The sequence below is a fragment of the Sorex fumeus genome, unplaced genomic scaffold (genome assembly GCF_029834395.1).
Source record: "Sorex fumeus unplaced genomic scaffold, SorFum_2.1 ptg000041l, whole genome shotgun sequence".
Lineage (NCBI taxonomy): Eukaryota > Metazoa > Chordata > Mammalia > Eulipotyphla > Soricidae > Sorex > Sorex fumeus.
The window spans coordinates 10,096,542-10,210,486 of NW_026606098.1; the positions used below are offsets into that span (position 1 = coordinate 10,096,542).

The 113,945-nt window shown below is 59.0% G+C and overlaps 7 protein-coding genes and 2 non-coding genes across 9 annotated transcripts; 3 read left to right on the forward strand and 6 right to left on the reverse strand.

The window, feature by feature from the left end:
* Positions 1 to 2,259: 2,259 nt before the first annotated feature.
* On the forward strand, positions 2,260 to 6,011 carry EIF3G (eukaryotic translation initiation factor 3 subunit G). The gene is made up of 11 exons (XM_056119903.1): positions 2,260 to 2,324; positions 2,468 to 2,514; positions 2,943 to 3,026; positions 3,116 to 3,204; positions 3,332 to 3,391; positions 4,335 to 4,439; positions 4,520 to 4,709; positions 5,003 to 5,110; positions 5,194 to 5,330; positions 5,422 to 5,528; positions 5,901 to 6,011. The coding sequence occupies exons 1-11, from the start codon at positions 2,305 to 2,307 to the stop codon at positions 5,914 to 5,916; spliced, it is 963 nt and encodes a 320-aa protein (XP_055975878.1). The 5' UTR covers positions 2,260 to 2,304; the 3' UTR covers positions 5,917 to 6,011.
* A 2,367-nt stretch (positions 6,012 to 8,378) lies between these two features.
* On the reverse strand, positions 8,379 to 11,681 carry PPAN (peter pan homolog). Its single transcript, XM_056119893.1, has 12 exons — positions 11,599 to 11,681; positions 11,330 to 11,500; positions 10,725 to 10,826; positions 10,452 to 10,502; positions 10,197 to 10,367; positions 9,889 to 9,965; positions 9,572 to 9,679; positions 9,362 to 9,485; positions 9,186 to 9,264; positions 8,976 to 9,105; positions 8,747 to 8,907; positions 8,379 to 8,666 (listed from the first exon to the last, which is right to left on the reverse strand). The coding sequence occupies exons 1-12, from the start codon at positions 11,614 to 11,616 to the stop codon at positions 8,464 to 8,466; spliced, it is 1,395 nt and encodes a 464-aa protein (XP_055975868.1). The 5' UTR covers positions 11,617 to 11,681; the 3' UTR covers positions 8,379 to 8,463.
* Positions 9,753 to 9,832, reverse strand: LOC130029048 (small nucleolar RNA U105B). Its single transcript, XR_008793263.1, has one exon. It is a non-coding gene; the product is annotated as a small nucleolar RNA U105B (small nucleolar RNA).
* On the reverse strand, positions 10,564 to 10,651 carry LOC130029046 (small nucleolar RNA SNORD105). The gene has a single exon (XR_008793261.1). It is a non-coding gene; the product is annotated as a small nucleolar RNA SNORD105 (small nucleolar RNA).
* Positions 11,682 to 16,933: 5,252 nt separating the features above from the next.
* ANGPTL6 (angiopoietin like 6) lies at positions 16,934 to 21,176 on the forward strand. Its single transcript, XM_056119919.1, has 7 exons — positions 16,934 to 17,045; positions 17,276 to 17,675; positions 17,736 to 17,948; positions 18,993 to 19,164; positions 19,744 to 19,931; positions 20,015 to 20,285; positions 20,837 to 21,176. The coding sequence occupies exons 2-7, from the start codon at positions 17,283 to 17,285 to the stop codon at positions 21,025 to 21,027; spliced, it is 1,428 nt and encodes a 475-aa protein (XP_055975894.1). The 5' UTR covers positions 16,934 to 17,045; positions 17,276 to 17,282; the 3' UTR covers positions 21,028 to 21,176.
* A 54-nt stretch (positions 21,177 to 21,230) lies between these two features.
* Positions 21,231 to 25,294, reverse strand: SHFL (shiftless antiviral inhibitor of ribosomal frameshifting). The gene is made up of 8 exons (XM_056119906.1): positions 25,156 to 25,294; positions 24,558 to 24,681; positions 24,250 to 24,299; positions 22,795 to 22,833; positions 22,550 to 22,699; positions 22,191 to 22,294; positions 21,928 to 22,082; positions 21,231 to 21,473 (listed from the first exon to the last, which is right to left on the reverse strand). Exons 1-8 carry the CDS (start codon positions 25,174 to 25,176, stop codon positions 21,265 to 21,267), a joined length of 852 nt encoding a protein of 283 aa, XP_055975881.1. The 5' UTR covers positions 25,177 to 25,294; the 3' UTR covers positions 21,231 to 21,264.
* A 5,140-nt stretch (positions 25,295 to 30,434) lies between these two features.
* On the reverse strand, positions 30,435 to 61,037 carry LOC130028979 (complement C3-like). Its single transcript, XM_056119850.1, has 41 exons — positions 60,932 to 61,037; positions 60,570 to 60,777; positions 57,697 to 57,859; positions 57,465 to 57,535; positions 57,292 to 57,380; positions 57,055 to 57,137; positions 56,593 to 56,680; positions 55,600 to 55,702; positions 55,377 to 55,497; positions 54,816 to 54,931; positions 53,387 to 53,527; positions 53,078 to 53,290; positions 52,258 to 52,470; positions 51,661 to 51,822; positions 50,913 to 51,042; positions 48,592 to 48,669; positions 47,191 to 47,388; positions 46,547 to 46,661; positions 46,273 to 46,358; positions 46,040 to 46,179; positions 44,845 to 45,051; positions 43,001 to 43,052; positions 42,760 to 42,846; positions 42,483 to 42,686; positions 41,448 to 41,523; positions 41,143 to 41,311; positions 40,008 to 40,103; positions 39,444 to 39,597; positions 38,404 to 38,573; positions 38,138 to 38,296; positions 36,441 to 36,500; positions 35,462 to 35,552; positions 34,745 to 34,790; positions 33,554 to 33,641; positions 33,184 to 33,270; positions 32,970 to 33,075; positions 32,377 to 32,466; positions 31,798 to 31,881; positions 31,614 to 31,703; positions 31,325 to 31,460; positions 30,435 to 31,053 (listed from the first exon to the last, which is right to left on the reverse strand). Exons 1-41 carry the CDS (start codon positions 61,000 to 61,002, stop codon positions 30,921 to 30,923), a joined length of 4,974 nt encoding a protein of 1,657 aa, XP_055975825.1. The 5' UTR covers positions 61,003 to 61,037; the 3' UTR covers positions 30,435 to 30,920.
* A 4,043-nt stretch (positions 61,038 to 65,080) lies between these two features.
* Positions 65,081 to 70,170, reverse strand: RDH8 (retinol dehydrogenase 8). The gene is made up of 6 exons (XM_056119698.1): positions 70,065 to 70,170; positions 68,068 to 68,229; positions 67,372 to 67,551; positions 66,200 to 66,293; positions 65,825 to 66,008; positions 65,081 to 65,344 (listed from the first exon to the last, which is right to left on the reverse strand). Exons 1-6 carry the CDS (start codon positions 70,168 to 70,170, stop codon positions 65,081 to 65,083), a joined length of 990 nt encoding a protein of 329 aa, XP_055975673.1.
* Positions 70,171 to 72,040: 1,870 nt separating this feature from the next.
* COL5A3 (collagen type V alpha 3 chain) lies at positions 72,041 to 104,976 on the forward strand. The gene is made up of 67 exons (XM_056119918.1): positions 72,041 to 72,265; positions 75,921 to 76,079; positions 76,183 to 76,369; positions 76,464 to 76,620; positions 77,303 to 77,407; positions 77,597 to 77,743; positions 78,914 to 79,036; positions 79,116 to 79,262; positions 79,647 to 79,694; positions 79,771 to 79,812; positions 80,042 to 80,104; positions 80,935 to 81,009; positions 81,108 to 81,191; positions 82,111 to 82,167; positions 82,272 to 82,325; positions 82,519 to 82,572; positions 82,768 to 82,821; positions 82,900 to 82,953; positions 83,197 to 83,250; positions 83,459 to 83,503; positions 83,600 to 83,653; positions 83,808 to 83,852; positions 84,071 to 84,124; positions 84,217 to 84,261; positions 84,971 to 85,024; positions 85,196 to 85,240; positions 85,328 to 85,381; positions 87,976 to 88,020; positions 88,129 to 88,182; positions 88,310 to 88,417; positions 89,225 to 89,278; positions 90,764 to 90,817; positions 91,047 to 91,091; positions 91,256 to 91,309; positions 91,389 to 91,433; positions 92,061 to 92,114; positions 92,195 to 92,248; positions 92,660 to 92,713; positions 92,832 to 92,939; positions 93,027 to 93,116; positions 93,295 to 93,348; positions 94,315 to 94,422; positions 94,505 to 94,612; positions 94,681 to 94,734; positions 95,051 to 95,104; positions 95,508 to 95,615; positions 95,696 to 95,749; positions 96,107 to 96,160; positions 96,250 to 96,303; positions 96,512 to 96,565; positions 97,558 to 97,665; positions 99,154 to 99,207; positions 99,396 to 99,449; positions 99,594 to 99,647; positions 99,801 to 99,854; positions 100,001 to 100,108; positions 100,213 to 100,266; positions 100,488 to 100,541; positions 100,614 to 100,721; positions 100,863 to 100,916; positions 100,996 to 101,031; positions 101,734 to 101,787; positions 102,005 to 102,206; positions 102,276 to 102,388; positions 103,610 to 103,678; positions 104,477 to 104,716; positions 104,830 to 104,976. The coding sequence occupies exons 1-67, from the start codon at positions 72,178 to 72,180 to the stop codon at positions 104,974 to 104,976; spliced, it is 5,232 nt and encodes a 1,743-aa protein (XP_055975893.1). The 5' UTR covers positions 72,041 to 72,177.
* Positions 104,977 to 113,945: the final 8,969 nt, after the last annotated feature.

The following is a 113,945-nucleotide window of genomic DNA, read 5'->3' on the forward strand; positions in this document are numbered from 1 at the left end:
CCCCTTCCAGCCCAGGGGCAGTTTCTCCCCTTTCTGCTCAGGGGACTAGATGTGCCAGTGGTTCAAACGCGGTGGGACACTTTGCAAGGGAGGCGCCCTAACTGGTGGTGCCCAGGACTTATTCTGGGCTCTTTGCTCAAGGGTCCCTCATGGCAGGTTTCAGGGACCACGTGGGGTGCCCGGGATCAAATCCAGTAGGCCCCATGCAAGGCAAACACCCTCCCCACTGTCCTGTCTCTCCAGACTCTCAGGCCAACCTAAGTTGGGTGGTGGGCCCATAAAGTTTCCCATAACTGAATGTAAAAGGCATGAAAAGTTTGTTTTGAAATATTATGAATACTGGGAGAGGTGGCACAGTGGGCAGGTGCTTGCCTCGTAAGCAGGCGACCCAGGTTTGATTCCACGAAATCCAATAGGATCTCCCAAGTCCTGCCAGGAGTGATTCCCTGAGCACAGAGCCAGGAGTCAGCCCTGAGCACAGCCAGGTGTGGCTCAAATAAGCAAAACCAAAAACAATGATAAGATATTTATAGGGGCTGGGAGATAATTCAGTGGTTCAAAAGTATGCGCCTAGCACACACCCAACCCGGCTTTAATCCCTTGGCACCCTGAGAACCTCCAGGAGTGATCCCAGGTCATGACTGAGTGGCCCTAACCTCCCTCACACCAAGAAGTCTTGGGGCCAGGGAGATGCCTTACGGGTTGGAGCACCTGGGTTCGAGCCCTCCACAGGGTCTTAGCTTCTGCCTCCTTCGTAATCGAAGGATACTAGCTGCCATAGCCCTGCTCACTCCCGGCGCAACCTTAGTTGGGGTTGGGATCTTTCCCTTTTCAGGTCAAACACGATTCCGCTGTGTCCCCATCACACTGCTGACCTGCTTGCTGCTCGTTTAGGAGTGGACGGAAAGGGTGCAGGCAACATCTCTCGCAGCTCGTCTGCATTTAGGCAACATCTCTCGCAGCTCGTCTGCATTTTTAAGTTATCATTTTTAGGCTTTTTTGGGTCACACCGGATGATGCTCAGGGGTTACTCCTGGCTCTTCACTAGGGGGTGCTTAGGGAACCATATGGGATACCCAGGATCAAACCTGGGTCAGCCGCGTGCAAGACAAACATCTCCCCGTTGTACTATCACTCCGGCCCCAGCATCTGTCTGCTTTCTTAGTGGCTGTCTCCTCCCCGACTGCTTTCCCACATCATATCTCGCCAGCCGTAAGTGTAGGGTTCTGTGTCCTTAAAAACGCTGAACAGTAGTACAGTGGGAAGGGCATTTCCCTTTTGGCTGACCAGAGTTCAATTCCCGGCATCCCACATGGTCCACCAACCACTGCCAGGAGTAATTCCTGAGTGTGGAACCAGGAGTAACCCTTGAGCTTCCCCAAATCCTTGGCTGGCAGTGAAGAGCTAGTCCAGGAGTTAAGGCGCAGTCAACCCCCACACCACCAGGGGTCACTCCTGAGCACAAGTCAGAAACACGCTCTGGACACTGCTGGGCGTGAACCCCAAACAAACCCGCCAACATTTTGGGTCAAGGCTGGGAAGATGGTCCACAAGGCTTAGAGTGCAGACACAAAACCAAAACCAAAAAAATAATCAGGAGAGGGGCAGGAGAGAGAGCACTGGCCTTGTGCGCAGCTGACCTGGGTCTGATCCCTGGCAACCCATATGGTCCCCTGAGCCTCACCAGGAGTGATCTCAGAGCACAGTGCCGGGAGTAAGTCCCAAGCAAAGCCAGTTGTGGCCCCAAAAACAAAAATTTAAAATCGGGCCGGGAAGAGAGAATAGCAAACGGCGCTTGCAGCCTTCCTGGGTTTGATCCCCAGCATCCTGAGCCCCACCAGAAGTGATCCCTGAGAACCACCAGGTATGGCCCAAACCAAAAAAAAAAACCAAAAAACCCCAACACCAAAGGGGTCAAAAATGGTACAGCGGGTAGGGGTGTTTTGTCTTAAACGAGATCCCTGACATCTCCCTAGCACCAACGCAGGAGCCATTCCTGAATGCGCAGCTTCGAGTAACCTCTGAGTATCGCCGGGGGTGGTTTAAAACCAAGAAAACAAAACCAAAAGAAAAACTAAAAATTTTCAATGCGATCAGCCGTGAGGTGTATCTTGCTGCTCTCTGCAAAGGCTGCCCTGGTTACTGGCTTCCAGTCCGCGCACACGGCGGTGTTTCCGCCTCCTGCCGGCAGGGGGCACAGCCAAAACCTCCGCTGGGCTGCTCTAGGCGGCGGCACCGGAAGTCTCGTTGCACCTCGCTTCCGGTCTCTGGTCTGGGCCCGGGCTTCGTGGAGAGAGTTGCGCGATGCCGACCGGAGACTTTGAGTGAGTCGGGGGGCGGCGCAGCGGGACCCGGGAGGCCGATCGGGGGGTGGTCGGGGGTATGATGGCGCCGCGGTGCGCCGAGACCGCGGAGAACCGGCCTCGCTGACTCCCACCTGTTCGTCCTCGCAAACTTCTTCCCGCAGTTCGAAGCCCAGCTGGGCCGACCAGGTGGAGGAGGAGGGAGAGGATGGTGAGTGCGTGCGGGCGCCCCGCGGCCCGCAGCCCGCCCCGAGCCTGGCCCGGCCCGGCCCTGCCGTGGGACCACTCCTCACGGCCAGCCTGGGCAGCCGAGCCCAGGTCCAGCCGGTTTCACTGACCGCTCCCCCCCACCCCTTTCCTGCGTCCCCCACGGCCGACCCCCCCCACCCCGCGGCCGCCTCTTCCCTGGGCGGAAGTCGTAAGATCCGACTCCAGCCTGTGAAGGAGCACCCCATATCCCGACGATCCCGCCCTTCGGTTTTCCCCCTGCCCCTTCCCCCCCACAATCCTCGATGCTTGACAATGGCGGGATTGTGGGTCCCCACCTACCCTACCTGGTCCGGCTCCCAGGGCTGGCCATCGCCCCAGAGTGCCCCCCCCCCCCGCATCCGCCGACCCACCGCACACCCCCTCTTGCAGACAAATGTGTCACCAGTGAACTGCTGAAGGGAATCCCTCTGGCTCCTGGCGATGCCAGCCCAGAGCCTGAGCTAGTTCCGGGAGGTAAGTGACAGGTGACATCCCCTTCCCTTTCCCCCCTCCCTCACCCCGTGGCTCAGTTCCCGGAGCTTCTTTCCTTGTCCCTGTCTCAGCTCCACTGCCACCTCCCAAGGAAGTCATCAACGGGAACATCAAGACGGTCACCGAGTACAAGATCGATGAGGATGGCAAGAAGTTCAAGGTGAGACCGCTGGGGCAACTGGGGACCCTCAGCTGGGAGAGGGCAGGGGTTCTCCTGCTCTCCACCCCACTTCTCCCCAAGAGCCCCGAGGTTCAGGGCGCCTTTTCCTGCTCCTTCCCACCTGCAGATTGTCCGCACCTTCAGGATCGAGACTCGGAAGGCGTCCAAAGCTGTTGCAAGGAGAAAGGTGAGGACCCAGAGAGTAGGGCACTTACATCCCTTGCACACGGCTGACAGCGGTTTGATCCCCAGTATCCCTGAGGGTCCCCTGAGCACTGCCTGGTGTTAACCCCAAAATAACAAAAGGCAGGAAGGTGAGGTTCCCAAGATACTGGGGATACTTTCGCCAAACATGGGCTTGAACTGTTCGTCTCTACGCTCCTGGAGCTGATAGGGGGCCAAGGGAAGCAGTCTCAGGGTCCCCAGAAATGCCAGGGCGCCTCAGAGGATAGGTCTGGGATCTTTCTCCACCTGACGTGGACCCCAGGGAGGTGTTGTCAGCGGTGAGGTGAGACCAGACCCCAGCCACGCCACATGCTAGCGGGTTCTTTCAGTGCCTTTGGCAACCCAGGGAGGTGGGGAACACTGGCGTCCCGTTTTATAGGAGGGGAAGCTGAGGCTTAAGGTTTTATTCTGCCCTTTGTTGTGGGCCACTGACGCGGGCCCTGGCATCCTGATGCTCCTGGCGGTGCGGTTTGCGCTCCCCAGGGGTCGCTGTGGTGCTCCTGGTCTGCAGGTGCCTGCCAGCCACTTGTTTGGAGCTGGGGATGGGGCTCACCCTGCTCTGCCCCTGCGTCTTGCCCCGGGCCTCCTGTGCACTCTAGTTGTGCTGTCTTTTCACATTGCCGGGAGTCACAGCCACGGGTGCTGCTTGGACCATGCTCAGGGCTTGTGGTTTCAGACTTGCAAGTGGGTACCTTGTAGCCTCACTTGGTCCATCAGCCTGAGTGACCCCACTCCCCAACTCCCCTGGGGAATTGTTAGCCCTGCAGTGCCCCCACTTTGGCCCCCTCCTTCACTACTGCCATCAGTGCTGTGGGAGGTGTTTAGGGGACCTGAAACATGGGGCTCAGGCGCAGCCGTGGGTCCTTTCTAACCTGCACGCCCGCCTGTCCTGCCTCCGAGCCCAGAACTGGAAGAAGTTTGGAAACTCTGAGTTCGACCCCCCAGGGCCCAACGTGGCCACCACCACGGTCAGCGACGATGTCTCCATGACCTTCATCACCAGTAAAGAGGTGAGTTTGGTGGGGTGGCGGAGTCTTGCGGGGGCTCTCTGAGATGTTTGACCAACCCTCCCTGTCCCCACCCCAAGCAGGATCTCAACTGCCAAGAGGACGAGGACCCGATGAACAAGCTAAAGGGCCAGAAGATCGTGTCTTGCCGCATCTGCAAGGGTGACCACTGGACCACCCGCTGCCCCTACAAGGACACCCTGGGGCCTATGCAGAAGGAGCTGGCAGAGCAGCTGGGCCTGTCTACCGGAGAGAAGGAGAAGCTTCCTGGAGGTGGGGGCGGGGCCACACGGAGGGGTGGGGCTGTCTCCTTGTGTGTGGCTACCAGAAGCGGGGTTAGGTTGTGGGCGTGGCTAGGGGTGCGGGGCTCAGTGCTCCCGTTGTCCGCTTTTATGTTGCCGGAGGGTGGGTGGTCCCAGGGATTGAACTCATGCCCAGTGCCTGTCCTCCAGCCCTCAGAACATCTCTCAGGCATCTCTTGTGAGATTTTCTCTCACATGGCCCGGGCCTGGAAGAACCGGGTGCTGGAGGCTGGACTCAGCCCACCTGACCTTTCCCCCCTCTAGAGCTGGAGCCCGTGCAGGCTGCCCAGAGCAAGACCGGGAAGTATGTGCCGCCGAGCCTGCGGGACGGAGCCAGCCGCCGTGGGGAGTCCATGCAGCCCAACCGCAGAGGTGAGGCGGGAGGGGCTCCCTCCACGACCGTCAGCCTCCCCATGACACACCTCCCCCCCTCACCACCGCCTCTGCCCGCGCAGCCGACGACAATGCCACCATCCGAGTCACCAACTTGTCGGAGGATACGCGTGAGACGGATCTGCAGGAGCTCTTCCGGCCCTTCGGCTCCATCTCCCGCATCTACCTGGCGAAGGACAAGACCACCGGCCAATCCAAGGTGTGTGGTGTCGGGGAGGGGGGGAGCGTGGGGGGTGGCACACATCCACTCACCCAGGAGCACCCCTGACCCCCGGGCCTGCTTCTCCCAGGGGTTCGCCTTCATCAGCTTCCACCGCCGTGAGGATGCTGCGCGGGCCATTGCTGGGGTGTCCGGCTTTGGCTACGACCACCTCATCCTCAACGTGGAGTGGGCCAAGTAAGTGAGCTGTGTTTACAGTGGGGACAGCATTTTGAAGGAGCTGCACACTCGCTTTGCACGCAGGAGCCCTGGGTTCCCTTCCTGCGTCTGCCAGGGCGCATCCTCCCTTCCAGCCCCCATAAAGGGGGCGGCGGGCCTGCCTCCCTCCCCATCCTTCCACCCTCCTACCACCGGTTGGGGCCCGTAGGGATTCAGCGCATTTATTGTCCGTTTCCATTCGTTCCGTGTTGGGAGGTCCCGGCTGGACCCCTTGGCCTTGGTAGTTGCACGAGACCATCCTATTTGCCTCGAGTCCTCACTGAGGGGACTGTGTCTTGATGCCCTCTGAGGTTATGGGCCCCCACACTGCCCTTCTGTCGCCCTCCCCAGGCCTTCCACCAACTAAGCCGACTGCTGCCGTCCGTGCCGTGGGGCTCCCGGCCCGAGAGAAGCTGCAGGTGGAGAGCGGGACCTCGAGAGCAATAAAAGTTCCGATCACCCTCCACGGTTCCTTTATTCCGGGGTGTCGCTGTCCTGGGCTGGGGTGGGGCCCGTCCCACTGCCGGGTCTTGGGTGTGGAAAGTCTCACTGCTCCAGCCGTGGTGCCCCGCCAGCCTTGCCCAGCTGCTGAGCTCAGGATGGGCCTGTTTGTGGGCACAGCTCTGGGGCCCCCGAGACCTGGTGGGTAGATGTGCCAGCAAGTGGCAGGGCCTGCCCAGAGCCCTTGGCATCCAGGTCCTCGCCCCCGGGTTGGCGCGGGTGACAGCAGCGCAGGCTGGACACCACAGCCATGTAGAGCAGCGGGTGGATGCACATGGCCAGTGGCACCAGGCCCCGGGCTGCCTGGTAGGCCTTGTAGGCGCCCAGGTCCAGTGCCTCCCGGGCCTGTGTCACGTTGGCAAAGTCGGGGCAGCGGCGGTTCCAGCGGCGGCGCGCAGAGAGGTTGAGTACCCAGGTGACGTAGTAGGGCACGTAGGAGGTGGCGTAGAGGAGCAGGCCGCTGGCCACCAGCACCGCCACGCGCCGCTTCTCGGCCGCCGTGATGCTGGGGCTGTGCCGCAGAGCCCGCACCAGGGCACCGTAGGCCGCCAGCGTGAGCAGCAGCGGCAGCACGCACCCCAGCCCTGCCAGTGCCAGGCTGTAGGCCCAGTAGGCCTCCAGGCTCCTGTTGTCCGCCGTCCCCAAGCACCGCGTGCAGCCCTCGGACGCCTGCTCTGAGCAGTTGGCGCCCGGCTGGGCCTCCTGGAGGCGGGTGAAGTGGAAGGTGGGCGCGGCCAGTACAGCAGCCAGCACCCAGCCTGCGGCGCTCAGCGCCCAGGCGTGCTTGGGTCGCAGGTGGCTGCGGGTGAAGAAGGGGTGCACCACCCCCAAGTAGCGGTTCAGGCTGATGCAGCTGATGAAGATGATGCTGCCCAGCAAGTTGCAGGCGAAGAGGAAGCGCTCGAGGCGGCACAGGGCCAACCCGTAGCGCCAGTGCTTGGGGGGGTAGAAGTAGGCGGCCTGCGGGAGCAGTGTGAGGCCGTAGAGGAGGTCACTCGTGGCCAGCTGGGCCGAGAAGACCACACCTGGGTGCCATGGACGCGGCTCGCGTGTGCGGAAGCGGTACAGCGCCAGGCCGTTGCCCACCACGGCCACCAGGAATTCGGGCACCAGCATGGCCCACAGGAAGCTCTCCTGGATGCTGCTGAGGTGGTGGTCCACGGACTGTAGGATGTGGCGCGGGCAAGACGGGACTGCTCCTGCGGGCACGGTGGGGCGGCGGGTCAGGGCTCCCCCGAGACCCCTGGGGCTTAGGCCGCACCCCGCCTCCTCCCTGCCGGTCCCAGGGAACCTTGTGGTTCTGAGGACCGGCCTGGCTGTGAGGGGTGCTGGTGTTTGGGCCATGCCCAGCTGTATTCGGGAATCACGGTGTAGAGTGGAAAGCAACCCATGGGCTGTGCAGGCCGACCCCTCCACCTCCTCGGAACTGTAGGGCCCAACGGACCCCTGCTTCCCTTGGGGGGCAGCGTGTCCCGGGCCTCTGTGTTGGACTGGGTGTGGCCCTGTTCCAGCCCTCTCCCTGTGGCCAGCAGGGGGCGCCCACACTCAGCTTTTGCCTTTGCTGGGTCAGGTCCCACCCACCCTCCCTGGCGGGCGCTTGAGTGTGATTTGCGAATTTGTCATTTGGGCTGTTTCAGGGAGGGGCCCTGCCCCTCAGCTTCCTGTGTCAGCCAGGGAAGGGTATTTGGAAGCCCTGTGGACACCTATGAACGGCCCTGTGGGGTTTTCCCTGGATCCTTTTCACTTTGGTGGCCTCTTGCCATTAGCCTGCCTATGCTTAAAGCCACCAGGTGTTGCCGGGAGCTGTCAGGGCCCTGCCCCTCAGCGGCCTCCCACCGGTGACTCAGTGCCCAACACTGCCTCCACACTGGCTCCCCTGGTCCTGACCCTGCCCATCCCGGAAGAGCCCTGCCCTATCATGCCCACCCTGGCTTGACCAGACCCCGTCACTGCTTCCTGTCCAGCCTGAGCCATCCTGCCCTGCCCAGGCCCAGCCTCATAACCTGCACCCCTTGGCTGCTCCCAGCCCAGAGTGGTCATAGCCCCTCCAGCCCCTGGGGCCCCAGCACCCACCAGCAGCTCCTTACCTGAGTTGGTGGCCTCCGCCATGGCCCAGCTGAGACTGGCGGGCCCTTCCACTGCCCCAGGTCCCAGCCCACCGGCCCCGCCCACTCCACAACCCCGCCCCACACCACCCACATTTCCTTCCTCCTTTCTGGTCTCTGCTCAGGGGACTGGGTGGCTTTGGTGCCATGTGTGGCCTGGGGGCCCAAAACCCCCCTAACACAGCCCCCCCCCCATGCAGACAGAGACGCGGGTAGAACAAGAGGTTTATTGCCAAGGGAAGGGGAGGGGCTGCTCCTTCATGGAAGGAAACTGAGGCCCCAATCTGGGGCATGTCGCCAGCTCCACCTCAGGCAGGCTTCTTGGGGCGCTTGGCAGGGCCCCGGGCCCGCCCAGCACTCCCAGGGCCCATCTTGCCCTGGGCCCCCCAGGGCCTGCCCTGGGTCTTCGAGGGTCTCCCCTGGGCACGTCTGTTCCGTCCCTGCTCCCTGCCCTGTCTCCGGCCTGGTGGCCCTCCTGGCCGCCGCCTCTTGGCTGCCGTGGGGAACATGTCTGTGGGGGGAAGAGCACGTCAGGGATGGGGGGCCCCAGGACAGGCCCACAGGACACCCGTGTCCCCCCCCGCCACGCACCCTCATCGGGCTCCTCGCCCACAGCTTGGCGGAAATACTCGGCTTCGTCCTCCTCGTCACCAGGCTGGCTGGTCCCCTCTGCCTCCGGGGGGGCCCCAGGGTCCTCGGCATCACTGTCCCCCTCAGCCCGGGCCCGCTTCATGCCCGCCAGGCTCTTCTTTCTGGGTGAGGATGAACAGGGCAGTGCGGCAGCCCCCCACGGGCCCCCGCCCCCCAGGGCTGCACCCACTTGTGGGCCTCCCGCCGCTCGCGCTTGAGCTGGACATTCTTCGCCTGCTGCTCCTGCCTCTGCGCCTTGGCCCGCAGCTTTTCCTCTTTGGCAGCCAGCATGGCCTGCAGCTCCTCCTCCGTCTTATGCACTGCGCGAATGCGGGAGGGCATGTCAGCTGCGGCCGCATAGGACCAGCCCCCCGGCCCGCCTGGGGACCCCTCAACGCACCGAAACTGTGGTACAGCACGTTGCCCTCCCCGACGCCCTCCTGGATCTTGATGAGCTGCAGTGTCATGCGGGGCCCGATCTGTGATGAGGACGGGCAAGGGACGGGGCAGTCAGTGTGGTGGGCGAGGGGGTGCCAGCCGGCCAGGGCTAAGTGGGGCTGGGGGGGCGCACCTCACCTCGGTCAACCGCACTGCGCTCTGCTGCGCCCGCATGTTCCCACGCCCTGCAATGGCCTGCGGCAGCTCCGTGATGTTGTGCTCCCCGTCGGGCTCAGCCTCGCTCTCCGACAGACCCGCGCCCCTGCGTGGTGGCAGCAGACAGCTCTCAGCCAGGGGGTCCTGGTGCTGGGGATCCCCTGCCCTGCCCCACCCCGGGGTCCAGCTCACGTCGCCAGCAGCTCGCTGATGTCCTGCAGGCGGCTCATGTTGGGGAATTTTTCCTGCAGCAGCTTCTTCATCCCCCGACTGGCGCCCACCGGGACCACTTTGATGCTGCTGTGGGACCCAGGGAGGCGTGGGGCAGGGTCAGGAGGCGGCGGGGCCCGGGCTGTCCCACGGTGCCCCCTTAGTGGGGTGCATCAGAGCGTTTACTTTAAGGCTGAGCCATCACCAAGTCTCAGCAGCAATGCTGTCATCAGCTGCACCCACGTACACAATGCAGGGGCACCCCCCTCCCCCCCCCCGCGCGCCGGGCCCACACTCACTAGTGGCGGAACTCCAGCTCCTGGGAGTCGGGGTCAAAGCTGAGCAGGAGGCAGCGTTTGATGGTGTTGAGGTTCACCTGCGCAGAGCAGAGGGCGTCAGGTCAGAGTCTCCCAGCAGGCTCGCGAATGCGGGGTGAACAAGGCAGGGGGCGCCACTCAGCGCTGGAGTTCACTCCTGGGGTGGCGGCAAGCAGAAACCCACTGAGCTGCCCTCTAAACCCCCGGGACTAGTCGAGGCACAAATACATCAGATGACTGAGGCCCCCAGCCAGCCTCAGTTTTCACGCCATTGGCATGCCCCCACTCGCCTGGTGCACATTGATAGAGGGAAGCATGTTCTGGAACATGGTGGCCATGAGCTTCACATGCATGCCATGGGGGCCGAAGCTGTTGAGCACCAGGAGGGGCGCGTGGACGAACTGCTGCTCGTGCATCCGGTGGCGGCGCAGGGACGACACCACGTCCCGTACCAGCGTGTACTGTGGACAGGGAGCAGAGGAGGGTGGGCTGGGTCCACAGGGCCTGCACACCCGGCCCACACCCCGGACAGGTAAGTCTCTCACCTTGAGGACCCGGAAGGTCAGCGTCGGGCCTCCCGGGAGGCGCATCAGCTTCTGCGGAGAAGGCAGATTCAGAGGGGGAGCCCGGGGGAGGGGAAGACCCGCCACCACCCCCCCTCGACCCCGTCTGATCAGAGCGTTTACTTTGAAGCCAGAATCACGGTGGCTCAGAGGCACTTGTGTATCATCATTAGACTTGGGGACAGAGAAGGAAGAGACAAGAAAGGAGGGGGGATGTGTGTGTGTGTGTGTGGGGGGCCGCTGGGACCCACTCACAAAGTAGATGTTGGTTTCTGTCTTGCTCAAGACCAGAAAGTGTGTGACGCCAAGGGGCCCGGCCACTGCCACACAATCCTTCAGAGAGTTCTTCTTCCGGACCTGCAAGTTGCCACAAACGAGGGAGGCAGTTAGCTGGGCTGGGAAGACCCACCTATGGGCTAGCCAGAGGGCGGGCTTGGCGTGCGGGGCGTGGGGGGGTCCCAGGTCCCATCCCCAGCACCGCCAGGTTCCCCCGACCAGTACAATCCATGCCTGGCCCGGCCGGGCTTAGGCCCCACGAGGCCCAAAAGTCAAACCCCAGCGAACAGAAAAAGATCTGTCGGGTAAAGCTGGTCGGATACCCTAGATCGCGGCACCCGGGGCTCGAATGTGCCAAGCTATGTTCCCCAGGCCCCGAGCCAGCCAGGCTCGCTCTCGGGACCACCCCCCGCCTTCCCCTCCAGCCATTCACAAGCAAGTCGGGGCGCCCCTCCAAGAGGGTCGCCCGATTCGGTCCTCTTTTCCAGCCAAGAAGGCAGAGACCTCGTGCGCTCCGCACTGGGGGATGCCGGGGGGTGGGGAGGAAGCGGAGGGGACCGGGCACGGGGGCGCCGTTTGCAGACCTGCAGGCGGGTAGCAGTGAGGGGCTCCATGACCCGCCGCAGGTCCAGGCTGAGCTGCCGGACGCTGCGGCCCGCGCGGCCGCGCGTGAACACGAACGAGTGCGGCTGCGCGGCGTAGGCCTCGAGGTTGCGGAGCTGCGCCTGGGCCCGAGCCCGCTTCTGGTGTCGGGACTGCGGGGGCGACACGGGCCGGGTGAGCCCCGCGACCTCGCGGGGGACCCTGCCCGCACGGCCCCCGCGCCCCCAACGGCCCAGCCGCCGCGGCTCACCCGCCCCGACTGCCCCATGCTGCCGGCGGCTCCACGCGGACCCTACTGCCCGCCGCTTCCGGCGCGGCGCCGCTCACTTCCGGCGCCGGGCGCGGAGGGCGGCGCGGCGCGATGACGTCACGGGGCGGGCTGGAGGCGTTGCTGGCGAGCCGCCTGCGCCCGTAGTTCCCGCCTCTGCGGAAACAGGGGCGGGGCCTCGCGGTTCTGGGGGGCCGCGCGCGCGCCGCGGGGGCGACGCCGGCCTTCCCCTTGTCACGGTTTCTAGAATGTCCTGAAGTGAGGACGGGAAGGACTCTCCCTCCCCGCGCCCCCCCCCCATTAAGTGAGATGATGCATGCTAGGGTCCGGGGTGGGGGTGGGGGCAGCCGCGGCACGTGGCAATGACTTGAGGGTCATCTCCCCCGGACGTGCTGTCTGTCGCGGGCGATCTGAGGGCTGGAAACTTGACGTCACCTTCTTGGAAACTCAGAGCGGGGCGGCAACTTCGTGCCTCATTCGCCCCCTCTTGGTTTCCGCCCCAAACCCCAGTCTTGGCTTCAGCCTGTGGCTCCTTGCCCAGAGCCTTGTGGGGGCCGGTCATCGACACCACCTGCCCCTCGCCTCTGTCTCCGCTCAGCGTTTCCTTCCCGTTGGTCTCCCCTCCCCCCCCCCCACGCCCGCCCTTCCCTGCCCAGTTCTTTCTCGTCTTTTCCACTTCTGTTCCCCCCCCCACACACACACACACCCAGCTTGGTCTTTGCCACCAATGATCTCTGTCCCCGGAGCTTCAGAGATAGTACAGAGGGGAGGGCACTTGCTAAGGCACGACTGACCCAGGTTCCATCCCCGGCATCGTCCCATCCGGTTCCTGAGCACCAGCAGGAGTAAATCCTAAGTATCGCTGAGTGTGGCCCCCCAAAAAGTATCTCCGTCCTGATTCCCATTCTTTTTTTTTTCTTTTTTGGTTACACCCAGCAATGCTCAGGGGTTATTCCTGGCTCTACTCTCAGGAATTACTCCTGGCGGTGCTTGGGGGACCATATGGGATGCTGGGAATCGAACCCAGGTCGGCCGCGTGCAAGGCAAATGCCCTACCCGTTGTGCTATTGCTCCGGCCCCCTGATTCCCATTCTTAAGGCCCCATTTCTGTTCTGTCTCCCTCCACATCTCTCTGCTTCTCTATCAGACTTACCTGCCTTGTTCTGTCTGCCTCTATCTGTTTGTCTGTCTCTGTCTCTGTCCCTCTCCCCAGACCCCAACCCCAGCCTGGCCATTTTTCTCCAATATGCCCATTTATTTATTCATGCTGCCCCCCCTTTCTTGTTTTTGGGTCACACCCAGCAATGCTCAGGGATTACTCCTGGCTCTGAACTCAGGAATTATTCCTGGTGGTGCTCGGGGGGGCCCCTATGGGATGCTGGGGATCAAACCCAGATTGGCCATGCGGCTGACAAACACCTTCCCTGCTGTGCTGTCACTCGGCCCCCTTGAACATCTATTCTTCTTGTCCTTTTTGTGTTCTTGGGATCCATGTTCAGGGAAAGGAACTGGGGAAGGGGGACTGGAGCGTCCCTGCTGCCCCCTGGCTTGCTCCCTGAACCTCTCACACCTTCAGATGGACCATGTCCTCTACACCCCTAGGCGGGCAGGGTTGGCTACCTCGAGGGTGTGACAGCCAGTGAGGATGACAGAGCTGGACGTGCGTGCTGGGCCGGTGGAGGCGGAGGAGGGGGTGTCTGGGTTTTATGTGTCTCTGGCCTGCATGTGATGACCTGTGGCTGGGTGTGACAGATTTACCGGTAAGCTGTTGGGTGTGTGCCCCAGTTTTTATTTCCGGTCCTGTCTGTGGGTCTATCTGGCAGACACCCCGGGGGCTCAGGAGCTATTCCTGGTGGTTCTCAGGGAGTCTGTGTGGTGCCAGAAACCAAACCCAGGGACCTGGCACACGGAGCCTGAGCTCGGCCACTGAACCATCTCTCTGGCCCTGTTCTGGTGTTTGCTGGGCCGGAACCCAGGACCTCACCATGCCAGGAAATGCCACTCAGTCAATTCCAGCCTCTTCGGTTCTATCTGTGTACATCCCTGACAGATCCAGGAGCCCAAGTGCGCACACACACACACACACACACACACACACACACACACACACACACTCTGCCCAGCTTTGCCGTGTTTTTCCTGCAATGCTTTGCTTCTGTCCCAGGCGTCCCTTTGTGCATCTGTACTGTTAGATGCTGTGAATCTGTATGCATGAATATGAATCCTACTGTCCTTCCCAAACTTCTCCTGCGGGTGAAGTCGGGCCGATGGCTCATTCTTTCCGAGCACTATAGAGAAGTCGTTGAGACTGGGAGGAGGAGACACGGGCAGGGAGCTGCGCCTTGGGTTCAGCGGGCACTGAAGCGCTCCGTGGGATTTTTTAAGAAATGGTGTGTGGGGCTGGAGCAGTAGCACAGCAGGCCAACCCGGGTTTGATTCCCAGCATCCCATATGGTCCCACCAGCACTGCCAGTAGTGATTCCTGAGTGCAGAGCCAGGAGTAACCCCTGAGCATCGGCTGGGTGTGATCCCCCCCCCAAAAAAAAAGAAAAAGAAAAGAAATGGTGTGTGTGCACGTATGTCCAGGCCCAATTGTGGCTACATCCGTGCATCCGTGTGTGTGTGTGTGTGTTTGCGTGTGTGTGTGTGTGTGTGTGTGTGTGTGTGTGTGTCTGGATTCCCGGGATTCTCCTTCCCCAAGGGCCTGCAGCCTCCCATGGCCTGCATTCAGCCAGGGGGTGGGGGACCTCCCGAGCAGTGACCTGTGTTTATCAGGCCCTGATGGCCTGGCCCAGGGGTCTGGCAATTCAGCCTCCGTTCCCACGTGGGAAATGCTAAATATTTACAGTCAGCTCCCCTGAGCCCGGAATTACATTCATCCTCCTCCTTCCTTCTTTCCCCCTTCCTGACCCCCCTCTCCGGCCTCTCCCTTTCCCTAGCTTGGAGGCCAGGCAGTGATCCACTCTTAATCAGACTCCCAGGGTCCCCCAAGCACTGGCCAGACTCAGCAGGAGAGGTGAGAGGCCAGAGCGAGGCGGCCTGGAGTTGGCTATGAGTGTCTCCTCCTAGGCCTGCCTCTACCTCCCTTTTCCTGAGCCCCTGGAGAGGACTCACACGCTAGCTCCTGGGGGGGGGGGGGGTGTGGGGTGACTCGTCTCGTCCAGGGATCCTAGGACAGGATCTTGCTTGACACGTGAGTACAGGACAATGGGGCGCCTCTGCCCACCTCGGTGTGAAGGCCGGAGTCCTCCCCGTGGTGCTCAGGCCTCCTCTTCCCTCCCCCGTCCCCCTGGCTCTGGGAACACTCTAGTGAGTCTTTCCATCTCAGGACCTTTTTACCCTTCTTCCCTCTGTCTCGCATGCTCTCCTCCTCCCTGAATAGCAGCTTCTCACCCCTTCTATTTAAAATCCTCACTGCTGGGGCCTGAGCGATAGCACAGCGGGCAGGGTGTTTGCCTTGCACACCCTGACCCAGGTTCGATCCCTGGCATCCCATAGGGTCCCCCAAATGCTGCCAGGAATGATTCCTGAATGCAGAGCCAGGAGTAAGCCCTGAGAACTGCCAGGTGTGGCCCCAAAAGCAAAATAATAAAATTCCCACTTCCAGGACCCGGGGAAGATGACACAAAGGGCTGGAGGGCATGCCTTGCATTCTCAAGGCCCCGAGTTGGATCCCTGCAGTGCATGGCATGCAACTAGATTCGGCCAGCCAAGCACCTTCACCCTCACCCTTCTTTCTCTCTCCAGACTTGTTTATTTATAAATTATTCCCCCCCCCTTTTTTTTTGAGGGACCACACCTGGCAATGCTCAAGGCTTACTCCGGCAGTGCTCAGGAGATCATATGGGTGCTGGGGATTGAACCTAGGTCAGCTGCATGCAAGGCAAAGTGCCTTACCCACTGTACTTTTGCTTTGGCCTGACTGACCCTGTTTTAGTTTATATAAGGTAAAGGCCCTCCCGTTGATCGTCGATTTGCTCGAGCGGGCCCAGTAACGTCTCCATTGGAGACTTTGTTGTTACTGTGTCTGGCATATCGAATACTCTCGGTAGCTTGCCGGGCTCTCCGAGAGGGGCGGAGGAATCGAACTCGGGTCGGCCATGTTGGCTGCTTGTAAGGCGAACGCCCTACCCACTGTGCTATCGTTATATATTTTATTTGTTTTGGTTTTGGGACCACACTCCACAGTGCTCGTATGTTACTCCCGACTCCGCACTCAGGAATTACTCCCAGCGGTGCTCGGGGACATAGTGGGGTGCTGAAGATCGAATCTGACTTGGCCGCCTGCAAGGCAAGCGCCCTCCCTGCTCCATTATCACTCTGGCCCCTGTATTTTATTTATTTGGTTTGGGGACCACACCACAGTGTGCTTGGAGCTTCCTCTCCGCTCTGCACTCAGCAGTCACTCCTGGTAGGGATTGGGGGACAATTTGTGGTACTGGGAATCAAACCTGGGTCTGCCACGTGCAGGAAAAGCAACCTGCGCGCTCTATTATCTCTTTGGCTGCTTCCTTTATGTGTGTGTGTGTGTAGGGGTGCACATGTGGAGGTGCCCAGGGATTACTCCATGCTCAGTGCTTAAGGGACCATGTTTTGTTGGGGATTGAACTCAGGGCTCCTGCGGTCTCCAGTCCTCTGAATCACCTCCTCAGCCCCCGAGCTGGGGACAGAACAGGGAAACGAAGGCAAGGTCGGATACAGCCTCTGGAACTGCTATTTCGGTGTAACTGAGGTGGTCAGCTGTCCGTTTCAGAGTGATGAATGCTGATGCATTAAATCCAGATGTGCCAGGGGAGGCGGGGGAGGGCCACCGCGGAAGCTCAGGACCCCTGGGTAGAGCTGAGTACCTGAGTACCGGGAAGCTGAGGAGCGTGGACCGGGCCTGCGAGGCTCATAGGCGCCCTCTGGCGGCCAAAGGGGAAAAGACTCAGAGATGGTGGCCTGCCCATGAGAAGGAACAGAGGTCAGGAAATGCAGTTGGGGTCTCCAGCGGGAATCTTTGGAGAAGGGGCTCGAACAGAAGCGCTGGGAGGCTGGAGGAAGCTTGGGTTCAGCCCTGGAAAAGGCAACGTAGGTTACAGGAATTTTAGCCTGGGATGCTGGGAGATGACTTAGGACTGGCCCCACCTGCTCCCACGCTTTCTTTGTGACCTTCGAATTTCCACAAATACATCAGGCAACCTCAGGACCTTTGCACCTGCTGTCATTCCCCCCACTCCCCACCACCACCGTGCGATTCTAGGCCAAGGTTTGATGCCCAACATGACATGATCTTCCAAGCCCCTCCTGAAAGAACTCTCCAGAAATGCACGGAGAATAGCCCCTGTGCACCGCCGGTGTGGCCTACACCCCTCCAAAGTGACCTCCTCCCCATGATTACTTCTGCACAGATCTCCACTTCTCGCCTGCTTTTGCTGTTGTGCCTTCTGGTACGTTCTATGCATCCTTCCCTCCATTCACTTGTTTCCTTGATCACCAGGGTAGAGATTTTGTGCGCAACGTCTGCATACCCTAAGTGCTCAGTGATCGCTCGCGCCAACTTGGGAGGGGCGCGCGCGCTATGTTCATGCACGTGTAACCGTGCAGATACGCTTCAGCCGCATCTGTGAGTCAGGGTTCGGGGGTCGGCCCCTCCTTCCCATTGATCCTCTGCCTCCAGGTCTGCCATGACGGCCTCCCGACTGTGCAAGATGCCCCAGCTCCTGCCCCTGCTCCTCCTCCTGATGGGCGCACGCTGGGCGCGGGCAGGCGCCCCACGCTGCACCTATACCTTCGTGCTACCCCCACAGCAGCTCACGGGCGCCGTGTGCTGGAGCGGGCCGGCGACCGCTCGCCCCGCGGCGCCCGAGGTGGCCAACGCCAGCGAGGTGGCGGCGCTGCGCGTGCGCCTGGACCTCCTTGAGGTGCAGCTGCGGGAGCTGCAGAGGCGGGCGGCGGCCGACGGCGCCGTGGCCGGCGAGGTGCGCGCGCTGCGCCACGAGAGCCGCGGCCTGAGCGCGCGCCTGGGCCAGCTGCGCGCGCAGCTGCGGCACGAACCGGGGGCGGAGCCAGCGCCGAAGGCGGAGCCAACGGCCAAGGCGGAGCCAGCGGCGGAGGCGGGGCCAATGTGGAGGGTGGAGCCAGCGGCGGGGGCGGAGGCGGGGGCGGCGCTGGCCCTGCTCTGGCAGCGCGTGCTCAACGCGTCAGCCGAGGCGCACAGCGCCGCAGCAGGTCTCCAGCAACTGGACAGCAAGTTCCGGGAACTGGCGCAGCTGGTCAGACAGCAGAGCGGCCTCATCGCCCGCCTGGAGCGTCTGTGTCCCGGCGGCGGCGGCGCGGGTGGGCAGCAACAGGTAAACCCCAAAGCCTGCCCTCCCAAAGCTCCCCACCTGGCGCATCACGAGTGAACAGCGCTGCTGGCAGATCCAGAAGCTTTTAACCACAGGGTCGGAATTCGAAGAGCTCTCGAAGTCTCCCCCCAAAACATGCGTGGGTCAAGACGAAGTAGCAGCTAGCGCTGCTTCAGCTTTATCTGCTTGTTGTGCATAGTGATGGAATCCGGTAGCCAAGTCCGTTGTGTCGTTAAAGACCAGATACCCCCCCGCCAAGGGCTGGAAGACTGTACAGGGGGTGAGGCGCTCATCCTGCATGCGACTGAACCGGATTCCATCTCTGGCACCCCATAGGGTTCCCTGAGACCCACCAGGAATGAGCCAGAAATGAGCCTTGAGGGTGGCCCAAAAACAAAATGTAAAGAACCCGGCAGCAAGGGGCTGGAGCGATAGTACAGTGGGTAGGGCGTTTACCATGCACGAAGCCGACCCAGGTTCGATTCCCAGCATCCCATATGATCCTCCGAGCACCGCCAGGAGTAATTTCTGGTGCAAAGCCAGGGGTAATCCCTGTGCATCGCCAGGTGTGACCCAAAAAGCAAAAAAATAAAAAATAAAGAACCCAGCAAGGATGTGGGTCGGTGGTAGAGCACATGCCTCACCATGGATAAGGCCCTGGACGTGATCCTGGACACCCCCAAATGCATAACCCGTGTATTTCTAACACTTAGTCAGGCAGCAGTGTGGAAGTTCACGCCTACCTTTCACTCACTCCTGTTTTTTGGCCACACCTGGTTTCTCTTAGGGGTTGTTCCAGGCTCTGTGCTCAAGAGTCCCTGGCGGCACCCTGGGACTATACCTGGTACAAGGATTTAGACTGGGGTGGGTGGGATAAGTGGAAGTGTCTTAACCTGGACGCCCCTAGGCTCTTGGTGGCTAGAGTTTAGGCTGCAGGAAAGGGGTGGAGAGCCAGTTCCTGCCCTGTTGGGTTCTGGGAGACTTAGAAGTGCTGGACCCCCCGGGAATGATGTTAGCGCCTCAGCTTTGGAGTCTTGATTGTTCCAGGTCCTGCCACTGCCTCCAGCACCAGCAATCCCAAGCAGTTTGGTGAGCAGTACCGGTGCCACCAGCAGGCGCCTAGAACCAGAGTCCCAGAGAGACCAGACGTGGAGGCAACAGAGACCTCTGGCTTCCCCACTGTCTGCGGGGCGCCCGGCTGTGCCCACCAAACCAACTGGTAAGCGGGCAGGAAACTTGGGGTTGAGAAAGCAGGTGGCGTGAGGAGTGGGGAGGCAGGAGACAAGATTTGAATGGCAGGTTCCCCTACTGCCGAGGAAACGGGAGGAAGTGCTGCCTTTATTCTGAGAATGGCACAGGGACTGTGTTGTTGGACAAGATAAAAGTCCTGACAATCATGGGAAAATAGAAAAGCCTTTTCAGGGCTCCAGAAATAGCCCCCAGGATCTCACAGTGCAAAGCATGCACTCTGCACACTGGTCTGTGATCCCTACCCTTGAAAAAAAGAGGGACTGGAATTCAGGTATTTTGATGAGAATCTGACCTATTTTGGAATGATCAAGTTGAGGAAAGAGTAGATTTGGTATTAAAAAAATGAAAGGATCCCCATTTGCTAGTGAAAGAGCTGAGTCAGAATCTCACACAGGTAAGAAGATGGAGGTTGGGGGCTCTTATTATGGCCATGGACTGGAAGGCAAGGACTACTGTTCTGGTGAGGGGGCAAGAAAGGATCAGGAGCTTTCTTCCTGTAAAAGGAATGGGTCAGCTTGTGCCTCTTGTCATATACCTATGCCCACAGGCCCATGGCGGGACTGTGCTGAAGCCCAGCAGGCAGGACATGGGCAGAGTGGCGTGTATGAACTGCGGCTGGGCCGCTATGTGGTGTCAGCCTGGTGCGAGCAGCAGTTAGAGGGCGGAGGCTGGACAGTGATCCAGCGGCGGCAGGATGGCTCAGTCAACTTCTTCACCACCTGGCAGCACTACAAGGTGGGCGCACGTAGGGGGATTGGGGGACAGAACAGAGCAGGCAGAGGACCTGTCCCTGACCACTTGGCTTTCCTGCCCTGCAGGTGGGTTTTGGCCAGCCAGATGGAGAATACTGGCTTGGCCTTGAACCTGTGCACCAGCTGACCAGCCGCGGGGACCACGAGCTCCTGGTCCTCCTGGAGGATTGGGGGGGCCGCAGGGCACGAGCCCACTATGATGGGTTCTCCTTGGAGCCTGAGAGTGACCACTACCGCCTGCGGCTTGGCCAGTACCACGGGGATGCTGGTGACTCACTTTCCTGGCACAATGACAAGCCCTTCAGCACTGTGGACAGAGACCGGGACTCCTATTCTGGTAATAGGGGCTTTATTTTGTTGTGGGAGCTGGGCCGCGCAGGGGAAGGATGCAAGAAAGTAGGACAGGGTGGCCCTTGGGTGAGGGTGAGCAAAAAAGCAGGAGAGGGGCTTTTATTCTGGTGAGGGGATGCAGAGATCAGATATTTTCTTGGATGTTACAATGTTATACATTGTTGTATATGGACTAAGTATGTATATGTTAGCTCATGGACTAAGGGGGAGTTGGAGCAGTGGCAGGATGTTTGCTTTTTGCGTGACTGACCCAGGTTCCATTCCTGGGACCACTACAGTCCCCCAGAACCACCAGGAGTAAGCCCTGAGCAGAACTGGGTGTGACTGGAAAATCAAATAGGTGACAGCACTTGTAATTTGCAGCGTGGGGGTGGGGAGGGAAATGTGTGACTTCTATTTAGCTTTCTTACGGTGGCAGACAAAGGACGGGGCTGAGAACCCATCCCGGTGGACAGGTCAGAGGATGCCTGGCCCTGGGAGAAGGCGAGGCTAGTTTTGGTGTGGAGACATGGACGCTCTCTTCCCCTCCCCCTTCAGGTAACTGTGCCCTGTACCAGCGGGGAGGCTGGTGGTACCATGCTTGTGCCCACTCCAACCTGAACGGTGTGTGGCATCGCGGGGGCCACTACCGCAGCCGCTACCAGGATGGCGTCTACTGGGCCGAGTTCCGAGGTGGGGCTTACTCGCTCAAGAAGGCCTCCATGCTCATCCGGCCCCTTAGGTTGTGACCGGCTGGTGCATCTGCTCAACTCCCAGGGGAGATGGTGTCACCCGCCACCATTCCTCTCTGGCTCTGCGGGTGGTCACACGGCTCTGACTTGCCCTTACGGTCAGCCCGGGCGCCCCTTGCCAGTCCCCGGGACCCAGGGCCACTGAAATCCAGGATTGAGCTGATCACGTTCTCTAAGAGAAAACACCCACGGACTCCGTCTGCATTGCATCTGACCCCGCGGCGGGGGTCGTGTTTACTCCCCGCGCCCCTCTTCCTCCTCCTCCTCTCTCAGGTCTTCCAGGATGAGGTTGTCCAGGTCTTCGATGAGGCCGCACTGGCTCAAGCAAGTGGCCACGGTGGAGCCGCTGCTGATGTGCGGGTTGCTGGGGTACAGGACCTTGGGGAGATGGTTCTGCTTCCGGCTGTGGGGGTGCGCGCAGGACGTGCCGGGCACGTGGGGCTCTAGGGGAGGGAGAGGCGCTGAGGTCTGGGGGGGGAGGGGGGCTCTGGGGAGAGCAGGGACCCAGAGCGATGGGGACTCCGGGACATGAAATTCACTGGGGGAGGAGCCCCACGCACCGTAAGTGCGACTGACCAGGGGAGTTAGCGGAAGTGAAATTGACGGGCGAAAGCCCCAGCAGACTCCGAGAACTCAGAGATGCGCAGAGGCCAAAGCGGGCCCAGGGAGAGGCGCCAGAATGGAAGGGGGGCGTCCCGCCCTGGCACGCGAGGGATGGCGCGGGGGGTCCAGACATCGCGTGCAAGGGCCCTGGTCTGCAGCCGCAGAGATGAAGCGGCCCGAGAGCACATCTTCCCTTAAGGACTGCCTGGGCACCGAAGTCAACCCACGCCAACCCAGAAAAGCCCATTCCCCCCCCACCAAGGGGAGGGGGCGCGGCGGGGCGGAGGGGCTCACCCCGCCGGTTGTAGCAGTCCTCGGCCGAGCAGGAGTGACTGTGCATGCTGCGGCGATCTCCGTCTCGGTCCCGGCGCGCAGGGAGGATCCGGGTCGGGTACACGGTGAAGCCGCAGCCGTAGCAGGGGGACGAAGACCCCATCTGGGCCCAGCCCCTGGGGGCGGGCAGGGCCATGAGGCTCCAAGTCCCGACCCCCCGCCCCAGGACGGTGGGGGAAGGAGGCGGGGGCGGGGTTGCGGGGCTGGGGGGTCAGCGCCCTCACCCGAAGTTGTGCCGACATTTGGGGCAGTGGAACTCGGCCAGGCCCCACATCTTGTCCCCGGGGACCGGCTCGTACCGCATGCGGCATTTCTTGCACCGGGACACCTGGGGGGTGGAGGGGGTAAAGGGGAGGTGGAGGCAGGGGGCAGGGGAGGGCTGTCCCGGGTTTGCACAAAGGCCGTACATGGGAGCCCCCCTTCACCCCAAGATACACAGTTCCTCCCCCCTTGCCCCGGTGAGGGTGGGGGGCCGCTCAGACGCCAGAGGTGGGATTTCAGTTGCAGGGAGGTCAGGCTCCCGGCACCAGTGTCCCTGGGGGTTTGGGGGCAGCAGCCACTTTGTGGGGGGCTGGGTGGCCACCTCCTTCCGCTGGGCCACCCGGCGCCACCACACATGGTCGCAGGCTGAGCAGGCGAACTGTCTGTCCACGGCCGGGATCAGGCCCTCTTGGGCACGCTGGAACATGCGCAGGTTGGCCTCCGTTAGCGGGAGGAGGGACGTGGCCACTGCCTGGGGGGGCAGAGGGGGATTAGAGGGCTGTCACTCCTGCACCTGCCTAATACATGCCCCCCTTCTGTCCCCCTCACCCCACGACCTGGACTCACCTGAATATCCTGGTCCTGCTTCATGTCCTCAGGAGGGTCCTGGGTGAGACACCAGGGGCAAGAGCTAAGGGTGCTCGCTCTCACTCATTGGAGGGGGGTGGGGGTGTTCCCTAATCCACAGCGAATGGACTCAGCAACACCCACTTATTTTCTGAGCCCCACCCAGTGATGCTCAGGGAGTTGCTTCTGTCTGGCTCTGCTACTCTGCAGAATCACTCCTGGCCATGCTTGGGGGTCCTGTGGGGTGCTGGGGATCAAACTGGGTGCAAGGCAAATGCTCTTCCTGCTTTCCTATAGCTCCAGCCATGGCAGCACCCACTTCTCTGGGGCCCAGGTGGATGTGCCTCCTCCAGAGAAGTGGGGACCTCCCCACTAGCCCCACTGCTCACATGGGAAGCACTGAGACCTAAAGCCGGGGCATGTGCTGAGGGACTGTGCTGGGCTGGCCCCCTGCCCTCATCCCAGGGCCAGGCTGCTTCAGGCTGGGGGGTTTATTATTATATTTTTATATTTAAAATTTTGTTTGGTTTTGGTGATGCTCAGGGCTGACTCCAGGCTCTGCCCTGAGGAATCTCTCCTGGGGGTGCTGGGGGGACCATATGCGATGGCAGAGACTGAACCGGGTCAGCCACGTGCAAGGTGTGCCCCCCAGGGCTGAGCCTTCGAGCTGGGCCACACCCAGTCCCAGCTGGACTCGATTTCCCCCAGTTATGGGCGCCCACGGAGTGAGGGGCCTCTTGGAGCTCAGCTGCTGCCTGCCCGCTGCTGGAAGACACCGCGCTCCGGGCCTCAGTTTCCCTACGTGTAAACCCTGGGTGGGAGGCTGGGTCCTGGAGTTCCTCCTGGCTCTGTGGGATGGCAGGGTCCTGCACTGAGGGTCCTGCCCAACCATTCTCTGCTTTGAAACCCCAAGTGTGCATACCTCCAGATATGCTCGGGTGGGGAGGGCGTGATTCACCCTAAATTATGTAAGAATATCCTTGGGTCTGTCATACCTCTCTGGGAGGCAGGCGATGCCCTCAGGGCACCAGCCACCAAAGTGCACAAGTGCCCATTTGCTTGGGCTTCAAAACCTCATTCATTCGTTCATTCATTCGGCTCCTCTGGCCCTCAGCCCCATCTACTCAGCCCCACCTGAAGACCCGCTCCTTTGCTCACATCAGTTCCTCTTGGAGAAAGACTCTTTCCATCCCACCCTCTCAAGAGATCTTGCACCACCTCCTCCAAGAAGTCTTCCCTGACTTCCTGGTCCCCCCCCCATGATGATGCCATTTATCTGCATTTGTGACCCCCCCCATTGGTTGTTTTTCTCCTTCACTTTCATGTAATAAGCACCAACTGTTTGCAGGCCTCTGGCAGGACACTGAATTGAGATTAGGTGCCTGGGGTTCGACCAGGGGCCGTGGAGGAAGCCAGAGGAATGATGGCAGGGGGCTCCCCAGCACCCCGGTTTACCTGGGCGTCCAGGTCATTACTCAGCTCCTGTCCATCTTTCTGCTTGACCTCTGGGGGTGCAGGGGCAAGAGAAGGATTGGTTAGTTCAGAGGGGTTCACTATGTTACATAACAAAGGCCCTGAAAGGAGCTTGGGAGAGTTTGGGGACTTCCCCCAAGCCCCCAAACCGGCCATCTTCCTTGATCGAGTCTGAAAGGGCCTTTTCTTCTCTGGGTCCAGACAAACCTGCCCCAGCTCCCCCCTCCCCCCTGCAGCCGTGCGCGCGCAACTCTCCGTCACGGGCGGGGGAGGGGGGGGCACTGGCTCACCGTACACGATGGAGCGCCCCACTCCGGTGTGGTCGCTGCCAAATTTCTTCATCAGAGTCCCCGCCTTTTTGGGGGAGACCTTGCCATAAAACTTCTCCCGCAGACGCCGGACGCTCTTCTCCAGCTGGGGCGGGCACAGGGGTGCGGGGTCTCAGAGGGGGGCCCCCTTCCTCCTCGCCAGACCATCCTTCTCGCGCTCTGAACTGGATCCCGGGTTTCGGCTCTGTCTCCCTCCATCCTCCCATCCCACCCCCCCCCCGCCCCACCCCCGGCGTTTCCTGGAAAAATCCAAAGTCCCCCCAACGGGAAGGAGGGAGGGAGCCGTCGGGGGCGCGCGGCGCGCCACCCGGGTCCAGGGACGCGGCCGCGCCAGGTAATCCCGGGCCCCTGACCTCTGACCCGGCCGCCCTCCGCCTTTCCTCTCGGGGGCGCCTGGAGGAGGCGGGGTGCGGTGGGATGCGACCGTCCCCGTCCTTTTCCGAGGGAGCGCGCCCCGGCGCGGCGGGGAAGGTCTGGGCTGCGGCTGAGGTCCCCGGGCGCTGCGACCCTCCCGTCTCCTCCCCGCATCCCCCTCACGGCCCCCGCGGCCGCGTCCTACCTCCACGCCGTCCTGGGACATGGTGGCGGGGGTCGCGGGCGTCCGCAGTGCGCGCGCGGCGCCCCCACCCCGGGCGCGCCTGTCGGGTCCAGCAGCCGCCGCCGCGCCGCGCAAGGCAGGGGGCGAGGCCTGTGCGGGCTCCGCCCCTCCCCCCTTTCGGTTTCGATTCCCGGGACCGGGGCTGCACTTCGGGGCGGGCTCCCCGGCTCTGCGCCCTGCGGCGCGCGCGGGCCCGGGGCGAGGGAGGCGGCGCGGCCGCGGAGCCGGTCACATGTCCCCGCGCTGCGCGGGGGCCGCGGCCTCACGTCCCTCGCGGGGGCGGGGCCGCCGGGACCGGCCGCGCGCGGGGGAGAGGGTGGGGGCTCCGCGGGAACCAGCCGCGCCCCGCCCGAGTGGCCCGACCCCCCTCCGGCACGACCCGAGCTTACTGCTCTGTAAAATGGGCAGAGGGCGCCGGGATGGAGTGAGACCCGGAGGAAACGCGAGACACACCGGGCCTGCCGTGGGGGTCCAGGGCCGGTGTGCAGGGTATAGGGGGCATTGGGGAGGGGGGTCCTGGTGGGGGGCAGTGGGAAGGGGCCCTGCAGAATTCTGAGGCGTGCAGGGAACTCGAGTTGAAAATCAGTCTTTTGTTGTTGGGGTTTTTTTTGGGGGGGGTCACACCCGGTGGTGCTCAGGGCTTACTCCTGAACTTACTCCTTGGCGCTGCGCTCAGGGATCACTCCTGGGGGGCTCTGGGAACCCCATGGGGTGCCGGGGATCAGACCCCAGATCGGCCTTGTGTAAAGGTAAATGCCACACCTGAAGTGCCAATATCCCCCATGTTCGAACTGTGACAACTGGAACCTGCCTGGAGGGTTGGAGGGTTGGTAACTTGGGAGCGCCAGAGGTTCGCCTCATCTGAAGTACCTGTTCAACACCAAAGCTTCTTGTGTTGCAGAATTCTTTGGGGGAGGGGGCTGTCCTGGTGTGTGTGTGTGTGTGTGTGTGTGTGTGTGAAATTGAACTCAGGTCAACTGCGTGCAAGGCAGTTACCCTTATTAGGGCTTAGACCCCGACTTTTGTTTTTTTCCTCTGGCTTTTGGGGTCACATCCAGCGATCCCCAAACCCTGTCTGCCGCGTGCAAAGCAAACGCCCTCCCCGCTGTACCATCGTTCAGGCCCCAAGACCCGGCTGTCTTTTTATTTGGGAACAGACTTGACCAGTCTCCAAACATCACCACATTTGGGACGCAGAGCAGAGGAAGTGCATTAGGATCAATGTCTGCAAATTGTGTTTTTTCTCTCATGTGCCCCTATCAGAAATGCCAAATGTGGAAGCTCCAACTCCCCCGTTGGGTATTGGCTGACAGATTGTTTGTAAATAGTTACAGCAGTGTTCAGGGGAAGGCTTTATGATAAAATTAAGTACATAAAGATACTTTTTGTTTGTTTCTTTCCAGCCATAGTACAGCAGGTTGGTACTTGACCCTCCCCCCGACCCTATCTGGTCCCCCTCCCCTAAAACTCTCCAGGAGTTAGTCCTGGGTGTGTCCCCTCCCCCTTCAAACGAACAACAACAAAACGAGGGGCTAGGGAGATGGTTCATTGTCCACTTGCATTCAGCCCTAAGTGGTCGGCTGGGTGTGGACCCCCCTCCTGCCCTCCAAGATCAAATCACTAAATCCAGGATGGGGACGGGGGGAGGGGGGTGAGGAGCCCCATCCTCCCTGTCCTTATTCCATGCTGGGGTCCCTAAGTGGCCAAGCCTGGAGGGAAGCAAGCAGGCAGGAGAGAGCAGCCTGGCTTGGAGCCATGGGTGCCCTGGAGGTGGGCTTGGAAAAAAACAGTTTGAAATTTAGAGGCGCAACCGCAGCCATCACGAGGGGGCGCTGTTGCCCACCGAGGCATCCCGGGCTGGGCCACATGCGGCGGGCGCTGTGCAGTGAGTGGGTTGGCAGCCTAGAATACTTGATTCGGAAGTGGGAGAAAACCAAACGAGCTGGTGGCGTAGAGACGTCGCCTCCAGCTCCTGAGTATAACTGAGCCAAAGATGGAGATCCAGAAAATCCAGCCACTGGGTGGATTGTTAAAGCATCAGCCCTTCCAGAGTCTCTGGGAAGGTCGGAAACATATGACCCAGTGAGTTCTTTGACCGTATTTGTGGTGTAGACTCCAGGAGAAAAGGTGACAAGTGGCAACCGGACCTGGCAGGGCATTCAGGTCGGGCTTCCTGGGGGAGGTGTCCCGGGAGCCAAAATTTAAATCTTTTCTGAAAGCCTGTGTCCAGGTGTACAGATCAGTATCTCAGGGCCGGAGTGATAAGATAGATATCCAGGAGGGCACTTGACTTGCATGCAGCTGACCCAAGTTCACTCCCCAGCCTTCATAATATCCCCTGAGCACCACCATGAGTGTTCCAGAGTGCAGAACAAGGAGTAACCCCTGAGCATTGCCAGGTGTGGCCCCCACAGCAAAAACAACAACAAAAAAGACTATCTCATTAGATCTTCAGCACAGTCCGAAGAAAGAGATGACTTTATTGAAAGGGGGACTTGCTGGGGACAAAGAGATGGTTCAAGGCACTGAGCACTGTTTTGCACGCAGGAGGCCCAAGTTAGATCCCTGGTACCACACGGTTCTCCCCACATACTACTAAGCATGACGCCCAAACACACACACACACACACACACACACTTGCATGTAAGAAACCCGGAGGGAATCTCTTGACCAGGGACCCCACCCCCGAGGTGAGAGGTGCCCTGGGATCACGTCCTCCCTGTCGTCCGTCGGGAATAACGGGAAGGACCTTCATAGCCCATGAATTCTGTTGTTTGCATTTTGCGAAACCAACCCCACATGCCTTTCCCGGAAAGCATTCGGTGCAGAAGTGCAGCGACTTGTTTGTTCTTCAGCACAAACGAATCGAGGCGAAATCTGGGCGCAGTTGCATCAGCCGGAATACCGTGGGGACCCGAAGAAATAGTCCATTTCCTGCCCTCCTGAAAGAGAATCATATGCTGGCCTCACAGGCGGCCAACCCTCATTCCATCCCGTAGCGTCAGCAGAGGGCGATCTTGAGCAGAGCCCTGAGGATTTACCCCCCACCCCCCACCACCACAAGCACCAAGGTTGGTTGAAGGGTGGACTAGAAACAGAATAACCAAACAAACAAACAAAAAAAAAAAACAGAAACACACTGCAGCCAAAGCAAACAAGAGGCCTTTGCTTAAGGGAGTTGCAATGTTGAAATTCTGTTGCTTAATGCTAACATTTGCAGCTTCTGCCCGAAGGAGTGATTTTCCAAGGCTCACCGTGCTCGACTCCACCCACATCTGATAGGCACACTGACACTGGCCCATCAGATCATCTATATCCAGAGGATAGAGGCAAACAGCCCAACTTTTTTTTTTAATTTTATTTTTAATTAATTTATTTTTTGCTTTTTGGGTCACACCAGCGATACTCAGGGGTTACTTCTGGCTCTGCACTCAGAAATCACTCCTGGTGGTGCTCAGAAGACCATATGAGACGCTGGTGATTGAACCTGGGTCGGCTGTGTGCAAGGCAAACACTACTTGCTGTACTATCGCTCCGGCCCCACAGCCAGACTTTTGTTTCAATAGACACACCAATTTGGTTTCCTTTTTTTGGGTGGGTGGGTGGAGGTCACAACTGGTGATGCTCAGGACTGACTCCTAGCAGTGTTCCAGAACTCTGTGAGATGCCGGGGATGGAATGGAACCCAGGTTGGCCGCGTGCAAGGCAAGCGCCGTCCCCACTGTTCTATCTCTGGCCCTTGGTTTATTTACTTTCTCGAATTATTTATTCTGGGGGAAGAATTTGGGGTTGTACCCAGTGGTGCTCCAGGCCCTGCATGAGGATTTTTCTTACTTTATTTGCTTTGCATTTTGAAATCCATCTGCCAGTGCTCAGGGCTGACTCCTGGCTCTGTGCTCTGGGATCACTCCTGGCAGTGCTCAGGAAACCCCATAAGGTGCTCGGGATCGAACCCGGGTCGTCTGCATGCAAGGCAAGTGCACTTCGGGCTGTCATATCTCTCTGCCCCCCTCTGTTTTGTTCCTAGTCAGCGCCCTGATGTCCTCAGGTGGCCACTCCCGATGTGGTGCTGGGGGTCCTCATGCCCAGCCTGAGCTCCGGCCCCTTGAGCCGCCCCTTGGCCCAAGCACCGTCGGACTAGAGGATTCTTCCGCGGGGTGGCCCACGGGGAAGGAGCTGCAGCTGCGGGGTGTGGGCGCCACATCCTCGCTTTTGGCAGTGGAAAAAGCATCACAGTGCATCACCAGTTCCGCTTGCGGGGAGCCGTGGACTTCAAAGAAGCAGAGCAGCGCCGGGCATGTGGGATGAGCCGAGGCTGTATGTGCACCTTTGGGGTCTGCGATGGCTGCTGCAGGCCAGCAAGACTGGAGCCAGGGGCACCCGGGGGCCATCAAGGCCCTCCCAGGGACTCGCCCCTGCCTGGCTTGGTCCCCTGCGCTGAAGATCCTCTCCCCAGCCCCCTCCAGTTTCCAGGCTGGAATTTCAAATGTGTGAATCACTTCTTCCCCTCTCAAAAAAAACGGGGGGGGGGGGGAGCGTGTGCTTTCTTTTTCTGGGCACAAAAGCTAACAGTGTTTGTTCTTTGGGATTTTTTTTTTTCCGGTTTCGGAGCTACTCCCTGTGGTCCTCAGAGCTTCCTCCTGCCTCTGGGCTCTGCTGTACACATCCCAGAAATACATCTTTATGTTTCCTCTATCTTTTTCTTCTTTTTTTGCTTTTTGGGTCACACCCGGCAATGCACAGGTTACTCCTGGCTCTGCACTCAGGAATTACTCCTGGCGGTGCTCAGGGGACCATATGGGATACTGGGAATCGAACCCGGGTTGGCCGCGTACAAGGCAAACACCCTACCGGTTGTGCTATTGCTCCAGTCCCTCCTCTTTTTCATAGCTTTCTCTTTTCATATTTTTGTGTGGGGTGTGGCTTTGAGCCACACCTGACGATGCTCAGGACTGACTCCTGGCTCTGCACTCAGAATTACTCCTGACAGTGCTCGGGGGACCCTGTGAGATGCTGGGGATTGAACCAGGGTTAACCCCATGCAAGGCAAATGCCTTTCCCACTATCCTATTAACTCCGGCTTCTTTTGTAAGAAACTGCCAACTGTGTTCCAATGTGGCCCCTCTGGCACCTTCGTTCCCGGATTGAGTTTTAGTCACTCAGCAGGTCTGAGGTCAAGTTGAATCACCATTTTATGTTGCTTTGGGGGACGTGTGTGTGTGTGTGTGTGTGTGTGTGTGTGTGTGTGTGTGTGTGTACAGAAGCGCTCAGGGACTATTCCTGGCTCTGTGCTCAAGAGTGAGCCCTGGCAGTGCTGACCAGACCATAGGTAGTACTGGAAATCAAACAAGAATGGGCTCCTGCCAGGTGAGAAACACTTTACTCTCATGCACTCGATGGACCCCAGGAGGGGACAGTTCAACAGTACAATTAAGACAGGACCAAGCCCTGCAGGTTTCTGGAAGGTGTCAGGTGGAGGGGACCAACAGTAAAAAAGTCGCCCTGTGAGCAGAAAACAACCGTGGGTATTAGAAGGAGCCACCAAGACCCCATGGTGATAAAGGGGCTTGCAGGGGTGAGTATGAGCAGGGCAGGATGGGCTGCAGGTTGGAGATGGGAAAAGAAAAATTATTTCTGGAGATCTGTGTCCTTGAATGGGAGCGACCCCCAGAAAACTCAGCCCCCCAGAGCCCATTGGGGGGGGCGTCCAAGCCTTGGGGAGGACTCAGGTCTCGCAGCCGTGGGCGTGCATGTGCTCCGAAAACCCCTCCAGCTCTTCCACGGAGTCCTTCCTGCCGACATCCCCGTCGGCTGGCCAGGGCATGAGGAAGGTGTTTTTGGTTAGGACATAGGTGTAGCTGTGAGACAGAAAGTGGAGTGAGGAACACCCTGCTACCCCACAGGCACGGAGACCTCCCACCCCATTCTGCTTCTGGCTGGAACACAGGTTCCTCTCTCGAAAATGGTGGTCGTGGTCACTGGGCTTGTGCAGTGCGCAACCTGCACCTCCTTTCAGGGCGGCCCTGAAGCCCTGAGACTCTGAGACTCTTGCTCATGGGTCGAGGATGGGGGAGTTCTGGGGGGAGACTAGGGCCTCAGTTCCTGGCACAGCGAGGGCCCCTCACGCACTCAGATTGGATCCGCCAGAGGTCGGAGGTGTGGCCCATGATGAGGTATGTCTGATTCTCATGCAGCTGCAGGACATCCTGGCAGGTGGCGTGGGAGATAAATTTCTTCATAGTGAGGGGTTTGACAGAGTCTGAGCCTGTGGGGAGGAGGTGCAGTGAATGTGCAGAGCCCTCTCTTAGACATCTCGGTCGTTTTTTTTTTTTTGGGGGGGGGGCGGGTTGTACCGGGACTTGAACCCGGGTGCAAGGCAAGTGCCCTACCTGTGCTCCTCTCCTGGTCCTGGACCTACCTGTCTTGATGATGGTCTGGAGCTGCATGTTGTAGTAGATGTAGGGGTTGGAGGCTGAGGTCCCCACACTCTCCAGCCTGACCTTGTACACTGTGATGGGGGGGGGGACACAGGACACTGTGCTGGGGTCTGACCTGTAGGGGCGCCTGCTGTTCCCATGCCCCGTGGCCCTCTTGGCACTCACCAAAGTCCACACCGGCCTCACACGCTGCCACCTGGAGCTCTTCCTTCTTCATTTGGCTGCTGCCCTTCGGGGCTGGGCACTGTTCTGCGGGGTGGGGGTGGAACAAGGCTGCCCTGGCTGCCCTGGCAGGGCGGGGGGGGGGGGAGCTCCCTCCCCTCCATTTCCCAGATCACTGGGTCTGATCTTTCTTTTATTTTTGTTTGGGGCCCACACCCGGGGATGCTCAGGGTACACTCCCGGATCTACACTTCATGAATTATTCCTGGTGGCGTTTCTTTTTTTTTGGCGGGGGGGGGGGGGGGCGTTGGTACCATATGGGATGCCGGTGATCAAGCCCTGGTTTGCCGTGTGCAAGACAAGCTCCTTCTCCTTCCTCCCTACCATTGCTCCGATCTTCTTTTCGATCTTTTGTCTATTTTTTCCCCCTGTTTTCTGTCTCTCCTGGTCACTGTCGGGTTTCCTATCTCGATGCTGTCTCTTTCGGTCTAAATGCGCAGCTCAGGTGACCACTCCCCCCCACCGAGAAGGCGAAGGGCTCCTGGACCCGCAGCCCCGCCCGGCGGGTCCGCATGACCTCACCTTCCGCACAGCGGCAGACCTCTTTGTGGCAGATTTTGCGCAGAGAAGATGGCTCTTGGGGCAGGTTGTAGAAGGTGCTGCACCTCCGGGCTGTAAGCGGGAGCGCTTGGGGTTGCCCGGCCTCAGCCCTCCAGGCCGTCCCACGCCCCTGCCCAGGCCCAGTCCCCAGAGTCCCAGCCCTTCCAGGCCCCACCTTGCTCCATGCACAAGACCCACCCACAGGGAACCCCGCCCTCCCATCCACCCAATCCCTGGCAGGCCACCAGGGCTTTTGCTGGGCTCCACCCAATCCCCTTCCACACACGCAGGCCACGCCCACGCGGCCGGCCTCTCTCCTCGCTTTCTCCCCCTCTTGCCCCACCCATTCCAGGTCCTGCAGGCCACGCCCCCTGAATGCTATCCCCCTGGCCCCGCCCTCCAGGCCACGCCCACAAACTGTATCCCTCCTGTCCCACCTGTGCCAACCCCTCCAGGCAACGCCCCCTTGTCTATCCCTTTTCTGGCCACGCCCCTCATTTTCCCTGGACCCCCAGCTCCAGCCTACCCAGCTCCCTAGCAGGAGAGCCCCCCCTTCATCCCATACCCATGCTCACAAGGCTCATAGTAGTCATAGATGGTGACCTGGGCGGCCTGCAGGAACTCTGCCTGCAGCATCCTGTGGACGCGGAAGCCCAGCACTGTGTCTTCCTTGTTTGAGACCTAGGGAGGGGAGTGTGGCAGGGGCTGACCAGGCCACTGACCGCAAGGCCTTGACTGTCTGCGCCGCTCTCAGACCTGGTGTTCTCTAAGCAGGGAGCGTGCTCTCACCTTTTCCAGGTACAGCACCACTGTGCTGTCGCTGGCGCTGGGCTTGCTCTCGTACTGGAAGGCATACGTCTCCACCTCACTGGTGAGCTGCAGGTCGAGGGGCGCCACTGAGCAGGAGGGTCAGCCAACGGCCCCCTACCAGTCCCCCTAGTTCTGGGAGCTCCAGGCTGTGTGAGCCTCCCAGCCCTTGTCCAACCTTTTCTAGGTCATGCAGGGAATTGGCTAGGTACAGCCACAATGTCCTCTGGGGGGCACTGGACCCCCGGGACGCAGTCTGGTCAGGTGCGTGTTCGAGGGAGTGCGGGGTCACACAGCACCGCAGCCCTGCCCTGCCCTGCCCTGCTTAGCGTGGGAGGGTTGGGCTGCTTGCCTGTTTGAGGTCCTCCTGGTTGGGGTAGAAGCCGGTGAGCAGGGAGATCTCCACGATGCTCATGGTTGCCTCCTGCTCTCCCTGGAACCTGGGGGTTCCCAGCTCCAGTCTCTCTTCAGACTGTGCCCCCACCTCCCTCCCACCCCAGGCTCCTATCTGGGTGGATGCGGCAACTCCCTGCTCCCAGGATCCCACCACTCTTTTCCCCCCAACATCATACAGTACAGGTTTAGCAAAGAGGTTTCTGATACGCTGCACCCTTGTTTAAATCATTTCCCCAAATCCGGCTCTCTCTCCTCTCTCTCTCTCTCTCTCTCTCTCTCTCTCTCTCTCTCTCTCTGTCTTTTCTTGGTGGGTGGGCACACTGGCCATGCTTAGGGGTTACTCCTGGCTCTGTGCTCAAGAATTACTCATGGCGATGCTCAGGGGACCATATGGGATGCTAAGAATGGAACCCAGGATGGCTGCGTGCAGGGCAGGCTCCTTACCCACTGTACTCTTTCTCTGGCCCCCCATTAATCTTTCTTGCCACCAGGCCTTTGCACATGCTCGGCGATATGTGCAATGATTCCTGGTGATGGGTATTGTGTGTTCCCAACAATTCCAGAGCTGTGAGCTCAGTAAATTGCCTGAGTTTATTCATAGCTGTGCCCCTAAATCCCGCCACAGAGCCTGGGCACAGGGTTGCCACCCTACAAACTGGTGTCAGGGGTGACCTGAGTGATGGCAGCTGGGAGGCCAGAGCAGGTCTGGGGTGAAGGTTGAAGTGTCTGAAAAAGATGAGTGTCTGGAGGATCTGTGAGGCTTGGAGGAACCCTGGACATCTGGTCATGTGGCCCCTGAATCTCCCCCAACGTCCCGACCTCCACCCTGGAGGAGGGTATGATGGAGGCTACACTGGGGGTGGGCTGGAATGAGGAGAGATATGGGGTGGTAAAGCTGGCTGGCGCAGAGCAGGAGCACGGCAGGGAGGGCACCTGCCTCGCATGTGACTGACTGGGGTTCAATCCCAAGCCCTGCCAGGAGTGATCCCTGAGCACAGAGCCAGGAGTAAGCTCTGAGCATCTTCAGGTGTGACCCCCAAACAACACCCCACAAAATAGGGTGTCTCTCGGGAGAGCCGCTTAGGGGTCCTGATGGGGTACCCGGGGACAGTGTCTTTCTCTGCCAGGGCCAGTCCTGCCCCCTGACCTTGTCTTTATCCGCAGCTGGAAGGTCTCTTCCCCACTCTTAGTCTCTGCGGAGGGAAGCGAGGCAGTTAGGGTGCCCCGTGGCACAGATGCTAAGCGCACAGCCTGGCTGGCTGGGCTCAAACTCTGGGTGCGAGGCCTGGGGGCCTTGGCCCATGGGTCAGAGCCCCAGCCTTGCAAGCCGAAGGTCCAGAGTTCAAGCCCCGGAGCTGCCGCGTGCGTCCAGCACGATGCCAGCAGCTCTGCTGTGAAATCCTTGGTGCTGCACGTGACTTCCAGCCACCCAGCCAGCACGTGTGTAGGAGCACCTCAGACAGGGGCGCGACACTCCCTCCCCCCACCATGAGCACCACAGCTAAAAAGATATGTGAGGGGAGGAGCAATGGTACAGCCAGAAGGCACTTGCCTTGCACACAGCTGACCCGGGTTCGACCCCCGGCATCCCATAGGGTCCCCCGAACACCTTCAGGAGTAACTCCTGAGCGCAGTCAGGAGTAAGCCCTGAGCATTGCTGCATGTGAACCAACACCCCCTCCCCAATTACAAAATTAAAAACCTCAGTAGATCTTGAAATATAATAAGGAAGATAAACAGTGAGGGCCAGGCACAGAGCTCAGTGGCCGAGTGCATGCCTCGTTTGTCTGAAGCCCTGGGCTGGATCCCCAGAATTGCAAAAAACAGAAGAAGGGAGGGGGGTGTTCCTTGGACGCAGGCTCACGTTTCTCGGGGCGCAGGAGGGTCACGTTCAGCTGGTAAAGGTTGCACGAGTCCTCCCCAGCCTCGGGGGCCTTATGGTACATGGTCACGATCTGCAGAACCCAGAGAAGTGTCAGTATTCAGCCCCCTCCCTCCCCTCACCACTGCCCAGGGGAGGCCCCTGCACACGGCACCGTCCCCACCCCAATCCCTGTGTGTGGAATCCAGAACATCTGAGGTCCAGGCCAGCTCTGAGTCTCAGGATTTCCTGTGTGTCCGTGTGGTTTGGGGATGTTTGAGCCACACTGGACAGTGCTCAGGGGCTACTCCTGGCTCTGTGCTCGTGAGTGACCCCTGGTGGTGCTTGGGGGAACCACATGAGGTGCCAGGGATGATACTGGGGTTGATTCTGAAGCTCATTTGTGTGTGTGTGTATGTGTGTGTGTGTGTGTGTGTGTGTGTGTTTGATGGTGCTCAGGGGTTATTCCTGACTCTGCCTTTCCTTCTTTCTTCTTTTGGGGGGGTTTCAGATTTTCCAAAGTCCTGGGCACAGAAGCCCCACATCCTCTACTCTCCAGACTCTTTGTCTTGACAAAGAATCACTCCTGGTAGGTTTGGAAATCCCGTGGAATGCAAGGGATCAAACCTGGGCTAGTCACATGCAAGACCAGCGCCTGGCCTGCTATACTATCGCTCCGGCCCTGAGAAGTTCATTTTAAAATTTCTTTGGGGGCCACACTCGGCAGTGCTCAGGGCTCACACCTGGCTCTGTGCTCGGGGGAGGGGGCCCCTGTATCATATCGGGGATTGCACCTAGCTGTGCAAGCAAGTGCCTGAACTCTGTGCAATGTCTCCAGCCCCTAGGGAGGGTCCTGAGTTTGCTCTGCTATCTGCTATGACCGTTCAAATGACCGCTCATTTCCATCGTGTTTGGGGGAGTAAGTTGGCCTCAGCTGGGCCCAGAAGATGCTCTTGAGGGGAGACCCCCCGCCCCGACTTACTGAGATTGTCCCCGTCCCTCTGCCGCTGGCTTTGATCTCCAGGTCATCCAGAGCTGAGAACTAAGGGGAGACGAGAGAGAAACGACGGTAAGGCGCAATGCGGGGCAGAGGAGGCGGGTGACGGACATCACTTTGGCCCCTCCTTCTTTCTTCTTTTGGGGGGCTTTGCAGATTTTCCAAAGTCCTGGGCACAAAAGTCCCCTATCCTCTACTCCCCAGACTCTCTGTCTTGACATCCTTGTCTCTCTGCCCTAACCAGCCCTCCCCGCACGTCCCTCATGACCAGAGTGAGCACTTCACTGTCTGCTTCTGGCAACTCAAGCCCATCACTCCTGGGCTGAAGGCCTGACTCCTGGCCCTGCCTGGCTTTGTACCCCACCAGATTCCCCTGCCTCCTGTCTGAGCACCCCTGTGCACGCTGAGGGTGCCCCCACTCAATGCTGTTTCCCAGCCTGTCACATTCTCCACCTCCACAGCCCTCCCACTGCCCCACTGAGCATATGTGTGACCTTGGACACATCCCTTTCCTTTGTGATCTTTTTTCCCCTGCTATATTTGGAGATGCTCAGGGCTTACTCTAGACTCTTCACCTGGGGATAACTCCTGGAAGTGCTCAGGAGACTCTATGGGGTACCAGGGATCGAATCAAGGTCAGCGTCATGCAAAGCAGGCTTTGGTGTGTGGGCCCCACTGGCGGTGCTCAGGGGTTACTCCTGGCTTTGCTCAGAATCACTCCTGTGGGCTGCCGGGGATCAAACCCATGTCGGCTGCGTGCAAGACATGCTCCCTCCTTGCTGTACTATCACAAGGCAAGCGCTGTACTCTCTCTCCAGCCTTAATGCGTAGTTTTGTCTCCTTTCCTTCCTCCCCCAATTTCCCATAATAGGCTAATAAATAGTGCCCACTCTCTAGCTCACTTCCTGTTAGCTGTTGCCCTATGACAGCTTTATATTATTCTGATATAAATATGGAGATAATGCCCTCTCCTGCTCAGAACCCTGCTTGGCTTCTATTCCCTTGAATAAAAGTCAAAACCTCACCCCCAATTCACAAGGTCTAACCCTGTGGTCCCGTTTTCTTGGCTTTTGGGGTAACATCCTGGCGACGCTCACATGTTACTGCTGGCTCTGTACTCTGGCGTTACTCCTGGCATTGCTCAGAGGATCCATGGGATGCCAGGCAGTGAACCTGAGTTGGTCGTGTTCAAGGCAAACACCCTCCCCACTGTACTATTGTCCTGCCCCCTCCCCACAGTGGTCCCTTGACCTTTCTCCTCCTTGTTTCTGCATCCACACCAGCTTCCTTGCTCTTCTGGGAACATTCTTGCCTCAGGGCCTTTGTACCTTCTCTCTCCTCTGCCTGCAAGACTCACTACTTCCTAAAGGACCTTGCTCAGATGTTCTTACCTTGGTTGAGATATACCCTCCCCAGGCTGTCAAATATTGCAACTCTGGGCACACTATAGGATGCTGGGGATTGAACTTGGGTCAGCCATGCAAAAAGGCCAGCACCCTGCCCACCCAGGGCTGTTCCTGGCTGTGCGCTTCTGACACTGCTTGTGGGACAGCATAAGGTGGGTGCTGAGCAATTGAAGCAGGGACTTTCACCTGCAGAGCCTATGCCCTCAGCCCTGTGAGCCACCCTCCAACCCCCGCCCTCAAAGGGGCACGAATCCCTCGTTCCCTCCTTGGGATTACCTTGGCTGTGCGCTGCTGATAGGCGTTGCTCTGGTCGACGACCCACTCCAAGTTAAGGGCTCTCTTGGGGATGCTGATCTGCACATAGAGATCCTGGATTCCCTCAGCGTGGACCGCCTGGCGGTAGCGGGTCAGAGCCTCCATGGCCACTACTGTGGTCTGTGGGGTTGGGAACCAGGAGCGCGGATCAGCACCGCGGACAGCGCTTCCAACAGGGCGTCAGCACCACGGACAGCGCCCGGCCCCGCCCAGCGCCGCCCTCTCACCTGGGTGGACCGGAAGCCCCCACCCAGCTCCCTCTGCTCGAGGAGCCACTTGGCGATGGTGTGTGTCTCGTTGTGCAGACCCAGCCGCAGCTTCTGCATCAGGATATAAGCCATGGCCTCGATGCTGGACAGGGAGAAGGTCTGGTGCTGCCCCAGCATCAGCGTTTTACCTGGATGACAGGGAAGCCCACCCTGTCACCCCAATATGATTTTTTTCCTTTTGTGTTACATCCTGCTCAGAGGTTACTCCTGGCTCTGCCCTCAGGAATCACTCCTGGAGGGGCTCAGGGGGTAACATAGGATGCTGGGAATCGAACCTAGGCCGGCCTCGTGCAAGGCAAACGCCCTCCCCGCTGGACTACCATCCAGCCCCCCTCACTCCCATCTGAGCCGCATCTCCCTACACTCACTTTCTTGCGGGGGGTGGTTTCCTCTGACTTATTTATTTGCACGTGTGTAGCGGCAGGGGGTGGGGAGTTAGGCCGCACCCAGCTGTGCTCAGGGCTTTCTCCTGACTTTGCTCAGGGGACCCTACATGGCACCGGGGGCCCCGCTGGGGCTGGCCATGTGCAAGGCAAGTGCCTTCCCCTCTGTACTCTATTTTGGCAGCCACACCCATCGGTGCTCAGGGCTTACTCCTGGCTCTGTGCTCAGGGATCACTCCTGGGCTTGGGGACCCTATGCGATGCCGGGCATTGAACCTGGGTTAGCCACGTGCATGGCAAAAGCTTTCCCCATGTAGGATCACTCTGCCCCCCCCCCCATGGTTCCCCTTTTGTACGAGGCCTTTTCCACAGTATGCTGCACCCCAGTAGAGAATGGTGCCTTTGTACTCCCTTTGGACCTCCCCAGGGGCATCAGGGGTGCTGACAAGTAGAGATCACATCAGTCTCCTTCCCCTTGGTCACTCACAGCCAACGTCAGCTATAGGTGCTGAGCCCTGAGACCCACGCAGCGGGGATGGGGCAGCTCCAATTGCCACCTCTCCCCCCACACTCCTCCTGGGACTGTACGATGGTTAACAGGTTCCCAGCACCCACCAAGGTGGTCAAAATTCTGAAGGCAGTCATTGGCTCGGGGGCTCTCGGTGAGGGCGAGTGCATAGGACGCGATGGCTGTAGCAAAGATCGTCTGAATGTGGGGCAGGCGCATCTCCAGGAAGCTGCGGGCACGCTCCATGCTGGCGGGCAAAATCTAGAGAGTCAGAGAGAGGAGGGTGTGGGGGCCAGAGGAGAGGGTTTTGTTTGGGGACCAAGCCCAGCAGGGCTCAGAGCTGACTTCTCCTGGTGCTGCTCTCAGTGCTCACTCCTGGCAGGGCTCGGGGGTCCCTTTGGGATACTGAGGACTGAACCCAGATCAAGCTGCATGCAAGGTGGAGTGCCCTCCCCGCTGTGCTAATGCTCCTTTTTTTTTTCTCGGGGGGGGGGGGTGAGGTTCCAGCTAGCAGTGCTCAGGGCTTCCTCCTGGCTCTATGCTCTGGGATTACTCCTGGTGTGGGTCATGGGCAGTGCAGGGGATAGAACCGGAATCAACCACGTACAAGCACGCAAGGCAAGTGCCTAAGCCCTGTGCTGTCTCTCGCCTTTGTCCTCTCCAGCACTTACCGGTACTTCCTGTTTGCACATGTCCATCCCCTCCTCCAGGGCGATCAGGACCAGGGCCGTAAGGGACACGTCTGCCTCAGAACCCTTGTAGCCACCCTGTGGGCACAGAACCACACTCGTGAACCACCCCTGACAGTGCTCAGGGATTCCTCCTGGCTCTGTGTTTAGGGGTCACTCCCGGCAGGACTTGGGGTGTGTGGAGGGACATACGGGATGGTCGGATTCAAATTCCCAGCCTGTCCATCTGACAGGCTCACACTCCCGCCCTCTGAGCTGTCTCCCTGACTTTGAACTTCACCTTTAATGTGATAGGGGCCATGGCAGAGACAGGCCTGGGGGATTCAGGGGAGACTTCCTGGAGAAGGTGGTGTCTGAAGGCCCAGCACAAGGGGGTTGGGTGAGGGGGGATGGGAGGGGGGATTACCACGAAGAGGGGGCAGCCTCAGAAAAAGACAACTGAGTTGGAGTTGGTGAGGATGGTGCAAAAGGGGGGAGAGAGCGAGAGAGAGCGAGAGAGCACTGTAATCCAGGAAAAGAGAGCACTGTGAGCCAGGGAGACCCCTTCTTTCTGAATGTTTGAAAGTGGCTGGTGGGGCCAGAGCGATAGCACAGCGGGTAGGGCATTTGCCTTGCATGCAGCTGACTTGGGTTCGATCCCCAGCGTCCCATATGGTCCCCCAAGCACCGCCAGGAGTGACTCCTGAGTGCAGAGCCAGGAGGAACACCTGAGCACTGTGGGATGTAACCCCTGAAACAACAACAACAAAAAAGCCAATAAACAAGAAAGTGGCTGGTGGAGGATCCTTTGGTAAGAACTGGGATGGTGAAACTAGAGAGAAAAAACAGTAGGAGGGTTTCTGCCTTGCACGCGGCTGACCCAGGTTCAATCCTCAGCACCCCGCAGGGTCCCCTGAGCCCCTCCAGGAGTCAGCCCTGAGCACTGTGGCGTGTAACCCCTGAAACAACAAGAAGAAAAAACTGAAGTCCTGGCTGGGGCGCAGGGACTTCAGCCCTGGGGTGAGGAGTGAGGGGGGCCAGGGCGGAGGCCCCTGCTGGGCTGGCGGGTGAGTGAGGCACATGCACTGGGGGAGCCCCAAGCGCACTCCATGGCCCTGGGGTGGCGGGTCCGAGGTACCTGCATGGAGGCCATCACCACGGGGCCACGCTCCACGAAGTGGCCATCCTCCGCCTGCCGCTCCCGGCAGAGCCAGTCGGCCATGGCGCACAGAGACTTGAGGTCCAGCCCGGGGATGGTCGCAGTGTGCTGGGCCAGTGAGTAGATCCGGAACACATAGCTGGTGAGCCTGGAGGGAGGGAGGGGAGCCGCTCAGGACGCCCCGTTCCCTGCTCCCGGGGGCAGCTGACCCGCTGGGGCCGTGCCCAGCCCAGCACGCGAGGCACCACGAGGCGCTCCTACCACGTGATGGCCACTGCTCTCACCAGGTACTCCCAGGGCGGCCCTTGCTGATGTGGTAGGTGCCATCTGCGCTCCGGTGCGTCACCATCCGGGTGTAACCTGGGGGTGCCGGGTGAGGAGAACATGTGGAGCTGGGATGTTGGGGTCCTGGAACGGGCTGGTGGGTGAGATGACTTGAAGGGGTAGCCTTGGGACTTCCTTCAGTTTTGTTGAGTTTGGGGGCCACACCCGTGAGTGTTCAGGGCTGACTCCTGGCTCTGAGCTCAGGGATCACTCCTGGTGGGCTTGGGGGGACCCTGTGGGGTGCCAGGGATCAAACTCGGCTTGTGCAAGGCAAGTGTACTTCCCGCTGTCTCCTTTCTGGGCCAGGGCTGGGCGTTTCTGTTGGAAACAGCTGGAATCTGGAGTCTGGCCTCACTGGAGAAGTGGGGGGCCCTATGTCTGGTACCTGGGGGTGCTGAACGTCACCTTGGGAGGTGTGGTCATTTGGGTGTGATCAGGCTACCAGAACCCCCCTGCCTGGTTCCTCTGGAGTTTTCTCTTTGGTGGGGGTCCTGGGGGTGGAAGAAGGGAAGCAGTCATGGAAACCGTTGCTTGGGGTAAGTAGGGGTATCTGGGTCAGCCCAGAAGAAATTGGAGTGTCTGGGTCAGTTTGAAGGGAATTGGGGTGTCTGGGTCAGTTTGAAGGGAATTGGGGTGTCTGGGTCAGTTTGAAGGGAATTGGGGTGTCTGGGTCAGTTTGAAGGGAATTGGGATGTCTGGGTCAGTCTGGAGGGAATTGGGGTGTCAGGGTCAGCCTGGAGGGAATCAGGGTGTTTGGGTCGGCCTGCGGCCTGGGAGAAGATGGGGTCATCTGGAGGAGGACTTTGTCACTCTTGGGGTGGGGATAGCTTTGTTATCTGGGGGAGTTGCCAGAGTTCAAGTGTCATCCCGGGATTCCCAGGAGGCACCTGTTTTGGGAGCCCCCGGGTGGTTGGGTCTGGTAGCCGGCCAGAGTCTGGGCATTTTTGTCTGGGGGTCAGCTTTACCCCCAACCCTGTCCAGGAGGGGACACTCACCGCTGACAATGTTCTTGGCCACCTTTTCCCGGAGCTCCACCCCGACCTGGCCCCACTGGCCGGTGGTGTCCAGGTAGCGGGTCAGCAGGACGAGGGGTGCCAGGGAGCTCAGCGTCTGCTCAGGGCACCCCGTAGGGATGCTCAGTAGCCTTCTGCTCTCTTGGGGGGTCAAGCTGCCCAGGACAGTCTCCGCCAGGATGTCCCCTGGGAGTGGTGAGGGGTGTCAGCCGTGGAGTGGTCCCCTCCGCCTGCCCCACGCCCCCGTCCCTGTCCCCACCTTGAACACTGATGAAGACTTCAGCCTCGGTTCCGGGTACTTGGTTCTGGATGTCCTTCCGGGGCACCCTCATCATCTGGGTCTGTCCTGTCCCCACCATGCGATGTTGGGACCGAGCAGGTTTGGGTGATGGGCACGTGGAGGAGACCACACAGGGTTTGTGTACCCCATCAGCACCCTCAGTTCAGCCCCTTCCACCACCCTCCATGCACCCCTCCACCCTGCCCCAATTCCTACCAACCTTCAGGGCTCAGCAGGAAGCTCTGGGAATTCTTCTCTATCTGCCCTTCGGGCTGTAGGAAGCAGAAAAAGACGGGTTCTGTAGCAGCTGGAGGAAGCACAGCACAGGCACAGCACACAAGGGGGTGGAGGGAGACAGGGCGGAGCTGTAGTCCAGTGAGGAGGGCATTTGCCTTGCATGTGGCCAACCCTAGTTCAAGTCCCAGCAAACCATAGGGTCACCCAGGCACTGCCAGGAGTCATTCCTGAGTGCAGAGCGTGAAGTAAGCCCTGAGCACTCCTGGGTGTGGCCCCCAAACAACAGCACAGAAAGAAAGAAAGAAAGAAAGAAAGAAAGAAAGAAAGAAAGAAAGAAAGAAAGAAAGAAGAAAACAAGAAAAAGTAAAACTATAAAGAGCTGGGCTTAGATCTCAGCTCTTCTGTGCTTGTGCTGTGTGACCTGGGACTGGCTACTTCATCTCTCTATGCCTCCCTTGTCCCGTCTGTAAAAAAAAGGGAGAAAATAGTAACATTTCTGGCTTCCCAGTCCAGAAGGCTCAGGGAGGTTCCTTAAAACTTTCTATCGTTACGTTCTTTTTTCTTTTGTTGGGGGACTTTGTACTACGCTCCAGCTTCACGTCCAGTCATTATGATGAACAGGATTTAAAATTTATTCATAAATAAAAAAAATTTAAAAAATGTATTTGCATTTTTGGTTTGGGGGAGCCACGGTGTTCAGGGCTTGGTTATAGATGGTGCTGGGACTTAAAGCAAAGTTGTTGGGGCCAGAGTGATAGGAACAGTGGGGGGGTGGGCATTTGCCTTGCATGAGGCTGACTGGGTTCGATCCCCAGCACCCCACAGGGTCCCCTGAGCACTGCCAGGACGATTCCTGAGTGCAGAGCCAGGAGTGACGCCTGAGCATTTCCGGGTGTAAGCAAAAAACAAAACAAAACAAAAAGCCCAAACCCCAAAACAAAACCAAAAAACCAGTGAGGGGCCAGCGCGATCTTACTGAGGGCAAAGCCGACCCGACTTCAGTCCCCGGCACCCCAGAGGGTCCCCCTCAAGCACCACCAGAAGTGATCCCTGAGCACAGAGCCAGGAGTCAGCCCTGACCTCACTGGGTGTGGCCCCCAGACAAAAACAAGCTCAGCGTTGTTGGGATGCGAGACCAGTGCTTCCAGCCCTGGACTGTCCAGCCTGAGATACTGGCGGGCTGAGTGACCCTCAGCTGAGCACTGTGGGCCTGACGATAGGGTGTTGGAGCCCAGTCATGCTCCAGCAGGGATGGAGCTCGGGACCTCAGACCTGTGCCCCTGCTCCAGTTATTATTACTAAAAACAACACCAAGTGGGCCCAGGGCAGTGTGTGCAGTTTTCACGGTGCTGGTCTCAGGGACGTGGATATTTTTTTACCTTTTTGGGTCACACGCGGTGATGGACAGGGGTTATTCCAGGCTTTGCACTCAAGAATTACTCCTGGCAGTGCTTGGGGGACCAAATGGGATGCTAGGAATCGAACCTGGGTTGGCCACATGCAAGGCAAACGCCCTACCCACTGTGCTATCGCTCCAGCCCCTCTCATGGACATGGAGATGCGTCTCATCCCACGAAGGAGGCAGTGGGAGCACTGTGGGGGGAGGCATCCTCCACACGGGCACACAGCGGACAAAGCAGCCAGCCTGGCACCAGACAGCCCCCAGGAGGGTGTCCTGGGAGTGAGTGTCCTGGTGTACCCCCCTCACTCCCATCCAGGGGCCTGTTGCTTGACCCAAGGGCCACCTCCCAACTGTCCCTCCCAGGGACTTAGCTGGGAGCCTGGGGAGGGTCCCTCCGCACCCCCATCTCTGCTTGGGTCCATTACCCGGACCAGGAGGGTCTTCCTTATGTGATCTCGGGCTTCGATGCTCACAATCTTCACCTCCACGTCCACCTGACCGGTCTCCAGGGGGATGAGCATGTAGGGTACCATCTTGGATGAGGTGGGGGGCACGACCACCCTCTGACGCCAGGGGGATCCTGGCTTGGACGCGCTGCACAGAGTCTCCTTGTGTGGGAATTCCACTCGGACCTGGGGGCGGGGCGGGGGGTGGTTGGGGTGCATGTCTGTCCTCCCTGCTTCCTGCGGCCCTGAGGATCCCCAGAGCAAAGATCCTTCTTTGTGTTGTGTCACCTCAGGGAAGCAGCTGCACCTCCCTGGCCTCCTTTTCCTCCTCTCTACGTGTGACATTGCAGGAACTGGGAGATCATATAGGAGTGAGGGTGTATGGTTGGCATGCGTGGGTTCAATTCCCAGCACCATGCAGAAACTCGGCCCCACAGAAATGGCTGGGTGCACTAAAGGACCTTTCGGGTGTCAGCCCTCGAGGCCTCTGGTCATCACTGGGGTGGCCCAGGTGACCTCCAGCACCTCATCCTTGAGACCTGCATTGAATCACCGCCCAATTGGCCAGGAATTGCCAGTGAGGACCCTGTCCAATTTCTTGAACACTGCTGTTGCCCCCCCCCCAACAGAAAGCATCATGGTCACCCCCTCCCCTCCACTTGGGTCAGTATATAAAGGAGGCAAAGGGGAAAACAGCGTAGACAAAACAACTTTGCCAAAGAGGTCGGTGGTTTCCAGTCCCTTAGTGCTCTCCCACTTTATTATTTAATTTTTTAAAATTTATTTTTGCTTTTGGGACAACAACAAGCGGTGCTTGGGGGCGACTCCTCGCTCTGCACTCAGGAATTACTCCTGCCGGTGCTCAGAGGACCCTCTGGGATGCCAGGAATCGAGCCCCAGTCAGCCACCTGCAAGGCCAGATCCCTACATACTGTACTATTATTACTCTGGCTGTCAATTTTATTATTTTAATTTTAAGGGTTCTTTTCCTTTGGGTGGGGGGACACACCTGACAGTAGTCAGGGTCATTCCTGGCAGTGCTCCAGGGACCCTGCCCAGCCGCCATGCCAGGCAAGTGCCTTACCCGCGGTGTAATCTCTCCAGCCCTGCCTCCCCCATTAGAAGGTGCACTGAGCAGTATCTCAGGGCGAGGAGGGTCTCAGAGGGGCTTTACCCGCACAGCCTGGTCTCTGAAATTGTACAGCACGGCTTGCACCTGGATCTGCTCATTCCTGATCACCGAGTGAGGTAACTTGAGATCCACAAAGAACGACTTTTGAACTGTCAGCTCCAGGGGCTCAGAGACACAGAGGCCTAGAGAGAGGAGAGTGCCCACAGGGGTGAAGGGGCTGGACGAGGGGCTGCGGGTTCCCCGGCCCCCTTAGTACTGGCCTGGGGGAGGTTCACCTTGGCCTTCCTTGAGACTCACAGCCACCAGCTGCCAGGTGGTGATGGAGTCAGGCATGTAGATCTCAGTGGTGTAATGGGATATGCTGTAAAGGAGAAAGGGCCGCTGAGTGCCTGCGACTCGGACAGCTGTCCAGGGGAGCCGTGACAAGATATGCGTGGGACCCGACCAGGAGGTTCCAAACAGGTTCCTCTTAGCGACCTGGCCTTGGCAATCCTCACTGATGCTCGGACCAAGGACCAGAGGCTATGGGGCAATGCAGAGTGATCCTACCCAGACTGATGCTCAGACAAGGTAAATGTTTTCCAGAGCCAGCTCTCTGGGAACGAAGTTCGAATAGGCAGATCCTCTAGGAAGAAATCCTCATCCTCATCGTCTTCGTCATCACCTGCAGAGGCACCAGGGGGCGTGGTCTCGTTTAGCCCCTCCCCTTATGTAGATATGGGCGGGGCCTCCTTCCAGCCCTTCCAATCAGACACTTCCAGGGGCAGAGTCAGCGCTCAGTCCCTCCTATTATGCCCTCTTGGGGGCGGGATCTGCTTTCCGTTCCCCCCCCTTTCCCCGCCCAGAGGCAAGAACTTCCCTCAGTCCCTCCTTTCAGACCCTCTTCCCGGGGGCGAGCTCTGCTCTCAGTTCCTCCTGCCAGATACCTCTGGGGGCGGAGTCTGCTCCCTGCTCCTCCTATCATAGCCCTGGGGGCGGAGTCTACTCTCAGTCCCCCCCTATCAGATCTTCTCAGCCCCTCCTATTAGAGCCTTCTGGGGGCTGGGTCTCCTCTCAGGTCCTACTATCAGATCTTCCCTGGGGCCTGGTCTACTTCCAGCTCCTCTCCTCAGACAAGGTTAGAGGTTTGGGGGAAGGCGGTGACCTCCTCCCGCTGTCCCTTCTGCACTGTGTCCCTTGCTGCTGCTGCTCACTTGTCCCCAGGAACAGCTGCTCCTCCCGGGCCTGCTGCGTCAGAGCCTCAGACAGGTGGCAGCAGCTCAGAAATGCGGCCACGCAGGCTGGCCCGGGTCGCACGTGCCGCTTCCTCTCCTCGCAGGTCAGCCCCGCAGGGCTCTCCCGGAGCCCGGCCTCACAGCACTTCCGCTCCAACTGGGTCTCGAACTTGTCCACTGTGGGGCGGGGTTAGGAGTTAGCATGGTGAGGCTGGGTAGGACGAGAGGCGAGTTGGTAGGGACACGCACTTCTCAGCCGGGGATGTCTGGCCCCACATGCTGCCCCTGACCCTCTGCTGAGCGCTGACCCCTGCAGGTTCACAATGAATCCCGAGGAATAGTTCTCCTAGGGAAGCTGAGTTTCAGAGAAGCCAATACTCTGGCTCAGGTCACACAGCACACACAGGCTTCTCCACTTCCCTTTCTCCTCCTTCCCTCTCTCTATCCACCTTTTTTTCTCCTCCTCCTTCTTCTCTGTCAACAGGAGGAATTACCATAACAAACAGTTTCTAGAATCCAGCATGTCTGCATTATATATATATAATATATAATATATATATGTATATATATATTGGTAGATGGGGGCTGTAGCGATATCTGACCAGGATTCAATTCCTCTGTCCCTCTTAGAGAGCCTGACAAGCTACTGAGAATATCCCACCCGCATGGCAGAGCCTGGCAAGTTCCCCGTGATGTATTTGATATGCCAAAACCGGTAACAAGTCTCACAATGGAGACATTACTGGTGCCTGCTCGAGCAAGTCGATGAACAAAGGGAGGAGAGTGCCACAGTGCTACAGTGGAGGGAGGCATACCCAGCTGTGCTCTGGGCTCACTCCTGCAGTACTTGGGGGACCCTGTGTGGTGTTGGGGGATTAGTTGTGTGCGAGGCAAGCAACTTACCCACTGTACTCTCTGGCCCTGAGGTTTGCATGATTTTGAGATCAAAATGAAAAGGTTTTTAACCTTTGCTTTTACTAGATTCTATATTTCCTCTGATCTAGCTCCACCAATTTAGCTTAAAGCAATGGAAACTAATATTAATACAAATCCCACCTCTAATACCAGCCAGTGAGCAGGTGATAAAAGTTTCCCTCCTCCTGGGGGCCAGAGAAATAGCACAGTGGGGAGGGCGTTTGCCTTGCACACGGTCAATCTAGGTTCCATCTCTGACATCCCATAGGGTCTCCCAAGAACCGCCAGGAATAATTCCTGAGTGAAGAGCCAGGAGTAAGCCCTGAGCACCAGCAGGTGAGCCCCCAAACCAAAAGTTTTCCCCTCCCTACTTGAAGTAGCTGACGGTTCCCGGTTCTCTGGTGCAAGCGCTGATGGCTTCAGTCCGTTGGGGCCAGGACACGCGTGCCCAGTTTCAGTTCTCACCTGCATTTTTCTTGGCCTGTATCCTCTTCAGCTCCCGGCGGCGACGAGTAACGGGGGGCTCCTGGGGGCATCGCCAATCTGGAGGTCAGAGGGAAGAGCGGGAGGAGAAGCCAGAAGACCTTTACCAACAATCCTGATCATTTCAGGGTTGCAGCTGCATGAATGTGTGTCTATTGCTTTTTGGGGTGAGTGGGGTGGGGGCACAGCCAGCAGTGCCCATGCTTACTCCTGGTTCTGTGCTTAGGGATCACTCCTGGCGGGGCTTGAGGTACCCTATAGGATGCTGGGGATTGAATCCAGGTTAGTGGCCACATGCAAGGCAATTGCCTGTGGTACTGCTCTGGTAGTACTGCTGTGGTATTGCTCTGGTCCCATTGGCCTTCCTTCCCTCTAGTCTGTGACACTGAAACCTCTATCTTCTTTTTGGGGGAGTCATTGGGATTGGGCTGCACCCAGTGGTTTTCAGGCTGTACCCAGGTTTGGTGCTCAGGGGTCACTCCCAGCAGTACTCAGGAAGTACACTGCGCTGGGGAAGCACACAGGCCACGTGCATGACAAGCCCACGCTCTTTTTTTTTTTTCTTGTTGGGTCACACTAGCAATGCACAGGGGTCACAGGGGTTACTCCTGGTTCTGCACTCAGAAATTACTCCTGGCAGTGCTCGGGGGCCCATACGGGATGCTGGGAATCGAACACGTGTCTGCCACGTGCAAGGCAAACGCCCTTCTCGCTTGCTGTCGCTCAAGCGCCACGTTCTGTCTTTTGAGCCCTTTCCCTAACCCCTAAAGTTCCATCTTTGTTTGTTTGCTTGTTTGGGGCCACACCCAGTGGTGCTCAAGGCTGATTCCTGACTCTGTGCTCAGGGATCACTCCTGGTAGATTCAGGGGACCTACAGGATGCCAGGAAGTGAACCTGGATCAGGCGCATGTAAGGCCGACACTCTCCCTGCTATGACTGTCGCTCCATCGCTCCAGTCCCTTAAGGTTCATCTTTTTGTTGTTGTTGTTTTGGGGGCCACACCTAGCAGTGCTCAGGGATTTCTTCTGGCTCTGCCCTCAGGAAGTACTCCTGGTGGTGCTGGGGGGGGGTCCTTGTGGGGTTCCAGGGATTGAACCAGGTTGGATGTATGCAAAGCAAATACCCTCCATGCTGCACCTTCCAGTTCCCTAAAGCTCCATCTTTTTGTTTGTTTGTTTGTTTTGGTCACACCCAGCAACGCTCAGTGGTTACTCCTGGCTCTGCGTTCAGGAATTACCCCTGGTGGTGCTCAGGGGACCATATGGGATGCTGGGAATCGAACCCAGGTCGGCCGCACCGAAGGCAAACGCCTACCCACTCTGCTATGCTCCAGCCCCTCCATCTTTTTTGGATTGTGAAGTGACAACAGTTCTCGACCTTTCTTGCACCTCTGTGGGATCATGTGACTGAGCGTCTGGGCCAATGAGATACAACAGAACCATCTCCCTTCACTCGGCCTTTCATTTCAGTGCCTTGCATGAGGTCCTGGGGAGATCACATTTTGGAATATAGTAGAGCACAAGGAGCCTGCATTCTGAGAGGGAAATAAAAATCTATCTTTATTCAGCCTGGAGGCACTTGCTTTATACAGGCTGATCTGGATTCGAGCCCTGGTATCCTATCCGAGCATCACCAGGAGTGATTCCTGAGCACTGAGCCACAAGTAACCCCTGACCACTGCTGGGCATGGCCTAAAAGACTAAAAAAAAAAATGGAGTGTGGCTAGGGGGCCACACCCCACAGTGCTTGGAGCTTCTCCTGGCTCTCCATTGGGCATTGTTCCTGGTGGTCTTCTGTGGACCTTGTGGTCTTCAGTGAACCTTGAATCAGGACCAGCTGTGTGCAAGGCAGATGCCTTAACCCCTGGACTATCTCTCCGGTTCCTATTTTATATTTTTGGTCTCCTGCAAAGTCATTGGGTGCCTGGGGGTGGGGTCCTCCCAGTGATCCTTGGTCAGGCTGAGCCTGCCAAAGGGCCCAATGCTTGAGCCTCATAGTCCTGGAGGACCATACTTGGCAATGACCTGGGGACACCAGGGCTGTACTCAGTAGTGCTCTGGGGCCAACTGGTACCAGGGGTCAAACCTGGGGTCTCACACATACTGCACATGTGTTTCGCACTTTGAGCTCTCCTCCCTCGCTTTGCCAGCTGTCTGACGAACAACATCATACTCGTTTCAGGGAGTCATGGGAACAGAGGAATTGTGAGTGGCCTATTTTAAGTGACAGGTTCTCAGCTCAACCACTCCACGGTGCTTCCCTTGCTCCCCCCATCTCCTCCAGACCCCCCTTTTGCCTGTACCTGAGCTTGCCAGAGTGTCCATCCCTGTGCTCAACTTTAAGTCCAGTCCAGCATCCTTGAACACAGCGAGTCTGTCTTTCCCGCTGCCCGCTGTGCAGCCAATGTCATGCTCCTCCACCACATCCCAGACCTGGGGTCAAAAGAGCAAGCCAAATGGTGAGCCAGTAAAATTCCCTGCCCACCAGGAAGACAGGCAGTACGATGAAAAATTGTCTCGGTTAATTCTCTCACTATCATCCATATATTAAGCCCTTACCACATGCCAGTCTCTATTATGGAATGGTGCCTTGAATACCCATACACATTGATATTGTCCCTTTTTAAAAAGGACCATGCCCACAGTGCTCGGGCTTACTCAGTGTCAGGGACTGCTGCTGGAGGTGCTCAGGGGACCTTGCAGTGCCGGGGATCAAGCCCAGGCATCCCATATATAAAGCAAATGCTTCTGCCCCTTGAGCCACTCCCTGATGTTGTCCATCTGGAGCTGAAGAAACTGAGGCTCTAGCTAGAAATTTCCAGGCAACCGGGGCTGGAGAGAGAGGACAGCGGGAAGGGTGCTTGTCATGCACACATCTGACTCAGGTTTGATCCCTGGCACCCCAGAGGGTCCCCTGAGCACCACCAGGAGTGATCCCCGAGAACAGAGCCAGGAGTAAGCCCTGAGCATGAATAGGTGTTACTCCGAAACAAAATGAAACAGAACAAAATCTCCAGGCTGCCTCTTGTCCCAAAGCCCACGTGCTCTCACCTTCTTCTGTGTGAGCTTGTGTTTGCTGTTCAGGACATGGAGAGCCTTGTCCACCACCAGCAGCCCAACTGTGGCCTCTGCATTGCCCGTGACCTTCAGTTCCACTTTGCTCTGAGGTGATAAACTCAGAATAGTGTCTTCATTCTTCAATCCAACTTTCAGCTGATCCAGAAAAAAGACACTCAGCCCCCCAGCTCATTTTCAAATTCATCCTCTATACAGAGCCTCAGGGAACTCCACCACCAAGTTCCAGCAACACACACTTGTGTGCAACCTTCTTCAGGCTCCTGGCTCAGCCCTCCCTTCTCTTTTTCTTTTGGTTTTGAAACCACATCTGGATGTGCTCAGCGTTTATCCCTGGCTCTGGGTTTAGCGATCACTCATGCTGGGGCTCTGTGAACCCTCTGGGGTGCTGGAGAAAGAATTCAGGTTGGCTGAGTGCAAGGCAGGTGGTCTATTGCTGTACTATTGCTCTGGGCTGAGCTCTTAAGGCCACACTATCTCCTTTTCCCACCTGTGCCCTTAGCAGGAGTCAGTCAATTGGGCGGGTACCCTGACTTATGAAGGTGCCTTACAACTTCAGGGAGTGTGACTCACCGTCCCCATACACCTGTCATTCACATCGATCCATAACGAATCAGACACCAGTTCAGGGTCCCCGCCTGTCCTCCCTGGGGGCAGTAGGTAGAAGGCCACGATACGGATGGAGGGCAACATGTCTGGGCTCACATCAATGATGGCTGTGGTGTAGACGCTTCCAGGACTCCTTGGCTGGTATCTGGCGCCCACGATCTGGCCCTTACTCAGGATCTTGGAAGCAAAGAAGTCCCAGAAGAGAAGGGTAGAAATAACCCTTCCCCTGGGCGGGCCCAGTCCAAAAAAGGGTCACAGTGTCTCAGGTTCAGCCCTTTTGGACTGAGTTTGTCCTAAGTAGTTCTCATAAATCCCAGATAGTGTTATTCCATGGTGGTCTGCATTGGTGGGGAATTCCTTCAAGTCCTGACCCTCCAATAATAGGGCCTGAGTCCGAATGGGAGAGGCCTGCTCTCAGCCCTCCTATGAAAACCCACTTGGGGATGGGGTCTGCTCTCAGCCCCTCCTATCATATCCCCACGGGGGACAGGTCTGCCCACCAGACCCTTCCCTTCCACCAGACTCTCTGGGGTGTGGTCTCCTTCCAGTCCCTCCCATCAGACCTTCCTGGGGGCGTGGTCTCCTTTCTGTCCCCCCCCCCTCAGATCTTCCTGGGGTGGGGTCTCCTTTTTGTTCCTCCTATCAGATCCTCTTAGGGGCGTGGTCTCCTTCCAGTCCCTCCTATCAGACTCTCTTGGGGGCGGGGTTTCCTTCCAGTCCCTCCTATCGGATTCCCCCGAGGGCGGGATCTCCTTTCAGTCCCTCCCACCAGGCCCGTTCTCACCAGAATGGTGAAGTGCGTGATCTGCTCCTTGGTGTGTGGGTCCCGATGCTTCGTATTGAGGTTCAGCTGGAGGACGCTGCCGACGTCTGTGCCCAGAGCCTTCAAGTCGATGTGCAGGAAGTTCCCTGACCCATCCTGGGTTGCGTAAGGCAAAGCCGTCATCGTGGCTGAGGCCTGTTCCTCTGGCCGGAGAGACTCGTCCTTCGTTTCCACCTGGGGAGGGGAGCGGGAGAGCAAACACCCCAAGGACCCCTGCAGCCGCTCTCCCCCACCCTTCATAGCCCCCAGCCCTGCCTGTCGGCTCAGTACCTGGATGGGCAGCTGCTGCCAGTTGGCGTCCGTGTTGATGGTCATGGCAGCGATCCCGCTGGGCGAGCTGAACACACTCTGGTTTCGGTAGCAGACGGAGACTCTGGAGGCCGGGGACCCATCGGGGTTCGAAACAAAGAGCTGGGGTGGAACGTGGGGTGGAATGAAGGGCGGGCTCTGGATGGAAGTGGTGTGATGTGAGGGGTGGGGACTAGGGGTGCCATCTGGTTTGATTTATATTGTTTTGTTTTGGGGCCACGCCTCCAAGTACTTATGGAGGGCTGATTCCAGGCTCTGCGTTCAGGGACACACCTGACAAGGCTGGCTGGGGGCGGGTGGGGGGACTGTCTAGCGCAGGGATTGAACTGGGATGGCCTTGCTCTCTCTCTCTCTCTCTTTCCTGAGGGTGTGATCTGGATAAGGCTGTCCTGGGACAGCTGTGTGGGTTGTGAACAATGCCATTTTGGAGCCTGGATTTTCTGGGCACACTTTGTGAAGGGGTGGGGTGTTGGGGGGAATGGGAGGCCTGGGTGTGGCTTTGGGGTTGGAGAGAGTGGGATATGTGGAGGGCTGCAGGAAAACTTCAGAGTAGGGCTGGCATCAAAGGATGTCCGGGAGTCTTTGGAGGAATCAAAGTTTTCCCAACTGCATTATCTGACATCACACAATCACCCTAAATGAATCTGTGAGACAGCATTCTGGGAGGACTGAAGGGGCCTCAAGACCTGCTCCTACGCACAGCTTGACTGTACCTTGAAATTTCCAGAGTAACTCTGGAGCCATCACCTCTTTTGGGGGTGTGGCGCTTCCTCCCTGAATTGGGCCACACCCCAATTCAGGCTCTGTGCTAGAAAGTGCCCCCTGGGGGAACATACATGGCTTCCTTGTGTTATACCTTCTTGTCTCTTTTTTTTTTTTCTTTTTGGGTCACGCCCAGCGATGCTCAGGGATTACTCCTGGCTCTGCACTCCGGAATTACTTGTGGCAGTGCTTGGGGGACCATATGGGATGCCAGGGATTGAGCCCACGTTTGCCACATGCAAGGCAAATGCCTTACCCACTGTGCTATTGTTCCAGCCCCTACTTTATCTTTTTGTTGTTGTTCTTCCTTGGGGCCACACCCAGTGATACTCAAGTGCGACTCCTGGCTCGCAGTGCTCAGGGAATCATATGGAATGTCGGAGATTGAATTTGGGTCGGCCACATGCAAGGTAGATGCCCTACTCATTGTATTATCGCTTCAGCCCCCACTTTCTTCTTGTATTTGGTGGGGGGAAGGCTGGTTTAAGAGTTGAGAAAATGTTGGGATTGGTCTAGGGAACATGGTGAACTCAAATTTCAGGTTGATGAACTGCAGGGGGTGGGGGAGGATGGCAGGCCAGTTCAGTGTGTGCAGAGGGCCCCTGAGCCCCTTAACCCAGACTCTGACCCTAAAGTGGAAGGGCATCCCGGGCTTGAAATACTTGGGCGTCCGGAAGAACTTGAGCTTGTAAGGACTCCGGACAATCTTCACGCCTGAGGCCTCAGCCTGGACCATCTCACCACCTGGAGAGATGGGAACTCCGTGAAGTCTGTGAACGAGGCTTTATTTGGGGCAGGGGATGGGGGAGAGAAATGCCAGGGGTGCCGGTTTTGGGGGTCCATCTTGAGGGGGGCAGGGAAGGACATCTCCTCCCACCCCAGTCCTTCGGACAAGTCCTCGCTTGTATGACAAGGAACAGAGTGTGGGTGTAGACCGAGGTCCTATAGATCTTTTTTTTTTTTTCTTTTTGGGTCATACCCGGCGATGCTCAGTGGTTACTCCTGGCTCTGCACTCAAGAATTACTCCTGTGTGCTCGGGGGACCATATGGGAAGCTGGGAATCGAACCTGGGTTGGCAGCGTGCAAGGCAAATGCCCCACCCGCTGTGCTCCAGCCCCTCCTGGATCTCTTTAGGGTCCATGTCCTGACCTTGGCGTGGGGCGGGTCGTGCTGGGTGAAGGGGTTCACCTGAGGAGAACACGGTGACATTGGCGAACACAGAGGCCCCCAGGAAGTCGTCCTCCATGCCCTGGAATGTAGCCATCAGCGTGTCCTTCTGGAGCACAGCGTGTCCCAAGCCCCTGGAGATCTGATCACGGACAAGCAGGGAAAAGGAGTGGGGTGATTTCTCAGGGAGCAGAGGAGAGGGGTGGGAGGGGGACGTGGCTGGGTGGGATCGGGGTTCAGTCACCTCCACTCTCTGCAGGGAACTCTGGATGGGGATCCGGCGGGAATCCAGCTGCACCCCAAAAATGGCCAGCGCGTGCCCATCTAGGGGCTTGTTGAATATATACCTGGGGGTTGTGAGGGGCCGCCCTGCTACCTCTGAGGTGCTCACACCACCTCAGGGTGCTGCAGAGACAGCTGCGAAGCTCGGGGTGGGGGGCAAGGTGTCCCCGAACAGCTGAAGATGCTTTCGTTGCTGACGTATTCTCCCCTCTGGGAGGTGACAGCTGTGTCTGAGGAGACCTTTTCGGGTTTTAGGTTCTGGCCTGTGCAACCTCATAGGAGGGCAGAGGAGGGGCCGTAGTGGTAGTCCAATGAGCAGGGTGCTGGCCTTGCATGTGGGTTCAATCCCTGGCACCCCACTGGATCCCCCAAGCCCTGCCAGGAGTGATCCCTGAGCACAGAGCCAGGAGTCAGCCCCTGAGCTCCGCCAGGTGTGGCCCCCAAACAAAACATAAACAGTGAAAGGGAAGAGGAAGTGGGAGGGGCAGCACCTGGCAGGCGCAGTCCTTAGTTGGGTACTGTGATTTTGGTGTTTTGAAAACAGGGGAGGAGAGAGAGGAGAGAACACATGATTCTGTACAACCTCGGGGGCCTTCAAGTATGGTCAGAATCTGGAGGTGGGGCCAGTGTGACCTCCTTTACGTAAGGGTCTGTGCACTCTCATCTTTTTTTTTTTTCTTTTTGGGTCACACCCGGCGATGCACAGGAATTACTCCTGGTGGTGCTTGGAGGACCCTATGGGATGCTGGGAATCGAACCCAGGTTGACCGCGTGCAAGGCAAATGCCCTCCCCGCCGTGCTATTGCTTCAGCGCCCTCATCGGGCACACCTACCAGAACACGGCACGGGGAGGGCAACGTTCTGCCAGGAGAGGAAGCGAGGTTGAACCGAGGTCTGTGCAACCTCAGGGAGGGGCGATGCTAAGGACACGGGGTGGGGGTGGGGTGGGACTCACCGAGCCTGGATGTCCACCCCCAGAGCCTCATTTCTGAGGTGGAAGAAGGTCGTATTGGGTTTCAGTTGGACCTCGAAAGGTGGAAGCACTGTGGGGAGGGGCAGAGTGGGCTCCCTCAGCATCCCACCAACCCCCTCCCTGCCCCTCCAGTCCTGCGCCTTCCTGGGTGTCCTGGCACCACTGCAGGGGGGCTGGAGCTGCCCCAGGAGGTGTGACCCAGGAGATCCTCCCTGGGAAGCCTGGTGCTCCCTGCCGTATCTTCACTGTAGAAAGTGTGGTGTTTGGGCTGGAGGGGTGGGGGGTGGGGGTGGGGCTGCCGCCCAGCCATGTCCAGCCGCACTCAGGAGCGACCCCTGGTGGCACTCAGGAAACTAGATTAGGTGCTGGGGACTGAGGCAGCGCCAGCCTGGAGCCCCACACTCAATTTAATCCCTGTTCGGGCTCTCCCTGCCCTCCCCTTACCGTACTCCTTTACTTCGAAATCTGCCTTGAACTTCTGTTTGGCTGCACTTTGGTAACTGGCTTCGATGCTCCAGGTCCCAAAACTGAGGTGCACGCACAGATTGGGAGAGATGGGGAGAGGTGGCCCTCTGTCCCCTCCATCCTTCCACCCCCTCCCCTCCTTTCCGTTTCTCCTTCCCTCCAACCTCCCAGCCCTCCTCCCTCCAGCCCTCCTCCCCGCGACTTCCCCCAGGGCACCTGAGGAGCTCTGGGAGATGGAAGGAACTGACAAAGAACCCTTTCTGGGCCTGCAGATTCTGACTGAACACAGTGACTCCCTCCGGGTTCTGTCACGAGAGGAAGCAAGAGGTTCAGGCGCTAGCTCAGACCTCCATATCCCGGATTCCCAGGGCAGGCTAGCGACAGTTCACCTTGATGTCCAGAGTGATGGGCCGGCTCACTGGATCCATCTGGTGGTTGACAGTGAAGATCCGGTAGAGCACTGCAGGGTGGACAAAGGAAGCGATGGGGCAAAGGGTCAGTGAGGAGGGTTCTAGGGTGGGGGGCGTCGGAGGTGCAACCGGAAGGACATTGCAGGAGCCTGGTGGGGCGGGGGGAGGAACCTGCTGCCTGCCCCAGGCCAGGTGCCCGTTGAGCGCGTACCGAAGTGCTCTGGATTGTAGATGGTCTTGTCCGTCTGAATGAAGATGTAGCCGGCGTGGGGTGCCACGAGCACCGGCTTCTCCAGGACAGACGACGCCCAAGTGACCCGGATGATGACATATTGCTGACCGGGTTGCGGTGGGTAGACCAGGCTCTCAGGAATCTGGGGAGAGACGCCCTCCATCCCTCAGACTTCTGTGGGGACAAGCAGAGGCCTGTGCGACCCTCTGGTTCTGCTTTGGTGGGGTCTGGAAGCAGGTGGCGCCGGGCACGTGGCCCGCCGGCTTAGAAAGGGGGCGGGGCTGCCACGTAGCTCGGCGACCAGCAGAGGGCGCCTTTTGTAATTCGGCACCGGCTGTGCTCTCTTTCGGTTTTTGAACCACACCTGGCGGTACTCGGAGTTTACGCCTGGCTCTGCTCAGGGATGACTCCGGGTGGGCTCAGGGGACCACCTGGGATGTTGAGGATGGAACCCAGGATTGGCTGCATGCAAGGCACACGCCCTCTCCACAGTCCTATCTCTGGGCCGGTCCCGGGGCTCCGGATTTCGGTTTCTGTTGGTTGCCTGGATTTGGGGGATCCTCAAGCAGTGCTCAGAGAGGCGGGGGCGACTCCTGAAGATCATGGCCAGCTGGGGGAGGCAGGCTCAATTTCAGGCCCCGGCAGCGCTGTGGAGGCCACCAGGGGAGCGCTCCGGAGTTGACGGTACTGTTCGGGTGCGGTGCTGGGGGTCGAACTCGCCGCCTCTCTCACGTCACGCTAAGTATGCAACCCGACCTCGATCTATTACTTTGGTACATTTCAATAACTTTATTGGCATAGATCACATACAATGAAACAGAAAAAGGCCGCCATTCGAAACGCAAAGAACCCTACGTTGTCTTCAGGAGACTATGGACATTAGGGACAGGGGCGATATCACAGCGGGTAGGGCGTTAGCCTTGCACGCGGCTAACCTGGGTTTGATCCTCGCTGACCCATATGGTCCCCTGAGCACCGCCAGGAGTGGTTCCTGAGTGCAGATTTGGGAGTGACCCAAAAGGAAAAAGAAAAAAAAAAAAGAAAGAAAGAGAGACTATGGACATTAAGGCAAAGCTGGGGAGGTCACAGGTAGAGAAATGAAGACCGAGATACCATCGCAGGTCGCTTTACCTGGTGGGGAGCGAGGGAGGTGGCCTCCAGCTGAGTGTTTCCGCCTTTCTGCTTCACCCACGAGCACCTGAGCACTTACCCATGCTGACGCTCATGCTTCACCAGGCCCACGAGACAGCCACCAAGATACCTGAAGTTCACTTGTTCGTTCTTTTTTATCTTTTTGGGGTCACACCCAGCAATGCTCGGGGGTTACTCCGGGCTCTGCACTCAGAAATTATTACTCCTCGCAGTGCTCAAAGCACCCTATGGGATGCTGGAGATCGAACCCAGGTCATCCGCATGCAAGGCAAATGCCCTCCACACTGTATCCTGCTCCTGCCCCTTAAGTTCACTTGTTCTACATAGTGTGGGAGTGGGTCCCCACCATCCAACTTCTGGGGATCTGGGGTCAGGCTGGAACAAGGAATTGATCGTTCTTGGCAGGAAGGGAAGGTCCGTCCTAACCTCCACGCACGCTTTCCCAGTTCATCGCCTTCCCTCGAAGAAAAGAATTTCAGGAGGCAGCAAATAGTGAAGCAACATAGTTGGAAGAAATTTACTTAGAAAGATGTGAGGGGGTGCTGGAGTGATAGCACAGCGGGTAGGGCGTTTGCCTTGCACACGGCCGACCCGGGTTCGATTCCCAGCATCCCATATGGTCCCCCAAGCCGCCAGGAGTAATTCCTGAGTGTAGAGCCAGGAGAAACCCTTGTGCATTGCTGGGTGTGACCCAAAAAGCAAAGGAAAGATGTGAGGGGAGAGGAAGGGAGGATTGCGTGTTCAAGAAGGCTTCTAAGGAGGGGAACACGCCTTGGAGAGAAAGAGGGAGAGATGTGTGTTCATGAGAAAATGGAGAGAGAACAGGCTCAGAAGAGCAAGCAAAGCCTCTGACCTATTTTTTTGGCCTGTCTTCTCCTTTTATTGCTATGATTATTATTCTCATTACTATTTTGGTTCGAGGGTTATTCCCGAATACTAGGGATTCCCTGCCTTGGTGCTTAGGGGCTGCCCTTGGCAGGACTCAGGGGACCTTGTGGTACCCACGGGCTGAACCTGGGGCTCTGACGTGCAAATGTGCTGTAGCCCTTTGAGCATCTACTCAGACCCGTACTTTTATAGTATTATTTGGTTTGGAGCCACACGCAGTGGTGCTCAGAGCTTCCCCCTGGTTCTGTGCTTGGGGGTCACTCCTGGCGAGGCTCAGGGGACCACCTGGGGTGCTAAGGATGGTGCAAGGCAAATGCCCCACCCTCTCACCTACCTCTCGGCCCTCAAGACAGAACTTGCACTGGGAAGGACCCCAGACCCCTGGCCGGACAATGGAGACTGCACAGTCGACCTTTCTAAACCTCCTCACTCTCCATCACCACCCTAAATACACCCTCTTCACATTTCTCTGGCCTTTCAGTACATGCTGCTTATGGCCACCAAATCGCGCAGGCACCTCGGTCTTCAAGAAAATGCGCTCATGAATATGCATGAGCTTCGTGAATATGCATGATTTTATGAATAAGCAACCGTTTCCTGAAGGGGGGGGCGAGACGACTAGAATAACCTAGAAACTTTTCCATCAGCCTCTCTCTGAGAGCCAGAAAACTGACAGCCCCCACCCCCTTCCCTAAGCCTCGCAGAAGCTGGTGGACGGTGATCCTTCCCAATCGAAGTGGCCTGCGTGGCCCCCACGGCACCCGACGCCCACTTAGCCGTCGGCTTCCGACCCTCCACCCGACGGGGCTCACCGTCACGGCCGCCTGGAGCATGAAGTGGTTCTGGGGGGTGAGGGACAGCTCCGCCTCCGCCACCTGGCGCGTCCTCAGGGGAAAGTCCCACACGCTGAGCTTCACCTCCAGGTTCCGGGGCGGGGGCTGCCCCCAGTCCGGGTGGGCCTGCACGTGGACCTTCTCGGGGGTGCCCACCCGCAGCACCCGCGGGGTCACCAGTATCAACCTGCCCGGAGACAAACACGGGGGCAAAGGGTGGGTGGGGGTGGGGACTCATGAGAGGGGGAGGCAGGGTCGCGACCCCCGAAAGCATGCAGCAGCAGAGGCTCAGCCTGGGCCGGAGGAGCCCCCCAGACACCCTCCTGGATGCCCAGACTCACAGCGGTTCCGCCTGGGCCGAGGGGTACCCGCAGAGGAGCAGAATCAGCCCCAGGGGCCAGGGCAGGGCCATGGCGGTGGGAGGCGGTGTGGGGCGCCCGGGTCTGTCCCTCCATCTGACCCAGCCCTGGCGTGTTTGCCTTGGCCAGGCCGGGCCAAGTTAATATTTAAACAGACAAAATCTCCCAAATTCGGTGGGGGCAGGAACCTGTGCTTCCTTTTCAGGCAACCCCCCCCCAACCCTCCTCCCGAGGGCCAGAAACAGCTGTATGAAAAAGTGTTCCTCCGACCCCATCAACCTTTGGGGGCTCAGAGTAGGGGGTGTTGCCTAGCCCAGTGATCTCCCGAACCCCTCCCCCTCCCCCAGTTTAAGGTCGTTTAAGGTCTCTGGCGGGTGTGGAGCCCTGAAAGCGCCCACGATTGGCTAGTGGAGCTATAAGTCCCGCCTCTGGCCTTGGGAAATTGACATATGTGAGTTTCTGGGGTCAGGGCTCAGAGAGTTCAGCTTCCGGTTGTGTGTGTGTGTTCCTGAGTGTGTGTGTATGTGATTTTTGATTTGGACCCACACTCGGCTGTACTCTGGGGCATACTTCTGGCTCTGCACTCAGCGATCACTCCGGGGTCCCTGTGTGGAGCCAGGGACCATACCTGGGTCAGCCATGTGCCAGGCAAGAGCCTTACCCACTGTCCTGTTGCTCCGGCCCCAGCATTTATGCCTGACCTCAGTGGCCTGAGCAGACCAGGTCCCTGGCCGACACTGGGGTTGTGCCCTCTCACAGGCTGACTTCAGATGGCCGAGCACCCAGACTGGGAACTGTGCTTACTTCCTGGCGGAGACAATTATACTCAGTTACATCAGGACCATTGTTCATTGTTCCCAAATCATGGCCCTTGCTCTCTGAGTTTCTTTTCCAGAAGGCAAATTATACACATTAAGCCGGGGCACGCAACCCATGCTTGCTGGGACAAAAAGTCTTTCTCTTGTAGAATAATCGAGGGAATAGGACTAGAGGGATAAGGGGGTGGGGGTGGGTGATGTCTGCTGCTTTTTAAGTTTTTGCCATACCAGGCGGTCCTCAGGGCTGACTTCTGGCTCTGTACTCAGGAATTTACTCCTCGTGGTGCTCAGGGGACCATATGGGGTGCTGGGGATCGAAACTGGGTCAGCTGTGTGCAAGGCATGTGCCGGGCTGGCTGTACTATGGCTCCAGCCCCTCCACTGCCTTTTAGAAGCACATGGGGTTCTAGTTTGTTTGGTTCTTTGTTTTTCAGTCGACCCAGCCAACTTGATATGTCTTGCCTAGGATAAGGTCCCAGATTCTCTCAAACAATAATCCTCAGTCTGGGCATTTTCAGAGGAGGAAATGTATCTACCAGAAGGACTGAAAATGCCCTTTATCCTGCCTCATAGTTTCCTGTGACTTAAGCTGCCTTTGCTGAGAGCTGGGGAGCAGAGATGGGCCAGGGTGATAGTAGAAACCCACTCAAGCAATTTTGTTGTTGTTGGCTTTTTGGGTCATGCCCGGCGATGCTCAGGGGCTACTCCTGGCTCTGCACTCAGGAGTTACTCCTGGCTGTGTTGGGGGTACCATGTGGGAAGCCGTGGACTGAACCCGGGTCGGCAGCATGCAAGGCAAACACCCTACCCCGTGTACTATCGCTCCAGCCACTCACCCAGGCATTCTGATTTGGAGGCCACATCCTGCAGTGCTCAAAGGCTGCTGTGTGATGGATGACACCCCTGTTTACCTGGTCTTGTAGGAGCCAGGATGGCTCTCTGGATGGAAAACCCTTTACTGCAGAAACGGATATTGACCCATTTTTCAGCTATCAAGTGCAGACACTCCGGGACTGGGACGAGGAGTCCCCCTTCAAAATCGTGCGGTGAGGAAACTGAGGCACGGGGAGGCGGAGTGACTTAGCACCCTGGTTGGAGCCTGAAGCCGGCTTGGACAGGTGGCGGTCGGGTGCAACGCTCAGTCTTGGCCAGCAGAGGGCGCGCGGGGCCTCCCGAGCCCTGCTCGGGCCCCGCCCGCAGGAATGCGAATGGCGACCCGAGCGGGGCTGGGCGGCACGCCCGGAGCAGCTGCGGCCGCTGCAGCGCCTCGGAGTGCCTCGGCTTCCTCTCCCTGGGACCCCGGGGAGGTCTTGCAGGGATGTGTAGCCTCTGTTTTTCTCCCGTCGTGCAGGGCTTCCTGGGAAAGGCCCGGTAGGGGCCAGGAGGCACGGCGATCTGCACATTGCCTTGGGGCTGTTGTCAGTTGTGAAACGCAGGCGGCCGTTTCTCGGAGGCTCTGAGGCTCCAGAAGAGCCCAGGACGTCTTAGCCTGGATGGCACAGTTGCCACGGCAGGGCGTGGACAAGCTGGTCACTGCGGACCCGAAGCAGGCGCCACCACTCGCTTCTTGGTCTTTGGAGGAGAATCTCTGCGCACCTCCTATTTCCCCCCTCGGGTTTCAGGAACAGGCTTTGTGTGAGCTTGTGTTTGGGTCGCACCCAGCGGTGCTCCGGGCCTATTCCTGGCTCTGTGCTCGGGGAGCAACTATGCTGCCCACTGTGCTATCGCCCTGGCCCGGAAGTGGGCGTTCTTGCTGAACTGCTGGTAAAGAGCATCTTGTCCCTAAGCCTATGGAAGACTCACTCAGTGTACCTTTGGGGTTGATTATCGTGTTTTCCGGACTCTGCGCGTCCAGAAGTGCTTTGAAATTGCAATTACAAGCAAGCACGCAACCCCCTCCACCACGCCCCCCCCCCCCCCACCAGCTCACAGTATAGTCGAGACTTCACAGCTCTTCTAGGGAGGCTACGACAGTGGCGGCTGGAGCTCCTGCTTCGCATGTGAGAGGCCCTGGGTTTTATCCCTTGCAAAGGGAGATGCGCCCTAAGAGACTTACCCCTGCCCCCTTACTATATCTCGTTGGCCCATTCCTACTGTGTGTGCGTATGTGTGTAGGGATGGGTTGGGTTACTCCTGGCTCTGCGCCCAGGGATTCAGGAATCACTACTGGTGGTGCCCGGGACCATATGCGATGCTGAGGATCGAACCCAGGTCTGCTGCATTCGAGATACGACTGCACCGACCCATTCCTGCATTTTGTGAACTGGAACTTACTCCCCGCTGAATAATCTCCCAGCCGTGGGCACCCATCCTCCGCCTTCCTTTTACCCCTCCCGGTCCTCCCCTGACCCTGCCTCCGGCCGCCTAAGAGCTGCATCTCGAGCTCAGGGGCGCACTGCCTGGTTCTAGGCGCGGGATCTCGCGATAGTTGCTCTTCCGGCCCTGCCTGGGTCTCGCGCTGGATCTCGCGATAAGAGCTCTTCTCGTCCTGTGTGGTTCACTGGGGGGGAGATACCCGCAGAGCGTCGTCCTCACGGCTGCCGGAGCTTGTTTCCTCCGGGTCAGGCTGGGACCTTGGCCTTTGTCCGCCACCCCACGCTGGATGCTGAGACTGTGTCCGCCGCTGCCTGACGCGCTCGGACCTCAGCCGCGCGAGTGGACAGTGGCCACCCGCTTCACCCCACTCGAGGCTCTAGGGGGTCCGCTGCCCCCGTTTCCCACCCCCATGCACCCCGCGCAGAACCCCCGTCTCGCCACGTCCTCCCCGACACCTGGTTTTCTGTTCTTGTTTGGAAAACTTTCTTTGAGGGGACAGGGCACACCGGAAGGTGCTGGGCGCTGCTCGGGGCCCAGTGCTCAGGGGTCACACCTGGGGTGCTCAGCAGGGCAAGACCTTCCTTCCCTCCCGCACCTCCTCTCCCTGCCCTGGTGTGAGTTTGGGCGGTAGCTGGATGGCGTTACTTTTTAAAATCTATTTATTTTTAATACTTTTGCTTTTGGGGGGGCCACACCCAGCGATGGTCAGGGGGGACTCCTGGCTCTGCACTCAGGACTCACTCCTGGCGGTGCTCGGGGGACCCCATGGGATGTCAGGGATTGAACCCGGTCGGTTGCATGCAAGGCAAATGCCCTACCCGCTGTACTATCGCTCCGGCCCCTTGTTTATTTAATTTTTTTAATGGAAACCTGAGAATTTGAGCTTTCCCCAGTAGCCGACCCCAAGGATAAGCTTCATCGCCAAGACGGGGTCCCCAGTGTGGGGGGAGGGGACACTCCCACGCCCGGATGAACGGAACCCAGAGTCTCACTGCGTTCAGGAAGGCTGTGTGTTTGGGGGATCAGGCCGCTCCGGTTCCGCCCGGCTGGGCTGGACCCTGAGACTGGGGAGGCAGCTGCGGGCCAGACATCGGATGCTGAACCTGAGCAGGCGGGGCCAGCGGAAGAGCAGGTGGTGACTGATGCGAACGTACAGGCCACCGCCGGGGTCCATGGCTTTGAGCGCGATCAGCGGCCGGTACCTGGCATTGGTCTGTCTGCGCAGGGGAGGTCTGGCAGAGCCGATGACCTTAACAATGACCTATGGGTTCGAAACACCTCCCTGCTTTTTTTTCTTTTTTTTTTTTTTAGGGCACATCTGGCCTACCCGAGTTCGATTCCTCCGCCCCTCTCGGAGAGCCCGGCAAGCCACTGACCGTATCTTGCCCACATGGCAGAGCCTGGCCAGCTCCCCGTGGCATATTGGATATGCCAAACACAGTACCAAGTCTCACGATGGAGACGTTACTGGGCCCACTTGAGCAAGTCGAAGAACAACGGGAGAACAGTGCTACAGTGCTATAGGGCACATCTGACGATGCTCAGAACCACTCCTGGACGGGCATACGGGGTGTCCAGATGGAAGGCTGCAAGCCAGGCAAGTAAGTGCCTTCCCTGCTATATTCTCTCCCAGTAGCCCTGAGCTCTGCAACCTGGGCACCCCGCACCCAGGGACCCTGGAGAATCTGCAGGGATGTTCTCCAGGCTATATCATATATTGGGGCTCAGCACCCCCCCTCACCTGGGCCACATCCTGCGGTTTTTGCCCCACTGAGCTGAAAAGCTCCCTGGAGACTGGGAGGTAGCAATCCTGGAAGAAGCGCAGCGTGTCCGGGTCTGTGTCCAGGCTCTCCGTGGACGCTGCCTGCTCCAGGATCTTCCCCTCAAAGCTGGTGCTGACCGGGCCGGGCTCCACCAGGGAGACACTGGGAAGACAGATGGACATCGGGTGTTTTGGGAAGACCACCTACTCTTCCATTTTGCCCATGACACCCCCCAAATTCTCCCATTGTCCCAAATCTCAGCCCTCTGGTCTCTACCACTCCCCGGGTTTCCTTGCCAGAGCCCCATCCCCACTCCCTTCTCCCCCCTTCTGTCCCCCAAGTCCCACCCTCACTGGATGTTGAACTGCAGCAGCTGGATCGCCAGACTCTCAAAGAATCCTTCCAGGGCGAACTTGGAGGCTGCATAGACGTCGTTGAATATAACCCCTGGCAAAATCAGGGGAGGGGGCTGGCTGTGGAGGGCTGGCTGGTGGGCGCAGAGGGAGGGGGGTCTTTGGGGGATGGAATGGGGGTGGGGGATCAGGATGCAGGCGCAAGTGGGGCCAACACAATGAATACATGGGGGTTTCATTTGCAGGTCACATCCACCCGTGCTCAGAGTTCACTCCTGGCTCTGCACTCAGGAATCACTTTTTTTTTTTTTTGGATCACACCCAGCAATGCCCAGGGGTTACTCTTCGCTCTGCACTCAGGAATTACTCCTGACGGTGCTCAGGGGACCATATGGGATGCTGAGAATAGAATCCAGGTCGGCCTCATGCAAGGCAAACGCCCTACCCACTGTGCTGTCGCTCCAGCCCCAGTGTGTGCTATGAAGGAGTGGGAGCAGGTGGTGTTGGGAGGAGGCTTTTGGGGTGCCTTTCCCCGACATTGCTGCCTCTGCTGTCAACTCAGAAAACTCCCCTATACAAAAAGTTTTTTTAAAAAAGGAGGCTGGCAAGATAGTAAAGAGGGTAGAGTGTTTGCCTTACATTTGGCTGACCTGAATTTGATTCCCAGCATCCCATAGAGATCCCTGAGCACCACAGGGGTGATCCCTGAGTGCAGAGCCAGGAGTAAATCCTGAGCACCATCCTCGGAGCCTCTGAGCTACTTGTGCCTGGGATACATGGGGTCCATTGTAAACATCACTAGCCAATCTCTGCCCTCTCCTCAGCGCTTCAAAGTCCAAATTGGAGAAGTCTCTGGTTGTGGGAGAAGGGTGGCAAGTAGGAGCCTCAGGAAAAAGAGTTCTGGTATTTCCATTGGGTCTGGGTGGGGAGGAAGTGCAGGGTGGGGTGGGGATGATGGCTTGTTGGGCTTCCTTTGACCCATTGTCAGCAGCTGTACCACCACCAGCGAAGGCCGTGCCATGGCAGGCATAACTAATGGATCTCAGAGCTTTCCCCTACTGCAGGCATTCAGGGGGAATATGGGCTCAGGCCTCCTGACCAGCCTTCCCCGTGGGGCTGGGGAAGGTCAGACATTGTGCATGTGTGTCGGGGAGGCCTTCCCTGGAGCTTACCCTGCAGCCCCATGACGCTGCTGACCACCACAATGTGGCCCCGTCGTCTTCTCTTCATAGCAGGGAGCACAGCTTTCACCAGACGGACAGCCCCAAAAAAGTTAGTGTCAAAGATGTTCCGCATGGCAGCGAGGCTGAGTCCTTCCAGTGGCCCTGCCAGGCCCACACCGGCGTTATTCACTGAGGGGGACGATGGGGAGCAGGTTTTCATGAGGATCTCAAGCCCTCCTGAATCATCAGGGTTCCTCCTGAATCATTTTTAAATATAGTTCTAACACATGTTGTGGGGAGCCTTGGGCCCTGGGGAAGGAAGGGCTGCTGGGAACAGCCTTCCCTTTAAGCATGACCCCAAATTGCAGCAAAACAGCCCCACCCGCCTGCCTTCTAATGCCCCTTGGGGACCATGAGTTGCTTCTTCATCACACTTCCCCCAAATGACTCATCAGGGCGATTATTCCCCCCCACTACACCACATATGGTTTTCTCCATATGGGAGAAGTTTCTTTTGGTGAGAACCCACCCCTTTCCCAGGAAAGTTCACTTCTTCTGTTCCCCCTAAACTGTTTTTCCCAACTCTGAGCCAACTGGTCAACCCCCTTTTCTGTCTGGAGATGGGGCGGTTGCTGAACTGGGATTCTGCTCAGGTAATAAGAACAGTAAGGGGTAAGGGGGTCAGGGAGGGGGGCCCAGTCTCACCCAGCACATCCACATCCCCTCCCGGGATGTCACTGAGACACTGGGCCACAGACTCGTCACTGCACACGTCCAGCTGGGCCACCGTGAGGGTGCACCCCAGAGCATCCCCAGCAGCTGCCTCCAGTGCCCCCTTCTTTCCCAGGTCCCTCATGGTGGCCACCACTGGGGACAGAGAACAGAGTTGGCACAGACACTTCCCTGTGTGTACTTACCTGTCACCAGGAGGCAGAGAGCACAGGGTCAGACACTGGGAGTCGACAACACACAACCCCAAGTATGCTTTATGCATTTATTAATCTCTGGATGACCACGGGGTCATCCATCCACCAACCATTATCTGTCAGTGTATTCATCGTCATCCACCCACCCATCCGTCCACCCAAATCATCCATCACCCATCCACCCACCCACCCCTCCATTACCCACTCACCCTTCATCCATTCATCGCTCATCCACCTACCTATTCCTCCATCTCTCCCTCCCTTTATTCGTTAATTTATTCATTCACTCATTCATCCATATACACACTCACCTATTATCCATGCATTTATCTGTCCATCCATTCTTCCATTTATTTATCCTTCCATCTATCTATCCTTTCATCTTTCTCCATCAATTTTTCTGTCCATTTATGCATTTATCATTCATACATTTATCCACGTACCTATTATCTATCCATCTACCCTTCCATCCATCCCTCCACTCATCATCCATCCATCCACCCACCCATCCATCCCTTTATCCATCAATATATCCATCCATTCATTTATCAGTCATTGATCCACCCACCCGTTTTTCTCCCATCCGTCTGTCCCTCCCATCTTCCATCAATACATTCATCCATTCATTAGCCCTCGTTCAGCATACGCATCCGCCACATCCCTCATCCCTTCCTCCGTCCTCACCCACCCACCATCCCTCCAGCTAGCATTTTTTCCGGGTGCTGAGACGATTGCATGACCTAGAATGGCGATGCTCCACAGAGGCCCTGGCTGGCAGCCCTGGCACCGTTGCAGCCCGAGCTGTTGCCTCTGGGCCAGTGGGCAGAGGGATGAAGCCCTGCCGGGGCCTTCCCCTGCCTCGTCGTCAGTAGTAACGGCCCTTTGCCGACTGCAGCCCCAGTGTACTCTGGGCCAGAAGCTCTTCTGGGGGTGGGGAGGGAGGGGGCAGTCCTCCGTTTTGGAGACTTTTCCGCAGGGTAGCAGGAGGCCAAGTCCCTAAGCCTAGCCAGGGCCCCCTTAAGCCCTGCCAGCTAAGGGCACCCCAGCGGCTTATCTCGGAGTAGTAATCTGCAACGAGCTAGAGGGAGGGGGTGTCAAAAAAAACCTGCTAGCCCAGCCCCTTCGGATATAACCCCCCCCCCCCCCCGCCACACGCACACACACACTCAGGCTGGGTAGAGGCTCAGTGGGACCCTGAGTTTTGTTGGTTTTGGTTTTGGGGCCACACCCAGCCAAGCTCAGGGGTGACTCCAGGTTCTGCACTCAGGAATTACTCCTGGCGGTGTGAGGTGTGAGGGGGACTTTATGGGTCACTGGAGACTGAACCTGGGTCAGCCGCATGCAAAATAAGCTCCCTCCCTACTGTAGTATCGCTTCAGTCCCAGAACCCCAGGTTTTGCAGGCAGGAACCCCGGTTCTGTCCCCAGCACTACGCCTGACACCTCCAAGAAAATAAAGTTCTCCGGGGCACCCCCCCACCTCCCCCTCACGTTGCTCCCCAGCCTTGTTGCCCTTTGCCACATAAGCCGGTTTCCACATCTGCCTTCTGGCCTCCCCCGCTGCCCCGGATGCTTCTCTCTGGGGTTTTGTGTGCGGTGACCCCAGCCACTAGAATGGGTATCCGGAAACTGGACATAGGCCTGAGTCACCGGCAGAGGCACTGGGGGTTCCTGAGTTTCCTTCCAAACGCCCGAATGCTGGAAGGTAGAACTGGGGTTTCTGCCCGGAGTGCAGTCCTGCACCCCTTCCCAGCACCCCTCCCATGCACCCCCTCACCTCGGTAGCGCTGTCTGGGGTCATGGGCCAGCTTCACAGCCAGCTCCAGGCCAATTCCCGAGGAGCACCCCGAGATAAGCACTGTCTGGGTTGCAGCCTTGGCCATACTAATGCCTCGCTGGGCTTATGAGCTCAGCGGGTGCCCCCTCCCTTCCTGGCCCAACTCTCTCACCGATCCGCGGGTGCCTCCCTCATCCTGACCCACTCCCCTCCCAGAGATCTCTGATTTCAAACTGACCCTGGACCAGCAAAGGGCGGGGGCCGATGCACCCCGTTTCCGCCCTTTCGTGTCGGCTGCCGACTGCGGTGCTCCTAAAGGGGTGTGGTGGGGGTGCTTCCATTCAGGACTGAATTATTCGGGGGGTCTCATGGAGATGGGGAGAGCGGGGGCTTCCCTCTGACCACCCCCTCCCTGACCCTTCTTTCTTCTGACTCTCTTTTTTTTTTCTGGCTTCTGGGCCACACCTAGTGATGCTCAGGGCTGACTCCTGGCTCTGCACCCAGGGATCACTCCCAGCGGGATCCTCTGGGGCACTGGGGATCAACCCTGATCTACCCTGTGTAAGGAGCATCTTATCCACAGTACTCTTGCCCCCACCCACCTCTGAGCATTCTGGGCCCCAACAGAGGGTGCACCCCAACCAGGGGTCTCTCAAAGGGGGTGTTCAGAGGATAGACGAGATAGAGCAGGAACTTCTGTGCTCGCAGTCTCAGGCTGAGTGACCATTGCCTCATTCTCCCCTGGGGTGTGAGCAGCGGGGAACCTTCCCCCTAGGGCCTGTCGGGGCCTACCCTCTCCTCTCAGAGACCAGACCTGTCCGGGAGGAGGTGGTCCTGCGGGCTTCTCCCCAGGAGTTGTGGGTCTGTTCCTGGGATTCCTCCCGCAGCAGTACCCTCTGATTCCATATGCGCGTGCTGGTCTCTGGGTCTGGGGGATCTCCAGGCAGGGAAGAAGGGCCCCCCTGCTCCCCAGCCAAAAGGCGGGGATCCTCCCTGACTCCCCCTAAATTGACAGTGTGTAATAAGAGCTGGGGTATTTTTTGGAGTCCCGCGAGGAGAGGGGCTGGGGGACAGTGGGGACCCTTTATCAGAAGGTGGAGAGGGGGTTTTGTTGTTTTGTGGGGGGGGGGTGTTTGAAAAAATAGTTTCAGTGAAGGTGGGATATCCAGTTCTGGGAGTTGAGTGGAGATGAGGATTGGGGGGGTCGGGTTGGGAACCCCGATTTGGAATCTGGAATGAGGTTTGGATTGCGTGTGAAGGGTGGGGTGAAGGGGAAGCTTTGGTGGGGATACCAGGACCTCCCTCCAGCAGTGAGGGGCTGAAGTTGGTAGTGAGGGGCCATGGAAGGTAAGGTGAGAGGGAGAGAGGGGGAGGGGAGCAGGGAGAGAAAGAGGGAGGGAGGAAGGGGGAAGAAAAAATGAAGGGGGAGGGGGAGAAAGAGGGAGAAAAAGGGGGGAGAGAAAAATTAGGAGGTTGGGTCCCCATTTGCGGGGGGATGCGTGTGACCCTAAGTCAGGCAAGATTCTGTTAAACTGTCATTCCTAATCCTAAACCTGGACGCAAATTCGAGGACCGGATAAGGGATGAAGAAGTGAGTATGGAGTCAGCCCGGAGCACTGCCAGGTGCGGTCCAAAAACCAAAAGCAAAAAAAAAGTTTGAATGATGTGCCCGCAGCTGGGAGGGCGCTCGCCTTGCACGCGGCCGCCGGGCTTCCGTCCCCGTCACCCCATGTGGTCCCCGGAGCCCGCCAGGAGCGATCCCCGAGCGCAGAGCCAGGAGTCACCCCTGAGCATCGCCGGGTGTGGCCCAGAAACTAAAAACAAAACAAAAAAAGTTTGAATGAGGCTGACTCGCCACGGAGAGCCCTGTCCTTAGGAGAGGGTTTGGGGCGGGGCTGGGGCGCCCCGAGTTCTAAGGCCGATGGGTGGGGCGCCCAGGCGCGGGGTCCGCCCCAGCACCTCGCGGCCAATCGGCACAGCCTCGCCCCACGCCCGGCGCCGCCGCCCTCTCCGCCTATCAGGGCGAGGCCGGGCGGGTCTTGGTCGCAGCCGGTCCTGGCGGCCGGGAGCAGAGCGGCGAGCGCGCCCGGAGCCGAGCAAGCGCCCCGCCGGGATGGGGGGGCCCCTGGGCCGGGATCCCTCTCGGGCCGGCCCTTGCCTGCTCCTGCTCGCGCTTCAGCTGCTGCCCCGGATGCAGGCGGGTGAGCTGAGGGTTGAGGAGCTGGGGACCCCGGAGGGCGGGATCCGGATAGGGAGGTGGCCTGAGGGTGGGGGGCGTGCAGGGGCCTGGGGACGCGGTGTTTGCGCCTCTGCAACTACTATGGAGCCTGGAGGTTGTGACAGCTGGGGGGGGCCTGGGGAGCTGGCCCCAAGGTCAGTGTGCGGAGATTGTGTGTGTGTGTGTGTGTGCGCGCGTGTGCGTGCGTGCATGAGTGTGAATGTGTGCGAGTGTGTTTGCATGTGTGTGCATGAGCGTGTTTGCACGTGTGTGCATGCGTGTGCGTGATTGATTGCAGATGGGTGTGTGCAAATGTGTGCACGCGAGTGCGTGAGTGTGCGTGTGTGAGAATGTGAGTGCGTGTGTCTGCAGGAGTGTGGTCATGCAAAGGTGTGACCAACTGTGAGCTGCCACTGTGGGCGTGGCCAGAACTGTGTGTGGGCGTTGGGGGGGCTGGAGTGGACGGCATGAGTTGGGGTGCTGGGACGAGTGTTGCATGGGGTCTGGGCTGTGGGTATCTGGGGGTAGGGGAGCCGTGGCTGTGATCCTGCCTGGTCTCTGGGGAACCCTCTCTGAGGGTGTGGCCGAGATTGAGGCCGAAAGGAATGTGGACCCCACGATGTGGTTCCCCGTGATTCCCCTGGGGATTCGGGGTGCCCTCGCCATCTCCCCTAAATAACCTCACCTTACTCCTCCTCGGCCTCCTCTGTGCCTGTTGCCCCCCCAAGGCCCCCCCACCCCTTTGCGCCCAGAGCCGATCAGCACCATGGACAGGGGTCTGGACGGCCGTGGTGGGGCGGGGCCCCCGCGGGGCGGGGTGGGGCGCAGGCGGGGGCGGGAGTGGAAATTGCCCCCACCCCAGCCTCGGAGCCTCGGGTGTTTCTTTTCCCGTGGAATTTCTCAGGGCATCCCCCCCCAAGGGTCCCGGGGGGCCGCGGGCCGGGTGAGTCAGCGCTGACGCACGCCCAGCTGCGCGCATCTGGCGGGACTCCAAGCCCTGCCCCTCGGCTTCTGGGTGGGGGGCGCGGGGGCGAGGGCACGGGGCGGGGTGGGGGGGGACACAGCGGAAAGCGCAGGGCCCCCAGGTGGAGGTCCAAGAGGCTTCTCTGGGTGAGAGATCCCAGGCCAGGCCCTTTCCGCAGATCCCTGCAAAACCTGCAGCCCCCACAAAACCCAGACTCGAGGTCAGGTGGGCGCGGGCCGGTTCCCACGCCCAGACAGCGCCGCCGGTGGCCGCAGCCTGTCACCCGCCCCCGGCCCAGGCTCAGCACATGCTGACACGCCTGTGGACAGAGGTGGACAGGCGGCTGTCTGCAGAGGGTCATTCTCCTGTCTGCGCTGGGCCCTGGGCACACCCACAGCACGTGCACCCCAACCCCCAAGAACACCCTGGCAATCTCGCTTCCCCCACCCGAACCCCCAGGGGATTTGCAGGAACACCCGCTGCCCACTGCGCCCCTCTCTCCACCCAAGATCCCGCCGAGTTCTTCCCCCACTTCCTGAGGCCTGGACCCGCTGCATAGGAGCAAGGCGGTGGGGGCAGGGCCGTGGGGTTCTGCAGGGACCCCCACCCCGCCAGCCGGGTTCAATGGCTCTTGTGTGTGTGGTTGTGCAGCCGCCAGGCGAGAGAAGAAAGGGCGGTCAGTTTCCGAAAGGTCACCCGGAGGGACCCCGCCACGGAAGCTGGGACTTGGGGTCAGGAGCTTTTCATGCAGGCGGGGTGCTTGGTGGCGGGAAACCCTAGTTTGTTGATGCTGCCGTGGTGTGTGTGGGGGAAATCCGAGCTAGTGGGAGCTGGGGACAGTCACACCGGGTGAATTACGGGGCTCACCTCTCCCCAGCTTGCGGGGGAGGGGTGACCTTTGTTGTCTGCTGAGCCTGGGAGCCCCGAATCTTAGTCTGGGGACAACCCAGTCACAGAGCCGGCAGTTAGCGAGTCCTCTGGGATAGGGGAGTTAGTGAGCACTCGGATTGGGAGCAGTGAGTGAACACTCTGGGATAGGGGGCAGTTAGGGGGCACTCGGGTTGGGGGGCCAGGAAGTGGCTGCCGGTATCCAGGTGGAGAGAGAAGGGGGCAGGAGACAGGACAGCCGGAGGGCACTTGCCCAGCACCCCACAGTGTCTCTAGGCATGGTCAGGAGTGACCCCTGAGTGGTACCCGGTGTGGCCCCAAAACCAAAACAATTAAGAGAGGAGAGAGAGAGAGAGAGAGAGAGAGAGAGAGAGAGAGAGAGAGAAGCAGTTGGGAAGATGATGGGAGAACCAAGAAAAGGCATCAGGGTTGGGGGGTGGAGCCGGGCAGATGGGCCCGCAGAGACCCCCCTACAGTCTGGGTAGAGGAGGGCCAGGGCGGGGAGGGAATCTGCTCACTGCAGGGGGCTCTGTGTCCTCTGGCCTGGCCTCCCCCCAGCCTGGCCCCCCGACCCCCGCTGCCAGCGGTGAGGTCAGCACGGCCGCCCCCAGGGCGAGGTCATGGGCAAATTGACAACTGCTGCTGACTCCTGCCAAGAGGAGGCTGGGTCAGGGGGTTAGTGGGACAGTCTGGGGGGGCCGGCAAGCAGGGACCCTCCCCCTGGCCCCGGCCATGTGGTTCCACTTAGCCCTGGCGGGCTGGGTGGGGTGGGACGGGCGGGAAGGCCTGGCTGGGGTCTGCTTGGCTGAAGGGGGCCTTCCCTTGGCAGGGGTGGGGCAGGTCAGGGGTTATCAGACAGAGAGGAGGTCAGAGGTCAAGGATGGAGGAGGGAATGGGAGAGGGGGCCAGACGGGGTAGGGGTAGTCAGAGGGAGAGGTCAGGGTAGTAGGAGGGAGGGGGTCCGAGGTGGCTGTGGTCAGGGAGGAGGTTGCAGGGTGTTGGTCCAAGGGGAGGGTGTTTGCTTCGCACCCCCGACATCCCAGAGGGTTCCCGAGTAGCACGAGGCGTGATTCCTGAGCACAGAGCCAGGAGTCAGCCCTGAGCATCCCCGGGTGTCGCCCAAGAGCCAAAAACTAAAATAAAGCAAAAACACCAAAGGGGAAGTCAGAAGGAAGAAAGGTCCGGGAGGCATATTCAGAGGGAGGAGGTCGGGGCGATGGTGGCCGAGGAGGAAGTCAGAGAGAGGAAGCATCGGGAGAGGTGGCAGTGGAGGGGGGAGGTCACGGGTGATGCTAGTCAAAGAGGGGGTCTGAGGACAGAGGGTCAGGAGAGGTGGCAGTCAGAGGGAGGAGGTCAGGGGAGGGGTGAGGGTGGTCTGGGAGGGGGTGGGAGGAAGAGCCGGGGGAGGGGCTCAGGACACGTGACTGACCTCCTCCCAGTAGGGTTTTCCCCCCCCCCCCCGTAAGGCGGTGCAGGGCCCCAGACACAGCCCCAGGGACTCGGTGTGGGGGCGTGTGGAGCGGGATGAGGGACAGTCTGACTCTGGGGCGCAGGCCAGGAAGCTTTGATTCATCCCAGAACTAGGTCAGCTTTTTTTTTTTCTCTATGGTTCTCACCAAAAACCAAGCAAAGAAATAAAAACAAGAGTCAACAGGCTGATGAGGCTGGAACAGCTGTGGGGGCGGGGGTGCTGGCCCTTTCCTGGACCCACAGACACAGAGGGGGAGTCCCCCCACCTGAGCTGCCCTGAGGTCCTTTGAGCATCTCCCCCCTCCTCTCTCTGCAGACCCCGTGGATGTGCTGGCCGCCCTAGGTGTCCGGGGGGGCCAGGCTGGTGTCTCAGAGGTGCCTGGCTTGTGTCCCCAGAGGACCCCGCAGGGGGACCGAGCTTTCTCGGTGGACAAGGCCAGTTCCCTGGCAGTCCCCACGCGGGAGCTGTTCCCGGGTGAGTGGACGCGGTCGGGCGCGGAATCTCGCCCTGGGAGTGGTGGGGAGGGTGCCGTGTTGGGGGTCCCTGCTGGGCCGTCTGAGCTGCCCTTCGCCCCCAGACGGGCTCCCTGAGCGCTTCTCGGTGCTGACAACGCTGCGGTCCCGGCCGGCCCCACCGTCCGTGCTATTGTCCGTGTATGGCCAGGATGGCAGGCGACAGCTGGGCCTGGCCCTCGGGCCGACGCGGGGCATCCTCGGGGACCCCTTCCGTTCCCTTCCCGAGCAGGTCAACCTCACGGACGGCAGGTGAGCAAAGACATGGGTAGCAGGGGGTCCTGGGGAGGGGACGCGGGAGGTGGACCCCTCCCCAACACATACACTGGGCCTCTCTCCCTCGCAGATGGCACCGGCTGGCGGTCAGCGTGGACGGCGTGGCGGTGACCTTGGTCATTGACTGTGTGCCGCAGCCACCTGCTGTAGGCTGGGGGCCTCCTTCGGTCAGCCCGGCTGGACTCACCGTCCTGGGGACCCACGACCCTGGAGAGGAGGCCTTTGAGGTAGAGGGGTTTTGGGGGGACGGGGCGACATCCGTCACAACCTGAGTCCAGAGAGTTGGCATGGGGCATAGAGGGAGACGGGAGATGGAGAGAAGGGGCATGGGGGGGCTGCGGCAGGACAGGATGGTGTGGTGCCCCCACAGACGGGGAGTCGGGGTTGGCATGCCGCTATGCAGGTGGCCGGGGTACTGTGTGATGAGGGTGAGCATGAGGCCAGATGCTGGCCTGTTTTGAGGGGCTGGGGAGCACGTGCCTGTGTGCGTCATATAGATGTGTCACTTCCACGAGACTCAGGGATCTCATCCTACGCGTCCCTCTGGCCCCCCCATCCTCAACCTCTCCAGGGTCGCTCTGGGGACCCACCCCTGGAGCTATTGTGCCCCAAAGGGACGCGTGACCGGCAGGCATGCTTTAGGGGTCCTGCTCAGCGCTTCTCCCCTCTCTGTCTGGAGGGTCCCACTCAGGGGGCTTGGGGAGGGGAAAGGCCCAGGCCCAGGTTCTGGGGGGGCAGGGCTGAGAAATGGGGGTTGGGTTGGAGAGCACAGGGCGGGGTGTAGAATTACTCCTGACAGTGCTCGGGGGCCCCTATGGGATGCCGGGGATCGGTCCCCGGTCGCCGTGTGCAAAGCAAACACCCTTCCCACCGTGCTGTTGTACTGTTCCCCTCTTCCGCTCTTTCCAGGGCCACATTCAGGACCTGATCATCATCCCCGACCCCCGCGCTGCCTTCGAGGCCTGCGAGAGGCACCTTCTGGGCTGTGACCAGCCGCACCCCGAACACTCGGAAGTGAGTGGGGGGGGGCTCCAGCCTGGAGGAACGCTTCCGTCCTAAACTCCCCCAGATCCAAGGCCCGTTCCGAGCCCTGACTCAGGTTCCCATCCCTGGCTTCGGGAGCTCTGCCAGAACCGCCTGTGCCCAGGGCAGGAGTTCCAGGGCTGTAGCCTGGGTGAGCAGCTGATGGGCACCTGTTCCCAGCACCCCCAGGTGGAGCCAGAGACGCCAGCCCCCAGGAGGAAGGGGAAGGGCAAGGGGAAGAAGAAGGGTAAGGGCAAGGGCAAGGGCCGAAAGAAGAACAAGAACACAGGCACCGTGACCCCACCTCCTGGCGCCCCAGAGACCCAGGTAAGGGGCGCCACCTCTCACGCGCACATGCCTGGCCTCTCTCCTCTGCCTCCTGGCCTCTCACCTCCCTCCTGCCTCTTACCTCCTGCCTAGATTTTCATCTCCTGCCCAACCTCTCACCTCCCATCCTCCTGACGCGGTGCCCGACCCCCCTAACCTCCAGCTCTGGGGTGGGGGATGCTCAGAGGGTTTTTGTTCTCAGCGTCTTAGGTTGAACCCTTCGGGGGAGATTGGGGCTGATACTAGGGTGCGGGGGTGTCACAGGAGCTGGAACTGGGATTCATGGGCGAGGGGGTCACTCTAGGCTGGTTGGTTCTCAGGGCATCCTGGAGGAGATGGAGATGGCAGCGGGGCTGGTGGTGAGTGGGGCCACGGAGTGGGGAGTCTTGTTGGAACGTCACTGGTTCTGAGTCATTGATGGGGGCCCCGGGGGGGGGGGACTGTCTCAGGCTAAATTGGGAATCCTTGCAAGGTCACCAGTTGTAGGATTCATTTGGGTCGTTGGTGGGTTTGGGGTGATGTCCCTGGCAAGGGCCTTTGAGGGGGGCCAGCATTGGCGACGGCCCTGGTGTTGGGGGGGAGCATTCCCCCCACAATACGGGTGTGTACGTGTGTGTCCATGTGTGTCTGTCTGTGTCTCTGTCCATCCCTCCTTCCCTCTCTCTCTCCCCCTCTCTCTCTCTCTCTCTCCCTGCACCCTTGACCCAGTTTCTCCCGGGCCACTCCTTCCCGCTGGCGCCCCGCTCTGCCTGCGGAAGGTCATGTGGGGGCGCTTCCCGGAGCCTGGCCCCAGGGCTGCTCCCTGACCCTGGCCCTGGGCTCTGCAGCGCGGCCTCCCCGCCCCGGCCAGCCCCGGTCAGCCCCCGGCGCCGCCTGCAGGCCAGGGCTCCCCCTGCTGGCTGCCCCGGCCCGCATGCCCGTGCCAAGGCTCGGAGGAACCCCGCAGTCCGGGCGTCCCCTCGGTCGGTGCTCCCCCAGCCCTCTTTCTGTCAGTGTTTCGGGATTCCCGACTCTATCCCAACTCCGGGCTGCTGGAGCGGGCAGGGGACGGGGGAGGGGAAACACTTCATGCGCACACGGGGCTCGAACCACTGTCAGCGGCGAGAGCCGAAATCCCTGCGCCCGCCCCCCCTCTGCCTTCATTGGCTGAGCCGCCTGTCTGTCACGCAGAACGCCACTCACGGCTCCCACCCGGCGCCCCAGCCTGCTCCGAGCCCGCCTCCAAGCCCCTCGCCCGTGGACATCACGGCCCCGGTGACCGTGAGCGTGGGCGGTGACATCACTATCCCCGAGGTCAGTGTGAAGGAGATGGGGCTGGATCCGACACGAGGAGCTGACAGGGGCCGACGTGGGTCTGTGCTGACATCCCCAGGGCCTCCTGGACCCTGATAGCGGATCGGAACTGGAGACTCTGGACCCGGCGTTGGCCGGAGAGGGCGAGGAAGGGGGTGACCCCACCATGGGCCCCAACTTCCGGGCAGCAGGACGGTCATTGCGGACACACTTCCAGATCTTTCCAGTGAGTTGGAGTGCTGGTTTCGGGAAGGGGAGGGAGCCTGCTGGAACCCCCCTTCTTCCTCTTCATTATTTGGGGGGCCGCACCCTGCTCAGGGGCTAGTCCTGGCTGTCTGTGCATAAGCACGTTTCTTACACCCGGGTGTGTGCATGTGTAAATACATGCATGTGCCTGTGTGGTGTGTGCGAATGTGTTTACACACAGTGCACATGTGTATAAGCATGTGTGCCATGCGTCCATACATGTGGTGTGCACGTGTGCCTGAATGCACACACGAGTTGTGTGTACACAGCGTGTGTGCAACCGTGGCCCCGTGCAGGGTGTGTTCTTGAGGGTGTAGGAGAGTCCCATGCCTGAGCCCTGGGGCTCCCCACTTTCCCACCCCAGGACGCTGGAGAGAAGGGCGAGAAAGGAGAACCCGCGGTGGTGGAGCAGGTGAGGGGGGCCAGGTGCCGGGGGGGCGGGCGGCGCCTGGGCCAGAATGGGGCTCATGCATGCATTCCCCCCACAGGGACAGCACTTTGAGGGCCCTCCGGGAGCCCCAGGACCTCGGGTGAGTGCTGGCTGTGTTCCCTGGCCCTTTCTCTTGCGGACAGGGGGTGTGAAGATTTGGGAGGCTGTGGCTGGGCCAGGCCAAGACTGTTGGTCGGACCTGGGGGCTCAAAGTCTGAGGCCTAGACAGGCCAGGATGGAAAGTCGGGGTGTACGTGGGTTCATCTGTGCGGGGGGCAGCCTGGCTCAGGCTTTGCCCTTCATCCTGAGACTCTCTTTGTCCCCATCAGGGGCTGGCTGGCCCGTCAGGCCCTCCTGGCCCCCCCGGAATCCCTGGGGACCGAGGCCTGCCGGTAAGAGACCCCGACGGGGCGCTGAGGTTGGCAAGGGGGTCTGAGAGGGGGTGAACGCCGCTCCTCTCTCCCTGCCTCCCGCCTGCCCACCTGCCCCCGCCCCGCCCCGCCGTCTCCCTCTCTCTCCTTATCTCCCTGTCTGTCTCCCTCTCTCTCTGTCTCTCCCTCTCTGTCTCTGTCTCTCAGCCTCTGGCCTATCTCTCTCTCTCTCTCTCTCTCTCCCTCCCCTTTCTCACTGCATCTCCATCTCTCTTCTCCCTCCATCTCCATCTGTCTGTTCTCTCTTTGCGTTTTCTGCTCATGGGGCCACACCCGGTGGGGCTCAGGGTGTCTTCCTGACCCAGTGCTGGGGTGGCCTGGAGGCGGGGATGGACCAGGGCCTGCAGAGCTGGGCTGGACCCGGGATGCCCTTCTGCTCCCTTCTCTCCGCCTCCCCCTGCCTCTCTCCTCTCTCCTTTTTCATCCACTCACCCCTGTTCTCCCATCATCTCCATCCTCTCTCTCTCTCCTTTGTCTTTTTTCACTTCTTCTACTCTGGCTTTCTGTTTTGTTTCGGGGCCACACCCAGCAGTGCTGAGGGCGGACTCCTGGTTCTACACTCTGGGATCAGTCCGGATCACTTCTGGACTTGGGGAACCCTTTGGGATGCTGGGGTTCGAACCCGGGTCCGCCCTGCCCACTCTCCTCTGGCTCTGGCCCTGTGCCCTTCCGCCCACTGTTTGGCGCGCTCTCTCTCCCTTCCTTCATCCTTCTCACCTCCGGTACTGCCTTTCTTACCCCTCCCCTTCTCTACCCCCCCCGCCCCCGCCCTCCTCGCCTCCACCTTGCAGGGCCCCGCCGGCCTTCCAGGAATGCCGGGCATGGACGGCATCCGCGGCCTCCCGGGCACCGTGATCATGATGCCGGTGAGAGGGAGCGAGGTCGGGCCTTCCCGGAAGGGTGGACCCTGGACCCATGAGGGGCCGACCACAGCGGACTCCGCTCACCCCCCGCTGCCCCCCAGTTCCAGTTTGCAAGCAGCTCCCCCGGAGGCGCCCCCGTGTCCTTCCAGCAGGCCCAGGCCCAGGCCGTCCTGCAGCAGGCTCAGGTGGGTCGCGGGCAGGGAGGGGACTAGGGGAAGGGCAGCGGGGGCACCAAAGCCTGGAGAGGCGTCAAATCTCAGCCATGCCCTAGGAAGCCTTGGTGAGAGCCATCAAATAGTGTGAACAACTTTATAAAAATAAAATGAAAAATTCGGGGGCTGGGAGAGCAGAAGTCACTCACCATTTTGCCTTCCCCCAAACAGCGGGGAGGGCGTTTGCCTTGCACGTGGCAGACCCGGGTTCGATTCCCAGTATCCCAGATGGTCCCATGAGTACCGCCGGGAGTAATTCCTGAGTGCAGAGCCAGGAGTAACCCCTCTGCATTGCCAGGTGTGATCCAAAAAGCAAAAATAAATAAATAAATAATCACTGTCACTGTCCTCCTATTGTTCATCGATTTGCTCGAGCGGACCCAGTAACATTGCGAGACTTGTTACTGTGTTTGGCATATCGAATACGTCTCGGGTAGCTTGCCGGGCTCTCCGAGAGGGGCGGAGGAATCGAACTCAGGTCGGCAGTGCCAGCCGCATGCAAGGCAAATGCCCCCAAAATTAAAAAATCAGAAAGCCTTGGTGAGGACCCGAGACAGGACAGTCAGGGAGGGTCTGGCCGGGGCCTGGCCCCTGGATCCGAGTTTCATCCCCAGCACCATGTGGCTCCCCTAGCTGCCACCAGGGGGCGCTCCTGAGCACTACCCTGTGTGGGCTCCCGCGCGGCAGGACAGCAGGGAGGGCGCAGAATTGGGTTTGTGGCGGACCCGGGTTCCATCCCCGGCACCCCATAGGGTCCCCAAGCACTGCCAGGAGTGATCTGTCTGAGCCAGAGCCAGGAGTCAGCCCTGAGCAGAGGCGGGGTCGTGAGGCGGGGGGGGGGGGGGGGGGGGGGGGCATTGGGGCCTGAGGCTTTGCCCGTCTGTCTTTCCAGCTCTCTATGAAGGGCCCCCCTGGCCCCGTGGGACTCACTGGACGCCCGGGCCCCACAGTGAGTGCTGGGGGTATGCCAGTGAGGGATGGGGGTACGCCGGGAGAAGAGGAGCCTTCTCCAGCCCAGCCCCCCACATCTGATTGTTCCACCCCTCCACCCAGGGCCTTCCTGGGTATCCCGGTCTGAAAGGAGAGATGGGAGAGACGGGCCCACAGGTGAGGGGCCATGAGGGCCTCGAGGGGGGCTGGGGGCTGGGGGTTCCCTCACCTCTTGTCCTAAGTGATGATGGAAAGTTTTCCGCCTCCCCCTACCCGCTCCTCCTTGCCTTCTCCTCTCCGCCTCCCAACTTTCTCCTCCTCCTCATCTCGGCCGCCCTTCTTCTCCTTCCTCCTTCCCCTCCTCCCACAGGGTCCCCGAGGCCTTCAGGGACCTGTTGGGCCCCCTGGCCGGGAAGGCAAAATGGTGAGTGACTTCTGCTCCCCCATGTCCCTTTCTGTCCCCCGACTCCCCACGTGTGACTCAGCTCCACGGCCCCCGGCTCTGTTGGCATCCCCTGGGATCAGGACCCCTGACAGGCCTGTCCCCATCCCTGGGGTGCGGGGACCCCCAAACATTAACAGCTTTTCTGCTGGCATTGTCCCCCCCCCTCCCGCCTAGGGCCGTGCAGGAGCGGATGGGGCGCGGGGCCTCCCGGGCGACACAGGACCCAAGGTAGGTGGCGGCCAGTGTGGGGCCCCCGGGAGGCTGAGGAGGGCTGGGCTCAGGAGCTAAGGGGGTGTCATTCTGCAGGGAGACCGGGGCTTTGACGGCCTCCCCGGGCTGCCTGGGGAGCAGGGCCAGCGGGTGAGTGAGACCCCTCCCCGTGGCACCCCGTACCCTGAACCCCAGTATCAGAGCATCCACCCCTATACCATGACACCTGACCCCCCAATATCAGAGCATATATCCATGACATGCGACCCCCAATGTCATTGTCCACCCCCATACCCATGATGCCTCATGACCCGTGTCTTCACCCCCTCCTCCCTTTGGGGCCTCCTCTTCCCCCATTTTTTCACCTCTTCAATCTCCCCTGCATCCCCCCAGGGTGACTTTGGCCGGGTGGGGCTGCCGGGGCCACCAGGAGAAGACGGCAGGAAGGTAAGTCTGGGACAAAGTAGGGGGCTGGCTGGGAGACGGGGAGGCCAGTGTGAGTTTGGGGGTGCAGAGACCAGGGTGAGGGGTCAGGGTCTCTCCTGGGGGAGTCAGAGCAGGGCTGGTTTGGGGTGATGCTCTGAGCCCCCATGAGGGAAGATGCTCCTGGGGGGTCCTCTGTGCCCCCTCCCTGGGTGACGTGCCTTTCCTGCAGGGAGCAGAAGGACCCCCAGGGCCCATTGGCCAGGCTGGAGAACCGGTGAGGTCACATTCGGGGGCCCCTCCCCAGTGCAGGTGGGGGTGTTACAGTCAGACGGGGTGTGAGGGCAGCTGGGCTGACCCCCCTCCCTTGCAGGGACTCCGGGGACTGATGGGTCCCAGAGGCTCCCCTGGCCCCCCAGGACGTCGGGTGAGAATGAGTCCCCACACCCCTTCTCCTGCCCCCCCCACTCCGTTCCTCTGCCCCCCTCCTGTGCCCCCTCTCCTCCTCTGCTTCCTGTAGCCCCTCCCATGCCCCCTCCCTGTCTGGGGCCCCCACTCATGCCTGCTGCTCCCCTCCCCAGGGCATCAGTGGCGCCGACGGTGCTCCGGGGGCCAAAGGAAACGTGGTAGGTGCCGCCTCTCGGCCCCGCACCTCACCCCGCTGCCGGGATGGGGGCGCCCCTGTGGGCCCCCCAGGGCTCCCTCGCAGATCTCCACATCCTCATCCCCACCCCAGGGTGGGGTCCCTTTGAGCCTCCCCTGAGCCTCAAGGTCATGAGTCTGAAGTTAAGGTCTCATCTCTCTCTCTCTCTTTCTCTCTCTCTCTCTCTCCCCCCCCCCCCAGGGTCCTCCCGGAGAACCGGGTCCTCCTGGCCAGCAGGGGAAGCCCGGATCCCAGGTCTGAGTGGAGGGGTGTCCCCTGGGACCTCCCAACCCTGCTTTGCTCACCCGCCTTCTCATGCCTGCCTGCACCCTCTCTTCTGCCTCCAGGGACTGCAAGGCCCCCAGGGCCCCATCGGTGCTCCCGGAGACAAGGTGAGTGTTGCTCTCGAACCGCAGTCCTCCCACTGCCCCTTATTAACTTGGGTGGTGAGGCGCTGCCCATCCCCTCAGAACCTCCCAGCGCTAGAACCACGCCCCTGAATGGGCTGGAAACCTGCCCGACCCATAATTGGGAGGCAAAAGGGGCCTGGAGTGGTGGCGCAGCGGGGAGGGCGCCGGCCTTGCCTGCGGCCGACCAAGGTTCAACCCCCAGCATCCCATGGGGTCCCCCGAGCCTTGCTGGGAGGGATTCCTGAGTGCAGAGACAGGATCAACCCTGGGCATCGCCGGGTGTGGCTCCCAAACTAAAAAATTTGAGAAATCTTGAAAGGAATCCCCTCAGGGGAAGGTCAGGAGCCAGGGGGACCCTCACGAACCAGAAAGTGTCATCCGGGAGAGATCGAGCAGGGGTGAAAGCTTTTGTCTTTTTTCCTTTTGGGGGGTTGGGGGACTTTGGGCTCACTGCTGGCACTCACTCAGGGATCACTCCTGGGGGTCCTATGGGGGGTCGGGGCTCGAACTCGGTTGAGAGACAGACAAGCGCCTTCCCCCTTCCTGTGGCTCCTGCCCAGTGATGGAGACCCTCAGAGCTCAGCAGGGGTGACAGGGGCGATGGGTGGACTCAGGCTACAGGGCGTGTCTGGGCAGAGTTGTGCCTGGCTGTCCCTGTCTTCCCCTTACCTCTCATCGTTTCTTTTCTCAGGGGCCCCCTGGAAACCCGGGAATTCCAGGCGCACCCGGATCTGATGGCCCTCCGGTGAGAGGCGGCAGGGGCAGAAAGGGGAGCTCTGGTTGGGGGGGTCACACTGGGGTGGTACTCCGGGGCTCGGGCAGCCCCAAGAATGCTCAAGGAACCACGTGGTTCCAGGGTGGGGACGTGGAGCTCCACGCAGGCCCTGGAGTCGCCCTGTTTTTATTTCCTCCCCAGGGCCACCCCGGTCGTGAGGGCCCCACAGGCGAGAAAGGAGTGCAGGTGAGAGGCTGAGGGGTCAGCAGCAGGGCAGAGGCCATGGCCTTGGCGAGGGTGGGCCTCGACCCCACTGATGTCCTCTTTATGCAGGGCCCAGCAGGGTCGGCTGGCCCGCTCGGCTACCCGGGACCCCGAGGTGTGAAGGTAGGTCCCCCCGGGGCCCTGGGCGAGGGGTCAGTCTCTTGGGAGGGCACATGGGTTTGATCCCCACGGGTGACCTAAGGACTTAGTGCCTTGGTAGTGGAGGACAGTTCAGCTGAACCCACTCTTCAGTGACCCCACTGTCTCCATACCAGCCCAGGCAGCTTGTGGGGACTAGTAGTGAGTTGTGTTATAGATGCCCAAGTAGGAACCCCAGAAACAAGCCACCTCTGTGGGGCAGGAGCTGTCTGGGCACTCGATGATGTTGGCTCACTCAGGTGAGGCAGTTGCAGGCATAATTGCTGTTTAATTATTTATTACTATATTTATTATTACTGTTCTTGTAGTGTTTTGCTTTTATTATTACTTTGGGGCAAACCCATTGTGGTGCTCAGGGTTTACTCCAGGCTCCAAACTCAGGGATCATTTCTCAGGAATCACTCCTGGCATGAGAGGTCAGAGAGATAGCGCGGCGGGGCTATTACCCTTCCTGCTGACAAATTGAGAAATTGACAGAGAGAAGTTGACCAGGAAAATGAAATTGACCCTGATAAGGACAACCAACTTGACCAAGTCCTTAAGAAGGACAGCACTATCTTTGAAACTGACATGGGCTGTGGACTTCCCACCCCCCCTTCCAAATCCTGGTGGTGTAACCAGGCTTGGCTAAAATTGGTATTCTATTTGCACAATGTATTTAAACTTTACCACAATATAACCAAGCATGGCTACAACTGGTATTTGATTTTGTCTTATGATGTAATTAAACTTTGCCACAACATAGATTTTAACGCAATACTTTTTTTTTTCTTTTTTGGGTCACAACCAGCGATGCTCAGGGGTTACTCCTGGCTCTGCACTCAGGAATTATTCCTGGTGGTCCTCTGGAGACCATATGGGATGCTGGGAATAGAACCCGGGTCGGCCACGTGCAAGGCAAACGCCCTACCCGCTGTGCTATCACTCCAGCCCCACACAATACATATTTTTAAATTTTTTTGTTGTAAACAACTAGGACTGGAGAGATAGTCCAGCTGGGAGGGCATTTGCCTTACAGTCAACCTGGGCTTGATCTCCAGAACCCTATAGAGTTCCCTGATCCCTGCCAGGGTCAAACCCTGAGTGTTTTTGTTTGTTTGTTTGTTTTTTTGTTTTTGCTTTTTGAGTCACACCCGGCGTTGCTCAGGGGTTACTCCTGGCTCATGAACTCAGGAATTCCTCCTGGTGGTGCTCAGGGGACCATATGGGAAGCTGGAAATGGAACCCGGGTTGGCTTCCAAGGCAAATCCCTCCCGGCTGTGCTCTCCCTGGAGCCTGTCATTGTGAATTTCTTGTCCCTTCCTCCTTCCTAGTGGCCTTCCATGATCTTTGTTGATTTCATGTCAGTTTCAGTTGGCATTGTCTTTGTCCATTTCCTGCGTTTAGCTGGGGGTGGGATTGCTTTAAAGCTGCTACTGGGGACTGGAGCAATAGTACAGCGGGTAGGGTGGTTGCCTTGCACAGGCTGACCCTGGTTCGATTCCCAGCATCTCATATGGTCCCCCGAGCACCGCCAGGAGTAATTCCTGAGTGCAGAGCCAGGAGTAGCCCCTGTCCATCGTCGGGTGTGACCCCCCCCCCAAAAAAAAAGGCTGGTGCTGGTGTGCTTTGTTGTCCTGGTCCCCCAGCGCTGACCACTCACAAGCCCGTGGCTCCTCACAGCCGAGCACCCCAGCTCGGAAGGAGCGAGCGGCACGCGGCAGCTGTGCTTGCTCAGGGCTGGAGCCCAGCACAGACTCTCCTCATTGCCAGCCGCAGAATCCCACTGTGGCCCGGACAAAGGGGAACATTCCTTCACTGCAGACTGGCCGGGGCCTGGAATATTCATCTTCCTCCTCCTGCCAAAGGAGAGGCAGACACGGTGTCTTCGGTCGGGCCCCTCTGGTGGGAATTCCTTGGAAATTGGGCCTTCTCCTCACGTCCCTTCCAGGCTTCTGTGGAAAGGGGTGGTGTGTGCACACGGGGTGCAGAGACATTGTACAGGCATGTGATATGCTTCAGTCCGCAGCGTCATGCTGAGACCCCTGCCAGGAATGAGCCCGAGTGCAGAGCCAGGAGTCAGCCCTAGGAACGGCTGCGTTTGGCCAAAAAAGGGGGGGGGGGGTAGAAAGATAGGACGGGAGGGGGGGGCGGCAGAGTGCTTGCCTCGCACACAGCCGCCCCACATTTGACCCCTGGCATCCCACATGGTCCCTGGAGCCCGCCGGGAGTGGTCCCTGAGCACAGAGCTCTGAATACCACCAGGTGTGGCCCCCAAACAAAACAAAAAATAAAGATGGAGCGAGGCCATTGTTTGCACACACCTTCCCAGCCGTGGGCTTTGGTGGAAAGTTACTCTCTTTGTTATTGTTGTTGTTTTGTTTGGGGGTCACACCCGGCAGTCTCAGGGGTAACTCCTGGCTCTGCACTCAGGAATTACTCCTGGCAGGGCTTGTGGGACCCTCTGGGGAGATTGAACCAAGGTCAGCTACTTGCAAGTCAAACGCCCTCCCCACTGTCTTACCGCTCTGGACCCCAGGGGTTCTTCCTCAGTGGATTGGAATAAATTTTTTTTTCAGGGTACCTCTGGTAATCGTGGCCTCCAGGGAGAGAAAGGAGTGAAGGTGAGAAAGGGAATTGGGGTGTATGGAGGGGAGCCCCAATAATGGAACTCTGCTGTGTCCCTCTCCCAAACCCTGACCTCTGACCTCTGGGCTTACCCCCCACCCCAGGGAGAGGATGGCTTCCCTGGCTTCAAGGGTGATGGGGGGCTCAAAGGTGATGCGGTAAGGTGACCTCCGTGTGGTGGGGTGCGGGTGTGAGGAAGGTGGGGAGGGAGAGCCCAGGGGATGGGCAGGACGGGGAAGGGGGGAGCAGGTGTCGCCTGGAAATAGACTCTGGTTTCTCTTGCAGGGGTCCCCCGGCCCCCCAGGCCTGCGAGGAGAGGATGGGCCTGAGGGGTTGAAGGGGCAGGAGGGGCTGGCTGGCGAGGAGGGGCCCCCGGGCTCTGCTGGGGAGAAGGTGAGGCCCCGGCCCCCCTTCTGGGCCACCCGCAGCTTCCCCACTAGGGGGAGGTGCTCCCCGCCCGCTCTCCTCCCTCCCCGCCCACTTCCGGTCCACTCACCCGCCCACCTACATATCCACTCACCCCCACCCACCCGGCCACTCACCCGCCCACTCTCCTATCCCTTCATCTGTCCACTCACCTGCCCGCCCTCTGCCCACGCTCCTGTCACTCACCTGCCCACTCTGTTAGCCACTTGCCTGTCCACTCATGCCCCCCACCCGTCCCCCCTCTCGTCCACTCCCTGCCCTCAGCTCAGTGCTGGAGCAACGGAGCAAAGCCGGTCTTCCCTTGTTCAGGCCTTTTGCCTCCTGAACTGCTCGGGGGGCCCCCCAGGATCCCAGCGCGGCCAACCCAGCCACAGCAAGTCTCAGCCCACAGAGGCTCCATGCCAGGCCCTGAGGCTGTAGTTCTGGGGTTCCCCAGGCCCCCCACAGGTGCAGGCCCTGCTCCTGGTGACAATGTGGGCCGACGGGATGCTGGGGACAGGCGCGGGTGGGCCACGAGCGAGGTGGGCACCCTCCGTGCCATGGCTCGACACCCCAGCACGCCTTTGTGGGCCCTCAGGTGCAAAGTGGGTGGCCTGACAGCGCGGGACGCTGGCTTCTGGAACTGTGGGCGAGCTTCCCCCCACCCAGACAGCCCCCGCAGAGATGGGTGCTCTGGGACCCGCCCCCCAGCTTCCCTGATCCCCGGGTGCTGCTCCCGACCTTCCACCTCCAACCTTGCCGATTTCTGACCTTTTCCCCGCTCTCTGTCTGCAGGGCAAGCTGGGGCTCCCTGGCCTCCCCGGTTACCCTGGACGGCCCGGCCCTAAGGTGAGGAGCTGTAGCCTGGGGTGAACTGGGCTTAGAGACTTAACTAACGTCAGGGGTCCAGGCTCGGGGGGAGGGGGCTGTGTTATGATGTGGCTTGTTTTTTTTTTTTTTTTTTTTTCTTTTTGGGTCGCATCTGGCGATACTCAGTGGTTCCTCCTTGCTCTGCATTCAGGACTTACTCCTGGCGGTGCTCAGGGGACCATATGGGATGCTGGGAATCAAACCCGGGTCAACCTTGTGCAAGGCAAATGCTCTACCCACTGTGCTATCGCTCCAGCCCCACGGCCCAGCTTGTGGGGAAGGTGATGGTATCCGTGGCTCTGTAGGAAGCGGTGTCTCCAGCACCCGGGGCTCAGTTGCACATGTCAGGCAAAGCCCCGGCCCTTTGAGCTCTCTCCTGGGCCCCAAGATGTAGTATGGGAACTAGAAGGATAGGGTGCCAAGGCCCACCTCTCTTTCTACCCGCACGTAGTGGTGGTCAGGGCTGACTCCTGGCTCTGCACTCAGGGATCGTGGCAGGGCTCAGGGACCAGGGATCGAAGCCGGGCAGGCCCACTGCATGCCAGACCCGTGCCATCTGCACGGTGTTCTCGCTCCAGTGCTCAGTGCAAAGCTCTCAAGACCAGACCAGTGACAGGCCCAGGACCTGTGCACTCAACCATGAGGGGGATGCTCTGGGGGTCCCCCAGGACTCAGGCCCCTTCTTATCTGGGGTGGCTGAGGTCTGTGCCACATTGAGAAACGAATCATCAATACGTATGTGCCAGACCGAGTCGTAACGGCCACTCAGGAATACTCGGACAGAATGTTCTTCTGCATGTGTTGGCTATGTCACCTCGACCCTGACGCCAGTCATGCAGAGCTCCAGTTGGCCTGTCCTCTGGGCCAGGCCGCACCCACAGGACAGTGGTGGTTTAAAATGTTTTTATAAAAAGGAGCAGCAGAGAGGGTGCTGGCCTTGCACGTGGCTGACTGGGTTCGATCCCCGGCACCCCATAAGATCCCTTGAACTCCACTAGGAGTGACCTCTGAGCACAGAGTTAGGAGTCAGCCCTGTGAACACTGCTGGGTGTGGTCCAAAGCATAAAATAGAAATAAAAGTGATGATATTCTCAGCCGTGGGTGAGATTGGGGTCTCCTGGGTGATTAGCTGTTCCAGCCCGTGTGTTTGTGTGTGTGTGTGTGTGTGTGTGTGTGTGTTCACACTTGCATACACATACTTGCGTGAACTTGCTGAAACAACACCCATGGGCTCCCACTTGGGGAGGAAACTCAAGGGCCTGCATGGGACTCGTGGCCAGGTGTGCCACAGACTTGGGAGCACTTCAGCACCTGCGCCCCATTTCTAAACGCCTGGACTCTGACCATGTAGGAAGGGGTTAGAAGGACCACAAGAAGCTTTTGGAATTTGTTGCCTGGATGGAGGATGGGGGTGACTGTCCCTACCGCCCCAGGCCCATCTGCTCCTTTTCTGTCTACCCTCAGGGGTCGATTGGATTTCCTGGACCCTTGGGACCATTAGGAGAGAAAGGAAAGCGGGTAAGTTTGGAGCTTGTGTGTGTGTGTGTGTGTGTGTGTGTGTGTGTGTGTGTGTGAGTATTACGTTTGACTATGAGTATGAAAGTATCTGTGTGAGTATTATGTGTCATTGTGAGTATGAATGTGTGAGTTTGTGTGCGTGTGCAAAGACTAGGGAACATGCAGGTGGGGTCTGTGCCTAGTCCCGTTGCTCCACTGTCTTCCCCTTCACCCCCCATCTTCCCTGCAGGGCAAGGCCGGACAGCCAGGCCTGGAAGGAGAGCGGGGTTTACCAGTAAGAGGATCGGGGTCTTCATCCCACCTGCTCAGTCTCCACGGGGCACTGGTGGGATGGAGGGAGGGGCTGTGGGAGGGTCCTGAGTGGGCAGGAAGGCGGGTGGGGTCCTCCTGGGTCCCCCACCTCCCCTCACTCCTAATCTTGATTTCCTTCGGATTCAGGGCGCCCGTGGAGAGAGGGGGCAGCTGGGGGCCACAGGGCAGCCAGGCCCCAAGGTAAGGGGTGGGGGATCGGGCCCCCCATTCCTCCCACCCATCCCAGTGGGGACCAAGTCTGTTTATTCCTTCATTCCAGGGTGCCGTGGGCCAGGACGGGGCCCCAGGAGCCCCAGGAGAGAAGGTGAGAGTGGGGTGTGTGCTTGCGGGGCAGGGCGGGGACCCCCGGGGGCTGCGTGTGAGGACAGTCCGATGTTGGAGGCAGCTCAGTGGCATCACCTCTGTCCCCACACGCAGGGCTGGGCCGGTGTTGGCCCCAGCAAGAATGTTCTGTGCCTGTCACAAACACACAACACACACACATATACACAGTACACACACATCCAAACACACATACAAAATAGCATTCACACACAGATTAACATATACGCACAATATGCATTCACACATTCACACACAATCACAGATTAACATAGACACACAATACACACACATCCAAACACACATACACGGTCACATTCGCATATACACACACATATGCACTCACATACTTATAAACTCATCAAAACACTAACACATACAGTCACACACGTTCACACATGCACTCACACATTCACATACGCAGTCACGCACACACACACTCCACACACATACATGCTCACATACACGTACATTCTACATTCACACATGCTCACACACACACCAGTGCTCGCATACATATACACTCATGCGTGCATACACACACACACACACAGTGCTGGTCTCTGTCCTGGTGAAGCCCGCATTCAGGATTCCTCTGCTTCTGTTTCAGGGCCCCCCTGGAGTGCAAGGTCCCCCCGGATTCCCTGGGCTCAAGGGCCCCCCTGTGAGTGACCTCGCCCAGGTTGGGGTGCAGAGAGGGGCGCCCCTTCATGCTGCCTCACCTCGCTCCCACTTTGTCCCCAGGGCCCCCAAGGCAAGGATGGGCGTCCCGGGCACCCAGGCCAGAGAGGAGAGCTGGTGAGTCGCTGTCCCGGGGGGCCCTGTGGGGTGGGGATCCCCGCGCTCGGCCCCCAGGCCTCTCCGCAGCGCCGACTGGCTTCCAACCTACCCGGCCCATCGCTCGTTTATTCCCTCCCCTCCGCTGTTCCTGCTACCGTGATGGGCGGTGCACTCACTGTCTGGGGTTGGGGGTTCTCATGCATGTTCTGGGGGTCCAGGCCACTGCAGGGCTTCCCCAGCACATCCTTCTGGCCGTGGTGCTGTGTCACACCTGCCTGGCTGGGGGTGCCAGACGGCAGAGTTGCTGGGATGGGCACATGTGGTATCCCCAGGGTTTGAACTCGGGACCAGACTCCAGGCTGAGCCCTGAATCCCCACATTCCATTTCTGCCCTTCCTTTCCTATGACACCCCGTTTCCTTCCCCTCAGGGTTTCCAAGGCCAGACAGGCCCACCGGGACCAGCTGGAGTTTTGGGCCCTCAGGTCAGACTGCACCCCCTGAGAAGCCCCTCACTTTGGCACCTGTTTGGGGATATTTTGGGGGAACAGGGCTCTCAGACACCCCTAGCCCTGTGGGAATTGAGCCCTTCTTTTCCTCCAGGGAAAGGTGGGGGATGCGGGACCCCTGGGCGACAGGGGTGCTCCAGGCCCCCCCGGACCTCCTGGTGAACATGGTCTTCCGGGCCCCGAAGGCGACGAGGGCGCCAAGGTGAGATGGGCTCTGGGGTCCCCCGGCACAGACTGTGGGGGGGACCTCTCCCTGGGTGGAGTCTGACCTGCCTCCCACGTGCTACAGGGGGACCTGGGACCACCAGGACCGCTGGGGAAGGAAGGGCCACCTGGACTCAGGGGCTTGCCTGGCCCCCCAGGAGCCGCTGGAGACCCTGTATGTATCTGTCGCCCCCCCACCCCCTGTGCATGTTGGTAAAGTGGAGAAGGAATGGGAGCGCATGGGTGGCATCTTGGCGGGGGTGGGGGCCACTGTGAACTTAGAGCAGTGGCGGTTGGTGAGCCCCCTGGAGAGCCCCCCGAGCCAGCCCCATGAGAATCATTTCCTCTCCTAGGGACCTGCCGGTTTGAAGGGTGACAGCGGCCCCCCGGGTCCCATCGGGGCCAACGTAAGTGCAACATCCGGCCATGCAGATGGGGTGCAGGAGGAAGCGGACTGTTGCCATGAAGTCCCCCAGGGTCCCCAGCAGGCCTGGGTGTCTCCAGAAACCTGTCTCTTCACTGGTGGCCATGCGCTAGGACAGCCACTCCCTTCCCAGACTCGTGGGGGGCTGGGATGTGTCAGGGGACAGTGAGGAAGGTGCTGGCTGAGCACACGGCCTACCCAGGCTCCATGCCAGGTACCCCTTACAGTGCCTGCCCCCATCTCCGCCAGGAGTGATCCCAGAGCACAGAACCAGGAGTCAGCCCTGAGCACCTCCAGATTTGACCCTGGCACTGAGATGAAAATAGCCACAGAAGGAGGGCTGGAGCAATAGCACAGCAGGTGGGGCATTTGCCTCACATGCGACCGACCTGGGGTTCAATTCCCAGCATCCCATATGGTCCCCCTGAGCACCGCCAGGGGTAATTCCTGAGTGCAGAGCCAGTAGTAACCCAGTAACCCCTGTGCATCGCCGGGTGTGACCCAAAAAGCAAAAAAAAAAAAGTCACAGAAGGGATGATTTGGGGACCTGCCATTGAAGAAGGCCAGTGGGGAAAGGGCGTTCCTGGCAGAGGGAACAGCGTGTGCTAAGGCCCCGAAGATGCCTGGGGCTGGGTGCTGGCCGGAGGGAGGCAGGCGGCCACTGTGACTGAGCTGGAAGCCGCACTGGGCTCTAGGCAGAGGGTTGGAACGATGGGACAGCAGGGAAGGCGCTTGCTTTGCACCCGGCTGACCTGACCCGGGTTCAATCCTCGGCCTCCCGTCCGGTCCCCCGAGCACCACCAGGAGTCAACCCTGAGCATCAGTGGGTGTGGTCCCCAAAACAAAGGAAAAAGGAGAAATCGAGGCAGTCTCTTCCTGCTGTGTGAGGGACCCTCCAACTCAGGTGTCCTTCACAGGGAGACTCCCCACATCCTCTCCCTCCCTGCAGGGCTCCCCAGGGGAGCGGGGACCTCTGGGTCCCACCGGGAGTATCGGACTCCCTGGCCAGAGCGGAGGCCCAGGTCCTGTTGGCCCCGCAGGCGAGAAGGGGGCACCGGTAAGTGTCGCCCTCAGGCTGCTGCAGGCCAGCACCCCACTTCCGCCCTGGGTTCTTGACCCCCCTCCCCTCCCTCTACCAGGGTGAACGTGGCCCTCCTGGGCCCATCGGCAAAGATGGGACCCCTGGACCCCTGGGGCTTCCCGGGCCCCCAGGAGCCGCCGGCCCTTCTGGCGAGGAAGGGGACAAGGTGAGAGGAGCTTGGGGGAGCCCCGGGGGCAGGGGGAGCGGGTCCCTCCTCATGCCCATTCTGTGCAGGGAGAGATGGGCACACCTGGCCACAAGGGGAGCAGAGGCGACAAGGGCGACGCGGTGAGTGGGGGCCCCTGGGAGCGGGAGCGCCCCTGCCTTCCCAACCCCATCCTGGTATCTGCAGGCAGGACCCCGGGGCCCAGCCCTGCACCCATGGGTTGCTCACGTCCCCTCTGTCCCTGATTGTGCAGCGCTGAGCTCCAGGGCTTGCATGTGCCCGTGGGCCTCATTCAGGAGTGCCCCCGCCCCCCCCCAACATGGTTGCTTGTGGGGGAGGGGCCCATCGCTCTCTTCCGGCGGGAGGCGGGGTAAGGGGCGAGAGTGACATTGCTAGCCCCGCCCCCAGAGCTTGACTCCTCCCCGTTCTCCCTCCCAGGGTCCGCCCGGACCAACAGGGATACAGGGGCCGGTTGGACACCCAGGCCCCGCGGTAAGTGCTCCCGGCTTGCTGCGTCCCTGACAGCAGGGAACGGGGGTCCCCCACCCTGCGTGATCTTGATCACCCCACCCCCATCTCCACTCTGTGGTCTGGATCCCAACTCCAGCCTCACCTGACCCAGCCATACCCTGAACCCCAAGCCTAGGCCACCCTCCAAGGCAGACGCTAAACCCTCAGGCCCAGAAGTGAATCTGCTGCTGACCTTGACCCCAACTCGTCCCGTCCCCCCCACCCAGACTCTACCTTTGGCCCAGTTCCCGCCCCCTTCAGCTGTATCCTGGTTCCCCACATTCACCTGCCCCTCCCCCACGGTCACTGCTCCTTCTCCAGCTCTCGACTTCTGCCCTGACCTTGACCCTTAACCTCCCCTGGTCCCTCCCCATCTTCCTGGCAGGGAGCCGATGGGGCACAGGGACGCCGGGGACCCCCAGGCCTCTTTGGGCAGAAAGGCGATGACGGAGTGAGGGGCTTTGTGGGGGTGATCGGTCCCCCCGGCCTGCAGGTGCGTGTCAGGGTGCGAGTGAGTGGCCCGTGGTTCCCCTCCCCCACCCCGGCCCCCAATCTTGTTTCTTCCTTTTTCAGGGACTGCCAGGCCCTCCTGGAGACAAGGGCGAGGTCGGAGACGTGGGGTCCATGGTACGGACGAGGGGGCCAGAAAGGACGGACATATGGGTGGTGATTGGTTTCTGGGGACCCCTCAAGACACTTTGGGCCTTTAGTTGGGAGTCACGCCTGGCCGTGCTTGGGGGCAGGGCCCTGCAGTGCTGGGGTCGACCCCCAGGCCTCCTGCTCTAATGGTCCGCTCTGTAGCTCGTCCTGTTCTCCCCTCCCTGGGCACAGTGACGCCAGCGCAGGCTGTATGCCGGGCGCCGCCTTCACCCCTGCCCTGTCTCTCCGGTCCCACTTTATTGTTCTCACCACCCCAGTATTCAGGGTGGCCTTTGGGGTTGGGCCCCTGGTCACTGAATGTCCGTTCTGTGTCACTTCCCACAGGGACCCCATGGAGCTCCAGGACCTCGGGGCCCCCATGGCCCCAGCGGAGCAGAGGTGAGGATTGGGAGGAGGGCCAGGCTGCTTCGGAGGTGGGGAAGTCATTTCAGTGGGGGCTTATCTATACCCCCACCCCGTCTCTCCAGGGGCCCCCAGGACTGAAGGGAGGAGTTGGTCAGCCCGGAGCAGTGGGCGAGAAGGTGAGTGTGGGCCGGGCAGGGGCTGGAACTTGCGGGGCGGGGCGTGGTTTCTATGGGTGGGGTGGGTTCTGTGGGTGGGCAGGACTCCTGTCGGGCGGGGCTTTGCAGAGCAGACTTCTGTGAGATGGGTGGGGCGTGCTGGAAGCCCATCCTCATTGGAGCTGCCTGTCCTGGGGCGCCCTCCTGGTCCTCACTTTGCCTCCTGCAGGGTGAGCCGGGACAGACTGGAGACCCCGGACCCCCAGGAGCCCCTGGAAGCCCTGTGAGTGAGCATGTGATCTGACACCCACATTAGCCTCAGGGAACCCCCACCCCTGGATGGCTCTGGCCAGCCGATGACCCAGGGATGTGTCTCATCCTAATGACAGACCCTGGAAGTTCCTTTATATCTTCTTTGGTGTTGGGGAGTTGCTAAGCGTTTGGGCCCAGCAGTGTGGGGGCCAAGGCTTCTCTGTGTCCCTGCTGGGAATCGAACATGGGAATTGCTGGGAATTGCACACCCCAAGCCTGTGCCTCTGCCCCTGGGCATCCTCTGAAGGACCGCCTCCATCCAGGCTGTTCCCTGCACACCCCAAACCTGGAGTCAGACTTGGGGATGAGCTGCCCACCGGGACCCTTTCCTCACTCACTCTAGGGTGGGCCAGGGGCGACAGTCTATTCTTCGTTGAAGGAGTGGTTGGGACCACACTGGTGGTGCTCGGGTTCTCCCCGCTCTGTGCTCAGGGGCCCATCTGGTGCCAGATGGACCATTGTCACCACCGTGAAAGTCAAGTGCTCTCTTTCGAGCCCCCAGAATAGCTCTTAAACGCTGCGCCAGGACCCCGTATGGGCTCACAGAGCTTAAGAAACAACTGTGTTAGCACAGACTCACGATTTGTTACTATTAAATGTTTGCTTTGCATACCTCTATGCCTAGGATCACAGAAACATTTCTTGGGTGATAAAGGGTTGCCAGGGGCTGGAGAGAGAGTACAGTGGGTAAGGTGCTGGCCTTACACGAGGTCGACCCAGGTTCCATTCCCGACATCCCGTTGGGTCCCTTGAGGAGTAATTCCTCAGTGCAAAGCCAGAAGTAACCTCTGAGCATTGCTGGGTGTGGCAGAAAAACAAAAAGCGGGTGAGGGGGTGTTGCCAGTGGGAAGAGGTTCAGAATACCCTTGACCAGAACCAACTGGCTTGGCATCTGCCCTGCTCCCTTACTTGGTCTGACTTTGGGTTGTGGACGCTGCTCACCGCACGTCTGTTTCTGCAAAGGGGCCACGCGGAGACTTTGGTGAGAAAGGAGACTCAGGCCCGTCTGGCGCTGCTGGTCCCCCGGGAAAGAAAGGCCCCCCTGGAGAGGATGGAGCCAAAGGGAATGCGGTGAGTCAGTAGAAGGTGGGGAAGGGGCCCTCGTGTCTCCCTGCTCCCCGACTTTCAACCAGGAGGTCCCATTGATTCACGTGCTGATCCCAAGAGAGAGCAATCCATTATTTCGCTGAGCAAATAGTATGCCAAGACATGGATGAGTCGTCCAGTGAGTGAGTGAGGGTGTGATGAATGGTCCAGTGAGTGAGCGAGGGCATGGAAGACTTGTCCAATGAGTGAGGGCATGGTTGTTGGTCCAATGAGTGAGCTAGGGCATGAATGAATGATTCAACGAGTGGGAACATAGATGAATAGCCCAATGAGTAAGCAGGGTGTGGATGAATGGTTCAATGAGTGAGCGAGGGCATGGAAGACTTGTCCAATGAGTGAGCGAGGGCGTGGATGTTGGGCCAATGAGTGAGCGAGGGGATGGAAGAATGGCCCAATGAGTGAGTGAGGGCGTGGATGAATGGTCCAATGAATGAGCTAGGGATGAATTAATACACATGAATGAAGGAGAGTGGGTATGAATGAAAGATGGAATGAAAGAAGAGTTGAAGGAATGAAAATATGAATGAATGAGAGCAGAAGCGAATGAGAACACGAATGAAGGCATGGATATTGGATGAATGAATGGTTGAAATGAGTGGTAGGTTGAAATGAATGAAAGAACAGATGTTTGAGTGGACGAGCATAGATGAAGAAATTCATGGTTAGACACAGATGCTTGAATGTATGAGGAAAAGAAAAAAGAAGGGCAAGAAAGATTGAGCTGATGAATGCTTAAATGAACGAGGAATCGCAGGGTTGAACGAATGATCCAAAAATTTTGGGCTCAAACTCCCCTTTCTATGGGATTTTTGTTGTTACTGTTCCGGGCCCCCCTGGGTGGTGCTCTGGCTTATTTCTGGCTGGGCACTCAGGGATTACTCCTAGCGGTGCTGGGAAACCATGTGGGACGCTGGGATCAAAGCCGTGTTGCCACATGCAAGGCAAACGCCCTCCCTGCTACACCCTCCTTGAACTGAGGCTGAATCCCAGATGATGAGGGAGTTGAAGGTGGGGACCCGGGGCTGGAGTGACAGCACAGTGGGGAGGGCGTTTGCCTGGCAGACGGCCGACCCGGCTTCGATTCCCAGCATTTCGTATGGTCCCTCGAGCACCACAAGGAGTAATTCCTGAGTACATGAGCCAGGAGTAATCCCATGCCACACCGGGTGTGACCCAAAAAGAAAAAAAAAGAAGAAGAAAGTGGGGACCCTCCTGCCAGCACCATGGGGTCTCAGCTGGGCAGGGCGGCAGGAGTGCCAGTTATGGGACCTCCGTTTGCATCTCCCCACCTGTTGTGCCTCTTTTTCTGGGGCTCACTTCTCCGTGGGAGCCCCCAACAGGAAGGACAGAGAGGATTCAGCCCTTATTCTCGGCGGGGCCTCTGCACTCTGGGAACGCTCATGAGTGAGGGCTCCCCGAGCTGGGGTGATTGTAAACCCATTTATGTTTCAGGGCCCCAGGGGGCTCCCTGGAGATCTCGGGGCCCCAGGAGACCCTGGTGTGCCGGTGAGTGTGTCCCCTTCTCCACATTCAGCGTTGCCCCAAGTTCTGTCCTGTCTCCCCATCACCCACCCCAGACCTGGGTGAGACCTGGGAGTTGGGGGGTGGGGAATCGCCTTCACATCTCTACGAGTCACACCCTGCGCCCAAGTCCCCACATGTCCCCCAGATCTCCTGACTGTCCCCCCACACAGGGTATAGACGGCATCCCAGGAGACAGGGGAGACCCCGGGGGTGTTGGCATGCCGGTGAGTGGGGGACAGATGTGGGAAGGGGCCCGGTGCCGGGTGAGGGGGGAGCGGCGACAGGTGGACGCCCCCGCAGGAGTGAGGTGGGGGGAGCGGGGAGTCGAGCGTTCTCCAGAAAGGCAAGTCCTGGACTCGTGTCCGCAGGGTCCACCTGGTGCTTCTGGGGAACCCGGCCCACGAGGGCCCCCCGGCAAGAGGGTGAGTGGCGAGTGTCCAGCCGCAGCCTTGTCCCACGTACCCCACTGCCCTGCCCCCCGCACCCCAAGTCTCCGCATGCACCTCAGCCCCCTCGCCCCTCCGCCCCCCTCCCCCCACCCGTCACACCAGCCCCTGCTCTTGTCTCTTCCCCAGGGTCCCCCCGGCCGCCTAGGACCTGAAGGCCGGGAAGGGGAGAAGGGTGCCAAGGTGAGCCTCAGGTTCATGGGTGGGAGGGGCTGCGGCCCCCACTCCACCCTGCCTTGGGGTGCCGCCTGGGGCCAGGGGACCCTGGCTTCACTCCCCCTCAGTGCCGACTGTGTGACCCCGACTCTGTCCTCTCTTGTCCCTTGCAGGGACTGCCCGGCCCAGATGGGCCCCCAGGGAGAAGAGGCCCTATGGGGGCTCAGGGCCCCCCAGGGCGCGAGGGACCCGAGGGTCTGCGCGGGATCCCCGGCCCTGTGGTGAGTGGGATGAGACTGGGGTGGGGTTTCCCCTGGGCCACTGGCAGGGCTGGGGACTTGTCCACTGTGTCTGGTGTGTGTAGACACCGGTTGTTCTGCCCTAGGGTGAGGCTGGCCTGCTGGGAGCCCCGGGACAGACGGGCCCACCTGGCCCCCTGGTAAGAGGGTCCACCCAGAGCCCCCACCCGCCTCTGCTGCACTCCCCTGTGTCCTCACCCGCACTGATGTCCATGCTCCTGACCACTGAGCATCTACCCGACCCTTTCCTGTCCGCCCTCCCTCCAGCCCCCCCGCCCCTCCCTGGCAACCCCCCTGAAATGGGACCTGGGCCCTGTCACCCCCAGCCGCAGGGGCTCAACCAGCCCTGTTCTCTGTCCAGGGTCCCCCTGGCCTTCCAGGGCTGAAGGGAGAGGCTGGCCTCAAGGGCGAGAAGGTGAGTCCCCCACCCCCTCCCGGTGCCTCCGGGGAGAAACCCCCCACCCCCCTCACGCCTTCTCCCCTCCAGGGCCACATTGGACTCATCGGCCTCATCGGCCCCCCCGGGGAGGCAGGCGAAAAGGGGGACCGAGGACTTCCCGGTGTGCAGGGCCCCCCCGGCCCCCAGGGAGAGCCTGTAAGCACCCCGCAGTAGGGCAGTAGGGAGGGAGGGGTGCTGGGGGGAGGATGGGGGAGTGTCGGGCCCTGTTACTTGGAGGGGGGGGTGTGGGCCGGAGGGGCGGATTCCCCCAAGAATGACCCTCGTGTCCTCTCCCAGGGCACCCGTGGTCCCAAGGGCTCTCTGGGCTCCCCAGGCCCCCCCGGCGTGGTGGTGAGTAGAAGGGATTGCGGGGTGGGGGCCGTGTGGTGGGCGCGTCAGCTGGACTCAGGTCCTCTGGTCTCCCCCGCAGGGCCCTCTGGGAGAGAAGGGCGCCAAGGGGTCCCCGGTGAGTATCGGCTGTGCCCCCAGTCCAGCCTGTCACTGTCTCCCTGGCCCGGGCTGCGGGGAGCCTGGCAGAAGCACCGAGATCCCTGCACATCAGAAAGGGGGGTGCGGAGCCAGGCGCCACAGGCAGCTGCCCGGGTTCCATCCCCAGCACCTCATTCGGTCCCCCGAGCCCGCCAGGGGTGCTCTGTGAGCACTGAGCCGGGAGGAAGCCAGAGCAGCTGGGGTGGCCCCAATGCATGTCAGACTTGATGTGTGTGTGTCTGTGTCTGTGTGTGTGTGAGTGCACATGTGTGTGTGCATGTGTGTGTCTGAGGGGATGTGCATGTGTCTGTGTGTTTGTACATGCATGTCTGTTTTCATGTGTGTGTCTCTGCGTGTGCATCTCTGTGTATATGTGTGCCACTTGTGTCCATGTATGCCTGTATAGCCTGTATATACACATATATGTGTCAGTGGAGGATTGTGTATGCATCTGTAGGTACATGTGTGTCTGTGCACATGTGTGCATGTGTATCGACATTTGTCAGTATGGCGCTGTGTGCCACGTGTGTCTGTGTATGTCTGCGTGTATACGCATGTGTCTGTATGTGTTGTGTGGGTGTGTGCATGTGGGTCTGTGTGCATGTTTGTGTACATGCGTATCGGCAGGAATGGGGTCTCACAATGTCTCCACACCCCCCCAAATAATTTCTCTCCACAGGGAGCACTTGGACCCCGCGGAGACATGGGCCCCCCAGGGCCCCCAGGCCCCCCAGTGAGTTGCTCAGCGCTGTGCTGGACCGTCCCTCATCAGGGCCCCCAGACCCTGGGGCAGGGCAGGAGGGTCTGGGCTGGGCTGGTGTCGGGGGGGCCTTGGGCTTGATTTTGGGTCCCCCCACCCCGCATCACACTCAAGGGCTCTAATCCTGTCCCCCCATTTTTCTCACCCCTGCCTCACCCCTGCATCTCCCCACTGGGTGCCCACACCCCAGGGTCCCCGGGCCGAGCTGCAGGGGCTGCTCCAGCGCCACCGCCGGGGGCTCCCCAGCCCAGAGGACGGCCTGGAGGAGGTGTTGGCCTCCGTGTCCTCGCTGAGCCAGGAGCTGGAGCGGCTGCGCCGGCCACCAGGCACGGCCGAGCACCCGGGCCTGGTGTGCAGCGAGCTCCAGCGGCACCACCCACAGCTGCCGGATGGTGAGGCGGCCCCCCAGGGTGGGGGGGTCCCGGAGTCCTGCCTACTCACTCACCAGCCACACCCCCCAGGGGAGTACTGGATCGACCCCAATCAGGGCTGTGCCCGGGACTCGCTCAGGGTTTTCTGCAACTTCACGGCTGGAGGTCAGACCTGCCTCTATCCAGACAAGAAGTTTGAGATGGTGAGTACCTGGCTGGGGGCGTTGCCCCCCCCCCCCGCAGCACGCGACCACTCCAGGCTTGTGACAGATCTGTGGGGCTGGTGCGTGGTGCATGTTGTCAGCTCCCGCACACGCTGCCCCCAGCTCCCTTCTTTTTTCTCGGGGGGTTGGCCACACCTGGCAGTGCTCATGGGGTCGGTTCTGGTGCTGCACTCAAGGCTCACTCTTGGCGGTGCTTGGGGGACCCTGTGGGATGCTGGGGATCGAACCCAGGTCAGGTGCGTGTATGGCCAACGCCCTCCTCTCTGTGCCGTCGCTCTGGCCCCGCGGCTCCTGAGACAAGCCCTTCCACCCAAATAGCCACATTTGGGTCCTGGACCCACTCCACTTATGTGAGGCCGGAGAGATAGTTCGGTGAGGAGGCGCTCGCCTCGCATGCAGCTGGTCCGGGTTTGATCCCCGGTACCCTGTAAGGTCCCTCAGACCCGCTAGGATTCAACCCCAAGCACTGCCATGTGTGTCCCCCAAACAAAATTAATAATGAGATTTGTCTGCAGGCCACACGTAGCTCAGGGATCACTCCTGGCCAGGCTCGGGGGACCCTCTCAGTTACCAGGGATGGAACCCAGATCGGCTGTGTGGGAGGCTGGAACCTCTAGTATTATCTCGCCACCCCCGAGGGCAAGAGGGGATGGTGGGTGGTGACAAGCTGGGAGAAGTGGCCCCCAGGGAGCTTGGTTACTTTGCCGTCTTGGCTTCACTGGAGACATCTGGGAGAACGTGAGGCAGGCAGCTCTTGGGAGTCGCCCCTCACAGGCTGAGAAGGAGCCGAGAACCAGGGGCAATTACCCACCAGCTCCGTCCACCCATCACTGCTTGTAGAGTGTGTGCTGGATCGAACATCTCCTGAAGCCCACAAGCACCCTGGGAGACCCAGACACCTTCAGCATCCAGCCTGGGCTGACAGGGCCACAAGGGCTGGGCAGGGGCTGGGGAGGTAACTCAGGAGGCGGGTCGCATGTCTTGAACGTGCAAAGACCGAGTTTTGATCCATGGCACGACATGTTCCCCACACACCGGTATGGCCCTGGTGGTCCTCAGCACCTCAAGACCCAGATAAGCAACTCTCACCAGGAGGGGCCCCCAAACCCTGAGCACTTCTTAGGAGGCTGAGCCCCCCCCCCAAAAAAAAATGATGCTGGTGTGGAGGCACCCACAGTCTGTGTTCCACTGTGTTCCCAGGTGAAACTGGCCTCATGGTCCAGGGAGAAGCCGGGAAGCTGGTACAGCTCCTTCCGACGAGGGAAGAAGGTCAGTCACGGCATTGGGACGCAGGCGGGCCTGGAGGAGAGAGGCTGGCTCGGGGGAGAGGGCGGGGGAGCCACAGGTGAAGTGGGAGTTTGGGGGCTGTGTGTGCTGGAAGGACCCACGGGCCCCCTCAGGACGAGGTGCAGCCTGAGGCCTGAGCAATGACTGGCAGAACAGGGACAAGTGTGCCAGCAGCAGGAACAGACTGCAGAAGCTTGGAGTCAAGAGAGGCTCAACTGGATTTTTTTAAATTGTGTGTGTGCGTGTGTGTGTGTGTGTGTGTGTGTGTGTGTGTGTGTGAAGCAAGATAGTTTTCTTTTTTTTCTTTTTTCTTTTTGGGCTACACCTGCAATACTCAGGGCTGATTTCTGGCTCTGCATCCTGGAATTACTCCTGGCTGTGCTCAGGGGAACCCTACGGGATGCCGGGAATCGAACCCGGCTCTGCTGTGTGCAAGGCCAGCACCCTCCCCACTGTACCATCGCTGGGGTCCCAACAAGATAGTTTTTATAGAAACTTATTTAGAAAGGTGTAGAGAGAAGCACGTGCTGGGGAGAGAGCACAGGCGTCTCCAAAGGGAAAGGCTCGGCCGGGCTGCAGCAATGTCCAGCGCTGGCCTTGCACCCATCGACCGGGGTTCGATCCTAGGCATCTTAGAGTGTCCCCTGAGCCCCGCCAGGAGTGATCCCTGAGCACCACCGGGTGTGCAAAAACAGAACCAAGTGCAAACCAAGGAAGAGCCGAGGCTATCGGCTACCCCTGGCACCCGCTGACCCGCGACTCCTGCCCCTGAACCCGCAGTTCTCCTACGTGGACGCGGACGGTGCCCCGGTGAGCAGCGTGCAGCTGACCTTCCTGTCCCTGCTGAGCGCCGGCGCCAGGCAGACCTTCACCTACCTGTGCCAGAACTCGGCCGCCGGGCTGGACGCGGCCGCGGGGGGCCAGGGCCACGCGCTGCGCTTCCGGGGGGCCGCTGGCCAGGAGCTGGGCCTCAACCAGACGGCGGTGGCCATGCTCCGGGTCCCCCAGGACGACTGCCAGGTCTGCGGAGCGGGAGGCGGGGGTGGGGAGGGGCGCGCTGGGATGGGGGCGCAGGGTGGGGGTTCCCCGCGCCAGCGCCCGTGCCCCTGACCCGCCCTGCCCGCACCCCGCAGTTCCGGAAGGGCCAGGCCAGGACCGTGCTGGAATTCAGCGCCGCCCAGGGACGCGTCCTGCCGCTGCTTGACGTGGCGGCCACCGACTTCGGACAGCCCAACCAGAAGTTCGGCTTCCAGCTGGGGCCCGTCTGCTTCAGTAGCTGAGAACCTCGGGGGTTCAGGGGACAGGGGGACAGACTGACGCCCCCACGGGGGCACTAATGGTGCTGAGGCCTTGAGCCACCCTATTTATCTTCTGCAACTGCCTCACAGTCAGACAAAAGGAATCTTCTTCCTTCTTCAGCCCCGGGGGGACCCCCAAACCCCTCGCCTCCTCTCCTGGGGGCCGCAGCGGAAGCGTAGCTGGAAGTTTGGCACCCCTGCACCCCATACAAAGGACTTCCGGCTCAGAGCTGGCACAGGCCCCCCAAACCTGCCTCCCACCCTGTCCCCCCAGAACTCTGGTGCTTCGGACCTCCTTGTTGACCACTGGATTCCATCCTGTTCAGCCCGAGACAGCTTGACAGCTTCCCCTGACATTTGGGGGAGCAGGCGGGCAGGGGTCCCCGAGTGTAGGAACCAAAGTCGAACTCCAGAAGGAACTAGGGCCCCCTGGCGGAGCTGTGTGGGACCCCCACTGCCTCAGCCCCACTCCAGATGCTGCCCCACCCCTGCCTCCGACCCCCCGCCCCCAAATCACCCCACCAGATCAGAAGGTGTGGACCGGATGGGGTGGCGTGGGGGTTGGGAGGTGACCAGGATCCCAATGGTGCTGCCTTCGTTCTCGGGGAATCCGTGTGCCAAGAGGAGGCCGCCTCGGGTGGATTCGACTCGCTTACACCCGCCAAGGGCTCAAGGGGATGAGAGAGTCCAGCATCTTCCGGCCTTGCCCGCGCCCTGCTGGGCCTTGGGTCAGACAATAAACTGGTGAACTGTGTCCGGGTGTCCGTGCTGCCTGGGGCTCGCCCCACTCATTCTCTGAGTGGAGGGACACCCAGTGGGCAGTGCTCCAGAGCCAGCTCCCAAGAGCAAACAGGGTGACACAGGAGAGGCCGTGCCTGGCCACAGGACCATCCCTCCAAACCAACCCAGTTCACAAGATCTCCAGACCCCACGAACCCACATTGCTGAGGGGTGCCATCTTCCTTCCTGAGAGAGTGTTGGGTTTCCTGGACACATGAGAAGTCCCATGCCTTCTGTTCTCCGTGGAGGAGAGTGGCAGAGGCCAGATTCAACTCTGGCATCTCCAGATGTCTAGGGTGAAGGTACCTGCCGTCAGAGGAACTGGGGGTAGGTTAAGAATTTTAATTAACACAGGAATAATGAGCCTAAGACCAGGCAATTTCCTTCCTTGGAAATTTCTAAATATACAACTTCTGCCGAGTATTATTTTTCTTTTTGGGTCACACCCAGCCATTCTCAGGGGTTATTCCTGGCTCTGCACTCAGAAATTACTCCTGGTGGTGCTTGGGGGACCATATGGGATGCCGGGGATTGAACCCGGGTCAGCCGCGTACAAGGCAAACGCCCTACCTGCTGTACTATCATTCCAGCCCCGATGATTTTGTGTGTGTGTGGGGGGGTTATTTTGTGTGAGCCCTTAGGGTTTTGGGGACCATTATGAGTACCTGGGATTGAACCCAGACCTTAGGAAGGGTTTCCTATCAGAGTCAACCGCACGTTCTGAGGATGTCCCAACACACTTCTGCAAGGAAGAGGGGCCATGGATACAGCAAGATACAACTCAGACCCCCGAAGTTGAGGTGAGGGAATTTGCCATCAAGGGACTGAAGCTGTTTTGGCTTTATTTGGTTTGTTCATGGTTTGGGGGCCACAAACCCAGCAACGCTCAGGGGTTCTCCTGGCTCTGCACTGAGGAATCACTCCGGCATGACGGTGGGATTGTATGGAAAACCAAAGAAAGCACCAGGGTCCTGTGACTCCAAGGCAAGAGCCCTAACCGCTCTGCTCCTGCTGCAGTGGCCAAAGCGGCTTGCTTGATCCTTAATGACCCTATACTTAACATTGAGCAAAGAAAAGGGCTGGAAAATCATTTCACAACGCTGTTTCAGCATGTCTGATTGGGGGGGGGTGGGTCGTAAACTCTAAACAATAATTGTGCATCTTCTATCGAAATAATCTATCTAGTCAAAGTAGATAGAGTATTAACTAGAACTCATCTGCCTCACAAAGAATTGGGAGGGGTGGGAGGTGGGGGTCTATTGGGGTTCGGGGTTAAAAATGAGTATTGGTAAAGGGAAATGTGTTTGGTATCTACATGACTGAGACCTAAACCCGAAAGCTCTGTAACTTTTCCCACAGTGATTCAATAAATAAATAAATTATAAAAAAAAAAAAAAAAAAGAAAAGGGCTGGAAATCTTAAACGTGGGAAAAGTCAGGCCGTGGCAGTTCCAGTGAAACGCCACGAGATGGTGCTGTGGGCGTTTCCGTCCCTCTCCAGGCCCGTTTCTCTAAGAATGTTCCACCCTTGGGTTTGCTTCAACGTTAGGTGTGGACTAATTGAGAATCAAGCAAGCAGCTTCCACAGGTGCAGCGGTAGGAGAGCCGTGTGGGTGCTTGTCTTTCACTCGGGTAACCAGGATTTGATTCCCACCTTATGTGGGGTACATAGTTGAATCTCCTCGGGGGTGTTGAGTCGGTTACCCAAGCTTGGTCTCTGGACCACGAGGGGTGCAGAGGATTGAGCCTGCCTGGCCTGGAGCGAGCAAGGCAAGGTCATTTTCTTTTATTTTTTGTTCTCTCCACTCGGATCAAGAAAACTTCTGAACCCACTTTGCTGTCTGTGACCAAGCCATTTAGAAATGGTTCCTGTTATGGGCAACCCACACACCATCACCCACATTCTGAGGGTGCCCCAACCCTCTTCCACGAGGAGGAGTGGGGCATGGAAGAAGATACAATTCAGAATCCCCCAAGTTGGATGAGGGAATTCGCCATCAAGGGACTGAGGCTGCTTTGTTTTTATTTTCTTATTTTCATTGTGGGGCTACACCCAGAGATGGTCAGCGGACACTCCTGGCTCTGCACTCGGGAATCCTGATGGGCTGGAACATCATATGGGGAGCTAAGGACGGATGACGGTCCTGTGAAGCCAAGGCAAGAGCCCTGCTCTCCTACCGCTGCACCGGCCAAAACTGCGTGCTTGATCCTTAATTACCCCATACCAAACATTGAAGCAAACCCAAGGGAGGAAATTTGAAGAGAAACCTTCCTAGGGAGCAACGGTAACGCCCCACAGCGCCATCTCGTGGCGTTCGGTTGAACTGCCGCGGCCCGACTTTCCCACGCTTAAGATTTCCAGCCCTTGTCTTTGCTTCAGTTAGGTGTGAGGTAATTAAGGATCCAGCATGCCGCCTCGGGCCAGGGATCGAATGCTGAGCGGGGAAGGCGCTTGCCTTGTGTGGGGCGATCCGGGTTCTATATCTGCACCCTACGCGCTCCCCAGAGCATTGTCAGGAGTGATTCCTGAGTGCAGGGGCAAGCGTAACCCCAAAATATTGTCGGGCGTGGCCCCCCGAAACACACACACACAAAGCCTTTCATGGAGGGTTCCTTCATGCTAAAATTGTGGATGCCGAGCTGATGCCACCTTCCTCCACGTAAAACCGCGAAGGTGTGCATCCGACCAGGACAGGAACCGTTTGCGAAAGGGGAGAGATTCTACTGCGGGCAAAGCACTTGCCATGCTGCTGGGTTCAATCCCGACACCCGGGTGGCCGCATGCGAGGCAGGCGCCCTCGGGGCTCGGCACCGCTGCACGCCTGAGGCGGCCTGCTTGATCCTCAGTGACCCGCGGGTTAACGTAGAAGCAAACCCAAAGGCCGCAAATCCTGAGCGCAGGGAAGGCGGGCCACGGCTCTTCCGCCGACACACCACGAGAGGGCGCTGTGGGGCGCTTCCGTCCCTCCCAGGGACGTTTCTCTAAGGTCCACCCCCTCCAGACCTCCCTCCAGAACTCACTGTAGCCCCCAGGACCCTCAGGATTTCTGCAGAAAAAAAAATTCTGTACAGAGCGTCCAGATCCTTATTCCGCTCCATCGCCTACAGTACTGACTGGCTAAGCTAGTGGCTCTGGCTTCTTTATTTTGGGGTGTGGGCTGTGGGTGCCCTCAACACATTTTTGGGCGGCTCAGGTGACTCTATATAGTGCCTGAGATCGAACCCAGGGTGAGCACAGAAGACGGCTGTGCCGGCTCTTCAATTAAAAGGAGCTAGGAAGGCTAGGAAGGAGTTAATTAACTTGCAAAATTGCTTTCTGTAAACAGTTCAGCAGCCTTGAGGTTACAAAATTGGATTGAACCCAGTAGATGTGTAAGGTATGAGCTAGAATAAGACATAACTATTTAAAGATAGAGTGTTTTGACCATCCTGGAAACTGAAACTATGTGACCAGGTCAAGAAGTTTGGGTCGAGATACTCCAAGAAAAACCGCAAGGAACCCAGCAAAACACGTATTGGCAAAATGTGGTCTTTGTTCTCAAACTGTATAAAAGATGACCTGTTTCTGAGTTCGAGGCTCTCAGCCTCTGCCCGCTCTTGGGTATGTTGCAGAGCCCCAGCAGCTGGTCTGAATAAAACCCAGCTTGAATTCCTGCAGGAACGTTGTCTGTCTGGTCTCTCCGTGCCTCCCAGGGCTAGGGAACTCCGGACCCCAACACAATCGCAGTGCGATCTCTTTAATCCGACCTGTTCTTATAGGTCTCCAGCCCCGTTCCCCACCCCCAGCACCCCACATTTCTGACAGTGTATCTTCCTCCCTCCCTGAGAGAACTTTGGGGTTCCTATACAAATGAAAAGTCCCAATTTCCTCTGTTCTCCGTGGAGGAGGGTGGCAGAGGCCAGATTCTCCTCCAACATCTCCAGAAGTTTGGGGTGAAGGTACCTGCCATCAGAGAAGCTGGGGGTGGGTTGCCAAGAACTTTATTTTTTATTATTAATTAATTAATTTTGCTGTTTGGGTCACACCCGGCGATGCTCGGGGTTACTCCTGGCTCATGCACTCAGGAATTACTCCTGGTGGTGCTGTGGGGGTGGGGGGACCATATGGGATGCTGGGAATCGAACCTGGTTCGGCCACATGCAAGGTAACCACCCTACCCGCTGTGCTATCACTCCAGCCCTCGAAGAACTTTATTTATCATGGTAATAATGAGCTTCAGCAACCAATCTCCTTCCCTGGAAATTCTAAATACACCCATTCTGCTGAGGATTTTAATTTTATTTGGAGGTTTGGTCTGGGCCTATGGGTTTCTGGGGACCATTAAGAATGCGTGGGATTGAATCTCGTCTGCCACAAGCAAGGCAAGTTTTAATTTTTAAAAAAATTTAAATAAAAATGTTATGTTCTCTCTCTCTCTCTCTGAACAAGGCAAGTTCTAAACCCGCTCTGCTAATTCTCTGGCTGTACTGCTTCATAAAAGTTTCCTGTTATTGTGCACCCCACAACCTGACACCCCATATTTATGAGGGTGCTGCCCCCCTGTTCTGTGAGAATGAGGGTGTGGAAGCAAGATTCAGTTCAGTATCCCACCTAAGGTGGCGTGCAAAGGAATCTGCCGGCATCGGATTGAGGCTGCTCTGATTTCTTTTATTTTCCTTCTTTTTTTTCCCTATGTTTTTGGGGTCACAATTGACAGTGCTCAGGGGTGACTACTGGCTCTGTACTCAGGAATCACTCTTGGCATGATTGGGGGTCCATATGGGATACCCGTGAAAGTACCCAAGTCTGCAGAACACAAGGCAAGACCCCTCGGGGCTTTTCTACTGCTGCACGCCCCAGGCTGCACGCTTGATCCTTAATTACCGCACACCTAACATTGAAGCAAACCCACGGGTGGAAATTTCTTAGAGAAACGGGCCTGGGGAGGGACGGAAACGCCCACAGCGTCATCTCGTGGCGTTTTTGCGGAACTGCCGTGGCCCGAGTTTCCCACCCTTAAGATCTCCAATCCACCGGTTTGCTTCAACGTTGGGGGTCATCAAGGACCAAGCACGCAGCCTGGGGCGATAGTGGGATAACAGTGGGTAAGGCGCTCGCCTTCATCGATTTGGAACTTTTGAACCCCTATGGTCCCTGCGCACCGACAGGAATATTTAACGATTGGCGGGATCAACCCCTGAGCATTGCTCTGTGTGGCTCCCCCAGACAGATGCTCGCCGCCCTCCACAGCCCCCCACACTAACTGGCCCTGCAAGCGTCTTTGGCTTCTCGTTTGGGTGTGCAGGATTTGCTATTCCCAGTTCCTAGTGGTTTGGAGGAACATAACGAAACGTGGTCTTTGTCCCCTCCCCACCCACCATACTGACTCTCTGGGCAAGTGACACTGGGTTCTTTATTGGGGAGGGGGTTGTTGGCCACAGTAGAACTTCTGCGGGCGCTCAGGGACCCTACATAATGCCGGGAATTGACCTGCGTTGAACTCAAAGCGTTGCTTCCCCCGTATTCTATCTTTGAAGAGCCCCATCTGAAAGGTTTCCTACCTTGGTCACCCCCATACCTCGTCACCCCACATTCAATAAATGCCCTTTCCCTGTTCTATGGTGAGGTTGAAGCAAGATTCAGCTTGGTACCCCGGGCCTGGGGGAAGGAATCAGCTGACAAAGAAACTGAGGTTCTGGTGTTTGTTTGCTAGTTTCTGGCTGGGGGCCACACGGGGCAATATTCCAGGATGACTCCTGGATATTCTTTCATTAATTACTCCTGTAGGTGCTCAGGGGTGTGCCTGGGTTCGCACCTGGTTTAACTACTGCAAGGGGAGCGCTTTTTTACCCACTTTTCTTCTGCTGTATTGCCTGAGGCTTGATCCTTAATCCTTGAAGCAAAACGCAGCGCTGGAAATCTTCCTTGTAAAACCAGGACGCGCCACTTCCCCTCCGTCGCCACAAGACGGCGCTGTGGGGCGTTTCCGACCCCGCCCAGGAACGTTTCTCTCAGGAATGTCCATCCCTGGTCCTCCAGAACCTGCTGAAGCTCCCCAGGACCCTCCGAGCTCTCTGCAGAGAGACAGCCCCCGCATCCTCACCCACCTCTGCAACCCTCACACTGTCACACCAGTGCTCTGGCTTTATTTGGGGGTGGCCACAGCAGAACTAAAGGTGTGGAGGGTTCGAGGCTTTCTGTGGTGCAGGGGATTGAACCCAGGTTGGCCAAGACAAGGCAAGAGCTTTCCCACAGTTGTGTCCCCTTTTTCTGACCCCAAGTTTCCCATCCTGGTCATCCTTAGACCCCTTTCCCCTCCGTACATTTTTTTTCTTTTTGGTCACACCAGGTGATACACAGGGGTTACTCCTGGATCTGCACTCAGGAATTACTCCTGGCGGTGCTCAAGGGACCATATGGGATGCTGGGACTCGAACCCGGGTCAGCCGCGTGCAAGGCAAACGCCCTATCTACTGTACTAAAGCTCCAGCCCGCACCTCCGTACATTTTGAAGGACCCCCAAGCACTCTCTTACTCCCTGCCAGAGTTTTGAGGATTCCCGCAGATTTGAGATGTTCTAAAGGCTGTGCTTACCCTGTTCACCGTGGTAAAGGGGTGTGGGTGCAAATTTCAGTCCAGTAACCCCCAGTGTTTGGGGTGAAGCCGGGGAGCTTGTTTGGGGATGAAAGTGCATTAGCACATGGAGATGGAGAACAGAAATATCCCAAGACCTCTGAGGATTTTTTAAAAATGTATTTGGGAGTTCGGTGGGTCCCTCCAGTGGGGTGGGTGGGGGAGCTATTTGTAGGTCCTTGCTTCCTCCTGAATCTTCCACCCAAAGCTTACTCAGCATCCTTCCTTCCTTCCTTCCTTCCTTCCTTCCTTCCTTCCTTTCTTCCTTCCTTCCTTCCTCCCTCCCTCCCTCCCTCCCTTCTCTCTCTCTCTCTCTCTCTCTCTTTTTATTTCTTTTTTTACTTTTTGGGTTCCACCCGGTGATGCTCAGGAATTACTCCTGGTGGTGCTCAGGGGACCATATAGGATGCCGGGGATCGAACCCAGGTCACCTGTGTGCAAGGCAAATGCTCTCCCTGCTGACTATGGCTCTGGCCTGCTCCCTTTCATTGCAGATTTGAGCACCCCAACCTTTCAGAGTACCTGATCTTAATCTCCCCTTTATCCTTCATCAGTGGAGGACAGAGACAAATACCTGAGCTGGGGCTTTTTGTTCTCCAGGGAGAGGGGAAGGGGGCACCCTCAGACATGTGGGGTGATGGGTGCGGGTAAGTCCATCTCAGCACACCTTGAATAATGGGGCTCGGGACAGAGAGACAGGAGCCTGGCAGGTGTTTTGCCCTTTATGACCGACCTGGGCTTCACACCCTTTCTGCTTCCTTGATTCCCCTGGAGGGGGGTGGTCTAACCCAACATCCAGAATACTCAAATAAAAAAGGGAGCCAAAGCCACTTTGGCAAGCTCCTGTCGAAGTCCGGGGGGATGGTGGGCTTCAGACTCTTTGTCTCTAATTCCCAGCACAGTTTGGTATAGCCAAGTGAACAAAACTTGATTTAAAAAATAATAAAGGGCTGGAGTGATATCACAGACCAGAGTACAGTTACTTGCATGCTGCAGACTGGAGTTCCATTCCTGGCACCCCATATGATCCCCCTGGCCTGCTAAGAATAATTCCTGAGGTCAGAGCCAGGAGTAAGCCCTGAGCACCACTGGGTGTGGCCCCGAAATAAAAATAAAATTAAAAATATTTTAAAAAGCAAGCAGTCTCCTGCCCCCGCGCCTGGCTGTTCCTCGCCAGGGCCCCTTGGAGGGGAGCGGGTTGAGCTTTCCTCCCCGCCCCGACCAGGGCTCCGGCAGCCGAAGACCTCCAGGACCAGCCACCACCATGCTGAGACCACTCTCCGCACACATGAAGGTACTGGCAGAGGGACAAATCCACGCGGGTTCCGGGGCCGAGATCTCCAAGCCTACTCGGATTGTAGTCGAGCATCCTCCACCCAGATCCTCCAAATTCCAGTAGGCGGGGGTCACACCCACCACCTGGCCCCCTGGCGCCGTGTAATCCCATCAACGGCCAAGACTCAGAGACTATAAAATCCAGGACATCTTTTTATGACATCTTATTATCTCATTCCTACTTTGGACAAACTTGCAGGCTATCGAATGTAGCCTGCCCACAG

What these genes read in the sequence shown, in the direction of transcription:
- EIF3G (XM_056119903.1), top strand. Translation starts at nt 2,305, where the DNA reads ATGCCGACCGGAGACTTTGA. An exon ending in GGAGGAGGAGGGAGAGGATG is followed by an intron (nt 2,515 to 2,942) that starts GTGAGTGCGTGC and finishes CCCCTCTTGCAG; the next exon opens with ACAAATGTGTCACCAGTGAA. An exon ending in CATGCAGCCCAACCGCAGAG is followed by an intron (nt 5,111 to 5,193) that starts GTGAGGCGGGAG and finishes CTGCCCGCGCAG; the next exon opens with CCGACGACAATGCCACCATC.
- PPAN (XM_056119893.1), bottom strand. An exon ending in TCACTGCTACCCGCCTGCAG is followed by an intron (nt 10,827 to 11,329) that starts GTCTGCAAACGG and finishes GGCAACTTGCAG; the next exon opens with GTCCGGAAGAAGAACTCTCT. An exon ending in GAGCTGGAGTTCCGCCACTA is followed by an intron (nt 9,680 to 9,888) that starts GTGAGTGTGGGC and finishes TGGGTCCCACAG; the next exon opens with CAGCATCAAAGTGGTCCCGG.
- ANGPTL6 (XM_056119919.1), top strand. Translation starts at nt 17,283, where the DNA reads ATGACGGCCTCCCGACTGTGCAAGATGCCCCAGCTCCTGCCCCTGCTC. An exon ending in GGGCGGAGCCAGCGCCGAAG is followed by an intron (nt 17,676 to 17,735) that starts GCGGAGCCAACG and finishes TGGAGGGTGGAG; the next exon opens with CCAGCGGCGGGGGCGGAGGC. An exon ending in GCGCGGGTGGGCAGCAACAG is followed by an intron (nt 17,949 to 18,992) that starts GTAAACCCCAAA and finishes TGATTGTTCCAG; the next exon opens with GTCCTGCCACTGCCTCCAGC.
- SHFL (XM_056119906.1), bottom strand. Translation starts at nt 25,176, where the DNA reads ATGTCCCAGGACGGCGTGGAG. An exon ending in GTAATGACCTGGACGCCCAG is followed by an intron (nt 22,834 to 24,249) that starts GTAAACCGGGGT and finishes TGTCTCACCCAG; the next exon opens with GACCCTCCTGAGGACATGAA. An exon ending in GGGTGGCCCAGCGGAAGGAG is followed by an intron (nt 22,295 to 22,549) that starts GTGGCCACCCAG and finishes TCCACCCCCCAG; the next exon opens with GTGTCCCGGTGCAAGAAATG.
- LOC130028979 (XM_056119850.1), bottom strand. Translation starts at nt 61,002, where the DNA reads ATGGCCCTGCCCTGGCCCCTGGGGCTGATTCTGCTCCTCTGCGGGTAC. An exon ending in CTACAATCCAGAGCACTTCG is followed by an intron (nt 57,536 to 57,696) that starts GTACGCGCTCAA and finishes TCCACCCTGCAG; the next exon opens with TGCTCTACCGGATCTTCACT. An exon ending in GGCCGCCCTGGGAGTACCTG is followed by an intron (nt 41,312 to 41,447) that starts GTGAGAGCAGTG and finishes CCCTCCCTCCAG; the next exon opens with GCTCACCAGCTATGTGTTCC.
- RDH8 (XM_056119698.1), bottom strand. Translation starts at nt 70,170, where the DNA reads ATGGCCAAGGCTGCAACCCAGACAGTGCTTATCTCGGGGTGCTCCTCG. An exon ending in CCCCAGACAGCGCTACCGAG is followed by an intron (nt 68,230 to 70,064) that starts GTGAGGGGGTGC and finishes CTCTGTCCCCAG; the next exon opens with TGGTGGCCACCATGAGGGAC. An exon ending in CAGCGTCATGGGGCTGCAGG is followed by an intron (nt 66,294 to 67,371) that starts GTAAGCTCCAGG and finishes TGATTTTGCCAG; the next exon opens with GGGTTATATTCAACGACGTC.
- COL5A3 (XM_056119918.1), top strand. Translation starts at nt 72,178, where the DNA reads ATGGGGGGGCCCCTGGGCCGGGATCCCTCTCGGGCCGGCCCTTGCCTG. An exon ending in TGGGAGAGACGGGCCCACAG is followed by an intron (nt 82,326 to 82,518) that starts GTGAGGGGCCAT and finishes CTCCTCCCACAG; the next exon opens with GGTCCCCGAGGCCTTCAGGG. An exon ending in CAGGAGCCGCTGGAGACCCT is followed by an intron (nt 93,117 to 93,294) that starts GTATGTATCTGT and finishes TTCCTCTCCTAG; the next exon opens with GGACCTGCCGGTTTGAAGGG.